This window comes from Erpetoichthys calabaricus, chromosome 7 (assembly GCF_900747795.2).
Source record: "Erpetoichthys calabaricus chromosome 7, fErpCal1.3, whole genome shotgun sequence".
Taxonomy (NCBI): Eukaryota; Metazoa; Chordata; class Cladistia; order Polypteriformes; family Polypteridae; genus Erpetoichthys; species Erpetoichthys calabaricus.
The window spans coordinates 32,394,536-32,538,714 of NC_041400.2; the positions used below are offsets into that span (position 1 = coordinate 32,394,536).

The window sequence follows — 144,179 nt, forward strand, 5'->3', positions numbered from 1 at the left end:
GGCTCTGCTTCCTCATTGGAAGGCATGTTAATGGGATTGAGGAGGTCTTCGAAGTATTCCCCCCACCGACCCACAACGTCCCGAGTCGAGGTCAGCAGCGCACCATCCCCACCATATACAGTGTTGACACTGCACTGCTTCCCCTTCCTGAGACGCCGGATGGTGGACCAGAATCTCCTCGAAGCCGTCCAAAAGTCATTCTCCATGGCCTCCCCAAACTCCTCCCACGCCCGAGTTTTTGCCTCAGCAACCACCAAAGCCGCATTCCGCTTGGCCTGCCGGTACCTATCAGCTGCCTCCGGGGGTCCCACAGGACAAAAGGGTCCTGTAGGACTCCTTCTTCAGCTTGACGGCATCCTTCACCGCCGGTGTCCACCAGCGGGTTCGGGGATTGCCGCCACGACAGGCACCGACCACCTTACGGCCACAACTCCGGTCAGCTGCCTCAACAATAGAGGCACGGAACATGGCCCATTCGGACTCAATGTCCCCCACCTCCCTCGGGATGTGGTCGAAGTTCTGCCGGAGGTGGGAGTTGAAGCTACTTCTGACAGGGGGCTCTGCCAGACGTTCCCAGCAGACCCTCACAACACGTTTGGGCCTACCACGCCTGACCGGCATCCTCCCCCACCATCGAAGCCAACTCACCACCAGGTGGTGATCAGTTGACAGCTCCGCCCCTCTCTTCACCCGAGTGTCCAAGACATGTGGCCGCAAGTCCTTAAATGTACACATATATATTAATGTACACCGATGTATGTCATGCTATACAGAAACTTAAAGAAATGTAGAGAAGATTTAAGCCTTCAACAAAAATATCCTAAGCAAGACATTTTATTTTTTGTGTGTAGATTAGCAACATTTCTCTTCCATTTTTGTGTGAACCATTTTACTTTGAATTAAGTAAAACTTTCTAGGCAAAAACATTTGGACTGTGGAATTTTAATGTGTGTCATACTCAATGTCAGAACCTTTCCACTAGCTGAAGAATTTTGGAAATGCTGAAAAATGCAGCTACATCCATAAAGCGAAGAAAGGTTTACTTTATTATAAACTTGTATGTGAAAACATCTCCAATCATTTTCAATAATTAACACACATCAGTGTTTCCAAGATATTTACTTAGAGCTGCATCAGATATTGTTATTTCTATTTTACTTTTGTTTTAAATTACAATGGACAAGGCTTGCAGAAGCTCTTTGAATTGCGATGCTATGGCTCAACAGGTTTTTAACATTTTTGGTTTATTGCTGCCCTCTTGTGGGACTTAATGTATCCACTGCACAGTTTTATCTTGGTGAGTGGCCTTTTCCAAGTTCTTTCCCAGTTGATGCTGTGTAGTTCTGTAGCTGAAGTGCCTTGTATGAAAATGTGCTATATAAATAAATGTTGTTGTTGTAACAAGTATGGTGTCACGCTTACAGAGTAAAAGTGAAATTCTAATTGCAGTTCTGATTAAAAACAATTACAATTCTTAGTTGAGTGGTGTGTTTTTTGTTTCTCAGGTTTATTCTAAGGCACACCGTATTCAAAACCCACTTCCAAATATTTTATGGCACAGTAATTCTTATGCTGGTGAAGTCATGTAATCATGCACATTCTTAATTCCTTTGTAAAGTTTATATTCTGCATAAGTAAAATGGCACACACACATTTATTCTGATGCCCTGGTTCATGCGAGTCATTCTGCAGACCTAAATGTTAAAACAAATTGCTTTACATATGTGAGAAAAATGGAAGTGGGACAGAAGATTATAATGTATGGTTTAATTAGAAACCTGTGCAAAGTACCCCAAGCCTATACTCAAAGAGTGCTATACAAAAATAAACTGAAACGTTTAATTAAATTCTGTTACCTCAAGCAGAACAAATAAGTAGAAAGAGCTGAAATTAGTGAGCTTTTTAAACATTAGTTTGGAGGAAAAAAAAAGTTTGTAAAGGAAAGACTAAGGCACATACCAGTCATCACTCACACCAAGTAACCTGAATGGCATGTGAAGTGAAAGGAGAAAGAAATCAAGAGGCGGTCTCAAAAGCAGTTCTTCAGAACAAGTTATTTATTGTGAAATTTGTTTTCAACAGTATGAACATAGTGACCAATTTTTTAGGTTCACCTGCCTTGGAGTGTGTTAATCCCTTGTTTGCTTTTAGTAGTCTGAATTTGTTGTTGTGAGGACTCAGTAAGGTGTCAAAAGTGCAGAGCAGGTATGCAGGCCAGTGCCACTTGTAATGTGGCCCATCCTAATTGTATTTCTATTCCAAACAGATTGTCCCAATGCAAAAGATTATTTAGATTGAGATCTGCAATTGAAGCAGTCAGTGCATTATGCTGAACCTATCCTTACAGTCATATGAAAAAGTTTGGGAACCCCTCTTAATTCTTTGGGTTTTTGTTTATCATTGGCTGAGCTTTCAAAGTAGCAACTTCCGTTTAATATATGACATGCCTTATGGAAACAGTAGTATTTCAGCAGTGACATTAAGTTTATTGGATTAACAGAAAATATGCAATATGCATCATAACAAAATTAGACCGGTGCATAAATTTGGGCACCCCAACAGATATTACATCAATACTTAGTTGAGCCTACTTTTGCAAATATAACAGCCTCTAGACCCTGTTCTCCTATAGCCTTTGATGAGTGTCTGGATTCTGGATGGAGGTATTTTTGACCATTCTTCCATACAAAATCTCTCCAGTTCAGTTAAATTTGATGGCTGCCGAGCATGGACAGCCTGCTTCAAATCATCCCATAGATTTTCGATGATATTCAAGTCAGGGGACTGTGACGGCCATTCCAGAACATTGTACTTCTCCCTCTGCATGAATGCCTTTGTAGATTTCGAACTGTGTTTTGGGTCATTATCTTGTTGGGATATCCAACCCCTGTGTAACTTCAACTTCGTGACTGATACTTGAACATTATCCTGAAGAATTTGTTGATACTGGGTTGAATTCATCCGACCCTTGACTTTAACAAGGGCCCCAGTACCTGAACTAGCCACACAGCCCCACAGCATGATGGAACCTCCACCAAATTTGACAGTAGGTACCAGGTGTTTTTCTTGGAATGCGGTGTTCTTCCGCCATGCAAAGCACTTTTTGTTATGACCAAATAACTCAATTTTTGTCTCATCAGTCCAAAGCACTTTGTTCCAAAATGAACCTGGCTTGTCTAAATGAGCATTTGCATACAACAAGTGACTCGGTTTGTAGCGTGAGTGCTGATAGGGCTTCTTTCTCATCACCCTGCCATACAGATGTTCTTTGTGTAAATTGTGCTGAATTGTAGAACGAAGTACAGATACACCATCTGCAGCAAGATGTCCTTGCAGGTTTTTGGAGGTGATCTGTGGGTTGTCTGTAACCATTCTACAAATCCTGTGCATATGCCACTCCTGTATTTTTCTTGGCTTGCCAGACCTGCTGGGTTTAACAGCAACTGTGCCTGTGGCCTTCCATGTCCTGATTACATTCCTTACAGTTGAAACTGACAGTTTAAACCTCTGAGATAGCTTTTTGTAGCCTTCCCCTAAACCATGATACTGAACAATCTTTGTTTTCAGATCTTTTGAGAGTTGCTTTGAGGATCCCATGCTGTCACTCTTCAGAGGAGAGTCAAAGGGAAGCACAATCTGCAACTGACCACCTTAAATACCTTTATATCTCATGATTGGACACACCTGTCTATGAAGTTCAAGGCTTATCGAGCTCATCCAACTAATTTGGTGTTGCAAGTAATCAGTATTGAGCAGTGACAGGCATTCAAATCAGCAAAATTACAAGGGGACCCAAATTTTTACACAGCCAGGTTTTCACATTTGATTTAATTTCATACAACTAAGTACTGCTTCACTAAAAATCTTTGTTTGGAAAACACCCCAGTACTCAGATGTTCCTAGGAAATGAAAGACATACCACTGTTGTCTTTTTTGTTGAAAGTAAATTATTATGCAGGCTGAGAGGGGTTCCCAAATTTTTCAAATGACTGCATATTCCTGGAACCATTTGAAAACTTTCTAAATCTTGAGTTATTGTGCATTTCCTGCTGAAAAACTCATTTGCAGATGGGTACACTAAAGACAAGAAGTAGCTGATTAACAATGATTTTTAGGAACCGTTTGGCATTTAAACATTCTCCTTCTTGAATCAATGTGTGAAAAAAAAAAAAAAAAAAAAAAATCACACAGACCTTTTATATTACCACCATCAGCCTGCAGTTTTTATGTTAATTGGTGGAATCCTTGGACTCTTGGAATTTTTTATAATGTGTTATGATCTCCTGAAAGGAAGCAGGCAAAAAGAAAAACAAACATGACAGAAAATGACCAGGAGCTCAGAGGAGCATAAAGTGGACAGTATTGTAGTCTATACACACACGGGACAGATAATAGAAAGCCATCAAAACAAAAAAACCATCTGAATTCTGGAAAAATGAATCAAAAAGGTCCTAAAACTACTGCTGTTACAGCTAGATGCTATTTAGACAGCACAGACATCTCAAAGAATTCACTTTATTCAGGAGGAAAAAAGGTGACCTGCTTAGGGCCGCAAAGGTATAATTAATAAAGTGGCCATTGACTGCACATTTCTATTACACTACTGAAATACTGCAAATGGAAAAGTTAATGTCAACATTGTCAAACCCACTTGATCTAATTCAGGAATGGGGCGGTAGGACTATCTGGGCAGAGTCAAGCACAAGGTAGGATACAACCCTAGATGAAGCACCATTATCACGTAGGATACACATACACAGACACACTCAAACTGGAACAATTTATGGTCACAAATCCTCCCAAGAGATATAAAATAAAAATACAACATATTATGTCATTTTATAAATCACTGGACTAACAGCCCAAAGTGTAGGTGGAACCTTATTTACAAACTTTTTAATGTTAAGACATCTGTGTGTTTGTGTGTAAAATATATGTGGAATGTGCCATAAAAATAAGACTGATTTTACAGGTGTATTATGCAGTACCTGCATTATGCATTTTTCATTAACACCCCCCGAAAACAATGGCAAAATCATAGCATCAGTTAATCTTTATGAGAATTTCAGTAATCCAAAGTATTCAAATATAATTTTTCTTTGATACATTGATTTTCTGAATTCAGAGTAGCATTTGTAACTTCTCAAGTGGCTTTATTGTCATACCATCCTTTACATTTATATAGCAGTTTTTCTCACAACTCAAAGCACATTACATCGCCTGTGGTGAGCCACTTTAACCACCACTAATGTGAAGCATGTACATGGATGATGTGATGGCAGCCATTTTGCACCAGTATGCTCACCACACCATAGCTTGTAGGTAGTGATAGGGTGTGTGATTGTTAGCCAATTAGAGACAGGGAATGAACAGGGGTCTATAATGACTAGACCATGATGGGTAATTTTGCAGGACACTGGGATGCATCCTACTCCAGGGATCTTTTATGATTACAGTGAATCAGGATCTTGATTTTTTTTTTATGTCTCATCTGAAGGATGGTCCCATTTTTACAGTGTTCCTGTTATTGCACTGGGGCATTGGGATCCACATTTAGACCAAAGGGTAAGCCCTCCCTACTGGCTTTGACAACACCTCTTTCAGCAGTAACCCAAGCTTTTCCTGGTTGATCTCCCATTCAAGTACTGGCCAGGCCCGAATATGCTTAGTTTCAGGTGGATTACCTGTTCTGAAGTGCAGGTGGCAAGGTTGCTAGCATCCCTACACAGTACTGCAGCATACAGTGGCATGAAATACCTTTACATACATCTATATTACAGTATTTGATAATTTTACATCTAACTCACTGCAACTGTAAAAATGTAACATTAAAATATACTTTAGAAATTACAAGAAAAAAATGTTGATGCTCTAATCATAGATTAAATTCAAATAAAGCCCTTATTTGAACAATTAAAAGGGAATTTCATTTAACTACATGCTGTAATCACTACCCTACAAACAGCATTTCTGCTTGTACTATAAAAGGTGGAATACCACACATAGGCTACCACCATGCCATTTTTGTAGAAAACAACACCATTACCAATATTTACCTAATATATTGTTATAGATAAGGAAAAACAATTTAAGTCTGCAGCACTGCATGATCAGTATATTCTTCTTACTGAAATTAAGAATGTAGACTTGTGTAGTAATACAGTACAAAAGAAAATATGCTGCAATTTTAACTTTATTTTTTATTTTACCTGACACAAAAACAGTTGAGGTTACTAATGCAATGACGCACTCCCAACTAAATAGAACTGCCCATATTTCACAGACAACATTTTACCACAGAAACAGCTTGGAACTTAACTAAATCAATGCTACAACACTGGATTGCACATTAAGAGATTTTATTTTTAAATGTTATAAGGATAGTTACATAATAATTATAAAAATTACTTACATAATTAAGTAACAGATTTGAATGTTGTGTTTATACTTCTAAATGCAAAGGACATGAACTATCTACATTGTTCAAAAAGCCATTTACCTAGACGCAAAGGAGAACATAAAGACTTTTGAACTATACATGTATTTGTAACCATCAAATTGCACTGCATAATTATACCAAAAAAAACAAAAAAACAAAAAAACAAAAAAAAAAAAAAACAGCATCTCAAAGGAACCATGCATTATCTGATACTCTAACGCCTTTCAGATGAGAAACTTTGATATGTTGTTTAAAACACTGAATTAAACACATTTCCCCACAAACTTTCAGTTTAAGCCCAAATTCAGGGTATTCCTCAAATTTTCATTTTGGCACTTAAAAGAAAAAAATTATGGTCAAAAATTTAAAAAGCATATATGTATATCTGTGTGTGTATACTTTACATATGCACACATATATACTACATATAAACTGTTGTATCCCTTAAGATATATGGATCCTCAAATGCTGTAAGACACACACCACTGGTAAATGCCCTTAAGTTGGCACTCTGCTTGCAACACCAGTGCATTTGATCCTACTGAGAATCATACAAAACAGCACAAAACACAAATACAAAAAGGAAAGTGGAGGTGAAGGGGTTTGGGTGAAAAGGAACCATAAACAAAACAAAATTCTGTTTAACATGCAACTCTCACTAGTTACATCAACTGATTTAATTTTTCTAGGCATGCAAAAAGAAAGGTAGGAGTTTAAAAGCTTCCAACATGGAACTGACAACAAACACAGTACAACAATATTACAGTAGGTAAATGAGAAGGTCAGTAATCTTACATTTATTTTTAAACTTGTACTGTTACAAGCCTCAAGACAGTTCAAGAAAGTAATGTGGAATCCCCCTACACTAGGAATCTGCATTCAGTTATGGCAAAAAAATAACTGCATGCAGATGTGAAACCTGAGCCCAAGGCAGAAGGGCTGGGCAGAGAACTAGGAACTGATTACATAAGTTAAATCAGTTCTTGGTACAAAAGGAGAGTATTTTATATTACTTACACACACACACATGTGGGTGTGTGTGTGTGTATATATATATATATATATATATATATATATATATACATACATATACATACACATATACACACACACACACACACACAGACACACACACACACACATATACATACATATAATGTATCTATATATGCATATATAGATGAACACATATACAGGTGTATATTTCTATCTCAGCATACATAACAGTGAATGAACAAATAACTTAGCAGGATCCATTTTCAATTTACATTACATTAAGCAAGCATGAGCATCATAAGGTGGTCTTATTGGGGGGGGGGGGGGGGGGGAGAGAGGATAAAAAAATGTTCATTAATAAAAATGTTATATACTGGAATGCACTTTCACCTTTTCAGGGTTATCTTTCACAATAAAAATGGGAATACTTTGCAATTTCCAACTTCTAAACAATACAGTCACATAAATGGCTATACTGGAGTTAACACTTGAAATTACATTTTTTAATAAACACAATGCCAAGAATGACATTAAAAGTTCCATCTGAAAAGTTTCAGTCTGGAGATATGAACAATGAATACTTGCTTTTTATTTGAAACTCAACCCTGAACTTAATACCCCCAACTCTCCAACATACAACCATGACAGACTGAAGAATGCAGAGGAAAAGTAATAAGTTCTGCCTAGGAGTGGCCATTTTAAAAATGTTACTTTAACACACACACTATTATATTATATATTATATATATATATATATATATATATATATATATATATATAAAGAAAAAACATAATGCAACTTTGGTTTTTCATTTTAAATGGCATAATGTAAATAAAAAACAATGCATCAATGGAAATGCCAAAAAATGCATTAATTTGTTGCTAGACATTTGGAATACTGAATCAGGCACACAATGTAAGGCTGAAAAAATATTCATATAAATGTATATTGAAAGCATCACTTAGTCTTTTGTGAAAGTTTTTTTTTATTATTATTATTTTTGTATATTGCAAAATTAGGCAGTCAAACTTTTTCCCCGTTTCACTACGCCTATCTGGATGATGTTGTGTTTCATTAAACACTAGTAACTAATACAATTATGTGTATGGAATGTTCAAACCATTTATGACTTTGCATTTGAAATTACTAAAAGCACCATAATTTAACTACTATACAGCAAGCTCTCATTTTGCCTACAAAAAAAAATAAATAAATAAAAAATACGTCATTTGAATTTGATGTCTACAATTATGTGTTTCCTTTCTTTCAAGGCAAGCCTGTCAAACAGCACAGCAGTGACAAGATTTCCACTGCTAACTGCATATTTAGAAATACTATGTATGTGTCTGTATGTACAGTATGCATGTAGGTGTGAGTGTAATTATGTATATTATATATATTTCTCACACACACAGGGAAATGTAACTATTCTCCTCTGCAAACGCAGTACTGAAAGGCAGTATGTAAACAGGGTTATTCAGCTGAACCAACTCACAAACACAGATTCTGGATCAATACTGTAGATAATGTGTATTCTTTAATGAGTCTTTTTATAAAGCATGACAGGGATAAATTTTTAACTGTGCAAGTACAGAAACCTTACTGGGCTTTTTAAGTACTTATTAGCTTTAAGGAGCAGTATCATTACATATGCTAAAATGCACAATACAACATTTGCAATATATAACTGCAATAAGGGCAACAAAACAAATGCTACTGGACTATAACTTTGAGACAGCAGCTATACTTTCAAGGTGCATTTGTGTGTGTGTGTGTGTGTATGTGTGTGTGTAGACGCTCAATAGACCACCTAAATTTAAACCTGCACGTATACCAAGTGCTTTCATGGCTATGTAAAAAAATCTCAACAGCTGAGCATGAAATTAGTGCTTAATAGCCATCTACTAACATCTTACAACTTTCAATATTAATAAGATCCTCAAAGGACTTTTACTGTTTTATAAACATCGAAATTCAGTTTTGACATTTTGTTAAAAAAAAAAAAAAAAAAAAAAAAAAAAGACTTAATACCAAATATCAATTAAACAACATGAAAACAAAAGAAATGTGAAAAAACAACAAAAGCATTACAATAATGCTAATGAATTTTTGTCAGAGAATAGTTATAATCTTGTTTGATCAAGATTTTTAATAACAGAGGCTGTTTTTTTTTTTTTTCCATCTTCTGTCACCTAATTAATTAGTGACTTAAACAGTTAACATATCTTGAGAGTTTTAATCTTCCTGGTACTTGCTCCTTCACCAGAAATGGCAATTTGATCCGGTTTCACAGATTCACTCTTTTGTTAACAACTTGAACAGGAAAAAAACAAGGAAAAATAAAATGGAAACCACTTTATTCTTCTGGTGGAGATTGTGCACTCACTGGAAACTATAGGTACTCCATGAGCCATTGGAGCACTTTATCCATTTTGCTTCCAAATCATCCAGAGAAAAGTTCGAAACATTTGGCAAAGTTTATATTTTTTTCTTCCAAAAAAAAGAAACAGAAAAAAAAAAAAAAATCACACCTAAGATGTTTTTACTAAATCATAAACATAAATGTGGAAATCATCATCAAACTTGATGAAATAAACTGATGGTTTAGCTTCAACCTGGTGGATGACCATGCCAGTCCTTTTAGAGCCATCTTCTTTGGCATATTCCACTTGCTTCCCCACAAGACTGTCAACAACTTCTCCAGGTTCTCTTTCAGCAGGCGGTGAATCATCTGATATAGGGAAAAAAATCATGTAAGTAAAATTATTTGTTTATATACATTTTGTGTTTTTTTTCTTTTCATCCATCATTGTGCAATCGATTAATTTTCTTTAGGCACTGATGTGCAATTGCAATCATAAGGTAATAAAATGGTGTAATGTTAAAAATGCTATTTGAATACAGGGATGCTATAGTAACAAATTTACTGGATGTCAACATTTCAGTACTATAAGCTGATGATGCATTTCATTTTCAGCCAGGTTTTAACATTTTTATAAAATTAAACATTCAATACACCAGTACAAAAGACAAGTCCACACATCCATATGGATTCTGATACACAGATATGCCAAGAAAATGCTGATTAAGTCGCCCTTTTTTAATTGCTTTGTATGTACTTTTTTTGGTCTTGCATTACACATAAGAAAGAAAAGCCAAAAGAAGAAGGCCTAACAAACACAGTAGACGACTTACTGGAATCGGGCATTATCCGCAGATCACCTTCTTTGTAATCATCTAGAAGTTGATACATGTACAAAACAGGATCCTTTTCATAAGTGATATAAAACCATGTGTTCATTATTGGTGCCCGAGCCAGCACCATGCCTCGCCATTCGTCTTTTGAACCATCTTCGGTTTCAAACATGTGTTCCACTGCTTTGCCAATCATTGTATCCGCCAAGTGAGCATCACTGATTCGTGAGGAAGCTTAAAAAACCCAAGATACAAAGTTTCAGAATTTCAGTAAATTCACTGTACATGAAATCTAACATTGTCTTTTTTTACCAAGTGTTTGCTTGTAAATTTCAGATTTTAAGTCAAGAAAAAGGTTTGCATTTCAGCTCTCAAACAGAACAGAATCAATACTTGAATCATAAAATGATTGATTCTTAAGTAATATAAGCTTTGGATTTAAAACTAACAAGAAAATCTGAAGAAAAATAACTGCATTGTCAACTTGCATGAAACATAGATAAATCATTTTTAAGAGAATGCATTTTTGCTTAAATAAAGCTGTTCAGTAATATTTATTATTTTACCTAACATTTTAATCCAGTTCAATCTTGTAGGAGAGTTAATATTCTAGTAAGAAAAAAATGAAGTACAATATACTCTTAAAAACTGCAGTTAAAAATAACAGAAATAGTAGCAACAGGATTTACATTTGCATTAAAACACAGGTTTAAATATGACGAGTCACAAAAAGGCACATCCTGTTATTTTCTCTGTAATATCCAAACTGAATTCATAACTGTGTCTTTTTATAAAGTGAGACAGGGATACATTTTAACTGTGCAAGTACAGAAACCTTACTGGGCTTTTTTTTTTTATATATAAAGTAATCAGGTAAAACAGATTTTGCACTAAAGAAAATAGCATGGAATACCAGTGGTTACGTCCTATTATCACAAAGATTTATTTTTGTGTTCCTATAAAGAAGCATTTGAGACTATGGTAAGTGAAAAAGTAGATCCAAACATGAAGCAACAAGGAGTCAAGCTCATTTTTACTATTCCTAATATTTCTTTCTTAAGCTTTACAGAAAATTAACTTGGAAATCAATTATTACTTTAAACAAAAACTAAAAGAAAAATAATTCAATGTGGCAGCCATCATTAATTACTGAAAAGAAAGTCTTAAATGTAAAATGAGATCATATTTAACAAAGAAAATGCCATAATTATGCTTTCATATTTAAGCACATCTTTATATAAACACTACTGACGTGTAGCACACTACTTGATGGGCTTGCTTAGTCTGTGAGGCATGACTTTTAGTTTCTGTACTTTATACTTGTTAAAAAGTCTGATAATAATAACATGAGGGCAGCACAGTGGCGCAGTGGTAGCGCTGCTGCCTTGCAGTTAGGAGAACCGGATTTGCTTCCCAACAAAGACGAGACCACACAGATAAAAACAATAAACGGAGGCTCCTACAACGCGCTTCAAAAACACTACACGCAAACAAGTCACGGCTCCAGACAACAAAGACGAGACCACATGGATAAAAACAATACACGGAGGCTCCTACAACGCGCTTCAGACACACCAGAAGCACATGACGGTAATTCAGTATTAAAAGTGCAATTATGATTCCTAACAGTAAACGACGTCTACCTAACGCCACAGCCACAGAACAACAAAGACGAGACAGCATAGATAAAAACAATAAACGGAGGCTCCTACAACGCGCTTCAAAAACACCACACACAAACAAGTCATGGCTCCAGACAACAAAGACGAGACCGCATGGATAAAAACAATACACGGAGGCTCCTACAACGCGCTTCAGACACACCAGAAGCAAACACCAAGCCTGTAGTTCCCAGAGTCAGTGCGTGGCGCCCAAACACCACGACCTGTAAACTACACCTGCTCTAGAACAACAAAGACGAGACCGCATGGATAAAAACAATACACGAAGGCTAAGAGTCACGGCTCCAAATGGAAGGAACTTAACGATTAGTAATACAACAACAAACAATACAAGGAGCTCAACGATTAGTAATACAAACACAAGCCCGTATGGCTACGACCTGTAAACGAGCCTGTATGGATAAAAACAATGAACGAAGGCGCCCACACAAAGAAACCGCTTTAGTACAAGTATGTTTATTTAATTAACTCTTTTAGAGTGGATGTCGACTTTTGTCGACAGGAGGACTTGAGGGCCAGGGATAGAGGGCGACAATCAGCTGTTAATGGCGACAAAACACTGTCACATCGCAGGCATTCCCTCTGTGCTTGGAGGAATGCTAGACTCGTTGACTCGGCAACTAATCCTTGTGTGTGCATGAGTTGTGAGATGTAAACAATGGCAAGATGGCATAAACATGTCACAAGGGAGCGAAGCGAGTGCAGAAAAGAAAACACTCGGGAGACAATGTTTTGCGCATTATCGCGAAGTCGGACTCTGATTTTTCACAATCGGATTTTATTGACAGTGATCAGGAGATCGAACAAGAGAGTGAGAAGCCGGCATTAGCTGATCGGACACCAGCTGATCCGCTGCCAGCTGAGCGCATTCGTGCAGCTGATGCGTCTACGGCAAGTTCCGCGTGGGAGGAATACACAGACATTGATCCGTGGGAGCCGAACTAGCTACCGGACTGCACAAGATGGCATGGCTTGCTGTTGGACACGACAGATCACCAGCTGCTGAACTATTTCAGGCTGCTCTCTCCTGATGCTGCTTTTCAGCTACTGTCAGACAAGACAAACAGGTAGGCAGAGAAATTTTTTGAATCGCGGGCTGTGCTTGCATCGCATTCTCGTTTTTCAAAGTGGAAACCCACAACAAAAGACAACATGAAGCACGCTGTGGGATTACAAATAGAGATGGGACAGAACTGGTGATATAACTTCAGGGAGCATTGGTCCAAACATGCTTTGTCCCCTGGTGGCTTTGGACAGGTTATGCAGCGTGATGATAGGTACGTGATGCTGCAAAGTTTTATTCACTTCTGTAATAAACAGAAGCAAATCCCATGGGGTGAGCCAGGCTATAACGCCATGCATAAAGTTCAGCCCCTGCTTAACATTGTGGAACCAACATAGAAACAATTTTATCAGCCTGGGTGTGATTTGTCTGTGCATGAATCTATGATAAAATAAAAGGGACACTTTTTTTCTGCAAATATATGCCAGACAAGCCCACAAAGTATGGCATAAAGGATTTTGTACTGGCAGAAGCAAACACTGGTTTCTGCCTCAAAGTAATTACATATACAGGAAAGTATTTCTTTCAAAGAGAGAACTGTCCCTTGACAAGTCAGGTTGTGCTGGAGCTGCTTCAGGGCTATGAACATTTGGGTCATGTTGTGTACATTTGGACAATTTTTATACATGCCCAGAATTGTTCATGGAGCTACAGAGCAGAGGAATTGGAGCTTGTGGCACCGTGAGGGTGAACAGGATACACATGAAGCCAGACAGGCTGAAGATAAAAAAGGTGACAATACAGTTTTCATGCGGGCAGAAAACTTGGTGGCAGTGGCATGGCACGATGGCAAACGGGTGACTTGTCTCTCTACAGTACACACTAACAATATATGTGAGAAAGTGCAGCAGCAGACAATTGAAAAGTAGGCACCAAAGCAACACATATTGTAAGCAGTGCAATGTGGCAATGACTGAAATTGGCTGCTTTGAGCGAGATCAGACTTTGTAGGACTTTGCTGTGTAAAATGTATGTGATATGTATGTGAAATCATATAGTATGCAGGCTCATACAACATGCAAGACAGTAACATTTGTCAAAAGTAAATATTTTTGTTGATTTCAATTGTTTTGTATTCTTTTTTAAAAAAAAGTTAGTTTTTGGAAAAATATTCAGCCCTGGGAGAAAAGAAACAAAAAAATTAGCCCTAAAAGAGTTAAATGAAAACTTTACCATGGCTACGACCTGTGAACTAAACCTGAGGTAAAGCGTGCATGCCAGGTTGTACAGCCGCCCGAACATGACCGCCCCCACCACCGCACCAAATCCGCCGCCATGGTCACTTCAGCACGCGAATCTGCCGCCGTCAGCGAACGAGTTCTCGCTGACGATACATCCATAGAAAAACAAAAAAGAAACTGCATGAATAAAAACAATAAACGAAGGCGCCTACAACGCGCTTCTGAAACACCAGAACCAGATGAGTCTCAGCTCCAAAAAGAAACCGCTTTAGTACAAATATGTTTATTTAATTAAATGAACTTTCCCAGGACGCACCTACCCTCCATGATATTTCATCCCTCCAAGTATCGGAGGAAACAGAAAGTGATTGCATTTCTTGGATTTGCGATTCTTTTGAGAATCGCGGGCTTGCTGGTTTACATGTTCCTGCTCATCTGACTTGGAACTTGTAATGATAAATTGCCTAAGCTTTTACCTGTGGTGAGAATTTATTGCTGTTTTAAATATCAATGTTTGCACTCCTCTCTACATGCTTCTGCTAAAGTAGCACTTGTAGGAGTCAGACAAACAAGAATCTGCATATTATGTGAGCATAACTGTTTGTTTATTAATTTTTTTTTTTTTTTTTTACAGATGACTGAAAAAAAATACATCTTGCATTATGTGTTCTGTCCAACAAGAGAACATTTTAGATTGAGTTAATACAAATATCCAAAATGTTTACAAGTCTACAGTACGCTCAAATTTCACTTTAGTGGCTGAGATCATAACTATCTTCCTGCATACAGAAAGATGCTAAAGTGAGTTCAATATCTTAATAAATACCACTAATCAGAAGACCTTCAAAGAAGCAACTCATGAAAACAAACAAAACATAGAATCAAGCATCATCAATGACTGGTTACATTAGGATATTAGGTTATGATTTTGAAACACTTAAATCCAGTGAAACACTGGTCAAAGCCCATGATGCAGCATTTTAATATTTCAAACAGCGCTAAGGCTAGCCAAGAGGAAGCTCAAAGTTAGCAAAACCCGAAGCTGTACCAGGTTCTCACAATTTTCACAGACAAAAATGAGGAATTTCCTGTTGTCAGTAAACACTTATAAAACTGTATGTCTGCATAATATTTACAACTATGAACCTGAGAGTATGTACCGATTATCATTGAGTGGTTGGTAATGACATCCATTTTACAATACAGTCTCAGTGGTACCTACTGACAATTCAATAATTACTTTGTATTACAAAGTATTTGGTACATTTAATATAATAATCTGTAACCTGTGTTTGTTGCTATTGTACCATGTACTCACTCTCTCTCTCTCTCTCTCTCTGTGCTTCTTTGATATTTCTGCAGTGGCATGAATAACAACAAACACTCAACAGGAATTAAAACTAAAATAATTAAACATTTTAATACATATCTCTTAGTTCACATCAGCTCAGTTTATCAGAGACAATATTTGCTCATATATTGGTGACATTCAATTACTCCAGCAAGAAAAATATTACTTAGAGCTGAGCATTTGTTTTATAGAATAAACATCTATGTTCAACATTGTTTTTTAGTGTTAAGATATTTCCAGAGAGATCACAAAACATTCTCATCAAGATGCATGGGGTAAGATAATTCCATTTTTGTGGCACAACTCAGCTCTATAATGTATTTCAATTTACTCATCCCATTTTTTTTTTTTTTAAGTGGGTGGCACAACTCAGCTCTGTAATGTATTTCAATCTACTCAACCCATTTTTCTTTTTTTTAAGTGGAAAACAGACATTAAGTATCTAATAGGTCTCATATTAAGAGTTGTAGTAATCGTATTACACTAGAAGTGTAAAAATTCTCCAAATCCATAGGTCAGTTCAGACCTTTTTTTATTAAAAAAAAAAAATTACTTCATATAAATGAACTATGTAAGCATAAATAAAAAATTCTTCTCTTAACACTAGAATTACCAGAGCCTACGAGAAAACTCCCACCTTAAATCCGTTCGCACCTCTCCGTCAGCGTCTTTTGTCCTATAAATGTGCCGATTAACACAAGCAGCCTGCTATTCCATCCCCCCACCGATGCAGAACATTCACAATGTCCTCCCAGCTCATGCCTTGATTGATTATCTGGGAGTGAAGTGCTAGAGTTTTAGAGTGGAAATAATAGATCGTTATTTGGAACACATGCATTTCATGTGTGTTCCGTTTCTACAGTAATCTGTATAAACACATTGTTAAAACCAGAAACTTTTTCATATTTTAGTAATAAATGTTACACAATGTAGGCATAAACTATATAATGTGTGAAGCCTGAAGTCCAAAGATCAAATAAACACTTTCACAAAAGGTCCAAGGACGATACAAAAGCTTCTGTGTCATACTAGTAAGATTTGCTGACTTGTAATCAAGAGTCCCCGTTTTGATCCCAACTGCCTCCTATATTTGCCGTTTTCAGTAGTGAGCTGCTCTTATTATACAATACACACATACATTTGGTTTGTGTCTGTAACAGCCGTTGTACATTTATAGGACTTGTAAAAGTTACCGTTTTTCATTTTTATTCTCTCAGTCATGACCACGATGCATACTACCCCCCCCCCCCCACCCAGGGATCTGACGCTGTTACTTTTTATCTGAAACTGAGAATAACTGTAGATGTGGTGTTTTGAGGAAATGGAACTGGACATTCTCTGATCTGGATGGATAAAAGACACAGGTATATATTATATTTGGAATAACTCATTTTATGACCTGTATAGTACATTTTGGAAAACATCGTGGCACGGATGCAACATTATTCGTAATTTTTCATATTCATTCGCATAACATCTTGCGGTAGTAATCACTGACCGCATGTCCCCCCCCCCCCCCCCCCCCCCCCCCAATCTTGCCAGTCCACACATGTTGCTGTATGGTGATGTTTCTTTTGTACTCCAGAACATGCAGAGGAAAGAATAGTACAGAGGGCAGTTCAGCACTATATGCAATCATCAGATTCAAATGTTAACAGTTTACACACACGCAAGAACCGTCCTTCCTACATTTACATGTGTACCTGTTGCAATGCGCACACTTCTCTCTATGCTGTGGTTTCTATTACACACCTGAAAGAAAGAGACAATATATGTGACATCCATCCATTTTCCAACCCGCTGAATCCGAACACAGGGTCACGGGTGTCTGCTGGAGCCAATCCCAGCCAACACAGGGCAGGAACCAATCCCGGGCAGGGTGCCAACCCACCGCAGGACACACACACAAACACACCAAGCATACACTAGGGCCAATTTAAAATCGCCAATCCACCTAACCTGCATGTCTTTGGACTGTGGTAGGAAGCTGGAGCACCCGGAGGAAACCCAAGCAGACACGGGGAGAACATGCAAATTCCACGCAGGGAGGACCAGGAAAGCGAACCCAGGTCTCCTAACTGCGAGGCAGCAGCGCTACCACTGCGCCACCGTGCCGCCCTATATGTGACATTTTGAAGAAATCATTTTATGACCTGAACAGTACCAATCAGAAAACATCATCACACTAATGCAATATATTATTTGAAAACAAACAGCGTCAGACTGGGTATAAATTTATGCTGGTGCTGTTACTTAGAGTCAGATCAGGAGAGGCGGGGGGCTGGTGTTAGAGCGTGATTGTGATTGAGAGAATAAAACTGAAAAAAGCAAATTTTTACAAGTACCATAGATTTATACCCAATATCCCATATATTTGTCTTTTTTTTTTCTCCATGCTGCGCAAGGCATGCACGGGGGCCACTGAGAAAAGAAGAGTGTTCACGGCTCACCTTGCAGAGGAACTTCGTCGTCGCATCTTACTAGAAAAGGCGATGGAAAAAGAAAAGAAGGATGCAACATCGACAAGCTTCTGTTCCAAGACAGCCGTTTCCCCAGGAAAGTAAACTGAGTCAGTGTCAAACGCCCTTTCAATGTAATAGAAACCACAGCATAGAGAGAAGTGTGCGCATTACAACAGGTACACACGTCGTAAATGTAGGAAGGACAGTTCTTGCAGCACGGAGAAAAAAAAGAGACAAATATATGTGACATTGGGTATAAATCTATGGTACTTGTAAAAGTTAGCCTTTTTCAGTTTTATTCTCTCAATCACGATCACGCTCTAACACCAGCTCACCCGCCTCTCCTGATCAGACTCTAAGTAACAGCGCCAGCATAAATTCACACCCGATCTGACGCTGTTCATTTACAAATAATATTGCATTAGTGCGATGATGTTTTCTGATTGGTACTATTTTATAAGTCATAAAATGATTTCTTCAAAATGTCAACATATATTGTCTCTTTCTTTCAGGTAATAGAAACCACAGCACAGAGAGAAGTGTGCGCATTGCAACAGGTACACATGTAAATGTAGGAAGGATGGTTCTTGCGTGTGTGTAAACTGTTAACATTTGAATCTGAGGATTGCATATAGCGCTGAACTGCCCTCTGTACTATTCTTTCCTCTGCATGTCCTGGAGTACAAAAGAAACATCACCATACAGCAACATGTGGGGACTGGCAAGACTGGGGGTGGGGGGGAACATGCAAAACATGCGGTCAGTGATTACTACCGCAAGATGTTATGCGAATGAATATGAAAAATATGAATAATGTTGCATCCGTGCCACAATGTTTTCCGAAATGTACTATACAGGTCATAAAATGAGTTATTCAAAATATCATATATACCTATGTCTTTTATCCATCCAGATCAGAGAATGTCCAGTTCCATTGCCTCAAAACAACACTCACATCTACAGTTATTCCCAGTTTCAGATAAAAAGTAACAGGGTCAGATCCCTGAGTTGGGCAGTGTTAGTATGCATCGTGGTCATGACTGAGAATATAAAAGTGAAAAAAAAAAAAAAAACGGTAACTCTTAGAAGTCCTATTAATGTACAGAGGCTGTTACAGACACAAACCAAATGTATGTGTGTACTGTATAATATTAACAATAAGAGCAGCTCACTACTGAAAACGGTAAATATAGAAGGCTGTTGGTAACGAACCGGGGACTGTTGATTACAAGTCAGCAAATCTTACCGCTATGCCACAGAAGCTGTTGTATCATCCTTGAACCTTTTGTGAAAGTGTTTATTTTATCTTTGGACTAAAGGCTTCACACATTATATAGTTTATGCCTACATTTTGTAGCATTTATTACTAAAATATGAAAAAGTTTTTTTGTTTTAACAATGTGTTTACACAGATTACTGTAGAAACAGAACACGTATGAAATGCATGTGTTCCAAATAACAATCTATTATTTCCATTCTAAAACTCTAGCACTTCACTCCCACTTCACTTCACTCTCACTGGAATAGCAGGCTGCTTGTCTTAATCGGCACATTTACAGGACAAAAGACGCTGACTGAGAGGTGCGAACGGATTTAAGGTGGAAGTTTTCTCGTAGGCTCTGGTAATTCTAGTGTTAAGACCAGTGAAAATAAACAAAAATTAAAAAAATAAAAGCCCAGTATGAAATAAACCATGGATGGTGCATTGAGTTAACCTCTCATTTTTGTGGGAAATGCTTCAATCAAGTTTTAAGCTCTTCTTCAAGAACATCATTATGTCCACATTCTCACGTGAGAGGTTTGCTTTCTGTGCTGTAACAATGTCCCCTGCACTACAGAAAACCCTCTCACTGGGACAGATCTTGCCGGAAAGGGCAGAGATTTAAAACATAGGTCAAGAGCAGTGCTCACATAAAGAAACTGACTTAAGTGTTGACCAGTCAGGTATCTGCTATTGAAGTCAGATACAATGGAAGATTTGACATCTTTCATAGCTGCTGAATCTGAGTCACTCTGCTTCATTGATGCCAGGATTGGGTGTTTCTGTGACATTATCATTGAAGCTGTTGCAACTGCTTAGTGCTCAACAGAGTTGTTACCGTTTTTAGTGGTATGACAGCCTGAACCACGTCCTCAACTACGTTCTCATCAAACACAGTAACAATGTCCCTCTTAATACTCCTATGTGTAAGTGCTGAGAAAACGGCAGCCTGCTGTTCAAGGATTATCTGGATTCCAGCATACTGAACAAATGGTTGAATCCATTATTTTCTTTTTTTTTTTATTTTATTGATTTTATTAAAATCAAATAGCATTCCATACAAATAACTCAAAAGTTTAACAAAAAAAGGTTTGAAACAAATTAACCCCACCCCTGAAAAAGAGAGCTAGGTCAGCAGAGTAAAACTTAAAGCTAGTTAAAATAAGTAAATAGATAAATTAATAAGTGAATAAAGATACATGGAGTAAAAGTGGGGAGAGAACTTGCTTTCTCAATTTAAATGCTTATTCTAAAATATTACTGATTAGATCCTGCCAGGTTTTGAAAAAGTTTTGTACAGATCCTCTAAGTGTGAATTTGATTTTTTACAGTTTCAAATAGTATATAATATCAGTTACCCATTGTTTTCTACAAATGAAAAAGGGTACATATCCAGTGAAAACCAAGAAAACCCTGACCGCCTTGGTAATTGCTTGACCACTGTGCAAGTTAGCTGGTAGCTTCATTTTAAAGACACTGGGAAGAGAGTTACACATTGTTGGGGCTTCTTTTGTGCACTGCTGAGATCAATGTACACATTATTTCTTCTGATATGTGTTTTGTGGCCACCAGGGGGCGAACTAGCTTCCCAAACTCAACACGACAGACACCAGGCACAAGTCTCTGCAACACATTTTTTTTTACTGTGATGTGGGAAACATTTCCCAAATTTCCCATGTGCACAGCACAGTATAAATGGACAACAAACAGCACAATACCGCACTTTTTTTCCCTCTCTCTCTCTCTCTCTCTCTCTCTCCCGCCTTCAATCCTCCTCCGGCAAGCTTTGTCCTACACCTCCCAACACTGGCTCCCACCATGAAGGCAGGTGGCTCCTTTTATGCTGTATCATGGAGAAAATCTAGGTGGCTTGTTAGCGAGGTCTGGAAGCAGTCCCAGATGTAGCAGAAGCCAGACAAAGTAGATTACCTGCAACTCTCCCTGGTGGCCCCCACAGAATCCAACAGGGTTATGCCAAGCTTCAACTCCCATGGAGCCCTGTGGGAATCCAAGGCACTGCTGCAACCCAGGGGGGGCTGCCATCCAGCACTTTGGGGGAGGCAGTGACCTGTGCATATCTGCACCCCCCACCCATGGTCCTTCCTTTAAGAAGGCATCCTGGCCAGGTCATCACAGTTTGCATATTTAAAGTATTGCCTGCTGCCTGAGGAAGTTTTATGAAACAATTGTGTGTGTTTTGTCTACAACATGACTGCCATCCCTAAACTCCACTGGATAACCGAAATGTTCCCACACTTCTGACTTGAATGTGCCTGGGAGTATCTGCAATTTCAGGGTTATCCATCTTGTGCTTGTTGAACAAGCCTAACCTCTACCACAGGTGCGATCACTTGGTCATGATTGGACCAAAACAGTCACGTGATGCATACAGTTGACAGATCGGTGTAATGTATAATACTGTCAATCCTCAACATTCGCACAAATAACTATCACAACCTTTTGTGTGGGCTACCTTACCTATTTGTTATCTTTGGGGCTATGCACGATAAAGGAAAGAAGTTTGGCATTTGGACCTTGCACTGACCCCCAAAAGCGCATGCTGTATTACAGATTTCTGTGCAAACTCTGCCCTTCAAATGTCACAGATTGAGGTTTAATTTACATTCTTGACAGGGGGAACCGAACACATGTCTAGTTCACCCTACCATTTGTTTTATTTTGCTCCAAGAAACCCCCCCAAAATTCAACTATTGTGCTGCGCTTTTTCCCCAAATCTCATAGTGCAAGCCCAAGAGTGTATGTAACAGTGTTCTAGTGTAGTGATAAATTCAGATCCTCATGAATGTCAGTAGCCTAAAGATTATACAGGGTGAGCCAAAATGAAGTACCACATTTCTCAAGGTCACTGCGCAAGATAGAAGCAGTCGAGCGGGTTGGGGTCCTTTGATAGGCAATCCCTTGTAGTTTTCAGTCTGTAAAATGCTTTGTACAGTGCGCATCGTACATTTAAGAGCATTAGCTGAAAATTTTAATAATTATTTCCCTGAAAATGAGGATCCTCGTAAAGGTAACCTCTGGATTAATAATCCATTCTTGGAAGATATAAAGTCAGTTTCCCTTTCGGTTTGTACATGTTCAGTCTCTCCCTGTGCAGCGAGCAAGAGTGAGAGAGAGCAAGAGAGAGACAGACGCACGCACACACACAGGCAGCGCGAGAGAGACACGCACACACACAGGCAGCGCAAGAGAGAGACAGACGCACACACACAGGCAGCACGAGAGAGAAAGCTGGCCGCAGAAGGTAGGAAGGCAGTTAAAGAACGCACTGGGCTTGACTTTGTTTTCACTTCTGTTTACAGCGATGGGTTCATAGCGTGCATTGTTGCAATGTTACTTTTCTTGGTGGTTTATTAAATTACGGATTTTTTCAAATGTTCATTTTTTTTCCTGTGCTTAAAACTCATTAAAAAAAAAAAAAAAAAAGTGTTTTTAGCCAGCGGTTGGTAGCGCTATAGCATGAACTATTGCAGTGTTAGTTTTCTCTGTTGTTCAAGATTTTCTCAGTGTTATTCAATGTTTTTACATTTAGTTTACTACTAGCAAAATACCCGCGCTTCGCAGCGGAGAAGTAGTGTGTTAAAGAGGTTATAAAAAAGTAAAGGAAACATTTTAAAAATAACGTAACATGATTGTCAATGTAATTGTGTTGTCATTGTTATAAGTGTTGCTGTCATATATATATATATATAGCAAAATACCCGCGCTTCGCAGCGGAGAAGTAGTGTGTTAAAGAGGTTATGAAAAAGTAAAGGAAACATTTTAAAAATAACGTAACATGATTGTCAATGTAATTGTGTTGTCATTGTTATGAGTGTTGCTGTCATATATATATATACATATACACATATACACACACATATACAGATATATTATATATACATATTTTTTATATATATATATATATATATATATATATATATATATATATACACATACATACATACATATACACACATAGATGCACTTACAATAACATAGAAATCAATATAAACAACATTAACATCATTATCATATGAGAATATGAATATATAAGAAGCACATTTCATATAAATATAAATTATTAAACAGTAAAATCTTCTTCTATAATTTGCTACCTTGGCTTTTCGTTGGTCTGTCCAGGATTTTCAATCACATGTAGCTTGCAAACCGTTTCACGTATTGACTTGAAATGTGGTACACATATAATACGTCACGTCTGCTATCCGTTTTATGGGTGATGAATGTATTACTCTTTTTATGTTTATTTTATTTTAGAATCAACTCCTACCTGCGCACACCAGGGCGGCCGTGGGCAGATGCGTATGGTGTATTCACTCCATGTTATCGTGCATTGCGCTGTCACTGGTATTTTGATAAAAGAATTTGAACAATATATAAGAAGCGTATAAATTATTAAACAGTAAAACATTAACATTTAAGAAGTAAAGTTACATTGAGTACTACTGCAGTGCCTTCGGGTATACCTCATTTTTTCTTTGCCCATTACATGCTTAAATGTATACATTTTTTGGTGTACCTACCCGAGAACACGCGACATATAACCGACCGTGGGAGAAGCATGGATTTTAAACACGCGTTGAGTTCATGTGGTGGTCTCCCTCGTGGAATAACTGGTAATGTTTGAGTAAAATGTACAGCGAGTAAAACGACATTACCTCCTTTTTTTTTTGTACGATCTCTGAGATCTTGCTTTTTTCGGTTCAAGGCTTCATAAGCTGTTTTATGTTCAATGTTGTACTTAATAAGTACTAATTATCCCAAACCATCATCTTTGAATGTTGCAAGACTTTCGCCTTGTATGTAGATCGGGGTAATTACATTCATTGCATTCCTAGTCTGAATCACAATCTGATTGTATGGGTGGTTACCTGGCACTGTAGGGTTGCCACCCGTCCTTTAAAATACGGAATCGTGCCGCGTTTGAGAATGAAATTGCGCGTCCCGTTTTGAATCAATACTGGACGGGATTTATCCCGTATTTTTTTTATCATTTTTTTTTTAAAGCAGCGTCTCATGCAAATCATCCCACACGCATTTTATGAAGATGCCTCCTTTCCTACTTTTGATTGGGTAATACTTGATGTCATCGTTAGTTTGATTGGTGTTTTTAACTGTCCAGTGAGGAGGGCGTGTCTTTTAAGTACAGTCTGCAAAGTGTTGGCACTGAGATGTTGCGTCAGCGCCATAGTTGAAGCCCCTAACGTTGCGGTCAGCAAGTCGGCTAACATCCGCCATGTGCCGTCTTTCAGTTGCGAGAATCAGATCATAGAATGGTTGAAACTGTTGCCCCTAACGTTGCGCCACGGCGTGTGCTTCGTTTATACCTCGTGTCTTCTCATTAAAGTTTTATCTCGCGAATATGTTATTGCAATCCGCAGCGGGAGCGTTTCTATAAACTTAATTTAAACTTACGTTTTACACCATGCTTTGTTTCCCTTATGAACATGCTTGTATGCTTAACTCGCTCCGTTCTCAATTGTTTAATTAATTTTTTGCTCTTCGCTGTTTGCGGCTGTTCCTCCATTTCCCCCTACTTCGTTCTTTTATCTCGCGAATATGTTATTGCAATCCTTAACGGGAGCGTTTCAATAAACTGATTGAAAATAGTTTTGCATTTACCTTTTTAGTAAAAGGCGAGCTTTTAAGCCTGAGAAATCACCCCGTAAACGCACACGTTTAATTGGACATGTGTTAATATGTATGGTTACACAGTATTAAAAGACAGTGAACAACGTCAGTTACCTTTCTTCCCGCGTTTGATAAAAGGTGAGCTTTTAAGCCTGAGAAATCACCCCGTAAATGCACACGTTTAATTGCACATGTGTTAATATGTATGCTTACACAGTATTAAAAGACAGTCAAAAATTAACGTCATTTACCTTCGTTCCCGCGTGTGACTCGTGCTGTAAATGTCTTCCTTGTTTTTAGTTCACGTGATTACGTAGGAGGCGTGATGACGCGATACGTGACTCCGCCTCCTCCATTACAGTGTATGGACAAAAAATATGTTCCAGTTATGACCATTACGCTTTGAATTTCGAAATGAAACCTGCCTAACTTTTGTAAGTAAGCTGTAAGGAATGAGCCTGCCAAATTTCAGCCTTCCACCTACACGGGAAGTTGGAGAATTAGTGATGAGTCAGTGAGTGAGTGAGTGAGTGAGTGAGTGAGTGAGTGAGTGAGTGAGTGAGTGAGTGAGTGAGTGAGTGAGTGAGTCAGTCAGTCAGTCAGTCAGTCAGTCAGTCAGTCAGTCAGTCAGTCAGTCAGTGAGGGCTTTGCCTTTAATTATTATAGATTACGCTGTGCATTCTATGGTTTAATTAACTATATTTGTGCTTAAAAACTAAAAAAAAAATATATATTTACATACAGTTCGTATGGTCTGGAACAGACTAATTGTATTTACATACAATCCTATGTGGGGGGAAATTGCTTCGGTTCACGACCAAATCGGTTTACGACCAGAGTTTTGGAACGAATTATGGTAGTGAACCGAGGTTCCACTGTACTATTTTTTAACTTGCTCTGCATGTGTATTGCGCTAATGTTTTTGAACATCTTTATGAAGTTCTACTGTGTGTTTTACTCTGTCTTTTATTTCTAACCCCGTTTGGATCTTCAAGATTTTCAGTTCCACTTGTTCCAGGCTGATTATTACTCTCCTTGCCTAGGTCACCGTCTCACGGTAACATGCTTCCAACAGATGTCAGTATGCCGTGACTTGACCGTGTCGCGGGAATGAAAGTGTCTCTGCCTCTCTGAAATATCTCTCTCTCTCTCTCTTCAGAACATCATATCTCATCGCAAGTTTTTTTTTTTTTTATAATAGAAACGTTTCAAATGTGGTACTTCTTTTTGGCACACCCTGTACATCAACTTTCCTGTGCTGAACATCATACACCAAGGCCCTTAAAGATCAAGCTGGCATGAAGCAGGCGTGCTGACTGATTATTTCAAGCTAGTGCAGGACAGGTGAGGTTCAGACCTCCATAATTTGATGAGAGTCTTCCAACAGCAGCAATTGAAGTTTTTTTTAAATGAGATGTTAGCAGAAAACATCACAGAATTCTAGGGATTGACTAGCAAAAAAAAAAAAAATTTTTTTTGCATTTTACCAATTGCATTTTTCTGTACTGCACTTTATGGTTTGTTTCATGGTTACTGTGTTATGAAAAGCGCATATTAAGAAAAAGTGTTTTGCTAGAAAGAATTCTTAGAAGAAAAGTGTATTTTGAGCAATCTCTAGCAAAAGATATGTTTTTTGGTGGTCGCTGGAACCTAACCCCCTATTATCCATAGGTTCAACGTATTATCATTTGTAACTTCAGCTTTGGTGTCATTTCCCAGGAACGTAACCCCTACGAAAGTTGTGGATTGACTATATTTACAAAACATACAGCTTGTCCTAACTTTAAACAGAATAATAATTTCATGATTTACATTTGTTATAGTGTTAACTGTGAAATGAAAAATATATTTTGTTGATTAGCAACGTAATCAGAGCTCAACAGGCTGCACCTAAAGCAATCAAAGTGGGTTGGGAGTTGTGTGGTTCTGAAAGAGGACTTTGGATGTTTGAATCATGGTTTTGGTCTAGGTTTCAGAACCGTTAACTACCTATATTACCCATACTATATTGGCATGAAGGAACACAATAAAATCATTAAATTATCACATACAGGCAAAAAGTGCTGAGTAATGTTTCGTTGTCAAATCCTAATTAAAGACATATCTTTGTATTTTACTTTGATGCAGTGATTGATTTAACATCATGAAGTCATTTGATAACTGATTTGGTGCAAATTCAGCATTCCATTGATATCAGGTACTATGCAAAACAACTTTATCCTGTATTAACATTACAATAAAAATACAACAGGAAAAACTGACAAATAGATAGTGATGGGAATATTCATACTGTCATTGTAACAACAATGTAAACAGGCAGAATAAATGAAAATTAAAATCATTTTTGAACTGAAAAAGATGTTACTACTTCTTTCGGCTGCTCCCGTTAGGGGTTGATACAGTGGATCATCATCTTCCATATCTTTCTGTCCTCTGCATCTTGGTCTGTTACACCCATCACCTTCATGTCCTCCCTTACCCACATCCATAAACCTTTGCTTAGGCTTCCTCTTTTTCTCTTGCCTGGCAGCTCTATCCTTGGCATCTTTCTCCCAATATACTCAGCATCTCTCCTCTGCACATGTCCAAACCAACGCAATCTCATGTCTCTGACTTTGTCTCCCAACCGTCCAACTAGAGCTGACCCTCTAATGTACTCATTTCTAATCCTATCCATCCTTGTCACACCCAATGCAAATCTTAACATCTTTTAAATCTGCTACCTCCACCTGTCTCCTGTTTTCTAGTCAGTGCCACCGTCTCAAACCCATATAACATAGCTGGTCTCACTACCGTCCTGTAGACCTTCCCTTTCACTCTTACTGATACTCGTCTGTCACAAATCACTCCTGACACTCTTCTCCACCCATGCCACCCTGTCTGCACTCTTTTTCACCTCTCTTCCACAATCCTCATTACTCTGTACTGTTGATCAAGTATTTAAACTCATCCACCTTCGCCAACTCTACTCCCTGCATCCTCACCATTCCATTGACCTCCCTCTCATTTACACACATGTATTCTTTCTTGTTCCTACTGACATTCATTCCTCTCCTCTCTAGTGCATATCTCCACCTCTCCAGGGTCTCCTCAACCTGTTCCCTACTATCGCTATAGATCACAATGTCATCAGCAATCATAGTCCACGGGAACTCCTGTCTAATGTCGTCTGTCAACCTGTCCATCACCATTGCAAATAAGAAAGGGCTCAGAGCCAATCCCTGATGTAATCCCACCTCCACCTTGAATGTATCAGTCACTTAGTGCTGGGTGGTATACAGGTATTGAACAGTGAAAATGGACAGAACATTCTGAAACTGAAGTAGACGATAAAGTTGAACATGATGACACAGAAGAACTTTTGCCGAAAAAAAGGAGCCATGTCTGTTGTCTGGAGATACTTTGGTTTTAAAAGGTCGGATGTGGACCATTATGTTCAAATGTGTGAATACTGTTTCTATACTAATGGATAATACTGCAAGCCAAATTGTACTTATTTTTTTTTTTTTTTCAATACTGTGTAATGTACCTGGGTACTGTTTAATAGTGTGACGACATGTTGAATTTATTCTCGACATTTCCACTTCAATTTCGACGCTTATGACGACATTTCTACTTTATTCTCACCGTTGATGTTGACATTAAGGTCGACATGTTGACCTTACTCTCGTAATTTGTCATTAAAGTAGAACATCGTAAACTAAACTTCACCTTAAAATGAATATTTAAATTTACTAGATTTTTTCAAACCCCGTCATAAGTTATGTAGCACATTAAATGCTTTGTGTTAAGTGTTCCCCGAGCCATGTTAATTGCTATGTGCTTCTTAAACTGACTTCCTCTTGCACTAAGAGGAGGCGCAGTCAGCGATCACCACATAGAATACATTAATTTCATGATATTCCTGCTCCCTGAACATTTAGAATGCTAAGATAAATGCTTGATATCATTTGTATGATGAAATGCATTAAATCATGTATTAATCATGTGGGGGCATGGTGGCGTGGAGGGTGCACTGCTGCATCGCAGCAAGGGAGTCCCAGGTGTTCCCTGCCTTGAATTTGCATATTTTTCTGGTGGGTTTACTCTGCGTGCTTCAGTTTTTTTCAAAGTCATGTAGGATGTGGGGTTGTTATGCTATATTGACCCTGCTAGTGTATGTATTGCTCGTATTCACCCTGCGATGTGCTGGCGCCCTGTTCAGGATTTGCTCTTGCCTCGCACACAATGCTTGCTGGGGTGGGTGCAACCCTGAATGGATGGCACAATTAAACATGTAATTTTTTAAAGTTCTGAACGCTCCGTGATCTAAGTTTATAAGTAGTCTTAATTTCACAAAGACGTTTATCGTGTGGTGATTGGTTATGTGGAGAAAGAAAAGGGAAAGATAGGAACTGGGGGTTTGATACGTCAGATAGAGGCAGCACGCATGCAATAAAGAAAGGAAAGAACATCCATTGAATTCTGTGTATGTGTCCCCGACCACCAGATCACAAACCCAATATTTACACAATATTTAAGTTAAACCTGTGCGATACCCATTCAAACATCCAGTTTTTTGAAGCCTCGTCACACCTGCCATAAAGGTTCTCTACACTGAACGTACACCTGGGGACCCCTTACTGTGAGGGAGCAGCACTACCGTGCATGTTTAATACCTGCTTTAATGCATTTCATCATGAAAATTTATCTTAGCATTCTACATTTTCAGAGAGCAAGAATATCATGAAGTGAATGTATTCTGTGCGGCGATCGCTGCCTGCACCTCCTCTTAGTGCAAGAGGAAGTCAGTTTAAGAAGCGCGTAGCAATTAACAATTGGGTTGGGGAACATTTAACACATCCATATTACTAACCGAGAATGGTAAACCGGAAGGCATGGATGCAGGTACACGGCGATGGGACCATGAGACATAGTGCGCAGGCGCCTACAGCGCGCGTCTCATAGACCGCAAGCGAAGTCTGATCCACCGTGAACGAAGGAGTCACGGCCCAAAAACGAAAGAGCTCAACTAACGTGAATGAGAAATGAAGCAACAACGTGCCCATAGCTAACGACTAACGACACAGCCACACAAAAAAGAGGATTCTGCGCTGCACCCCAGAGTCAAACGGAAGAGGCTACGGAGGCCCCACAGGTCCACAAAGATAGTACGTAAGGCACGGGAAAGTATGAAAGGCGCAGGCGCCTACAACGCACTTCTGAACTAAACGTCCACACTACACAGCATGGTCCACGCGCTTCTAACACACCGCAAGCATAAACACGAGATATTACAGAAACCACACAGATCTAGACTCCACAACATATGTGAATCACATTACAGTGATACAATATTAAGCACTTTACACATGGACAACTGTATGTAGCCCTCTCAAGAGAGTACAGAACCCTACACGTGCACACTACAAAGCATAGTCAAACCTGACATAGTACGGAAGGTGCAAGCTCCTACAACGCACTTCGAAAGCACTGCAGGCAACAACCCGAGATAGTACAGAAGCCCCAAAGATCCGGACTCCACAGCATATGTGAATCACATTACAGTAATACAATACTATAAGTACTCACAGAGAACACAAACAGAAGAGGCTTCGGCGTCCCGCCCCACAGTCAAACCAGACAAAGTACGCAGTCCCCAAACGTCCACAAAACACAGCATAGTCAAACCCAAGATAGTACGGAGGGCGCATGCGCGGATACGTGAGCGCCTACAACGCGCGTCTGAAACCGCGGAAGCAAAACTGTCTCGGCTTCAAAACCAAACAGTTCGACTAACGGAACTACAAAAGCGAGCCCGCATGGACAAATACAATGAACATAGAATCAATGAACGCAGGCGCCTACAGCGCGCGTCTGAAATGCCGCAAGCAAAGCAGGCACGGCTCCAAAATGAAAGAGCTCGACTAACGGGGCTACAAAAACGAGCCCGCCTGGATAAAACAAATGAACGCAGGTGCCTACAACGCGCTTCTCTAACAACGCAACCAAACGAGTCACGGCTCCAAAACGAAACATCTCAACTTGCGGACATACAGAAGCGAGCCCGCCTGAATACAATTAATGAACGTAGGCGCCTACAACGCGCCTCTCAAACAGCGGAGTCAATAGATAAACGGCAAAGAAAGGAACGACAGACGGCCGCTAAACAATTCCGCCAATTAGCTGACAACGCATTCTGTAATGAGTCCACTATTAGTGAACATTCATTAGGATTAATGAATATACATCCTTTGTTCATCATCTATACCTTTACACTCCAATATATCTCATACATTCATCAATGTATTTCGGGTTACCCAACACCGGGGGTAGGCGAGCGAAGCGAGCAGGGGGCGAAGCCCCCTTGTTTACTTATGACGGGGTTTGAGAAAATCTAGTAAATTAAACATTGATTTTAGGATGAAGTTTAGTTTACAACATTCTACTTTAATGACAAAAACTATGAGAATTAAGTGGAAATGTTGACTTTAATCTCGACAAACAGGGAGAGTAAAATAGAAATGTCGAGATTAAAGTGGAAATTTCGAGAATAAAGTCAACATATTTTCTTCACTGTGTACGTATTTTTTTTTCTTCACCGTGGCCCTAATACGCTTCCATAGGGCTATAGTACAAATCTATACATATTAATAAAAGGCAAAGCCCTCACTGACTCACTGACTGACTGACTGACTCACTCATCACTAATTCTCAAACTTCCCGTGTAGGTGGAAGGCTGAAATTTGGTAGGCTCATTCCTTACAGCTTACTTACAAAAGTTAGGCAGGTTTCATTTCGAAATTCAAAGCGTAATGGTCATAACTGGAACATGTTTTTTGTCCATATACTCTAATGGAGGAGGCGGAGTCACGTATCGCGTCATCACGCCTCCTACGTAATCACGTGAACTAAAAACAAGGAAGAGATTTACAGCACGAGTCAAACGTGGGAACGAAGGTAAATGACGTTAATTTTTGAGTGTCTTTTAATACTGTGTAAGCATACATATTAACACATGTGCAATTAAACGTGTGCATTTACGGGGTGATTTCTCAGGCTTAAAAGCTCGCCTTTTATCAAACGCAGGAACAAAGGTAAATGATGTTGTTCAGTGTCTTTTAATACTGTGTAAGCATACATATTAACACATGCAATTAAATGTGTGCATTTACGGGGTGATTTCTCAGGCTTAAAAGCTCGCCTTTTATTAAAAAGGTAAATGCAAACTCTTTTCATTCTGAAGGGCACAAACCACGTTAGATTTCAGACATTAAACGCGCAAAAATGTCGGTACACCAGATAAATAAGCGCAACATATTATCAGCTGTATTGTATGCTTACAATACATATAGAAATGTGTTAATCGTTAACTAATATTATGGGATGGTGTTTTTCGACTCGCGCCTTGATTTAAACGATTGCATTTCTTGGTGGGTTTGCGTAGCTTATTGTCAATATCTTTACACCTCTTTTTAAGACTTCATTTAAAAAGGTTTTCTTTTCTTCTTAATTAAAATTTAAAAGCAATACTTCACCGCTGCAAAGCCCCTCTAGCGCTGACGTCCGAGGTTCGATTACCGTAAGCAGTTTTTTTCTTCTTAATTAAAATTTAAAAGCAATACTTCACCGCTGCGAAGCCCCTCTATCGCCGACGTCCGAGGTTCGATTACCGTAAGCGAGTGCAGTGAGTGTGTACGCCTGATGAGCCAAGAATAAGGGGGAAAGACGTGTCGCGTACTCTTTGCATTATTTGACAGTAAACTATTTTCAACCATTCTATGATCTGCCTCTCACAACTGAAGGCACCGTGGCTGATGTTACCTCACTTGCTGGCCAACCATAAGCGTTACCTGGTAGGTAACCAGCCACTCACTTCACTCCCTTACGGGAATCGAACCTCTGACGTCAGCGCTACAGGCGAAGCCCCTAAAATTGCGCCACGGCGTGTGGTTCGTTTATTTGACAACATGTAGATCGGGGTAATTACATTCACGGCATTCGTAGTCTGATTCACAATCTGATTGTATGGGTGGTTACCTACCAGGTAACGCTTATAGTTGGCCAGCAAGTCAGCTCGAAGTGATCACTCGAGTGAAGGCAGCTTCACAAAAAAACAGATCCTTAACAAACTGTTATTAGTATATTTCCCTCAATTTAAAAAGGTTTTCTTTTCTTCTTAATAAAAATTTAAAAGCGGTACTTCGCCGGTGCGAAGCGCGTGGATTTGACCGACTGACACATACAGACATATTCATGAGTGCAGGTACTTCGGAAAGAAAGCACCGTGTAAACCTAAAGTTTAAATTAAGTTCATAGACCTACAAAAGGTTGCCATTCATTTGAGGCAAGATTGCTTTTCTTCTGTACAACTATACGTTGCATTCTCAAGAGTGTGCTTGCACGGCTTCGGATATATGTATGTATGTCTATATATAAATATGTAAGCTTATAAGTACTGCCTTACTTCTCTTTAAGAAAGGAAGATGTAATGATACTTGATTTAAACGATTCCATGTCTTCCTGGGTTTGCTTAGCTTACTGTCAATATCTTTACACCTTTTTTTAAGACTTATTGACTGAAACGGGCTTTCACGAAAAAAAGTTAGGGCTTTGCTACAGGTTACACCCTCCTAAAGTTAAGCAAATAAAAATAAAATATACATTTCTGTTTTATTTAAACCTTTTAAGTTCGTATGCATAGCCCCATTTGGCTGTTTAATTTTTTTTTTTCTTTCTTCAGTAACATTTAATCTCCTTAAAGAAAAAGAACATATCCATTTTACTTTTTTTGTATCTCTTTAGTAATATTTTAGTGTACAGTAAAAGGATAACCAGTATTTAAACCTTTTATGTTACTTTATAAATTTATTTTACACAATGTTGAAAAATTAATAAGAAAGCTACATATTTTGGCAGCTGCTGCTTTAATTTTCAATGAAATGAAAAAAGCTCTCCAAGAGAAAACGTCAATGAAGAAGAAACAGTTTGCACTATCTAAAAATGAGAAACCCTCATTTATAAAAGTTTGCTGCAGATGACTTAACTGAAAATAAATTAATAGTTCCTATGTGTATAATACATATTTATCTATTTTACTTATGCCTTTATTCCAGCAACTTGCAACATCTGAGGTACAATTTGTTACATTACTTTTGTTTTTTGCAGTACAGGCACCTGAAGTGACTTCCTCAGGGTCACACAGTGGTATCAGTACCAGGATTTGAACTGACAAGCTCCGGGTTTACTGAAATATTACTGAAGAAAGAAAAAAAAACGAAAACGGGCAAATAGGGCTATGCATACAGATGTCCATCCATCCATTATCCAACCCGCTATATCCTAAATACAGGAGCCAATAAGTAGATATGTATATATACAGTATATATCTATACAGTATATATGTGAATGTATGTATGTATATATGTATGCCTATATTTATATCTATATCTATATATATATATATATATATATATATATATATATATATATATATATATACATATATATATATATATATATATATATATACATATACATATACACATCCACATATGTAAATTTGTATATGTATATATATGTAGATATGTGTATATGTAGATATGTATATATGTTTACACAACCTCTTTAACACACTACTTCTCCGCTGCGAAGCGCGGGTATTTTGCTATATATATATATATATATATATATATGACAGCAACACTCATAACAATGACAACACAATTACATATATATATATGTAGATATGTATATATATGTAGATGTGTATATATGTAGATATGTAAATATTTATATATATATATATATATATATATATATATATACACACACATATATATACACGTGTGTGTGTGTATGTATGTGTGTATGTATGTATGTATGTGTATATGTATGTGTGTGTATATATATGTTGATATGTGTGTGTATATATATATATATATATATATATATATATATATATGTATATATATATATATATATATATATATATGTAGATATGTGTATATGTAGATATGTATATATATGTATATATGTATATGTATATATATGTTTATGTGTGTGTATATATATATATATATATATATATATATATATATATATATAAAAAAGACAGCAACACTCATAACAATAATAATAATAATTCTTTGCATTTATATAGCAATGACAACACAATTACATTGACAATCATGTTATGTTATTTTTAAAATGTTTCCTTTTCTTTTTCATAACCTCTTTAACACACTACTTCTCCGCTGCGAAGCGCGGGTATTTTGCTAGTAGCATTATAAATGCAAGGTGCAGTTTTATTATTTATGTATATAGCTTAGCTTGAAGCAAGGTCCATATTAATGCAGTTTGCCTTAATGATGGTACAGTTGGTAAAGGTGTCGTCACCAAGTTGTGCTTATTTTATTTTTATTTTAATTTGGTGAATACTATGTAATGCACCTGGACTTGAAGTCTTGGAAGCAATAGTATTATTACTGGAGGTTGCACTATTATTTATTTTATTGTTATCATTTATTAGTTTAAATATTATGCAGTTTAATGATGATAAAACTGTTTAAAAAGTCACTTTAACGTGTCAGTAGACAGAAATTGTTAACATTAACAAAGTGTAGTTGGTTTACAAACAAATACTATTTATTCCTTTTCTAAGACATGTTCAGTGCAATACAACTTTTGACAAGAACCTCTGGATATTTTACTCAGTCTAAATGCCTCTTTGGATGGTTGAAAATATGTTATAAAAATTTTAGTTTAAGTTGTTTGCAAACTTTGTTCAATAAAAAGGCTCTATTTTGACTGCATCTGTCATGCAATGTGATTCCTTCTCTTCATTAGTGCCACCCCCTTGAAAACTATCACTTTATAGGGCAAACCTGTATTAATACTTGTGTGCACATTAAAATGTTTTTTTTTGTACAATGTACAATTCTCATGACAGTGGAATAGGTTACTCTTAGCCGGTAATTGCAGTGGAAAATGTGGTTAACATCCACTCATGCATAGGAAAAAAATACCGTCCAATACCATGAAACCAGTATAATTTTGAAAAATACAGTGATATAGAATTTTGGTCATACCGCCCAGCACTACCGTCACTCCTAACACAGACCTCACCACGGTCACACTTCCCTCGTACATATCCTGTACAACTCTTACTTACTTCTCTGCCACTCCCGACTTCCTAATACAATACCACAACTCTTCCCGAGGCACCCTGTCATATGCTTTCTCCGGGTCCACAAAGACGCAATATAACTCCTTCTGGCCTTCTCTATACTTCTCCATCAACACCCTCAGAGCAAACATCGCATCTGTGGTGCTCTTTCTTGGCATGAAACCATACTGCTGCTCACTAATCATCACCTCACTTCTTAACCTAGCTTCCACAACTCTTTCCCTTAACTTCATGCTGTGGCTCATCAATTGTATCTCCCTGTAGTTACTATTCTTAAATATCGGCACCAGTACACTTCTTCTCCACTCCTCAGGCATCCTCTCACTTTCCAAGATTCCATTAAACAATCTGGTTAAAAACTCCACTGCCATCTCTCCTAAACACCTCCATGCTTCCACAGGTATGTCATCTGGACCAACGGCTTTTCAATTCTTCATAGCTGTCCTTACTTCCTCCTTGCTAATCCGTTGCACTTCCTGATTCACTATCTCCACATCATCCAACCTCTTCTCTCTCTCATTCTCTTCATTCATCAGCCTCTCAAAGTACTCATTCCATCTGCTCAACACACACTCCTTGCTTGTATGTTTCCATCTTTATCCTTTATTACCCTAACCTGCTGCACATCTTTCCCAGCTTGGTCCCTCTATCTAGCCAATCAGTACAGGTCCTTTTCTCGCTCTTTAGTGTCCAACCTCTCATACAACTTATCATACGCCTTTTCTTTAGCCTTCGCCACCTCTCTCTTCATCTTCCGCCTTATCTTCTTGTACTCTTGTCTACTTTCTGCATCTCTCTGACTATTCCACTTCTTTGCCATCCTCTTCCTCTGTATACTCTCCTGTACTTCCCCATTCCACCATCAGGTTTCCTTTTCCTCCTTCCTCTGTCCAGATGTCACGCCAAGCACCCTTCTTGCTGTCACCCTTACTAAATCTGCTGTAGTTTCCCAACTCTCTGGTAACTCTTCGCTACCACCCAGTGCCTCACCTTCTCCCTAAACTCAACCTTGCAGTCTTCCTTTTTCAACTTCCACCATTTGATCCTTGGCTCTACCCTCACTCTCTTCTTCTTGATCTCCAACATCATCCTACAGACCACCATCATATGCTGCTTAACTACACTTTCCCCTGCCACTGCTTTGCAGTCTTCAATCTCCTTCAGATTGACTCTTCTGCATAGGTTGTAATCTACCTGTGTGCATCTTTCTCCATTCTTCTATGTAACCCTATGTTCCTCCCTCTTCTTAAAATACATATTCACCACAGCCATATTCCATCAGAATCATCTGATGACTCAGGCGCCGCCGCGAGTGGCAGCCTTTCCAGCAGCTCCGTGTACGACTTTATATTCCTACCCTTTTCTCTATTTTTCTAATCACTCCTACCACTTTCTTTTATGTGGACTCGTTTCCTAGACACTTTTTACTACTTGGAAATGGATTTTTACACGCAGAGACTAGTCTATTCAGGTAGTCAACTTCAAGCGCCGAGAACAGAGGCCCGTGCTGGTGTGGTTCCCTATTTACCTGACGAGGTAAGAAGGTGGTATCATGGCAGCAGAGCCGGTTCTAAGCTAAAGGCTAAGCAGCTAGCGAGAAACTGCCGATAGAAGCCTTCGGTGCCTTCTGTGATCCTGGGAAATGTGAACTCACTACCAAATACGATCTACGAACTGGTTGCGCTGGTGTAAAATGTCAGGACCTACAGAGAATGCAGTTTGTTGTGTTTTTGTGAAATGTGGCTAACAACTAGCATCCCAGATGCTAACATGGAGCTACCCGGGTTTAGCACAGTTAGAGTGGACAGAGACGCAAATACCTGTGGGAAGTGGAAAGGAGGAGGACTCTCTCTCTATGTGAATACAAGGTGGTGCAACCCTGGACATGTAAACGTCAAAATCTCCACTTACTGCAGGGACATCGAACTGCTGGCCGTAAGTCTGCGTCCCCATTAGTTGCCCACAGAGTTAGGACACATCATTGTTTTTAATTGTTTTCATCCCTCCTCAGGCGGACGTGGAGATAGCGGGTGACATTATCAGATTTTAACTATGTGACGCTGGACAAAACATTACCTCCCTTCTCCCAGTATGGATTGTAACACCCGGGGAAATAGGACTATTGACCTACTTTATGCAAACGTTAAAGACGCATACAGCACCACCCCGCTGCCTGCACTTGGGAAAGCAGATCATAACCTGGTTCTGCTTCAGCGTCAATAAAAACCAAGAGTGAGGGAGCTACCTACAACCACACGCTCATTCAGGAAGTGGTCCCCTGAGGCAGAGCAGGCTCTGAGAGACTGCTTTGGAACTACGGACTGGGATATCCTGCAGGGGTCACATAGTGAGAACATTGAGGAGGGTGTTGACTACATCAACTTCTGTATGGACATTGTAGTTCCAGTAAGAACAGTACACTGCTATGCTAACAATAAGCCATGGATTACAAGTGACATCAAGGGCCTTTTGAACCAGAAAAAAAGGGCTTTTAAAGGTGGTGATCAGCATGAGCTTAAGCACATGCAGAAGGAACCCAGAGTCCAGCTCAAGGCGGCGAAGGAGCAGTACAGGAGAGAAAAATGGAGCAGAAGTTGCAGAATAACAGCATGAAGGAAGTGTGGGATGGGATGAAGATCATCACTGGCTGCAGCTCGAAGCGGATGATAAATTGGACTGGACGGCCAATACTGATGCTCTGTGCAAGAAAGGACAGAGCCAACTATACTTTCTTAGACGGCTGGCGTCCTTCAACATCTGCAATAAGATGCTGCAGATGTTCTATCAGACGGTTGTGATCTAGCGCCCTCTTCTACGCGGTGGTGTGCTGGGGAGGAAGCATAAAGAAGAGGGATGCCTCACGCCTGGACAAACTGGTGAGGAAGGCAGGCTCTATTGTAGGCATGGAGCTGGACAGTTTGACATCTGTGGCAGAGCGACGGGCGCTGAGCAGGCTCCTGTCAATAATGGAGAATCCACTGAACAGTGTCATCTCCAGACAGAGGAGCAGCTTCAGCGACAGTCTGCTGTCACTGTCCTGCTCCACTGACAGACTGAGGAGATCGTTCCTCCCCCACACTATGCGACTCTTCAATTCCACCCGGGGGAGTAAACGTTAACATTATACAAAGTTACTGTCTGTTATACCTGCATTTTTATCACTCTTTAATTTAATATTGTTTTTATCAGTATGCTGCTGCTGGAGTATTTGAATTTCCCCTTGGGGATTAATAAAGTATCTATCTATCCATCCATCCATCCTTTTGGCAAAATCCACTATCCTCTGACCTTCTTCATTCCTCTCCTTGACACCATACCTACCCATCACCTCCTCGTCTCCTCTGTTCCCTTCACCAACTTGTCCATTGAAATCCGCTCCAATGTTACTAAGATGAAAAAATAAATGTTTTGAACTGTTCATATTTATTTGTATATGTCGGTCTCCTGTGGAGTTGTTCCTTTCTGTGAGATCAGAACATGTAACATATCGCATTCATGTCTAGTATTATTCATATCACAACACAACAGACTAGGATTTTGGTAATTTTGGTACCAGAAGTAAATGTTATTTTTCTATCCATTCACTAAACCATCCCCAACCCCTTTTGACATGAAGTACTCTAAATGGGAAAAAATGTGCTTTAATGCACTGGAGACTCCTGCCCATTGCAATCAAGACTATTTGCTAGCCGATTAAAATGGCGGGCCATATGTGCCTCAGAAGCAAACTCCAAGAGGCTCAGCCCATGGTCCCGCCAGAATTGCAGAGAAAAACACATTTCAAAAGCCTTCAGAAATTCCTATATAAATTCCTACAAAAGTACAGACCATGAATGTAACATTCTGCACAGCCTAGCAACATTCAATCCATAATGCAGCATGCTGTTGTGTGTTTTTGAGATGGTATGTGCTGGTGCGTTGTACCGACACCTCGGCTGTAGAATGTACAGCTTGTTATTAACCTGCAGTTAATATTCTTTGATTTTTGAAAATTCTGTGGTTGCAATTTTAAACGATCAAGTGCACTATTATGCAGTAGGATAGTGTGCCTGCCTCGTAATAAGGGGATCATGGGTTTGTGTCCTGGGTCCTCCCTACATGGTGTTTATAAAGTGCTTTGAGTAGTGAGTAAAGCATTATACGTATTTAAAGAATTATTATTATTGAGGATTTGTCAATTTAAATTTTTAAATGTTATGTTTTTTCACCAAATAAACAAAACATGTAGTACTATGACTCTTAGCATCTATATACCTTCACAGTACAGTCAAACTTGATCCAAATGCAATGTATGCATACTGCCACCATTTTGTTTACAAAACAGAAACTGCTAACCATAAATGTAATGATTTAAAACAAACCTATGTCCCCTCAGTGTACAGTAGATGGTTGTATTACTGTATGTTAGTTACTGTTATCACTTGTTAAGGGTGTGTGCACTGATAGTACTTTTTTATTCTGTTAAGCACATTTTGTGATGTACCTGGGTTATATATGACCAAAATAATTATTTTATTTCAAAAGGGAAATAAGTGTTACTTCTAATACTGTGCACTATTTTGATTTTATGAACTTTGAGATGTGCCTAGTTCAGATATGACCAAAATGTTTATTATTTTATTTCAAAAGTGAGAAAAATAAGATTGTTACTACCTTAAATTTTTGATGTGCCTGTGTCTGATGTAACCAAATTGAAAAGGGAAACAAATAAACATTACATTACTTGCTTTTCAATACATTAATGTCTATTGGTTTAAAATGTGTTACTACCTGCTGCTTAACAGCCGCTGAAAATGTCTAGCCCAGCTTTCTTGACTTGAAAATTTGGCCCAAATTAATTTGTAATTGAATAGCCTTGCTTCATGAGGACCTACAGCAAGTTGCTTTGACACAATCAAGACTTCAAGAATACTGGGGTGGGGGTGGGTTGAGGGTTGTGCTTGAAGTAATCTGTTATTTGCTTAGAACCTTTCTGGCATCAGTAGGTATTAAGGCTGGTATCAATACAATAACAACATAGCAGACACTAGGGGTGTAACGGTGCACAAAAGTCAGTTTGGTATGTTTTTGTGAACTTAACTGCTTCTGAAGGTTATCAAATAAATACAAAACAATAGCTTTATAAAAGATCCATTAATGTGCAGCATGAAGAAAGTTATTGATTCATTCTATTCTTTTCTCTCTCTAAAAAAAAAAATTAAATTAAGTGTCCACATTGTCTGCAGAAAGGGCAGATTAGCTAGCTCTATGTCTCCTGCTTATGATAAAATCCTCTTGCTCTGGGCAGTTGTGGCAGGTACAGGTAGCGCTTTGCCAATACAAGGATATGTAGGCTCATTTTTCCTTATCAATGATAAAACGAGCACTGACAGTTGCTACATTATGAACAGTGCTTAGGGGGCTAACGTCTTGCTTGCCCTTCTACTGGACTGCAGTGATTTTGCCATAAAGCAACTTGTACCACAGTGAAACCTGACAGGACCAAATTCACCATGAACATCACAGCAGTTAGATCGTACAGTACTGTATGCATCAGTTTCACTATCCATGTCAATGTCTAATGACCAATTCACATTGTCATCACTTGATTCAACTAATGGTTGTTTCATTTTGTTCTAAAACTGGCCTTAAAGCTTCTTGTTTTTGGTTGAAGGTTCTGCCCCACTCTTGAATATGGACGAGTTACCTTAGAATGGCAAAATGCACAGAAATATATTTATTTTTTTGTAGAATAATATTATTTTATAAACTTGGTGGTAGTAGACTAACCCAAGGGATATTCAGGCAAGCAGTCATGTTTTAATATTCTGGAGGTATCCAATGGGCAGCAGCAGCATACCGTTTAAATCGTGCACTTAAGAAAAAAAAAATAAAACTGGCCTGCACCTTTCGACTCCCACTGAAAAGTGTGATCATCACAGTATCAAGTCAGGCTCCACACAATCCGTCTACTTTTTTTTTTCTCCTTTACAGATTATGCAATATATTTTAAAAGGTGGCCCAAATACTTTTAATTACATCTCACTGGTTTAGGCATAATTTGTCCAGCCAGCAGCCACTTAAGATGGAGATTAATTGTGGGATATGGCGTGGTGACTCACGAGCCTCTTTAAAGTAGGAGTTTTAAAGCATTGTCCAATAAACGGAAAATCATAATTGTGACAGTTATTTTCCATTTGCTTTAATTAGCAGGTATTATTAAGAGTCAAAGGGACAGAGTCAGACACAAAAAAGTGGTCTGGAGTAACAAAATGCCAAAATTAGTGTGGGTAAAACAATCAGTCTTTGACAATCTGTACTTTGCCTTTGAATAAAACATTTTTAAAATAAGTTTTAATTACATCCAAAAAGTAATACTGAATCTGACAGCACTAATAAGTACGAAGACATTTATTTTAATAGGCTGCTGCCTAAAATACATACTACTAAATAAACACAGCTAAGTGTCCAACACTATCACCATGAAGGACACTATCCAACTGTCTTGCAGATAGTCACCGCAGTGTTTTGTTCATGAGCAGGAACAAGTGAAAATATTAGTAAAAAAAAAAAAAGAATAACGCTGTATTCATGACTCCATTACTGCTTTTTATATAGAGGCTCCCATGTTCACTCCTAGTGCCATTCTGCTTTTCCATAAAGCTTACATTAAGTTGCACACTATTATATCACTGACGGTACATGAGCATGCTGTCCAACAGATATAACAATGCTGACTTTCTTTCTAGACACTTTTTATAATTAGTAAAAAAAAAAAAAATTACTTTTGCTAATGGAACATCTTTTGCCTTAATTTTAATTGAGTTGCATCTTAACATTTGTAACACTTTGTTTGGCTATAATTTAAGAAAAAAAAAGAAAATCAAATTAAATTAAAAAAAAAAAAAAACAAACAAACAGAAGAGAGCTGACAGCACAGTGGCTGCCGAAGTATTTGTTTGTGCCAGCAAGGCTGCTGCAGCAGTACTCCACTACATGCCTAGGCACCTTCCTGGTGTTGACACCACACCAAGCCAAGATGAAAAGCAGAAAGTGCCAAGAAAGTGGAATGGACAGAGCTACACTGCTTGAAGGATTTCCACAGAACCAAGTAACCAACATGAAAGCAGCAGGCCACCGCTTGAGTGGAGAGCATCATCAATTTGTAGATAGCTGTAATTATGGTCTTGGACCGGATGCTATACCCTCTAATCCAGTTATCAAGAACTGTGCTTTTTAGCAAGAGAGTGACAAACATCTGTAAGCAAAAGACAACAATTTAAAAAAATGTATTGGGGCAGTTGTTTTGTGTGTTCTGTATGTATTTTGCTTGTACTGAACCCAAACAAACTAGTGCAACAAACAAACAAACTCACAAAACTACTCAGGCATGCAAAGTTGTTTGTTGTTAAATGAATGTATGTACGGGTATATTTTTCCAAGGATATTTACTTTGTTTAAATAGTGCTTTGATTTTTTTCCAGCTTTCTTATAAACACTTCCTGTGCTATTTTTTTGTGTCCTAATGTTCCAGTTTTAGTTGCACATATACATGTACTCTGCTGTTAACTATTCACTAAATTTAATGAAGGGTTTGTACCTAAAGCAGTGTTTTGAAGTAAAGGAAGATACATACTTGGGTACATTCACACTGAATAGGGACACAACTAATTTAACTAAGCAGTACACACAAATTCCTGATTAAAATACAACAAGCAATATATTATACAAGAGATTGCCCCTTAATCTTGTGCGTTAGAATCTGAAATGTACTTTCAGAGTGATTTTATAAATAAAGCAATTGCACTAGGTTCAACAACGAAAGCTTGTTTAATAAATACACTCATGACCGATCAAATTAGTGCTTTACTGTTGTAAGGAGAAGCCTTGGCCCTGCACATGCAAAAATGGTGAGCAGTGTGTCCAAGGAGACAGAGACTGGGTACAGCAAATGGCACTCTCTCTAAAACTACAGTTTAAGTCATAGCACATGGTAAGTATGTTGAACTGCACAATTTACACTGTCTTACACTTTTTAAATGCCAAAAAGTGAACATGTCGCCAGAAACTAATCTATCTAAACTAATTAAAACACTTAGTTACAGATAACAAAGACATGCTTAATTAAATAACCTGCAGTCACTACTTTTCAGGAATAAATTGCTCAGCTCCGGTGTACTGCATTAAAGATTCCTTTTAGTTCTGTTGATTAGTTTGGCCTTGAGTTATCATCAGAAAAAGCTTTTCACAGGTATGAAGGAAGTTGGTGGACCAAACACTAATGTGACCTCTTACAAGGTCCTAATCCACATTAACATAATGTAGTGACAAGCTTGCAAGTTTTAGGCATGCTTTTTCTTTTTAACTCTGGATCTTAAGCAAGCATTCACACTCAAACACACACACACAATATGCACACACATGCATGCATGCATGCATACATATACACACACACATACATACACACTCGGTGTAAACAGGCATGTCTTAAATGTCTAATTACTTTTATGTTCTAGCATATTTGATTTTAGTGTTGTGTACTACATTTTTTTGCAAATTCTAAACATAAATCTACTCACACTAATTTATCATTGCTGCTTCTTTGATCTCTTTTCAAAAGCAATGCTAAATGTGAATATTTAGTTAATCCACATACGAGAACTATATTTGGCTTGTGCCAAAAATGTAACTATAAACGTTCCTGATCCCTTCCTCTCATAAAGTTCACAAATTCTCCTAGATACACAATAAGGGTTTGAGTTATAGGTTTTCACATTTAAAGGAAGTTTTATACCATTTTCTGATGTATGATGATCGAACTTTGCAGTAGTGGTTATTAATGTGGCATACTCAATTGAGAACAGCAGACCGTATTAAAGTATTAAAGCAAGGTAGCGGAGCAGACCGATATCTTACTGTTCTTTTGTATATCCAATCAACCTGCTTCAACTCTTCCTGCTATTATTGTGGTATCTGGGCCCACAACCTCAACCGCTGGCCTCTCTCATTCTCCCATGGCAATGTAAGAGGTAGAAATCATGGACTAACCATCATTGAAGAATGAGGAACTCTTCACCGTTTACTTCTCAATCACTCTGTAACTCACCGCCACAATCACCAACTAGCTTGCAGTGATGCTGCTGCCGCTGCCACCACCACCACCACCATCACCACCTCCACCTTTTCATTTTGGTCACAATTTGTTTAGCAAGTGCAATGTGTGATGTTGTTTCTTTCTTCTTTACTTTACAGTAAAGATACTGTGTTATTTTGCTTTTTGTTTTTAATTAAATGACAAATACTGTACACATACACGATAAGCTCCAAATGTAAGTGTATGCTGCATAATACAGTACCAATAAACAAGCTTAATGGGAGCAAATGAACAGCTGTATTATTGAGTTATTAATGAAAGGGAAAGGTCTCTTGATGGTGGTTATCAACACGCAATAAACCATTGAAATAACTTCATTGTAATGGAGTGTGGCGTTATTTTAGGAAAAACATGTAAATTTGTGTATAGCTTTGGGTAGTGTGCTACATATGAATACAAAAAAAAAAAAAAGCAAAAGATTTCTTACCAATTCTATCCGGCAATACTTCAAGACCCTGAACCCTCTCATCCTTATGAAGTTCAAGTCCATAGACGCAGTCAAATCCGTCATATTTTATTAGGTAAAGAGAGGGGTTTACTGGAACCTGGTCCAGAACAGTTCCTTTCCATTGTGTAACAGGTCCACTTCCTTCTTTCCACCCATGCTGTATCCTGCAGCCAACAATATTCCGCCTTGGTTGAGAAACAGGTTTACTTGGTCCCACGTTGCTTCGATGCTTTCTGAATGATTGAAATAAATATTACTGAAGAACATTTTAAATAAAAAGGAAAAATCACAAAGAATAAATTGTAACTAAATCAATAATTCAGCAACCACAGATTTATTAATAAATGTTTAAGTGCCTAACTGAAACCTTCTAAGGAAGATATCCAACACCTGATTAATTTCAGATTTTGCAAACTCCTGGCACTTTAGTTATTCAAATCTGTTCCTCCTTTACTACATTAAACTTTTAAGACTGTGTGTAATCAATCTTGTCAGTTTTACATTAATCTACAATTCTTGTGAAAAACTTTTTTGTGCTGTTTTCAAAGTATCTTACACCAGTGACAAGATTTTATTGCTAGCTTATGCAGAAATCCATAATTACAAAACTTACTGCGGTGGCGTTACTTGTAGTCAATGCTATTGTAGTCAATAACCATTCAAATATATGACAGAGTATGTAATTTTACTGTGTTCCATTACATTTTAAGGGTTACATTCATTAACATTTGTTTGCTTTCAAAAAACCAAATGAATGACACAAATTTAAAGTTTGCATTATTTGTACTTAGTAATGAAGTATGCCATTTTGACCATTCTGCTAAAAGTGTCTCAGCTACTATGCATTTCTGTTAAAACAGCATATGTCTTATTAATAGGGAGAAAGGTTTTATGCTTCAAAGATTTGAAACACTAAATTTTATTTTGGTATTAGGAAATGGAGAAGCCGATTTAACTACCATTGTACACAAGCCAATGCGTATTTGTGGATATGTGTTAGACTTACTCCACAACCTCGTATATAGCCGTTTCAAAATGATTGGATGCTAAGACAGATATCTGCCGATACGTTCATTAAAATCACAGAATGAATTCGATGTTTCCATCATTAAAAGTGCTAAATAATCTCCATAATTTCATTTCCTTTTCATCTTCTCTTACAAACTCATGACACAAGTAGTTAACAATTACAACTCAAATCTAATTGGTCACATCATCGTGCTCTCAAAGCAAGCACAAATCTATTCCTGAATTAACTATTAATTATAAACAACTAGACATTAAGCTCGTTACAATAACGGGTGCTAGAACAGTAGTGCATTTTCTTTGATAATTTTTTTACACTCATTTTCCTTTTCTTCTATAGATCCATTTGCTCTTCTGAGTCTCTCTTTTAGCACTTTTCTGACGCTCATTTTCTTTTTCTTCTTTTTTAAGTGGCATGTTGTTAGTATATAGTCACAGTAATATAGGCTTGCACGTCCGTAATATTTTCTGTTACAGTAATACTGGCTTGTATGTGGCTATAATATGCGTCATTGTATTGTGTGACAGTAATACTGGCTTTGATATCGTAATATGCGTTTAATTTTCTGTCACAACAGTGGGCAATCAGCAGATTCTCCCCAGCAACTGATGTAATGTGTGGCGTGCAGTTGATAATCGTGCTTGTGGCATCTCTCCAGCAAGTACTGTGCAGTTCCCCAGCCAAGTATTTTAATCCATGCTGGCTTGCAGCTGATTATTGTATGTGTGGCGTCTCCTCAGCAATGGATTTTATGTGCGAGAAAATATATCTACTTTTAAAAGTCATCCTATTGTAATATCATGAAAATTCGTATATTTAGGAAAACCCCTCCAACGACTGACACTTTACCGGGCCTCAGAGTGAACACTTGCACAACAACACACACTAATTCTACCTCTTTGGGGAAGCTGGTCTCCGCGTCTCAGTACCCGTTTGGATTTTTCGTGCCTTTTGTTTTAAGTCTTACCTAATTTACAGAAATCTGATTGGATCGACCGCGCGATATTTTATAGGTCCCGCCCTCTCTGTCTTGTGTGACGCATCAGGCGGCCTTTGAAGCATCTGCTCAAAGCACCGCACCGTGCCCCGCACATGCGCACTTCACCAGAAGATACACACACACACTGGACGCACACAGGGGTTTTATTACAGAGGATAATATAAGCCTGTTATGTGTGCTTTGCCTTTTTTTTTTGTTTGTTTTTTTTTAAAATAGTAGGCACAATTCCCACAGCCACAGAGTAAAATTCTCCTGCCTTGAACACAAAGCACAAGACTTCTATTTTTCTTATATGTTTTGTTATGGTGCTCTATCACAGCCATGGTGAGCCACTTTTAGGCATTATTTTTACTGACACGTCTCACATATTTATGTGCCCTATGAAATACTTGCAATGTTTTGTTTTGTATTTTTTTTTTTGTAAATCATGTGCCCTGTACTAAAAATATCTTAAAATTGCTATAAAACAAGAATGTTTAGCCTGTATGAAATTATGTATTAGTTGGATTTTAAAATATACAGGAGCAACAGAACATTTTTTTTTACATTCTTTCAACTTATTCCTAACTGAGTTCAATCAAAACTTTTTTTTTTTGCTTTAAACAAAACTGAATACTTACTTGTGGGAACTCTTTTTCTTCATCATACTTACAGAAACTCCAGCATGCCCTGAAGTTAAAAAAGACATGTCAAAGATTATTTGAGAATAGTTCTGCTGCAACAGCAGACAAACAAATTTTACAATTTTTGCTCATTTACACTTTTTTTTTTTTTTTAATATAAAGTTCTCTTGTAAGTCCGGCTCAGTTACATTAAGATTTTGATTGTGTATACTATTTACAAGTGACTTTTTCTCTCAGCAGGCTTACTCTGTTTCATGTTGGCGAGTTGTTTGTAATTTAACTGCTAGTCTTCCCAGACATGTTGCTAGATTTATTAGCTACTCTCACAGAGACGGTGGTTTCCCAACTTAAACAGCTAATGGCAATTTATCCAGGACTGAATGCATGTTGGCAAGGGCCATTTTGATTCTGAATTTCGATGTGGATTATCTCCTTAATGTACAAATTTGCCACATCTCAGTCTTGCTATTACTACTCTCTCTTTGCCTTGCCAACAATGAAAGCTGATGCTTCCATGACATGCCTTACTGCAAAAACACCTAATACCAATAAAACTTAGTTTTATGTACAGCTGCCATGGTATTACCATCTCTAAGATGTACCCCTTGTGGGAAACAGGCCAGACACAGACAGGTAGACATCGCTAATTTCAACCCACACACATTTATTTACACGATAGTTACAAAAGTGAAACACACATAACCCACTTCACCCCAAAGTCCAGGCCATCTTCCTCAAATGCCTTTTCAGGTCCGCCTCCACTCCTCTCCTCCGAGCTCTGTCCTGCTACACTCCCGACTCCAGCCATCGAATGGAGGGAGGCGGCCCCTTTTATAATCACCCGGATGTGCTCCAGGTGCCTCCCGATAATATTCCACCGGCACTCCCCAGTGTGGCAGAAGTACCGGCTGCGCACCCGGAAGCACTCCGGGTGTCCCTGGTCATCTTCCCCACAGCACTTCCGGGTGTGGCGGAATTGCGGAGGACCAGGGCCCTCCAGGCATTGGGGCGCCCCCTGGCAGTGACCACGGGCCCCTATAGGGTTGTGCTTCCAAGCTCAGTTCCCGTGGTCCCCAAAGCAACCAGGGCAGTCGCCCCCTCGTGGTCTGGAGGAAGTGCAACCCTCCTCCGGCCTTCCCGGGCGACCCAGCTGCTTGCCACACTTTTTAGCTAACTAGCTAGCTTTAGCACGATGAATAGAAAAGAAGAAAAAAAAAAAAAAAAAAAACTTTCTACAGTCTCTGAAAGAAAAATCAACCATCTCCTGCCTCTTGAAATTTCATGAACTAACAATAGTGAGTACATGTTAAATGAGTAAAATATGTTAATTATACTCATGAAAATCAATGGTAACTCACAATATAGATGATAGGCAATTCTCACAGGATTTATTTATTTACTTATTTATTTATAAAGCTGTAAAGTAAATCAATTACTTTCACCAACCAAGGATACCTGGGGCCTCATGTATAAACGGTGCGTATGCACAAAAATGTTGTGTACACCCGTTTCCACGCTCACATTGTGATTTATAAAAACTAAACTTGCCATAAAGCCACGCACATTTTCATGCTACCTCAATCCTATGCGTATGCAAGTTCTCCGCTTGGTTTTGCAAACTGGCGGCACCTAGCGTCAAAGCAGTTCTTTTGCTCCAGTGTGGATTCCGTTTCTTTTTTAGATCCACATCCCTGACGCGGCTTTATCATATACACTGAAATTAACTGCATATTGTTTATTAGTTTAAGGCATCTGATTGTAATTAAGCTGTAACAATATACAGTCATATGAAAAAGTTTGGGAACCCCTCTCAACCTGCATAATAATTTACTTTCAACAAAAAAGATAACAGTATTAAATCTTTCATTACCTAGGAACATCCGAGTACTGGGGTGTTTTCCGATCAAAGATTTTTAGTGAAGCAGTATTTAGTTGTATAAAATTAAATCAAATATGAAAAACTGGCTGTGCAAAAATTTGGGTACCCTTGTAATTTTGCTGATTTGAATGCCTGTCACTGCTCAATACTGATTACTTGCAACACCAAATTGGTTGGATTAGCTTGTTAAGCCTTGAACTTCATAGACAAGTGTGTCCAATCATGAGAAAAAGTATTTAAGGTGGTCAATTGCAAGTTGTGCTTCCCTTTGACTCTCTTCTGAAGAGTGACAGCATGGGATCCTCAAAGCAACTCTCAAAAGATCTGAAAACAAAGATTGTTCAGTATCATGGTTTAGGGGAAGGCTACAAAAAGCTATCTCAGAGGTTTAAACTGTCAGTTTCAACTGTAAGGAATGTAATCAGGAAATGGAAGGCCACAGGCACTGTTGCTGTTAAACCCAGGTCTGGCAGGCCAAGAAAAATACAGGAGAGGCATATGCGCAGGATTATGAGAATGGTTACTGACAACCCACAGATCACCTCCAAAGACCTGCAAGGACATCTTGCTGCAGATGGTGTATTTGTACATCGTTTTACAATTCAGCGCAATTTGCACAAAGAACAGCTGTATGCAGGGTGATGAGAAAGAAGCCCTTTCTGCACTCACACCACATACAGAGTCGCTTGTTGTATGCAAATGCTCATTTAGACAAGCCAGATTCATTTTGGAACAAAGTGCTTTGGACTGATAAGACAAACATTGAGTTACAGTTAGGTCCATAAATATTTGGACAGAGACAACTTTTTTCTAATTTTGGTTCTGTACATTACCACAATGAATTATCAATGAAATAACTCGGATTCAGTTGAAGTGCAGACTTTCAGCTTTAATTCAGTGGGGTGAACAAAACAATTGCATAAAAATGTGAGGCAACTAAAGCATTTTTTTTAACACAATGCCTTCATTTCAGGGGCTCAAAAGTAACTGGAAATAAAATGTTCATTTCTAATACTTGGTTGAAAACCCTTTGCTGGCAATGACAGCCTCAAGTCTTGCACTCATGGACATCACCAGATGCTGGGTTTCCTCCTTTTGAATGCTCTGCCAGGCCTTTACTGCAGCGGCTTTCAGTTGCTGTTTGTTTGTGGGCCTTTCTGTCCAAAGTTTAGTCTTCAACAAGTGAAATGCATGATCAATTGGGTTAAGATCAGGTGACTGACTTGGCCATTCAAGAATTTTCCACTTCTTTGCTTTAATAAACTCCTGGGTCGCTTTGGCTGTATGTTTTGGGTCATTGTCCATCTGTATTATGAAACGCCCCCCAATCAATTTGACTGCATTTAGCTGGATTTGAGCACACAGTACGTCTCTGAACACCTCAGAATTCATTCGGCTGCTTCTATCCTGTGTCACATCATCAATAAACACTAGTGTCCCAGTGCCACTGGCAGCCATGCACGCCCAAGCCATCACACTGCCTCCACCGTGTTTTGCAGATGATGTGGTATGCTTTGGATAATGAGCTGTTCCACACCTTCTCCATACAGTGGAACCTCGGTTCACGACCATAATTCGTTCCAAAACTCTGGTCGTAAACCGATTTGGTTGTGAACCGAAGCAATTTCCCCCATAGGATTGTATGAAAATACAATTAATCCGATCCAGACCATACAAACTATATGTAAATATATACAGTGAGGAACATAAGTATTTGAACACCCTGCGATTTTATAAGTTCTCCCACTTAGAAATCATGGAGGGGTCTGAAATTCACTTTGTAGATGCATTCCCACTGTGAGAGACAGAATGTAAAAAAAAAAAATTCAGGAAATCACATTGTATGATTTGTACAGAATTTATTTGTATTGCACTGCTGCACATAAGTATTTGAACACCTGGCAATCAGCAAGAATTCTGGCTCTCAAAGACCTGTTACTCTGCCTTTAAGAAGTCCACCTCTATTCCACTTAGTAATCTTAATTAGTAGCACCTGTCTAAGCTCTTTAAAGACACCTATCCACCCCACAGTCAGTCAGACTCCAACTACTACCATGGGCAAGACCACAGAGCTGTCAAAAGACACCAGAGACAAAATTGTGGACCTCCACAAGGCTGGAAAGGGCTACGGGGCAATTGCCAAGCAGCTAGGTGAAAATAGATCAACTGTTGGAGCAATTGTCAGAAAATTGAAGAGGGTAAAGACGACTGTCAGTCTCCCTCGGACTGGGGCTCCATACAAGATCTCACCTCGTGGGGTATCACAGATGATAAGAAAGGTGAGGAATCAGCCCAGAACTACACGGGAGGAGCTGGTCAATGACATGAAGAGAGCTGGGACCAAAGTTTCAAAGGTCACTGTTGGTAGAACACTATGCCGTCATGGTTTCAAATTACACAGAAGGTTCCCCTGCTCAAGTCATCACATGTCCAGGCCCGTCTGAAGTTTGCCAATGACCATCTGGATGATCCAGAGGAGGTGTTTTGTCTTGGTAGAGTAATATATATTGCTCTACTTTCCCCTATTGTATTATTAATATGTAGCCTTAGAATGCCTAATCGCACAGATTTACCACTGTTTATAAGGTACTATTGTATATAACTTATCCTCACCTTCCCTTCTATATCTATAACCTTAGGCAATTAGATGTAGTAAAAAGACAAGCAGAAGTTACAGTTTAAACAATGTATTAGTATTATTGATAATATTCATAAATAATAACAAAATGCAAAGTACATTTGAATATTGGCAACCATACAACCTGATTAAATGATGATATGTAGTTCAGGTGGCACACAGTCTTCTGGTTACTTAAATGTCTCTAGTTAAGGCATCATTGATGCTCAGCTTTCAGCCACATGTCTGTTCAAAATGGCTGCTGAGCTGTGCTGTTCATTGTGTTCTCTTCATCATCACAGGTTAGCAAGAGAGATGCTTCTTCATCATATGTTGGTTGGTAAGAGAGAGATTGTGAGGTTAAACACATACATTTATAGATAATTTAAATTTTTTTTTTTTTTTTTAAATAATTTTTTGCATTTATATAGCGCTTTTCTCACTACTCAAAGCGCTTAGCAATTGCAGGTTAAGGGCCTTGCTTAAGGGCCCAACAGAGCAGAGTCCATATTGGCATTTACGGGATTCGAACCGGCAACCTTCCGATTGCCAGTGCAGCTCCCTAGCCTCAGAGCCACCACTCCGCCCCCGAGTTCAGTCTAACCCCGAGAGCCAATAGGACATCATGGTACTTAAAGGCCTCTGAGACAAGCCAATTCCAAACAGCCATACCTCAGACCAATGGGGGAAATAGAACATCTTAACACCTGCCCCCAAACCATATGTTAAAGTACACCTTAGCCCATTTGCGGGGGGTAGAAATGACTTTAGCAAAGAAACACTCTGCAAACTGGTTTAAAACACATCCCCCAAATCCTGTCGTAAAATTCAAACAGACCCATTCCTAAGGGGGGGTAAACACTAAATTACATTCCTTTGCCTAAATTAGAAATAAAGACATGTAAAACATTTATCAAGTTATATGTAAAATCTCACATCACAACAGGAGGCATGGGAGAAAGTCATGTGGTCAGATGAGACCAAAATAGAACTTTTTGGTCTAAACGTCACTTGCCGTGTTTGGAGGAAAAAGAAGGAGTTGCATCCCAAGACCATCCCTGCTGTGAAGCATGGGGGTGGAAACATCATGCTTTGGGGGTGCTTTTCTGTGAAGGGGACAGGACGACTGCACTGTATTAATGAGAGGATGAATGGGGCCATGTATTGTGAGATTTTGAGCAACAACCTCCTTCCCTCAGTCAGAGCACTGAAGATGGGTCATTGCTGGGTCTTCCAACATGACAATGACTCGAAGCACACAGCCAGGATAACCAAGGAGTGGCTCCATAAGAAGCATATCAAGGGTCTGGAGTGCCTAGTCAGTCTCCAGACCTAAATCCAATCGAAAAATCTTTGGAGGGAGCTGAAACTCCGTGTTGCTCAGCACCAGCCCCGGAACCTGACAGATCTAGAGGAGATCTGTGTGGAGGAGTCCCTGTTGCAGTGTGTGCAAACCTGGTCAAGAACTACGGGAAACATTTGACCTCTGTAATTGCAAACAAAGGCTTCTGTACCAAATATTAACACTGATTTTCTCAGGTGTTCAAATACTTATGTGCAGCAGTGCAATGCAAATAAATTCTGTACAAATCATACAATGTGATTTCCTGAATTTTTTTTTTTACATTCTGTCTCTCACAGTGGGAATGCACCTACAATGTGAATTTCAGACCCCTCCATGATTTCTAAGTGGGAGATCTTGCAAAATCGCAGGGTGTTCAAATACTTAGGTTTCTCACTGCATTTTTTTTTAAGTTTTTAAGCACAAATATAGTTAATTAAACCATAGAATGGACAGCGAAATAGTAAACTAAATGTAAAAACATTGAATAACACTGAGAAAACCTTGAACAACAGAGAAAACTAACACTGCAATAGTTCGCGCTATAGCGCTACCAACCGCTGGCTAAAAACACTTTTTTTAAATGAGTTTTAAGCACGGGTAAAAAAATTAACATTTGAAAAAATCCGTAATTTAATAAACCACCAAGAAAAGTAACACTGCAACAATGCACGCTACGAGCCGATCGCTGTAAACAGAAGTGAAAACAAAAACATGCCCAGTGCATTCTTTAACTGCCTTCCTACCTTATGCGTCCAGTTCTCTCTCTCTCTCTTTCGCTGCCTGTGTGTGTACGTCTCTTTCTCTTGCGCTGCCTGTGTGTGTGTGTGTGTGTGTCACGCTCTCTCGCTCACTGCACAGGGAGAGACTGAACATGTACAAACCGAAAGGGAAACTGGCTTGTTCGTATACTGAGTGTGTGGTCATGAACCGAGGCAAATGTTTGGCGAACTTTTTGGTCGTAAACCGATTTGTACGTGTACTGAGACGTTCGTGAACCGAGGTTCCACTGTACTTTTTTCTTGCCATCATTCTGGTAGAGGTTGATCTTGGTTTCATCTGTCCAAAGAATGTTTTTCCAGAACTGTGCTGGCTTTTTAGATGTTCTTTAGCAAAGTCCAATCTAGCCTTTCTATTCTTGAGGATTACGAGTGGCTTGCACCTTGCAGTGCACCCTCTGTATTTACTTTCATGCAGTCTTCTCTTTATGGTAGACTTGGATATCGATACGCCTACCCCCTGGAGAGTGTTGTTCACTTGGTTGGCTGTTGTGAAGAGGTTTCTCTTCACCATGGAAATGATTCTGCTATCATCCAACACTGTTGTCTTCTGTGGACGTCCAGGTCTTTTTGCGTTGCTGAGTTCACCAGTGCTTGCTTTCTTTCTCAGGATGTACCAAACTGTAGATTTTGCCACTCGTAATACTGTAGCAATTTCTTGGATGGTTTTTTTCTGTTTTCGCAGCTTTTAAGGATGACTTCTTTCACCTGCATGGAGAGCTCCTTTGACCGCATGTTGTCTGTTCACAGCAAAATCTTCCACATGCAAGCACCACACCTCAAATCAACTCCAGGACTTTTATCTGCTACATTGATAATGACATAACGATTGACTTGCCCACACCTGCCCATGAAATAGCCTTTGAGTCAATTGTCCAATTACTTTTGAGCCCCTGAAATGAAGGGATTGTGTTAAAAAAATGCTTTAGTTGCCTCACATTTTTACGCAATCGTTTTGTTCAACCCACTTAATTAAAGCTGAAAGTCTGCACTTCAACTGCATCTGAGTTGTTTCATTTAAAATTCATTGTGGTAATGTACAGAACCAAAATTAGAAAAAAGTCGTCTCTGTCCAAATATTTATGGACCTAACTGTATTTGGTCATAACAAAAAAGCGCTTTGCATGGCGGAAGAAGAACACTGCATTCCAAGAAAAACACCTGCTACCTACTGTCAAATTTGGTGGTGGTTTCATCATGCTGTGGGGCTGTGTAGCTAGTTCAGGGACTGGGGCCCTTGTTAATGTTGAGGGTCAGATGAATTCAACCCAATATCAACAAATTCTTCAGGATAATGTTCAAGCATCAGTCACAAAGTTGAAGTTACGCAGGGGTTGGATATTCCAACAAGACAATGACTCAAAACACAGTTCGAAATCTACAAAGGCATTCATGCAGAGGAAGAAGTACAATGTTCTGGAATGGCCGTCACAGTCCCGACTTGAATATCGTTGAAAATCTATAGGATGATTTGAAGCAGGCTGTCCATGTTCGGCAGCCATCAAATTTAACTGAACTGGAGAGATTTTATATGGAAGAATGGTCAAAAATACCTCCATCCAGAATCCAGACACACATCAAAGGCTATAGGAGGCGTCTAGAGGCTGTTAATTTTGCAAAAGGAGGCTCAACTAAGTATTAATCTGTTGGGGTGCCCAAATTTATGCACCGGTCTAATTTTGTTTAGATGCATACTGCATATTTTCTGTTAATCCAATAAACTTAATGTCACTGCTGAAATACTACTGTTTCCATAAGGCATGTCATATATTAAAAGGAAGTTGCTACTTTGAAAGCTCAGCCAATGATAAAACAAAAATCCAAAGAATTAAGAGGGGTTCCCAAACTTTTTCATTTGACTGTAATGGTCCACGGAATGGCCAAAACTATTCCAAATACCATAGCTACTTTACCATTGTTACTCTCACTGTACCACTCGGAGTATTTATATCACTGTATCTGAGTGTGGAATCACAGCTCTATAGCAGCTGATTAGAAAAAGAATTATCAGGATACAGCATCAAGCACACACTGCCTCAGCCATGTGCACATTCTGTTGAACTGCTCTCATACGACAAACGCTTCAGAGCCTTTCCTGTACAGACCTCACGGTTCAGAAACAGTTTCATCCCAAGAACTATAAACGCACTCAATCAGTCCATCAAGTGCTCCCAGTAGAACTAATTGTACTTATAAGCACAATCACCTTACTGTAAACTTGCGGTACAGTTATAATATTGCACGACCTGAGCCACTTTATAAAACGTATATTTACATATGATGACAATATTATTTTTAAGATGAAATGCAGCAAAATGTTTATTACATTATACAGAGAAAATGTTAACATTTAAATAATCTATAGTTAATAATTAAACGTGAGGACACGGTGTCACAGCACTAGCAATGAGCTGGTGCCCCATTGAGGGATTGTTCCTGCCTCGCGCTGTATTCTTGCCGGGGCTGGCGAAACACTGCAAGGACAGATGGATAGAATAATTAAACATGTACTACGAAAATGTTCTAAGATTACAGATGGCTTAACATCTATTACAGAGCTGATTGGGTACTTGAAGAAAGAAAGGAAGGACAGGAATTGGGGTTTGTATGTTTGAGAGAGACAGTACTGCTGCAATAAATTATTTCATCGAAGGTCGCACAGCAAGCATCTTGCGGAAGGCTGGAACAATCGCTGGACGGGTCACCAGCTCATCACTAACACTGCGGCACCGTGTTTCCATGTTTAGTAACATGCTTTAACTCCTATCATCATGAAAATGCTATCAAGTATACATCTCAGTATTTAAATTATTCATAGAGCTGTAATATCACAAATGTAATTGATTCTGTGTCCTGTCGGAGGAAGAGAAAGCCGTTTAAGAAGCACGTAGTGATTCACACACATAGAACACATTCAATACAAAGCATTCAACATGCTATTTTAGTTACAAAGGTATTTGAGAAACTAGTAAATTAAATGAATTTAAGATGAAGTTTATGATCTACTTTAATAAAATAAACTACGTGATTAAAGTGGAAACTTTGAGATTAAAGTTGACAATGAGCTTTTTTCCGCACTATATCCCTATTTTTTTTTTCTTTTCTCTGTACCCTAATAAACTTCCATATGAAACTCAACACGCCTACAACTCGCCTTTTCACGGCAACTTTGATATCGGACGACTTTTTTTATTTCAGGCACTGTGCGACTTTGTGAACTTGAGCTTTCGAGTTTCTCTAACACTATGTCACTCAATCAACTTCCTTTTGTTGTTTATACCACTATTTAAACCAACAAATAGTATGTTTTTCATTGCCTCCACTTGCTATTCACTGAAATTCTTCTATTTTGCCATTTCTTTTCACAAAACACTGAACTTGAGGGCTATTTATATTGATTTGCATATTCAGAGAGGTGTAATTCTGGGAGGGATCGGGGTGGGACAGCAGGCGTGTGCGTTACATTTCACGCAGACCAGGATTTATGTAGCGGAAGAACGTGGAAGTTGGCGTTTGCACAGATTTATGCATCTGGATATTTTTTTGTGCGTACGCACATTTCCACTTTTCTCCATATGCTATGTTTTAGTGTGAATTCTACGCACTGAGTTATGCATGAGGCCCCTGGACATTACCACGTCTGGATGAAATCAATCCATTTAGGAGAGCATGTATAAATGTGGAACATGCATAGGAGAGCATGTATAAATGTGGAACATGCACACATTGTAGGACTGCCAAATTTTACTCAAATCCCCTTTTAAACATATGAGTAGCAGGAGAGAACTGAATTTTATATATGATTCACTGGCAGGTGAGGTGTCCTAATTGTATACATTTTAGCAACATACATTTGGAGATTTTGTAAAACTTAAAAGAACTTAGACTATCTTCTGTAATTCAGAATATATTGGGAAGAAAAACTTTCTGGGCTGCAGTGTTGCGAGTTCACATTAGGTCTGGTTTACAGATTTTCAGAGAAAGCTTACAGTATATAGCCCTTACAATTGTCTAATATTTCCAATATGGTAGACGGTATAGATTCCAAGTCAATGGTTAACACAAATCAGACTTTTGCTAGAATTACCCAGTGCTCATGTAACTTCATAAATGTTAAGCATAGCTTCTTACATGGACAACTGCAAGGCATGCAACAATTTTTTAGTAATTTTATTTTATTTTTTTAATCTTTCTAATCAGATCCATGATAACACTGGCTTGGTTGGTTTAGATCACTTGGCTTTTGACCTCTAGGCCTCTTGTTCCACCTGTAATCAATGAGCAAATAAATGCAGCTGTTCTACCTATTCAGTGACAGTCCATTGGTTACAGTCAGATGGGCTGTAACATGTCAAAGTTAGACCTTTAGCATACAGGTTACAATTTGGATACAGGGGAAGTACTGAACATACCGCATTAAAATGTGTGGATGCTGAAAAAAGCACTTGGGATATCAGGTGTCTAAATTATTAATACAAGGAAGAGCAATTAACATGTTATAAGTGCCACAGCTTCTGAAATTGAAAGCAGATGGACTATAAACTTGACAATGTAGGAAGAAGAGTGTTTTATCGTGCCCACCCAGAGGGACGTCAAAATGATGGAATGGAAAGTGAACTTTAACTTGGCTAATTAATTATCAGTTCTGCCTTTGGTAATACCGGCAATTACTCAAATACTTTGGCAAGGCTCCTACTTTTTTTTGCCTTACCTTATCTATTATAGAAGCGTCTCCTGCCTTTTTACTCATATCAATTTATTGATAAACATAAGGATTACAGAAATGTGATAACTGAATATATATTAACATATTAAACAGAATGCCAAAAGACAAACGTATAACAGACAGGCTGGCTGTTTACTTGCTATCTACAGGTCTAATTTATCTTGTCATAGAAACTGCTTTATGATTCCAGGTCTTTAAATGTGATGTTCAATGTTGGGCGGAGTTGTTGCTTTGTTGTCACTCCGAGTGTAAATGTAGGATTCTTCTTGCAGTGGAGTGCACTCTCTCTCTTTGCTGCATAATTCTTTGGTTAGGTCATTTGCTTGCAACCTGCAACTTCATGGAGAAAAGTGTGACTCTTCCTAGCACAAGAACTTAGATGCTTAGTTCCCCTCTTGAAGCAATGACTGTTTCTCAGCCTTTTCAGCTCAATAGCACACAGCTTGGCTTAGCAGGAAGTTTGTCAATTTCTGATCCACAAAGAGGTTATCAGCTCTTAGCTCTCTAAGCAGAAAACTGCTCATCAACTTTAAGTTTCAGAGAGTAGGTTTCAAAAGTTTTCAGTCATTCCAGAGAGTGTGAGCGATGCTCCCTCACAGCTTCCTCGACAATGCCAGAGAGTGTCCTTAGAGAATCTTCAAGATGGCTCAGACACACTTAAGGAAATGTGCAACTTCTCCTGATTGGATTAAGGTCACTTGCAGCTATGAAATCAGAGTTTCCTCCATCAGAGATGTCATTCCTTGAATGACAGATCTCTGTTCTTGTTTCAGTCCATTTCACTCCTTCTAGCTGAAGAAGTCTGCAGAGGGGCCTCTGGAAAGATGTCAGTTCAACTCTGATTTACACCTTTGTTATCAGATGAAGTCCACGCAGATCCTGTTACAAGTTGGAGATCAGTCACTAAGTTTGGAATGTAAGCTGGTGAAGGTGCAGCTGGATGTGTGCCTCCTTTTTAAATCTGCTTTCTTTAAAAGCCTTATGTGCCACTAAAGCCAAACAGAATGGGCAATGCCCACTTTGTCCTACATTTCCCTCCTGTTTGGAAGTTGATTTCCATTGAGGTATTGAGGCAGTACTAATAACAATACTACTTATAAGTAATTTATATTTATAGAGTGATTCAAAATAAGGATGCACACACATTTGCTGTATCACCTTTAGTTTATGTAAAGGCTGATGTAATAAAATCTAACAATACTAAAATGATAAATAGATTACTTATTTCAAGGTAAAATAAAAATAAAATTTGAATGTCTTGGATGCACAATATTTAATTAATACTCCTCAGTTTATTAAATTTTCTATCAACTTTGCACACATGGATTCATACTTTTACTTCACTAATCTTTGTGGAAGGCTTCAAAGTTCAGGTAAACTGCAAGGAAACCTCCTGGACACTGCAATGGGCAGTGTAATTTTAAACATTGGAGCAGATGGTAAATCAAGGAAAGACGAGTCTTTTCCCCAGACATTACAAAGGGCACTGTATCTGTTTTTGATCGCGCTGTAACATCACATATTCCTGAAGTGGCTTGGCAACAGTTTTACAGTATGCATGTATGAAAGTTCTGGTGTGACTGCTACAGCATTGTGATGTCATGGTGGCCTGGCGAAAAATAAAGAGGTGCTGGGAACATGATGTTTGTCTTACAAATCAATAGATTCTGATGTGATTAAAGTGCACATTGAAGACTTTAAGGGTATTTGCATACATTTTGACCAAACCGTGTAGAAATCAGAACACTTAATACATGGTCTCCCCATTTCAGGGCACCATAATGTTAAGGACATTGGCGTCACAGGTTTTTACGATTACTCTGGTGCATTTCAGTCCTTCATTAGTTTCAGCATAAGATGCCAAGTCTTCTCTCAATCTACAGACTACCATTGCAGTCTGTAGTTGTCATTGTTCAACATGATGGTAGAAGCTGTGCCAGTCAAAGGAGCCATTACAAGGTGGAAAAACAAGAATAAAACCATTACAGACAGCAGCACAACCTTAGGATTACCTAAATCAACTGTATGGAATATCATTAAGAAGAATGCATGCACTAGTGGTCTATGTAATTGCAAAAGGGGCTGGTAGGCCAAGAAGCACCTTCACTACTAGAAGAATTCTTACCATGGAGGGGAAAATAAATAAATAAATAAAAGCACCAAACACCTGTCTAGCAGATCAGAAAGTTTTCAGGAGGCGGATTTGTATGCGTCTGAGATTACTGTTCACAGAAGACTTCATGAACTGCAAGATGCAAACCACTAGTTAGCCACAAAAACAGAATGACCAGATTATAGTTTGTATCAGAGTGATGGAAAGAGCAAAGTGTGTGGATGAAAAGGAACTACAAAAGATCCAAAGCATACCACTTCATCTGTTAAACATGGTGGGGGTGTTCTGGCTGCGCCAATATGGGGCTGCCGCAGGTACTGGCACAATTGTCTTCACAATGAATTCTGAGATGTATAGAAACATCCCTTTTTGCTCAATTTCCAGTAAATGCCTCCAAACTCATTGGACGGAGCTTCATCCTACAACAAGATAATGATCTCAAACATACTTCTAGGGCAATATAGGTGGTTTTCAAAGGTGAGAAAATGGAAAATTCTTGAATGGCCAAGCCAATTAGTCGATTTAAATCCAATTGAGCAAGCCTTCCATATGCTGAAGAGAAACGTTTGAGAGACTATCCCCCGAAACAAGCAGAAGTTGAAGTAAGGTTGCCTTAGAGCCTTTCAGCACTTGGTGATGTCTATGAATCGCAGACTTGAAGCAGTCATTGAATGCAAGGGATATGCAGCAGAATATTAAATAGAACTGCTTAAAATATCCCCACCATTGCTATTTCCAAAACATTATGGGGGAGGGGGGCGGGCGGGGGGGATGGGTGCTCCATGTATAAAAAGCATTGTCATTTCTACATGGTGTGACCAAAATGGAATGCAAATACCCTTAAATGAAAGTCTGCAGTTTAATCATCTCTGAATTGTTTAAAATTACAAATCAAACTGTGGAGCACAGAGGTAAATCAAGTAATAATGTGCCTGTGTCCCAAACATTATGGATGGTACTATACATTAGCTGACCATATTAAGAATATAAAATACTGCCACTGGATATATAACACTGATCCCTTTGCAGCACTGCATGGCTAATTAGCATATGTAATTTAGCCATGTGTTGGAATTAGGGTCCAAAAAGAAGTATTAAAGGAGCTCTCCCCCTTCCCGAGAAACAAGACTGCAACAACTGTCTAATAACAATAAAAATATCATTGTTCACAAGACTAGTTTTTAAAACCGCTTTAAGTTGCAGTATCTAAAAGAAAGAAAGGAATGGTAGTAATTGGATGGTACTCAGTACAATTCAAAAGGAAAAAATGAGATCTATACATCCAAGTAACTATAAGAAAAAGGCTCTCATTTTCACTACAATGAAATGCTTTGAGGTACCTTAATGGAATCTTACTAATCTCATTGTATGGCAGACAATCTTTAATAACAACATGGGAATTTCTGATGGAGTAGTATGTGTGCAAAGACACCTGTGCTCCACTCCCAATTAAATAGTCTGAAATTACAGGAGCAAGAGTTGTTTATCATTAATTACTACTGGTTAAAACACATTCAAAGATTAAAAAAATATGTTAATAGTCCCATTGGTAGGTAGATTATCTTTTGACCTTGACATGTTTCCCTTCCATAGCTCCAATGTGCCATCCGCCCACCCAAAGGGTCTGTGTACCTGACTCTTTATCAAGTCCAGCAGATTTTTTTTTTTTTTTTTTTTTAAATTGTGTTCAAGTTACATCATATATATTCTAATGTGTACTACAATTTAAGAATTCAATAATTAAAAGAATATTTCAGAGCATTGAATTACTCTAAATATAGTATGCAACGATACACAAGTTTAATGGATTGCCATCTTAGCTTCATACATCCTTTCCTTTATCAGTTCATTTAGATTTTTTTAGTTTGAATAGCTTTATTTAATCCCAATGAATGAGACAGCTCTCTGTTTAGTGGAAAGGACGAGTGCTTTTTTTTTGTCTCACTCAAATGGAGGAAATAAATCCCCCATTATAGGTTGAAAGATGACTTTTACTTAATACAGATGTGAATTTCAGATTCTCCAACCACACAAAGTGAAGTAATTGTAGATAAGCACACACTGCAAGCTTTGGAGTGGCACAATGAAAATAAGGTGTAACAGAAGACACAGCTGAAACTGCTAAGCTCATTTGTCCAGCTTGCCCATACAATTTATGGCACATTGCTCAAATCCCCTGTTAATAGGCCAAAGTTTACATGTGCATTAACTATGAATCTGGCATGAAAAGCAAAAGATGCTTCACAAACAAGAGAGGACATTTTTTTTTTTTTTTTTTTTAACGACATCTAAAAATGCTGGAAGTAGAAAGCAAGATGCATCATAGGATGTTTTCGTCTAAAGATACCTTAAAATGTGGCTTTTATTGGCATTAAGAGTAGCAGTGTTCAGAACAAATGGTTTAACATCAATGTTACAACTTCAAGTACTACTGAAACAACTGCACAAATTTACAAGCCAAGCATTTTTGTGTATTTCATTCTTCTTCTTCTTCTTTTCAGCTGCTCCGGTTAGGGGTTGCCACAGCGGATATTCTTCTTCCATATCTTTGTCCTCTGCATCTTTTCCTGTTACACCCATCACCTACATGTCCTCCCCGGCCACATCCATAAACCTTTGCTTAGGCCTTCCTCTTTTGCTCTTCCCTGGCAGCTCTATCCTTACCATCCTTCTCCCAATATACCCAGCATCTCTCCTCTGCACATGTCCAAAGCAACGCATTCTCGCCTCTCTGACTTTGTCACCCAACCATCCAACTTGAGCTGACCCTCTAATGTACTCATTTCTAATCCTATCCATCCTCGTCACACCCAGTGCAAATTTTAGCATCTTTAACTCTGCTACCTCCAGCTCTGTCTCCTGCTTTCTGGTCAGTGCCATCTCCAACCCATATAACATACAGTATCTGGTCTCGCTACCGTCCTGTAGACCTTCTCTTTCACTCTTGCTGATACCCGTCTGTCACAAATTACTCCTGACACTCCAGCAGACCCCCCAGTGACCCTGTGTTAGGATTTAGAGAGATGGAAAATGACTGACTGACTCTTCTCCACCCATTCCACCCTGCCTGCACACTCTTCTTCATCTCTCTTCCAAAATCCCCATTACTCTGTACTGTTGATCCCAAGTGTTTAAACTCATCCACCTTCACCAGCTCTACTCCTTGCATCCTCACCATTCCACTGACCTACCTCTCATTTACACACATGTATTCTGTCTTGTTCCTACTCGCCTTCATTCCTCTCCTCTTTAGAGCATATCTCCACTTCTCCAGGGTCTCCTGAACCTGCTCCCTACTGTCACACTTCCCTCGTACATATCTTGTACAACTCTTCCGTACTTCTCTGCCACTAATGCTGCTCTGCCATTTCATTATTATTAATATCTAATTTAATTATTTTCCTTTGCTTATAACTAATTCTTTGACATCTCAAAGCACTACGAGCTACATACTTTCTATGAATATTGTTGATATAGTACCATGTAACCTTTTAAGAAAATGCATAACTGGTAGAAAAAATTGTTAGGAACATACTTTGTACATGAATGAATATAATCTGTAACACCAGGTAAAGTGTTTGAAATGGTTTCAGTTATCCAAGAACTGTTCTAAATATTGTTTATTTTTTTTTAAACACATCTTAAAAAGACCAGTTCGTTTCATTGAGTCAAGGTTGGAAAGATCTCAGCAGGCAAGGGACAGCCTTTGTCAGGTCACCAGTCTATTACAATACCCTCTCACACAGACAAAATGGGTCCAAATAAGGACTGATATTTAATATTGAATCTGTGGGAATGTGGGAATACCAACACACATACGGGGAAAACACACAAAACTTACCACAAGCAAAACATTGGATCTTCAAGTCTAACCACTGTGAAGCAGTGACAGGGTTTTTTTTTCTTGTGGATGCAACTAATAATGGAATTTTCATACTTTCCTGTATAACCTTAATTATGTTTTGTTCTTTTAAGATCTAGGGAGCAATCAATAAGCAAAAAGGCAAACTATACAACAGTATATCCACAGTGCATAGATTCATTCATTAGGGTGCTTTTGTAATTGTATAAACAAAAATGTAAATCACTTCTAATTAAAATGATCAGAAATTAGATAAATATGATAATGCACTTTGATTCAGCAGAATCTAGATAACTGTACAAAAGGACTATAAAATTAAAGAGTTAACTAGTAAAGGAAAATGCACAACATTTTAATACATGACCAGTGGAATTAAAAACTTCATGCAAATAAATTAGAGTCTAACAATACACTTTGGTTTATTAAAAAAAAAAATTTTTTTGTTCATGTTCTACTTGTGAAGCAAGCATTCTCTACAAAGGAAACTGAAGACTCCAAGTTTCTTTTTATTGTGGTTTACTGTAGTAAACCAAGGATTGGTTTCAATTAACACAGGAAAAACAATCCACTACGAAAGAGTGTTATTTGGAACTACTGAGGCAGACCTTTGCTACTATGCTTTCTCAAAACTCACTGTACGGCAAGAATAATTTTCAGTGATGTACTCATATTTAACTGTTTCTCTTAAACCTTCATACGGTTTTCAATATGGATAAGAAAATGTGCAAGTTTCAATCACTGTGACATTGATGAACAGGAAAGACCAGCAATAAATACTTTTTATAGATTCATAGAGCCACTGCTGCCCCCATGTACAGAGTGCATCAAAATTGTTATCTGCATGTTCTACATTGCCATAATAACAGAGTTTAACTATCTTCCCTCAAAAGCTTTGTCTTCTTTACCTTTGAAGTGCTACTCCCTTTTACAGAATAGTTGGTTGCCACATAAAAGGACAAAACTTAGAGTGGTATTAAGATTGTGTGCCACACACACACCTGGAGTACAAATACTAACAGCTGCTATAGGGTAGTTAATTAGTAAGTCTTTTTTCCTGAAATTTTCATATACAATTAAAAATGAACTTTTCTGAGGATATGAAAGGAAATGTACTGTGTGTTGATTGAACAAATGAGTGCGCTCCATGGCTGCTATACATAACACTAGAATCCCATAAGTCTTAACGCCGGGCCACCTTAAATTCCATCACACCTCTCCATCAGCGTCTTTGTTTTGCAAATGTGTCAACCAGCAGAAACAGCCTGCTATCCCATCCCCCACTGACGAAGATGAAGTTCTCTCAGATCAAGTCTGTTTATCTGGGTGTGAGGTGCCTGGAGTTGTATAGGGTAAATAATATATCATTATTTGGAATACATATATTTCATGTGTGTTCCGTGTGTACAACGATCTGGATAAATTTAGGATGACAAGAAATGTGAGGCTAGAAATGTTGCAACACATAACCAAAACCAAAACTTTTTCCATGTTATAGTACAAATGAATAAAATGTTGACGTGAAATGGATAGTGTGTGAAGACTGAAGTTCAAATATTAGTAACAAAACAAGTGTGCCTTTATTCAAATACATAACCAAAGAAAAATAAATTTAATTTACATTTTGCTGTCAATATGTAAAAACCAAAGCCCATTCATCAATTGCACAGGTAAATCAACAGGTTGCAGGTTCGAGCTTGGGTCTTTCCAGCATTTTCCATTTTGAGTAGTGAGCTGCTATTATTACTACTATTATATAATAAAAACAATATAGACTCAAATCAAATGTAACACACACTGCAAATTTTTGCTACTTGCAAGTTAGTTTTTTTTTTTTTTTTTTTTTTTTTAATTCAGTTTTATTCTCTCAGTCATGTTAACGTGGTACAATGAACTTGCTTCTTCCTCTCTGAGTTGATGGTATTTATCTCCATTCTTTTCACAAGAGCAGCGATGACCACAGTTGGTGCTGTGATTGATGCCAGGTTAGAACTATTTGATGTACTTGCAATCAAAATTACGATGCCCTGTAATTGCCATCAGATCATCATGCGGCACTTTGCACTTTGACAACAAAGACACCCGTGCAGAATGTGTGAAAAACAACAGATTTGCATGCACATGTACAATGCTACTTCTTATTTAGGAAAAAATTCCAGTCATCCCACGGGAGAAAGACTTTCTGAGACCCTGGTCATAAAAAAGTTTTTGGACAAAGGCAGAACCATAAACAGACAACTTCTCCATGTCATCTTCCTTGGCTAATAAACTGCTGCACTGCAACACAACTCTGACTGGCACCATAAATAAAGTGGAACTTCCATCTGCAGCTCCAGTCACTTCAGTATGCGTGCAATTCTCCTCGCTAGTGTTTAGATGTGGCAGTGCCATGCCGATGGTGTATTTGCCTCAAAAGAAGCAGCCCCAGTACCATGCACCATCACGTGAAGGTTGAGCAAGACTGAGGGCGGCGAGGGGGTTGGGTGTTGGAGGGAACATGTTCAGATGACAACTCATGTTCAAATGACAGGGTTTTCAAATTGTTTTCATGCATGGATATGTTTGTGCGTGCATGAGAGAGGCAGAGACAGATTTGATATCATTCAAGGGATGCTGGAATGTGCTGGAATATAAAACAAACACTTTCGCAAAGGCATAACGAAATAAGTGTGTTTTTATTCAAGAATAAAAGAAAAAAAAAATTCAAGTCATCACAAGATACCAAGAAGACATGATTCACCAGCGTTTGTGTGTCTGCTTATATCCCTTCAGCAATATCTTTTACAAGTAGCAAAACTTTACACCGGCTGTTAGACAAAGCAAATGGATGTTTTTATTATATAGTTTTAACAGAAGCTCACTACTCAAAGTGGAAAATACTGAGAAGACCCAGGATCGAACCCGCAAACGCTCGATTTAGATGCAGCCGTTCTTACCTCTATACCAGCCATACAATTGGTCTTTAAGCTTCGCTTTTTACATATTGGCCACAACATGTAAATTGAATAATTTTTTTCTTCGGTTATATTTTTGAATAAAGGCACACTTGCTTTGAAAGTGTTTGATATTTGGACTACAGTCTTTACACATTATACACTTCACATATGCATTTTCTCATTATTATAACATGAAAAAAATATTCTGTTTTAGTTATGTGTTCAACATTTCTTGCCTCGCATTTCCTCTCATCCTACATTTATCCAGATCGTTGTAGACATAGAACACACAAGAAACAAAATGTATTCCAAATAACTATTTTATTTACCCTATACAAGTCTAGGCACCTCACACCCAGATAAACAGACTTGAGCTGGGAGAAATTCAGCTTCGTCAATGGGGGGTGGAATGGTAGAGCAGGCGGCTTGCTGCCTGTGCCGACTGACTCATTTGCAAAACTAAGACGCTGATGAGGAGGTGCAAAGGAATTTACGGTGGCCCGGCGTTACATTTTTCGTAGGCTTCCGGGATACCAGTGTTAAACACACAAAAACTATAGTTTGTCCCAAAATTCATCTGTTTAAATTGGATTAGGTAGATATAGTCAAGACAAAGCTCACTAAAAATAAGAGGTAAACAGAATTATGAAGTTGTACTGAAATTAACACACTACAAGACTTGCAGATGCCAACTATGCACATAGTAAGCACAGAGTGGAAAAAGTCCTTTTAGAATCCTGTGAATACTACATGTATACTTTACATGAAGGGAACTGTATAAAAATTTTTGTCACTATGCCACAACTAAACTTGTTGATGAAATGACTTAAAATGCCACAGTCATACTACGTTCAATGAACATTTGGACTTTTAAAATCAGTTGTAAAGTGTGGGGGATAGAGGGCTTGTGCAAGTATGAGCATGTGATCATTTGAAATGAGAGGTACAAGTGTAGCTGATGTATATGGAAGGACACACAAACTGTATGCACAGTATGAGCACACATAAAAAAACAACTTCAAATAAAAACTGATAGTATAAACCAGCCTTTAGCCTCTAAAGTTCTCACTGTCCACATTTGCTGCTATGTTATCAGTGTGCTGTTGTGAAAATAACCCTTAACATCCCTTTATGAGGGCCTCAAAGTGCCAAAGTACATGTAGTGATGCTGAAAATAAATAATGAATAGGCAGATAAATACAATAAAAGTGAAAATTAAAAAAAAACAAAAAAAACAAAAACTATGCAAGACTTTTTCATTGCTCCATCATCCCTTGATGGTCAAGCTCAGGGGTCCTCAATCACAGTCCTAGAGGGACGCAGTGGCTGCAGGTTTTTGTTCTAACCTGGTTGTTTAATTAGAAAGCAATTCTTGCCAATACTTTAATTTCATGGCTTGTTAGTGCATTAACTCTGCCATGTCAGGTCCTTTCTCATATTCGAGATTTTCTTCTCTCTAAGGATATCATCCAAATGATTTGAAGGCTAAAATGGAGGAGTAATTCTCAGACCTTCACTTTCCTTCCAAGTATTTAATTAAACCCAATAGTACATGAGAAATACACACAGGTGGAAATGGTAACAAGCTAAATGGAGAAAACCTGCTCTCTTTTGTCATTTGCATGTTATTGCTAATTAGGAGCGATTAAAAACAAAGAATAGAGCTAAAGTATCTATCTATCTATCTATCTATTTAAGACTAAAATAAGCAATAAGGGTTCAAAATCTTAACGAGCAAGACAACTAAAGTGAAGCAGAAGTGTTACTTGAGCAATAAGTGCTTCCTATTAAGCAACTGGGTTGGAGCAAAAACCTGCAGCCACTGCGACCCTCCAGGAACGTGACTGAGGACTCGCTCAAGCTAAAACATCAGAGTCCCTTTCAGAAAGAGAAGGAATACACACAACTTTAACAATGTACAATGCATGTTACTATTTAATATTGCTAAAGTCTTATTGTGAACAGTTTATCAATTAAACTTTATCATAAGTATGTATATTAAAAAAAAAAAACTGATATACAGGGTTAGCTACTATACTCAATTTCAAGGACCAGTAGTTAGAATTTGAACATATCACCCACAGATAACATTGCAGTAAAAAACTTGTATTTTGCAGGAAACAAAGACTTATGAGGCACAAACACTTGCATAAACGTAGCCAGAGTTGAAATAGATTTCACAAAATTCACAGACAGATTGGATCTGTACATAAGATTTAAGTAGTAAGCAAGATAGAAAGACAGTACAGATTCCATTTATTTACTACTAAAGCAATATTTTTTGGGGCTTAGTTTTAACCAACTTGCTTGTTACAATGCAGAACCCTTAATTACCTACTTTAGTTCTAAACAGCTGCATTAAAGTTTTAATTGTTGTCAGTTTTATTAACCAGCTATCAGTTAATAATGATAAAAATTAGAAATGAACCACCAGCTCTCCAGCTAACCATTCCATTTATAATGAACTGTGTTAATACGTTTTAAATGTTTTAAAGTAAACAAAGATGGGAAGGACAAATAGGCAGAAATCTGTACCAGACCACAAAACATGGATAATGTTCTCAAAAATGAAACATCTACAAATGTACAAAGTGGGTACAAATTTGTCTTGGAAGAATGAAAGCACTAGCAAGCCATATACAGTGGAACTTCGGTTCACGAACGTCTCGGTACACGTACAAATCGGTTTACGACCAAAAAAGTTCACCAAACTTTTGCCTCGGTTCACGACCACACAGTCGGTATACAAACAAGCCAGTTTCCCTTTCGGTTTGTACATGTTCAGTCTCTCCCTGTGCATTTCCTGTACAGCGAGCAAGACAGCAAGAGAGTGACACACACACACACACACACACACACACACACAGGCAGCGCGAGAGAGAGCTGGACGCATAAGGTAGAAAGGCAGTTAATGCACTTGGCTTGATTTTGTTTTCACTTCTGTTTACAGCGATCGGCTCGTAGCGTGCATTGTTGCAATGTTACTTTTCTTGGTGGTTCATTAAATTACGGATTTTTTCAAATGTTCATTTTTTTCCCTGTGCTTAAAACTCATTAAAAAAAAAAAAAAGTGTTTTTAGCCAGCAGTTGGTAGCGCTATAGCGCAAACTATTACAGTGTTAGTTTTTTCTGGTGTTCAAGGTTTTCTCAGTGTTATTCAATGTTTTTACATTTAGTTTATTACACTGTGCATTCTATTTTAATTAAATATATTTGTGCTTAAAAACTTAAAAAAAATATATATATTTACATACAGTTCGTATGGTCTGGAACAGATTAATTGTATTTACATACAATCCTATGGGGAAAATTGCTTCGGTTCACAACCAAATTGGTTTACGACCAGAGTTTTGGAACAAATTATGGTCGTGAACCGAGGTTCCACTGTAATTAAATACAAAGTTTCATTATCTTCTAGGCCTGGCTTTTAAATATGAAACTTGCAGGAATGAAAATCTACACCTACTGCAGACCCCAGGACCAGAGTCAAGTACCTCTGATATAGATGGATCACTTCTTCCTTTTTCTTGTGCTGCCATAAGAAACAGGTCTCTTTCTTTCTTTCTTTCTTTCTTTCTTTCTTTCTTTCTTTCTTTCTTTCTTTCTTTCTTTCTTTCTTTCTTTCTTTCTTTCTTTCTTGTGTCACTGAGTAAACACACTGTATGGGAAGTATATTATTCTCTTTCACACCACTACATGCTGTACAAAATGCAAAAGAACAACTATGGGAGGTGCACATCTCCCTGTTTGCCAACCTCCATGCCATACTGAGTGAGAAAGAACTAGAATACAGGAGGTCCTTTTAAGCAGTGCCATTAGACACAATCATTTCAACAAGCATGATATAGAACACAAATATCACACGACTTAATATCAAGTGGGACTAAGGTTTGGCAATATACCGTATTTACTCGTGTACCACGCACCCTCGTGTAAACCGTGCACCCTAATTTTTACAAAGAAAATCACGGAAAAAAATTTTCCCCGTGTATGGCGTGCGTTGTGATTGTATAGGAAGAGTTTAGGGCACGTTTTCCGCAAAATGCCCTTCTGTTTTTGTTGCATGACGAAAGAGTGAACGACCGAACAAGCGACCGAGCAAGAGAGCGCGTGCAAGCGACTGAGCAAGAGAGAGAAAGCGCGAGCAAGTGACCGAGAGAGAGAGAGAGAGCGCGAGTGAGCCCAAGCAGAAGTAAACATTAGAGAAAAAAATTTCCTTGTGTATGACGTGCACCTGATTTTCTCATGCTAATTTTCGGGAAAAAATGTGCGCGTGGTACACAGGTAAATACGGTAGTCAAAAATGTTATCACAATATTCCACCTTAAATCATTAGACATTAATAATCATGGATAATTTGCTGATGCTCAATTATAAGTTTGAACATAGACGAAAGCAAAACGGATTATATAAATATGAAAAAGGTTTTGGAAGATAGTGATAATATTGCAACATACATTAAATAGTGCTTTATGTACTATTAGAAACTTGACAATGCAAGAGAATGAGCAATCAGTAGGCTTGGATTTGTTTTAAGCAGAAATGAAAATTAATAAACATGTAAACTAACAAAATCAAATACAGAAGTGATGTGACATCTTTAGCAGTGTTTGACATAACATTTCCTGGAAACAAGTTGAAAACAAGTTAAATGCAGAGTGGTGAAATATATTTATAAACCTTCAGCATTAAAGAATATAAAGATTTTATTTGCTACATACGTACACTGCATTTTTTCACTATTCCAATCTTCCTGTTGGCTCATGATGCCACAAAAAGTACGTGAATTAGTATGCCTGTTAATTACCGAATACACTGTAGCACTTAACTTTCACTTTTGCTCTGTTTATAGCTAGTTAGCCAACATGACCATGTAAGACATTAGTCCTTCACTTATTTGGTTCTACATGTATGTCAGCAGAATTTCAGTCAGCCAGTTCTGGCTATATGCACATGTGGACAGAAGTGGAGAACCTGTCTTATCACAAAACACAGGCAATAGACTAGAGGAATAAACTTTCTACTTAAAGCAAGTCCCCCAACTCAAACCCAACACCCCCACCCAAAATGAGGTTTAAATCTTAAACTTTGTTTTTAAACTACAGCTAGCTATTTTGAATAAATTCTGACAACATATCAGCCAATAGAATAGCGACATGGTGGAAGCTATGGCTAGGTTGGGTGTGCATTGACAAAGGGGGCTAAAGAACTCATAACATAAAAAAGGCTGTAAAAAATATGATTTTTACTCCATTAAAAGAACAAGTACAATCATTTATATAACAGTAACTGTATGGTCATTGATAAACCGCAGCTGATTTGCTCACTTACTTGCTGTGATGTTTAAGGTTGAATAAGGAATTGGCCACAAGTATGCATCGCTTGTGCTGCTGTAAAGAACAAACTAAGTTGGCATTTACAATAAACATAAAAATGGGTAACCTAAACGTATAATTAATAAATATCTCTCTTTTATTTTTCAGGATTTTTAACCATATGATAACTGGTTCTGACAAAAATTTTTTTATTTTTACCCAGTGCTTGACTGGCAATTAGATGTACTTATCCCAGCTGAAAATCTGTGGGTCTTGCACAAAATTGTTCTTGCTGAGGATGGGATGAAACCTTTACAGCACAAGCTGAAGTGGGGCGGGAGGAAAAAAAAGTTCCATGCACCGCTCTAAACAAAACAAAAGAAAAAATGATCCACCACCACAGGATTACTCGTATGAAGGAGTTCAAAATATTCAGTAATTATCACATTACCACCCAGCCCTAAATAGCACCATGTCCACTTGACTTATACATATTTAAAACAACCTCATTCTATCAGACTATTTTTCAATCAGTTCTAAAAATGTTGTACACCCATCTATGGCTAAAACTGTTAAGTTTCCCCACAAAGGCAGACAGAATAAGTATTGACAGTTCATTTCTCTTAAAACAGCAAATACATATAAATGTAATTAAAAATGTACTTCCCAATCCTAGTAGATAGTTCATACTTTGCAATGCAATTTCTCAAAATACATAGTACAGTACGTTTTGACCACCAGACTGCTACCATAATTTACTCTGTTAAAAACTAAAGATTCCCACCATTTAAATCTTTTTATTAATTAATTTTTAATTATAAAGCAAAAGTAACAATACAAAACTGAACAACCTAGTGTTGGAAAGTATGTAGTCAATTTAGTGCTTGGGTACAGGATATTCGGTAGTTGCTGCTTTTTTATAGCAATGACAGACTTCGGTCTAGTATGGTAAATTCTGACAAATGCTTTACATTTTGCAGGGTTTCCTATGACATTTAAGTCAAAACGTCTATAGGGGCATTCAACAGGATTACTATTTCATGATTGTAGGCGATTCAAGAGTACCTTTGGCATTGTGCATTACAACACTCCCTTGAGCAGGCCACTTTACCTACATATGCTAAATATTATTAAAAATTATGTTTTAAATATTAGTAATAAAAAGCTGACACTAAGTCCAAGTCTCACAAATCCACCTTCTGCTGCTGTTTAACAGCAGGAGGAAATGCAAAGACATTTTGAAAAATCCACGCTTTTCTCAAAATAATTACCAAAAAGACACCATTTACTACTGACAACTAGTTATACAATGAAATAATGAATATTCAAAACTATAAATAAGAGGAAGAAGGAATGATTCAATAAACAGCATTACAAGTCAAGCATTCCTAGCATATAAACACTTGCAATACTGCCAGGAGAAACATGGAGATCACTTACCTGAATCAGCTCTGGATCTCTGGCCTGTTGCCTTTCCAAATGGGGTCTTCATTCATCTGTGTGTAGGTGAGCAGCAATGCTGCCAGACTAGGGTGAAAATACTAATATCCAGTATTTTGGTGAAATGTGTATAAATAGGACAGGGAAAAGAGGCACTCTTCTAATTCAACATTCAGAGGGTATGAGAATGATCTTCCAAAGAAGAAAGGTTCAATTCGGATTTAATCTTTGCAGGTATGACTCATTTCCAGCATCCTACAAAACAAAATGATATGCTTGACCATTAACACAACCTATGCTGTAATCAAAGGAAATTCTTACAAAGAGTAAAAGCAGACAAATACAATATAATGGGGGGAAAATACAAAGCCATTAAAAATATTTTGCACATCTTCAAAACTGGGAAAAGTTTTCCATGGGTTAACAAACAAATGAATAATTCTGAACCTCAAGTTCAATACCGATCTCTGGGATTTTAGTACATGTAAAAATGCTGAAACACAGATAAAATTCTGTCAGTCCATACTGCTTACTATCTGTATCTCTATATATACCTCTCTTTTATAATGAAAAAATCCTGGGACGTGATGTGACTTTTTCAGAGAGATACTTTCACGTCCTGTGAGACAAGACTTTGTGCCAAGAGATGTAACCACACCCGGGGCCAGAAATAAAAGACAGAGTAGATGACAAAGTAGAACATCGTAAAGAATTCAAAAACATTGGCGCGATACACATGCAGAGCAGGTTAGAGATAATGAAATTAATAAAATTCGAAAGTCTCAAAAAATGATAGTAAAGATCACATTAACGAAAACAAATTATTACACGGTGAAATAACGGAACAGCGAAAAGAGATCGAATGTATTGTTCAGATTTAAACTAAGTCGGAGATTTGTAGATCATCTAATTCATGTTGCAATCAGGGAAAAGTAGTGTTTCTTCCCAATGAAGAGGAGTTTCCATGAGAATTAAAAGATTTGTTGTTTGGTGAAAGTGAAATCCACATATGCAAGCTGCAGAGATGTGAAGTGGCTGGCACGTAGCTCAGGCCTTTTGGGCAAGCAAAGCCCCCTAGAGTGTGTGTGTGTGTGTGTATGTATGTATATCTCACACAAGTGAGTACACCCCTCACATTTTTGTAAATATTTTATGACATCTTTTCATGGGACAACATTGAAGATATGACACTTTGATACAATGTAGTCAGTGTAAACCTTGTATGACAGTGTAAATTTGCTGTCCAATCAAAAAAACTCAACATACAGCCATTAATGTCTAAACCACTGGCAACAAAAGCGAGTACACCCCTAAGTGAAAAATGTCCAAGTCGTGCCCAATTAGCCATTTTCCCTCTCCGGTGTCATGTGACTCGGTGTTACAAGGTCTCAGGTGTGAATGGGGAGCAGGTGTGTTAAATTTGGTGTTATCGATCTCGCACTCTCTCATACTGCTCACTGGAATTTCAACATGGCACCTCATGGTAAAGAACTCTCTGAGGATCTGAAAAAAAGAATTGTTGCTCTACATAAAGATGGCCTAGGCTATAAGACGATTGCCAACACCCTGAAATTGAGCTGCAGCATGGTGGCCAAGACCATACAGCGGTTTAACAGGACAGGTTCAACACAGAACAGGCCTCGCCATAGACGACCAAAGAAGCTGAGTGCACGTACTCCGCGTCACATCCAGAGGTTGACTTTTGAAAATAGATGTATGAGTGCTGCCAGCATTGCTGCAGAGGTTGAAGGGGTGGGGGGTCAGCCTGTCAGTGCTCAGACTATACGCCGCACACTGCATCAAATTGGTCTGCATGGCTGTCGTCCCAGAAGGGAGCTTCTTCTAATGATGATGCACGAGAAAGCCCACAAACAGTTTGCTGAAGACAAGCAGACTAAGGACATGGATTACTGGAACCAAGATAAACTTATTTGGTTCAGATGGTGTCAAGCGTGTGTGGCGGCAACCAGGTGAGGAGTACAAAGACAAGTGTGTCTTGCCTACAGTAAACCATGGTGGTGGGAGTGTCATGGTTTGGGGCTGCATGAGTGCTGTCAGCACTGGGGAGCTACAGTTCATTGAGGGAACCATGAATGCCAACATGTACTGTGACATCCCTTCAGAAACTGGGCCACAGGGCAGTATTCCAATATGATAACGACCCCAAACACACCTCCAAGACGACCACTGCCTTGATAAAGAAACTGAAGGTAAAGGTGCTGGACTGGTCAAGCATGTCTCCAGACCTAAACCCTATTGAGCATCCGTGGGGCATCCTCAAACGGAAGGTGAAGTGCAAGGTCTCCAACATCCACCAGCTCCGGGATGTCGTCATGGAAGAGTGGAAGAGGATTTCAGAGGGAACCTATGAAGCTTTAGTGAACTCCATGCCTAAGAGAGTTAAGGCAGTGCTGGAAAATAATGGTGGCCACACAAGATATTGACACTTTGGGCACAATTTGGACATTTTTCACTTAGGGGTGTACTCACTTTTGTTGCCAGCAGTTTAGACATTAATGGCTGTGTGCCAAGTTATTTTGAGGGGACAGCAAATTTACACTGTCATACAAGCTGTACACTGAATACTTTACATTGTATCAAAGTGTCATATCTTCAGCAGGCCCGGTCTTAGGTATTATGGGGCCCTAGGCGAAAGGGGGGTCCAGGGGCCCCCTGAGGGGGGGGCAGAGCCCCCCTGGAAGCTCTGTGAAATGCGTGAAAATTAGACCAAGGAGTCGATCCGGGGCCCTAGGCGGTCGCCTACTTCGCCTATGCCTAAGGCCGGGCCTGATTGGGACAAATAATGCTGTAGTATATTTAAGTATATATGACAATTGCTCACTCGGACAATTCGTTTTGGGGGCCCCCAAGAAGGCGGGGGCCCTAAGCTATAGCTTGTATAGCTTATACGTAAATCCTGCACTGATCTTCAGTGTTGTCCCATGAAACAATATAATAAAATATTTACAAAAATGTGAGGGGTGTATTCACTTATGTGAGATACTGTATATTATATATATATATATATATATATATATATATATATATATATTGGTTGTAAAGATTATTTTATTATGAACATGTTCTTCTTAAGTTTGCATATGCTGGATTTATGTCCAAATGCCATCAACAGACTTGTTTATTTGTCTGTCAGTCAACTGTAAATGGAGAGATAAAAAAAATTGAATTAGTTTTGCCCTGTATTCTGAAAAATATCAAGCCAGCTCCAATGTCAGACAACTAACCTGCTATCCCAACAGCTGTTTTTTTTTTTTTTTGGATTGTGTTATGCCTGTTAAATAAAAATTGCTTACGATTAATCTATTTACTTATTTTTGTGTGAGAATTGTGTCCACTAAGAATCCTGTTTTTGTGAAGATCTGCATTTTCAAGTGGCACATTTATCTAAAGGTTGCAATTTCCATCTGCTTATTTTAACCAACTGTTAAAAAAAGTCACACACATGCATGCTTTGCAGCTGTGCAGTAAACAAAAATACAAAAATAAAGGATTATTAAAAAGCACATGTTCAAATATATTTGAATATATACTTTCTTTATATATTACACATTATACAGTATATAAAAATATATATAAATAAATAAATTAAACAGATTTAGATCAGCTATTTTCTAGAATTTGCATGAACATTCTGGTTGATTTTGCGACATCTTTCATCACATTAAGAATCATAGTTCACTTGCAGGAGTGATATATTCGCGTTAATCTACGACAGAGGCTACGGGCCGAGGGAAGGGGAGAGCATGACGTCAGGAGTAGGGAGCCAGGCGGTGCCATGTTCTGTTCTGTTTCACTTCTACGTGGGAAGAGCCGCAGGGGATGGCTAGTAATATATAAATTAAAATTTTCAATTTTCAGATAATTTAAGAGTCCTACTGAAGATTTATTTGCTCTATATTTAAAGTTGAAACAGAAACTGAAAATTTAAAATAAATTAGATCACTTACTTTGAATTATCCCCCAAGCCATACTGCAACATTCCTATGGCCAGTATTACTAGTTGATGGCCCATGGGCCAGATACTGCCCCCTTCTAGTGGCATGGCCGCAAATCTTCACAAATCTGTAAATGTCGCACACCACCCCCTTATGTGCCTCACTTTATAAATTGTTAAGAGGAGCCTCCTCTATGGACTATTCAGCTTGTTAACACAGACACACAAATATATGTAGATTAGAAGAACACTGGCAGCTTGGAATCACCGCCAACTAGGCAGGCAGACGAGGTGTGAGGAAGAGCACGTGAAAGCCCAGTGTTAAAGGATCTAAACATTGTGCAACAAGCACGTAACGTGGTAAGCCCGATCCTGCACAGGACAAGCAAATGCTTTGCCTTTGCTTTACTGTTTACCAGATGGAGCAGAGCAGCTATGGAGCCGTTGCTGCACCACTGCTATTATAAAATGTCAAAGTGCCGGCGACCCCAGTCACAACATTATATGCATTTCCCCCCATATTTGTTATAATGAAATTCCAATTTTAAAAATATTGTGTTATGGTCCCATGAATTATGTTACAACGTCTGTGTGTGTGTAATATATATATATATATATATATATATATATATATATATATATATATATATATAAACACACATACACACACATAGACATACATATGTGTGTTTGAAGAGACTGGTTTGGGCCACTTGGTGATTCTAGCTATATTTAATACACATATTAAAATCAAACCGTGGAGTGTTCCCCTTGAGGATATGATGGCACTGACCAGGTACTAGGTACTGAAAATTAACAATTGCTGGTACTGTACTGTTTAAAAATGTGTTTTTTTTGGTACCGATATCCATATTACTAAACGAGAATGGTAAACCGGATATGGACGCAGGGACCTGCCCGTGGACGCAAAAGACATAGTGCGCAAGTGCCACACAAGGGCCCCCCCCCCCCCACCAGAGCAAAACGGGAGAGACTACGAACCATCAGAGTAGGAAACAAAGTAAAACCTCATAAAGAGGTTAAAGAACAGGGACAAACACATGGAGAGCAGGTTACAGAACAGAGCCCCCCTGCCCAGAGTAAAACGAGACAGACTACGAACCGTCTGACATGCCGCAAGCAGGATAAAGCAAGGTCAGAAATAAAACACAGAGTAGGAAACAAAGTAAAACTTTATAAAGGGATTAAAGAACGGGGACGAACACATTGAGAGTGGGTTACAGATGATGAAAACTGGAATGCAACAGCTTCAAAAAAACCTAGGCACGAAACACATGCACACTGAGATACAGAATATAAAGACAGAAACAACGACAGTTAAAACGTCCACACCACACAGCGGAGGTACACAGCATGGTAAAAACCGACAGAATACGGAAAGCACAGGCATTGCCGCCATATTGTGAGTGGCACTAATGCGTGGTGAAAGCGCAGGAGGAGACATAGTAAAACAAGAGGGGTCAACGCCCCCTACGGAGTCCACAAAGGTTCATACATCAAACCTGAGATGGTATGGACACGCGTCTGAAACCGCGGAAGCAAAACTGTCTCGGCTCCAAAACCAAACAGCTCAACAAGTGACACAGCTTCGACACTGAGCCCGCGTGGACAGATCTAATGAACGTGGACGCCTACAACGCGCGTCTCAAACTGCGTAGGCAAAGCAGGCACGGATTCAACACGACACAGCTCCAGTGACCGAGATACAAACACGCGCCTGCCTGGATATAATTCATGAACGCAGGCGCCTACAACGTGCGTCTGAAATGCCGCAGACCAGGCAGGCACTGCTCCAAAAAGAAAGAGCTCGACTAAACGAGATACGAAGTGAAACGGGAAACACTACAGAGTCCGCAATGCTCCACAATGCACCGCATAATAGTTCGGAAACAGCTTCGTAGTAACAGTGGGGAGACCCAGAGTGACACGGGCGAACGCTACGTATTAAACATACGTCATCCTCACACATCTAACCTATACAGCATAGGTAAATCACATTACAGTGATGTATTATTAACAGTACGATAAACGTCACAGTATTGCAAACAAATGAAAATTATTACTCGAAAAAGGGAAATTATATTCACCACGGACCAGGTGTCACTGAAACAAAAGCAGAATAAAGCGAGATCAGAAATGAAAGACAGAGTAGAAAGCAAAGTAAGACGTCATAAACAGGTTAAACGAGGGGGCCAAACACATGGACAGCAGGGTACTGATAATGAAGACTGGAATTCAAAAGCTTCAAAAACCAAAGCTCGACTGACCGAGATACAAACTGAAACGGGAAACACTACGGGGTCCGCAGTAGTCCACAATGCACCGCATAATGGTACGGACGGAGCTCCGTATTAATAGTGGGGGGCCCCAAAGTGACACGGGCGAACACTCTGTATTAAACGTGCGTCATCCCCACACGTGGCTGCCCAGCGGGCACGGGTTCAAAACGCCGGGGGTAGGCCAGCGAAGCGAGCAGGGGGCGGAGCCCCCTTGTACCATATAACCCAAAACCCAGCAATCAAGAATCTTTCATGTCGGGGGAAGGAAAAAAGTAAAATAAAAATCAGATTTAGCCGTTCTAAGAACATCATGTAAAGAACCTTTTCATTCAGAGTACTCCTAGTTTCTTTGATCAGAAAACATTTGAATAACAGTCATATAACTTACAAGCATAGCCAAGACTGTGAAGAGTGGTTTCACTTTTAAAGTTAAAATTCATTCTTTGTTTGAGCAGGAAAAAAAATGAAAAATAAAAAAATCATAAGCTTTTTTATAGGGAATGCAGTAAATGAACAATACCACAAAAATTAAAATTTATAAGGAGGGGCACTTCAACAAATGTTTTGAGTACATAATCACAATTATTTTTGTTTTAGTCCTATTGCACAAATCATTCTATGTGCTAATCAGTGAAATCAAATGAATATACCGAAATCTAAACAGAATCTAACCAATCTAACCAAAAAAACTTACATTTCTCAAGCAATTTGCTTAAATGTCACTGTTTTCTGAAGGTGAAAAACAACTTAATAGAATTTTCAGCTTAAATAGTACTACTGATTTATAAATGTGCATAAGCTTTTCTTTTTAAACAAAACTTAATACAAACATTAGAAAATACAATTAAGATATCAGGATTAACCCAACAATATGCTGTTATCATCAATTCAGTTTGCTTTAAAATGTACAATTTAATTTTTCGATAAACAAAATGCAGAAAAAAAAAAAAAAACAGCAGTTATATTCAAAGCAAAATCCGAGTGAGCCACATTGTTAATTGCTCTATCCTTGGAAACCATGAAGCATTTTAGAAGAGCTTTGTAATACTGAGTTAATGACATTTTACCTTACATTATAATAGAATAAAATTATTTTAAAACATGTTTAATCAACGGGGCACCAAACTTTACAACCTTCACCAAATAAATATTAAAATATATGAAAAACTAACTAGAAAATAATATAATAATAATATATGACTAAAAAGGAGAAGGCTAAGAAATCCTGGTTAAATTAAACAATTACTATGACAGTTATCATTGGACATAGGTCAAACAGCTTTTGAAAAATATGGAGATAAGTAATGAACAAAACACAATAAGCCTGGAGCCAGTAATAAAGCAAACAGCACTAATTTTGGCATCAAGTTACTCCAGATGTGCTGTACAAAGCTATACTATTTTGCAGATGTTTCAGAACTTCTCTTCCATGATCTGCCTTTTAGAACATTTTGAATGGTTAGCTTGTTCTTTTCATTAGTAAAAGTTCAGCTAAACCCCTTGAAAATGTTTTTTTTTTTTTTTTTGCCTCACTGTAGTCATCTTTGATTCACAAGTCAGAGTCTTTGCTGTGGGCAGGCCTTGGGGGACATGCCCATCCAATCAGACCACTCGGGTCACACACACAAGTATTTTTTTTTTTTTTTTTGAGGAAAAATATTCTTTCATGTAAAAATACATACTGTACATACTTATAGATTCACAAAGATCCGAAACAGTGATTGTTTGATAAGTGCCCTTCTATTGAGTATGATCACATGTCACACCAAAACTGGCTAATTGGCATGGACAGTAACTGAACGCTACCTTTGGCAGGAGGTTGTGCGTACATCCAAAAATGACCAAAGTGGACCGTTACAAATTAAAGTACAGAGCACCAAATTAAAAAAAAAAAAAAAAAAAAAAAAAAAGACAATATAGATATGGCATTATAGACATTGTAAGTAAATGACTACCTGATAATTGATACAGCAGTGTCATATCAATTGACAGTGATGTGGAAAGGGACATGAAATGTCGATCAGTAAGGCGACTGGTGTGTTCCGGCATTTACACCACGTCTGGTCATCCAATCAAAAATTTGACTGTACGCCATGATTGTCATCCCAACTGCCATCCATGCTAGTGAAACCTGGAGGAACACGAAATGGATTGTTCACAAGCTCAATGTCTTTCACCAGCAATGCCTCCGAAATTAAAAATTCAAATTGACTAGTGATTGCCCACAGAAATGCAAAAGCCCACCCCAGTTATTCCAAACAATTTTTTCCCAGTGATGTAAAAGTATAATTTCACATGTGATTCTGTCCAATTTACTCTTAAACCTAAGATCCCTAACTGTTGTTTAATGCCGTGTCCTTCCCATTAAAGCAAATGGGAAATAACTCAGTTTTGACTTTACTTTTATTGCAATGCTTTAAATTCCACACTTTAGAGAGAGTCATGTAAGCTAATACATTGTGTCACACAATTAGCCACAGTCTTAACTTCCTGCTGGTTTGTCACATAATAAATAGAACAATGAGATTAAACTGGAAATATTCAGACCACCTTTATCACAATATTGCTATTGCTGTAAAGGAGAAAAAAAAAAGTACACAGACTATAAGGATGCTGACTTGATTCTGTGATGATTGAACATTTCTGGGAGAGTCCAATGGTGCCAACTGACTTTTTTCTGAATGCTGCAATATTAAATGTACCCTGCCGCTTCCCAGTGTGCTGTGGAAACCTCCAAAACAGTAAAACAAATCCGCCTTTGATCTGCCTGCGGTTTTACTTCACTATTCTGACACTGTTTGCCATCTTTCTAACTGACCGACCATTTGTCTTGATCCTCGTCGGGACAGTGAGACATAAAAGCAGCCACTAAAAGGGGCCTAAATCCATACAAGGCACATGTGCGGGCACTGCGACTTGATACATCATTAATAATTTTTATTTATTTATTTTTTTTTTTTTCACTCACTGGAGACTGTAAAGCATGAAACTCTTATGACAATATTGATGCTTGGGCCCCATTTGGAGCACAGGACACCATCTTGACATCTTGTGACACATCTTATTGCTGCATGGACAGCTGTGAGGAATGAGAAGCAGGGCTGTGGTGGAACCAGAGGAAAGTACATTTTGTGAGGGTACAGGACACATCTGTAGGAAGAGCTGAGAGACTGGGACGAGGTATAAGACTGTACTTTTGCACCAAACCGGCTGTGCAGTTAAATGTAAGCATCTAGCAGACAGTAGTAGACTAAGCAAAATGGCAGTGCTGATGCTTCCGGTTTATAAGGAGTAGCTGCTTGGGATATTGATGGCCCTTATTTTTAATTAACAGTCGCCAGAGTACCGAAGTTATGTTGAGGTTTGCTCTTGTCCTGGCTGCCACTGCAGCCATTACAATAATAGTAAAATATGAAAAAGCAAGAACAAATTAACATGTAATGCATAGCATAGTTAACCTAAGCTCAAATATTCCCCTTTTTAAAAATATGAACAGTCAAACCTTATTGTTTGGCTAATTTGCAAATTCCTGTACTACCAGCCACAAGTTCACTGTCACAGACTGTTTAGTGCTGGGGCAACATAGTTACATGTCAATGTTTATGTCTGAAACCAGCAAAGGCTGGCATGCTGGTGTTCTTGACAAAAAATCTGTAAAGACCACAATGAATATTGAGAAAAAGTAGAGCGGTCAGGGAAGTGAGTATTATGTAAGGCTTCTGGTGTTTGGTGTAATTTTAAGAATTTATTTGTTCTGCACTATATGCTATAGTGAAAGCTTTTATGAATAAAGTTAAATGTGGGTTATCTGCAAATAAATGTTTTGAGTGAGCAATATTTAGATATTTTGTGTAACATTTATATTCTTTCAATTGTTATATTTAGTAATCACTTTTTTGATAATTACTCTGTGGTTTGTCAATTTATAAGCTACATATTAGATATCAGTAAATAACATTCTATTGATTATAGACTGTTAGATGCTACTGTTGAGCCACAAGTCACAGCTTCTGTCCTAATTATTTTCTTTGATTGCTCTATGCAATTTACAAAAATGTAATAAAAATGTCACCCTAGCATTAGAATATAAAGCAGTTAATATTTTGAAGGTCTCATGTGGTAATATAATCATGTTTTAAATTTATTACAGAGTGAATACTGAACTGAAGCTTGACTTAAAAAAATTATATCCTAAATCAAATCGCAATCGCAAGAGATGTCAGAAAAATCGGATTTAAATATTTTCTCCAAGTCATTCAGCCCTAGGCTGATGGCTAGAAGAATAGGTCAGAACTTTTCCAAAATAACCAGTCTTCCAGAATGTTCTAGCTATGCGGTTAGCACTTACCAAAGTGGTTCCGGATAGGGCAACCTGTGAACCAGTGACAAGGTCATAGGCACCCAAAGCTCACAAATGCACGTAAGGAGCAAAGTCCTGCCCATACAGTCTGATCACAAAGAAGATCTACTGTAGCACATATTGCTGAAAAACTTAATGTTGGCCATGAGAAAAAGGTGTCAGAACAAACAACTGCAGCATGCTACGTATGGGGCTACGTAGCCACGGACCAGACAGAGTGCCCCTGCTGACCCCTGTCCAAAGCCAAAAGACCTTACAGTAGAGCAATGGAAAAAGTGGCCTGGACTGATCAATCACGTTTTCTTTTAGATCATGTGGACAACTGAGAGAGTGTGTGTGTGTGTGAGTGTGTGGGTAATTAACCTGGGGAAAAGATGGCAGCAGGAAGCACTTTGGAAAGAAGGCAAGCTGATAGAGACTGATTGACGCTCTGAGCAATGTTCTGCTAGGAAACCTTGGCTCCTGTTATTCATGTGGACGGTACATTGTCAAGTACCTACATAAAGATTGTTGCAGACCATTTACACCCCTTCATGGCAACAGTATTCCCTGATGGCAGTAATAATAATAATAAATTACATTTATATAGCGCTTTTCTCAGTACTCAAAGCGCTATCCACACAGGGAGGAACCGGGAAGCGAACCCACAATCTTCCACAGTCTCCTTACTGCAAAGCAGCAGCACTACCATTGCGCCACCTGGTAGCCTCTTTCAGCAGGATAATGAGACATGACACTGCAAAAACTGTTAAGGAATGGTTTGAAGAGCATGAGTTCAAGGTGTTGATTTGGCCTCCTAATTCCCCAGTGGTGCACAATGTTTTATTATATAAGCAGCCTCTTAAAACTGGGACATTTGGGTATTCTTTAGCTATTTATCAGGAGGCATTGCCTGAAATCAGGACAGTCCTGTTAACGTAGTATATTATACCTAGAGTGAAATAGTGATCTGCATGTAATGGTGCTGCAAGGCTGGTTTAGTGGAAGGTTAATACTGAGTAAATGTTTGTTTATTCTTGTACATAATGCCACAGAGTGCATCATTCATATCTAGACAACCCTTTGTTTTCCTTGTTTGCATTTTATACTTTTACAGTTATGAAGATTATTTAACTTACCTGTTAAAGCATCAGGAGGACTGCTGTGCTGATGTACTTGTTCTGTGGTGCTTGTGGTCAAACCATAGGGAAGACTACATAAAACAGAAACAAAATAAAATAAATAATAATAAAAAAATCTGCTGATACGGTGGTTTCTGCACATGCCTCACTGGACTGGACGATTGAGAATTGCCTGCCCAGCACACACTTAAGCAGCCGGTGACCGCGACATCCTACCCATGCAAGCATTTTGATGGTGCTCCATTAACTTATACTGGGGATCATTTGGCTGTCAGTAGCAGCTATCAGGAGGTGAAAAAGAAGGAAATACACAAATTGGTGCAACTATTATCAAGGTAAAACTGAAACGGTAAACTAATTCTTAGTTGAAGTTACACAGAACGTTTCTTCTTTTTAAGACGCACACATTCTCAAATTCAGCACTTCTTTTTTTTTTTAAATTTCTAAATCACCTGTTCATAAGATGTTAGTGAAAATTGAACTGCCTTAACATTTCAACAAAATTTCTCCATGGTGAGGGCGTGATTGTTTCATGGAGACAGACTGACATGGCTCTTGCAATAGTTGCTTCGTGCATTATATGTGAACACACCAAAAAAAATGATTGTGAGACTGTCATCCAAGACTTTGTATCTGTACATACTGTGACTATACAGTACAATAAAGTTGTCCTTGCATGCAAGAAAACTCGAGGAAACGTCAGCTTCACTAAGGATATGTACGGAGTTAATAAATCTGTCTAATCAAAATCTAATTATCAGAAATTACAGTTTGTGTTTCACTGTGTGCATCTGTTACTTTTGCTATTGTATTACAGTACATTTCGACATTAGGCAGCATACAGTACTGTATATACTCTAGTATATACTGGAACTATATGTACTGTATATACAGTAATATACTGTATGTCTGCTTGCTTCTGTGCAACTTATATTTAGGTTTTTGTTACATAAACTCTGTTCCCAAACTTTTCTCCAGAATGCACAAAAGAGTGGTCGTGAAGGAAGGAAGCACGGTCTATTCAAACTTGGAGTCGTCATATTTAGGGAGATTGACTTTAACAGACAAAGTCATAATTCACTCATCCCCTAATAAGTTAAAACTTTGTTAGTTTAAATCTCCCTTAACATTGATCCAAGACATGTGCAATTTCAGTTCTATGGGTTACTCATAAGACCAAATCAGCATGCTATGTCTCATTAAAATCTGGGATGATGAGGTCCAAAAGTGTGACGATTTGACAAAGAATTAACCTTGTAAAATGGCTTTTGTTGATAGTCAATGCAAAAAGCGAAGTCATTAGGAAAATTAGGAGTTTATCCTGATTTTATCCAATATAGGAAGTTTATCCAATACAGGAATGTTTTACTCATGTGCAATTTTATATAGCATGTTCGGAAAGAGCAGTACAGGAGAAAGCTGGAGCAGAAGTTGCAGAATAACAGCATGAAGGAAGTGTGGGATGGGATGAAGATCATCACTGGCTGCAGCTCGAAGCGGGGTACCACCATCGACAGAGACGTGAAGAGAGCAAACCAAATGAACAACTTCTTTAACAGGTTTGACCACCCTAACCCACTCTCACCTCGGAGTACTGCACTCTCCACACATCCTTCTGCTGATACCAGCATAGGAGAGACATCCCCACCCATAATTACAACAGCGCAAGTGAGCAGAGAGCTGAGGAGACTTCGTGCCAGCAAAGCAGCTGGTCCAGATGGAGTATCGCCACGACTGCTGAAGGTCTGTGCATCGGAGCTGGGGGGTCCTCTATAGCGCATCTTCAACCTGAGCCTGGAAGAGGGTAGAGTCCAGAGGCTTTGGAAAACATCTTACATCACCCCAGTCCCAAAGGTATCACGTCCTAGTGAGCTGAATGACTTCCGGCCTGTTGCTCTGACATCACATGTGATGAAGACCATGGAGAGGCTGCTGCTTCACCAGCTGAGGCCACAGGTTCAACACGCCCTCGACCCTCTGCAGTTTGCATATCAGGAGAAGGTGGGAGCGGAGGATGCCATCATCTATATGCTACATCGATCCCTCTCTCACTTGGACAGAGACAGTGGTGCTGTAAGAATTATGTTTCTAGACTTCTCTAGCGCCTTCAACACAATCCAACCTCTGCTCCTTAGGGACAAGCTGACAGAGATGGGAGTAGATTCATACCTGGTGGCATGGATCGTGGACTATCTTAAAGACAGACCTCAGTATGTGCGTCTTGGGAACTGCACGTTTGACATTGTGGTCAGCAACACAGGAGTGCCACAACGGACTCCTTTCTCCGATCCTGTTCAGCCTATATACATCGGACTTCCAACACAATTCAGAGTCCTGCCACATGCAAAAGTTCGCTGATGACACTGTTATCGTGGGCTGCATCTGGATTGGGCAGGAGGAGGAGTATAGGGACCTAATCAATGACTTTGTTAAATGGTGCGACTCAAACCACCTACACCTGAACACCTGCAAAACCAAGGAGCTGGTGGTGAATTTTAGGAGGCCCAGACCCCTTATGGACCCCGTGATCATCAGAGGTGACTGTGTGCAGATGGTGCAGACCTATAAATACCTGGGAGTGCAGCTGGATGATAAATTAGACTGGACTGCCAATACTGATGCTCTGTGTAAGAAAGGACAGAGCCGGTTATACTTCCTTAGAAGGCTGGTGTCCTTCAACATCTGCAATAAGATGCTGCAGATGTTCTATCAGACGGTTGTGGCGAGCGCCCTCTTCTACGCGGTGGTGAGCTGGGAAGGCAGCATTAAGAAGAAAGACGCCTCACGCCTGGACAAACTGGTGAGGAAGGCAGGCTCTATTGTTGGCATGGAGCTAGACAGTTTGACATCTGTGGCAGAGCGAAGGGCGCTCAGCAGGCTCCTATCAATTATGGAAAATCCACTGCATCCACTAAACAGTGTCATCTCTAGACAGAGGAACAGCTTCAGCGACAGACTGCTGTCACTGTCCTGATCCACTGACAGACTGAGGAAATCGTTCCTCCCCCAAACTATGCGATTCTTCAAATCCACCCGGGGAGGGGTAAACGTTAACATTATATAAAGTTATTGTCTGTTTTTACCTGCATTATCATCAATCTTTAATTTAATATTGTTTTTTGTATCAGCAAGGTGCTGCTGGAGTATGTGAACTTCCCCTTGTGATTAATAAAGTATCTATCTATCTAAGAGTAAGCAGCTCCAATGACCTAATACTAATATTACTTATTTGCCTGGTGTATTTAAGGTGACTTACAACACTTGAAATACAATTGGTTACATTTCTGTTGTGTTTCTAATTGGAGCACAGGAAGATGAAGTGACGTACATATGATCATATAGTGTCAGGATTTGAAACCACAACATCATGTTTTGAAATCCAAGGTCCAAAGCCTTAACTACTACACCATACTTCCTGCCAATAACAATAGCCTTTAGGGGAAAAAATGCAAATATGGCACATATAAAAGTTCTTAGTTACACAGTAGTTCTGATAAATCTGAGTAACTGATGGCACTATAAATGAGGTCCATTATCTTATGAAATTGCCCAGGCAAGGCCTGGTAATGCAGCTAGTACAGTACAGTGACATGCAAAAGTTTAGGCATCCTTACTTAAAATGTCTCTTACAGTGAATAGTAAAGAGAGAAGATGATGAATTGATCACCAAAAGAAAATGAAAGTTAAAAATGACAGATTTTAAACAAGATTAGTGTACAGTTTTTGTTTTGTGCAATTGTACAGTGGAAAAAAAGGAAAGGACCACCATGCAAAAGTTTGGGCACCCCAAGGGTCCGATAATCTTTACCAAGATCTCAGACCTTAAGCTCATTAAGGCTATGGCTTGTTCACATCATCGTTCAGAAACCCCAGATGATGCAAACTGCAAAGCCATAACACGTCTCTGACTCCTCAAACCCTGTCCCCAACAATCAGCAGCCACGGGCTCCTCTAAGCAGTTGTCTAGCACTCTGAAAATAAAATAATTGATGCTCACAAAGCGGCTACAAGTATACAGCAAAGTGTTTTTGGATAGCTGTTTCCTCAGTTTGTAATGTTATTAAGAAAAGGCACTTAACAGGAGTTGTTGAGGTCAAGACGAGGTCTGGAAGACCAAAAGTCTTTCTGAATGAACTACACGTTGGATTGTCAAAAAGGCAACCCCACTCCCATTTGACAGCCAAAGACCTTCATGAAGATTCAGCAGACTGTAGTGGTGGAACACTGTTCTAGTGTGCAGTGACACCTGAACATAAGACTTTCATAGTACAGTAATCTCTCGCTATATCGTGCTTCACTCTATCGCGGATTTTATATGTAAGCATATGTAAATATATATCGCGGATTTTTCGCTGCTTCACGGATTTCTGCGGACAATGGGTCTTTTTATTTCTGGTACATGCTTCCTCAGTTGGTTTGCCCAGTTGATTTCATACAAGGGACGCTATTGGCGGATGGCTGACAAGCTACCTAATCAGAGCACGCGGTTAAGTTCCTGGGTGCTGATTGGCTCATTGACAGGGAGCGCAGAATTCGATTTCGCTTTGCGTTAGCCGGCATCTCATCTCGCTCATTCAGCATCAACGTGTTTCTTTGTGCGTGCAGTAGTCAAGCCCTTCATTATGTCTACAAAACGATCGGCTCCTGCTTCCGGGGCCGTGCCCAAGCGCCAACGGAAAATGCTAACAATTGCCGAAAAGGTACAATTGTTGGATATGTCAAAGGAAGGGAGAAGCTACGCTGTTGTAGGACGCCATTACGGCATCAACAAGTCCACGGTTCGTTATATTAAGAAGGAGGAAAAGAATATACAATCTATGGCCGCAGTGTCCTTTAACCAGGGCGCAAAACAAATTGTAAGTGGACGTAATAAGGCGGTAGTCCGGATGGAATCTGCTTTAGGGATTTGGATTGAGGACTGCCGGAAGAAGAACATCCCCGTGGACACCAAGATCATCCGTGAGAAGGCCAAGCAACTTCATGATAGGTTTGCGGATGCCGGAGATGCTCTAGACGACGTCCCTCAACCTGGAACTTCTGTTGAATCCCCCAGTGAGAAAAGTGAATTTACTGCCAGCAAGGGCTGATTTGAAAAATTCAAGAAAAGGTTCAACTTGGCCAGCGTGAACATACATGGAGAGGCTGCCTCTGCAGACAAAGCCGCAGCTGAGAAATATGTCGCCGACACGTTCAAGGCGATCATTGAGGAAGGCGGATATCGACCTGAACACATGTTTAATATGGATGAGACAGCCCTATTTTGGAAGTGGATGCCGTCTCGTACTTTTATCACAAAGGAAAAGGCAAAAGCCCCAGGGTTTAAGGCCCAAAGAGATCGCATCACGCTGGTCATGTGCAGCAATGCTGCGGGCTTTATGATAAAGCCTGGGCTCATCTATAAGTCCAAAAACCCCCGGGCCCTGAAAAACAAGAATAAAAACCTGCTGCCTGTGTACTGGATTCATAACCCGAAGGCCTGGATTACGAAACGCCTGATGTTGGATTGGTTTCACCAATGTTTCATCCCGGAGGTAAAGATCTATCTGGCAGAGAAAGGGCTGGAGTTCAAAGTCTATCCTACCAAGGCGTAAAAATAGACTTCTTGCCACCGAATACAATGTCACTGATTCAGCCAATGGATCAAGGAGTTATCTGGGCTTTCAAGGCATTGTACACCAGGAACAGCCTGCAACACATGGTCGAGGCAATGGACACGGACGATGACTTTTCCCTGAAGGAGTACTGGCGTAAGTACATGATCACATCGTGTATGGTGAACGTGCAGAAGGCCCTTAACGATATGAAGAGAGAGACGGTTAATGCCTGCTTGAAGAAATTGTGGCCAGAAGTTGTGCACGACTATAAGGGCTTTTCTGCAGAAGAAATTCATCACTCGGTAGTTGACAAGGCAGTCAGGGTGGCAAAACTGCTAGGAGAAGGATTCGACGACATGACTTTGGATGACATAAATGAGCTGCTCGATGCCCACTCCGAGCCGCTGAGCGACGAAGTTCTGGCCGAGATGACCAAGTCAGTGAGAAAGAAAGAATAAGACCCAGCACAGAAAGACGACGACATCGGCCTAACTCTCGAGCGGCTCGCGACTATTCTACGAATGGCAAAAGATCTCCAGACATCGGTTGAAGAATGGGACCCACAAATGATTTGTTCTTTGCAATTTAAAAATGGGTCTTGACGGCACCATGGAAGTGTATAAAAACCTCTGAAATGAAAAAACAGCGCCAGCAACTGCCCATCACAATGTTCCTTACCCGCAAAACACCGCCTAGTACGCCTTCAGTGGAAGAAGAAACTCCAGAGGATGACAGCGGCGCTTCACAGTCGTCTGAAGAGGATCCTTTAGAAGAGCTGTGACGCTCTCTTTGTTGTGAAATAAATGTCATCGTTATCGGACAAGTCGTTGCGTCATTGTTGGAGAGTACCCATAATTAATTTTCTAAATACTTAGTACAGTAATCCCTCACTTATCGCGGGAGATAGGTTCCAAGGCCGACCGCGATAACTGAATTTCCGCGAAGTAGGGACACTATATTTATTTAATTACTTAACATGTATTTGGACGTTTTTAAATCCTCCCTGTATTGTTTACAACCCACCATTTACTCTATTAAAAACAGGGACAACTGCTAAGCAATATGAAATCGGTAGATAAGTTTACACTTACTGTATAGCGAAGTACACGTAGCAGCTTGTAGGCGGTCATGACGTCGTCGACCTTGTTGCAAAGACTCCTAAAGCAGATTCCATCCAGACTACTGCCTTATCACGTCCACTTGCAACTCGTTTTGCACCCTGGTTAAAGGACACTGCGGCCGTAGATCTTATATGCTTTTCCTCCTTTTTAAATAAAAAGAATTGATGTCCTGCAGCGGTGTAGCTGTTCCCTTCCTTCAACATATCCAAAACTTTTACCTTTTCTGCAATCATTTGCATCTTCTGTTGGTGCTTGGACACGGCCCCTGAAGCATTAGCACGTTAATGATCAATGAGTGAGATGAGACTTCCTGGTTAATGCAACACTCCGTCGCTGAGCCAATCAGCACCACACAGGAACTTAACTGCGTGCTCTGATTGGGTAGCTTCTCAGCCATCCGCCAATAGCATCTCTTGTATGAAATCAACTGGGCAAACCAACTGAGGAAGCAAGTAAAAAGACCCATTGTCCGCAGAAACCCACGAAGCAGCGAAAAATCCGAGTTATGTATTTAGATATGCTTACATATAAAATCCGCAAAAAGTGAACCATGAAGTAGCGAGGGATTACTGTACATGTACGTACGTTTAGTGTAACTGTACACATTTTATACAATTTTTCTTGCACTGTACGTATTTATTGCTGGTGGCCTGTCTATCATAATGGCATAATAAAATAACATTTAGGTTTTATGTACAGTATTTACATGTTGTAGATTTTTCATTTATTTTTATATTACCTATTCAATTACAATGTGTTTAAAACTATTACATATTAAATAAAACTCAATGATATACGATATGTAAAGTATGTTGTGTGTAGTATATAAAAACTGTGTTTACATATATAATTTCAACGAATCTTACCTAATATCTAAGAGAATATAAAGGGTTTATGCTGTATAACTATGCGGGAAATGTATATAACAGTGTGGAGAGAGTTTAGAAGGGCTTAAAATATATAAAAATAAACCATATAAACATATGGTTTTTACTTCACGGATTTTCACCTTTCACGGGGGGTTCTGGAACGCAACCCCCATGATCGAGGAGGGATTACTGTACAGACAGCAGAAGAAAACCTTTTCTGCATCCTAGACACAAAATTCAGTGCCTGAAGTTTGCAAATTAACATCTAAACAAGTTTGATACATTCTGGAAACGAGTCCAGTGGATGATGAATTCAAAATAGAACTTTTTCACAATGTGCAAACATACATTTGGAGAAAAAAAGTTGCAGAGTTCCAAGGATAGAACAATGAGGGTGGATCAATCATGCTTTGGACTTGTGTTGCAGCCAGTGGCACGAAGAACCGGTCATTTGCAGAAGGAAGAACAGATTTACAGCAAGTAAATACCAGCAAATTCTGGAAGCGTGCATCACACAGTTTTTAAAAATGTTTTAAGTTAAAAAGAGAATAGGCCCTACAACAAGATAATGATCAGAAAAACATCTCAAAATCAAGAATGGAATACCTCAAGAGGCACAAGCTAACAGTTTTACCACGGCCCTTGAAGTCCCCCAACCTAATCATCACAGAAAATCTGTGGACAGATCAGTGCATGCAAAGAGTCTCAAGAATCTTGCAGGATTAGAAGCCTTTTGCAAGGATGAAAGGGGTGAAAATACCCCAACTTTAAGAAATGAAAGACTCTTAGCTGGCTACAAAAAGCGTTTACAAGCTATAATACTTGCCAAAGGGGGTGCTACTATGAAATGACCATGAAGGATGCCCAAACTTTTGCTTTAGACCTTTTTCATTTTTTTTGTTATTTTGTACTTGTGAATGATGGAAATGAAAATGTAATCTTGCTTAAAATATTAAAGAAATGTGTTATCTTTACCTTTATGCCTTTTGGTGATCAGTTCATCTTCTGCCTACAGTACTTAACTATTCACAGCAACAGATATTTTAATCAAAGATGCCTAAACTTTTGCATGCCACTGTATATAATAAATTAACCATCCTCTTAACAAGAAAAAAGATGTAATAGATACTCCCAATTTTAATTTTTCAAATCAGTTTTCTTTTATACTCAAGTTTGTTCCTCTATCTCCCCACTCATGGGGTATTAATTAAAAGAAACACAAAACCACATTTGCGCACAACACAAATTTAATTTACAATAATTTGTATTTTAGACACCTGTCACTTTCACAGCATTGCTGACAAGTACACGCATAGCATACATAATCAGCCTGTAACTGAAAGTACCAACAAATCAAGCAAAAAATAATGGGGTAATATTGACAGGTGGCCTGCAGAATTTCTAACCTTAAAACTGAAATCTCTTAAATCAGGGCACACTAAATTGGCAATTTACTTTAACAGTCTATCAAAATCTCATTTTCTTGATGAAAGATATGGTCAGGACAGTAAGCAAAGGGGTAGAAAACCTAAACAATTCCAGGATTGTTTGTGAAGAGGTAGTTTTATGAGCTACAGTGATCATGACAGAGAATAAAAGTGGAAAAAAAAAATGCTAACTTTTACAAGTACTATAAATTTACACCGGTTGTTAGACACAAATCAAATGTATGTTTTTATTGTATAATGTTAACAATAAGAGCAGCTCACTGCTCAAAACGGTAAATTTGCTGGGGAGGTGGTTTCAAACTCACGACCTCCGGATTATAAGTCAGTGGATCTTACCGTTGCACCACAGAAGCTGTCGTATTGTACTCGCACCTTTTGTGAAAGCGTTTATTTGATATTTGGCCATTACACATTATAAAGTTCATGTCTACATTTTGTTATTTATTACTAAAAACATGAAACACTTTTCTGTTTTAACGATGTGGACACAAAACACATCAAATTATTTCCCCTTACAATTCTGGGTAGCTCACTCCCAGATTATCAATCAAGGCAGGAACAGGGAGAACTTCTTGCCCGTTCTGAGGCGGTGGGGGGATGGTATAGCAGGCTGCTTCTTGGGCTTAGAGACACATTTAGAAGACAAAAGATGCTGACGGAAAGGTGCGAAGGGATTTAAGGTGGGCCGGATTTATGAGTTTTGTCATTGGCTCTGGTAATTCTAGTGCTAAACGTACATGAATAAACCCAAAAAATTTAATTGTGAACAACTAAATATATTTTAAAATGGATGGATGGATAGGTTGATAAGACACAGAATTGAAGCCATATTAATTACATTTGGGGATGAAAGCAAAACCTCCCTTATCACGGATATACATGGGGTTTTCACATGCAGACAAGCTATCTTGCTATACTTCTGTTACCTCATTTAGCTGTAAAACACTACAAGTTAAAAAATCTGCAACTCCCATACTAGTGGTGTTTCGTGCATGAATGAACCACAAATTTTTATTTGTCAACTCACACAATTTTGGTTTTCAAAGTAGCAATAATGGAATGTTTTGAAAAAGTGGAAATTTTTCTACTTTAGCAAATTAAACTGTGCATGATATTTAAATAAAATGAGACTTCTGCAATCTTCCTCTGAAATTCTTGTCATGTATAGCTGCACCCTGACAGATCTGCCCATTAACATATCCGCCTGGCACAGTGCCCAACTATAATAAATGTGAGAATCACTTAAAATACTATGCAGAATCATGATTGGAAAAATGAAAGAAATGGTACAAAGGAATATTTATTTCAGCAGGGCTTAAAAATTGGCACAGGACTCTGGGTATTGTGCACAAATTACGTAATTCCTGCAAATTCTGAATTTTAATGCACAAATTTCTCGCACATATTTAGATAGCAGTCTTTCTTGGTTGTTGCAAGAATATTCAAGGTCTTTTTAATATTACCATTTTATCATTTAAATTCTTACTTATAAATGAATTTTTTTTATTGTACATAGAGTATTTTGATAAGCTCACATGCATATGTTGTTAGCTACCTGCAGCAACTGCTCTTGACTGAAGCATAAAGCTGCGGAATTTGGCTGTTTAGTGGAGTCGCGAAATAGCACAGCAAAAGTCAAAGACTGTACATGGTGCTGTTTATTTAAATTGCGATTTAGAACAAACTAAACTTTGTTAAATTGAAGGCTAAAAACAGGTTGAAGTATATTCTTGAGTTAAAATCAAAACAGATTCCAGAAATTGACTCCGAATTGTTTGGTGAATTTATATTCAGTTTCGCACCTTTTTATTTGACAAATTGACCACTGGCTATTAGTGGCTAATTGTTTCTTTAAAATGTTTATGGTGGGCTGACTGCCTTTAAATCTTAATCTGAGAAGTAAATCCAGTGACACATACAACCAAAAGAGTAAGAATGCTCAAGAATGTAGGAATGGGGCTGTAGGGCCCTATGGAATCAGTTTTATTTTTTCACAAATTCAGTTTTATTTTTTGATTGTCGGTTTTCACCATTTTTTTTTTTTTTTTTTTTTTAAACACTGTAAAAAGTAATAGCTACAACAAAAACAAACAATGATATGGGACTTTACATTCTTTTTAATGAAACAGCACATTAGCACAACTGAACCTTATTTTGCAGTTAAATTAATCAGGTAGGAGCCCAGATCCTCCACGATACTGTATGCTGAGACTGCAGCAGGACAGTGAGTGCCCTCCAGAATTTTAAGACCTGTAAATAGCTTGATGCATCCTTCTAAGATGAAGGTTAACTTCACTTTTAGGATATTTCTTACAGCCTGAGCTGATGTGTTATCAGCCAGAAAGAACTTTTTATAGTGGTGAATATGTTCAGTGAAGTACCCTACTGATTCAAACCAGCTATTCCACCTGGTGTTTCCTGCCTCTGGGGTTCCTGGCAGGTTTCTTGAAGAAGGCAGACTTTACCCACATCACTAGTGATGCAACCTCAATAAAGTATTTATAGTGCTGCCAGGTCTCTCCCACCAAACTGATGACATGACACAAGCAGGCTGAATGTACACTGTTAGGCATAACCCCTTTTAAAACTTCCTGGTATGCTTTCAAACAGTATGATGCACTGTCTGTAACCACTGCTAAAATGTCATTAAGATTCAGCTGGTAGTTGTGAAGGGACTGAAGTGCTGCCTATGAAAAGGTGGAAAAGTTGCAGCTCTTCATAAAGATAACATCTGCCAAAAAGTACTGGTCTTCAGTACCTGTAATTGCAATTATGTAAATTATTTCTAATGACTCTTAAATGAAGATTTAGATTAGAAATGAGATGTTTACAGATTGAAAATGTGCACCATTACATCAGTAGCTTCATCTAGTGCATATCTTAAAATAATTACAAAGCAAAAGCAAACTAATCTGCAAGACGCTAAATCCAGGAATTAAACAGAAAAAAGACCCACTTTTCAGGGTTCATTGCATCTGAGGAGAAGAAGCCTGCTCTTCTGCCCAAGTTTGTAGGTGCAGAGTTTATAACAAGAGTGTCAAATGTGGACCTTGCGCACCTTGTCACCACAAGGCAAAACAATTATTAAATCCAGAAACAGTTGTTAATTTTTAAAAGGGAACCCATTAACAACCAGTGCCTTCCACTAATAACATTTTTCTATGGGAAAGACTTAATACCGGTTGAATGTAATTTCATACACAATTAGAACTGCCTACATAAAAGAATTACTATACAGCCAAATAGTTCTCAACATAGTGATAGGTGAGTAAACATGTGGTCTCGACTATCAGTGGTTTCATCAACTACAATGTAAATTTTCTTGCCATGAATCTTTCGAAGAATGGTTTCCATATACTGTTCAAAGACACAGGGCAAATGAATTTTCCGGCAGTGCACCTCCTTGTTTACAATGCTTAAAAAAAAAAAAAAAAAAAAAAAAAAAAGGACGTATCTTCATCATCTTTTGGAGTGGTATGTCCCGACTCTCATGACCACAATGTCCCCTACAACCTGGCATCTTGCATCTGATGATTATGTTGTTTCCTATATTGTTACCTGAAAGGGGACACTTTTTGATCTTAATTTCTCCTCGTTTTTGAGATAGGTTTTAGATTTGACATGGTCATTGCTTGCATTTTTTCATGTCCAGTCTATGGTACGCTGGTAAACTTGCAGAAAAGTTGTTGTGCAGATTCGTAAAAGTTGCCCTCAATTTTGCAGTTAAGCTTGTGTTTCTTAGTTTTTTCGATGTAGTTTAGGGTATCTGACTGGTATTGCTCGCTTTGACATTTCTGTCTCGTGCAGCTAGCCTTTAACGGAAAACAATACAGGAAACACGTGCACAAACAGATAGAGACTTGACTGAATTTCTACAAAGAATTGCATTTGCTTTAAAAACAACAAACTAGAAAATAGTATCCCAAGTGCCAGAACTACAGATTATTCAGTCTTTAAATTTATTGGGAAATTTTGTAACAGTCACCCCTCCAGTCTCTAAATTCCGCACATTTTCGTTTTTAATTCTAAAACACGTTTTTATGCGTTAATTCCGTGATTCTGTCCGTGTTTTCCATCTCGTGGAAATGATAGGGCCCTAGGGGTGCTGAGGGTATAATAAATGAGTATATTTAGTATGGATGGAATTCTTCACAAGCTAACCTGGGCTACAGGGGACACAAAATTTACCAACCTGTATGAAAAAAACATTTCTTCTGTTTTTTTTAGAGAAATACTCCTGCATCAAGACTGGCCAATCATGTCTTTAAACGCATTACTCTTATTTCTGAGACCGCTCATTCCATTGCTAGTCACACACACAGGTTTTTCCAGAGCTTACACATCTCCAGTGAACAGCAGCTCTGGACACGGCATTTGCAGCAGCTGAACAAAAAATGTGGGCTGTCAAAATGTGAAGAACAAAGCCATGTTGTGTTAGTGACAGTTCTTAATAATGGCCAGTGACTACACTGTACTAGTGATGCTCCAATCAGGTTTTATAAGGCCAATACCCATAACCGATTTCATGTTACTTGATCTGCGGATTCCGATTTTTTTTTTTTTGTTTTATCACTTTAAAAAAAACTTTACACTAATCTTCTACATAACCACATAAACTGAAGCTATGCCCTATATTAGTGTATTTTTATAATTAAACTACAGACTACAGGTATTAACTGTTCATTTTTGTTATTAATAAAATTAAATTCTATAGGTGTATTGTTCAGTGAGCATAAACTACTAAAATAAAATTTCCTTAAAATTCATACATTAACCAGTAAAATATGTACAAAAATATGTATCCATAACACAAATGGCATAAAAGAAAATACAATACTTCTCATAATTACAAGCTGTTGTATTGGGGTTTTTTTTCTGTAATATACCTCTCTGAAACAAGGCTCAGTAATAGTAGTTTTCACCATTTCTCTAACACACATTTTTATATTATATTTTATGAATTATATATATATATATATATATATATATATATATATATAAATTCTCAGATTACTTTTTTTTCCCAGTTTATTACTCCATTTTTTTTTTTTTTTAACATAAAGGCTGTTATGCCAGTCTCCTCTTATTCATTGATAAAATAAGCTGCTCTTAGTTTACACTGCAGGAAGTTTTCTGCAAAAGGAAAAAAAAAGGATGCATGCTGGCTCAACTAACCTAATACTTTATGTAAAGGAGCACAACAATTAAGTGACCGTAAGCTTTAGAAAAGCAGGGGCTGAAATAATGGTGTTTGTGATCTGCCTTTTGACGGATCACTGATCAAGTCATTAACAGTAGATTACAGTTCTAATAATGATGAAGCCTACAAAGGTGATGACTTTGCTCAAACAATAAACTCTGATGCCACTTCTCAGTCAAACAGCTCTACCTAAATTGTTTGATTCATAGCAGAAGATTTCACATTTTGCCACAACAGATTTATGGTCATGCCGAACATCTGAGCCATACCCCGGCTCCTTGACGGTGCATTTCATTGACCAAACCTGGGAACTGCAAACATCTACTTCCCAGAAGACCACACAGCCAACACCATTACATATGATCTGAAAGATGAGTGGACATCATAGTCGCTGTGAGAAGACTGTATGGTTTGCGTAACAACAAATGACAGGGCTAACATTGTCAGTGCACTACTGATTAACAACTGTAAGAGGCTTCCTTGTTTTGGACATAGGCTTCATATTACCATTGGTGACTGTGTTCCTGTATAAAATTTAAGTGAAAATGATCTAGTACAGAGCCTGTAGGTGTCAGGCAAAAACTAAATAAAATAAAAGAATCACTTCGGACAAATTACATAATTCAAATGCAAATTACTTGACATTAGGCAAGAGCCAGTCACTCATTCATAATAAAAAGTTTATCAATTATAATGCAATTTAAATTGCACAACTTTAAAAATAAAATTATCTAAAGCAGGAAATTATTTTAATGTTCCAAGTTCTGCCAAACAAAAAACAAAAATACAAAGCCAAAACACACATTTTAATGAGTATTCTCCATTTTTAAATATGGTCTCATTATTAAATTTACTGTGGCTTTTATCTGTATAAGCAGACACATTTTATCAGTTATAAGCATGTTCAATACTTTTCTTCTTTAATGTTTCATTTCCAAGTAATCTAAACACATTTAAAAATCAAATTAATCTTCTATTTAACTGTGCACCATATTGCAGCAGTGCATAAAATTAATTGAACTGTCATTAATTTAAAAATAGCTAAAATTAGTTTATTGTATATCCATCAGCAGCATTTTTACACCCATAGCAGGTGAAACAAAGCAAAATCTTTATATTTATTTGAGACAGTAAATAAACTGCAGCTCATTAAAAACAAGCAAACAAAATCTGTACTTCGGTGTATCCAGTTGGAATGTCAATGGGATTGAGAAAATAACACCTATTCAAAAGTCCCAGAGTTTAAATTAATAAAATGAGAAAACCCAGTTGCACATCAAGACAATAACAAAATAAAATGTCTACATTACAGCCAAATTAATCCCATTATAGTGCTAGTCCAGCAATAAAAATATAATGTACGATTCATACATGCTTTGCAAGAGTGATGATGTGACCAGTCAGCTGTGAGTTGCAAACATTTCCACTTATAGTACTATAATGAGGGAATAAAAAACAAGAGCAAGATTAATTATTTTTCAATGAAAATAAATAGCCCCTATAAAGAAAAAACAATTTTCTCCTATTCCCATTTCCTAACTACCAACCTGCCCACTTCAGGTTTACAGGAAGGCAGTACCTACCCTAGCTAGACTGGATGGGAGACAAATCAACCTGGAAGTCACACTCTCACACATACATCCACATTTACTCATACAAGTGTACGTTAGAAATTCAAAAGCCACACGGACCCAAGGAACTCCACACAAGCAGTGGCAGCTCCAGCTGCATCAAGTTAAAATTAAGACAATTTTCAATCCAACAGCTTTTGCTGTACAGGTGGGTAACTAACAGTTTTAAAAAAAATGAGCTGCTCTACATGTTCTTTCCTACAGAAAATGCATTTAGTCAGGGGTAGAAAACTTTTATATTGGCCAGAGATTAATGTGGTTCAGATCATAATACCGCTTTGAAGGTCTTGTCAGGCTGTTATCATGCAGTGGGGCAAAAAAAGTATTTAGTCAGCCACCAATTGTGCAAGTTCTCCCACTTAAAAAGATGAGAGAGACCTGTAATTTTCATCACAGGTATACCTCAACTATGAGAGACAAAATGAGAAAAAAAATCCAGAAAATCACATTGTCTGATTTTTGAAGAATTTATTTGCAAATTATGGTGGGAAAAAAAAGTATTTGGTCAATAACAAAAGTTCATCTCAATACTTTGTTATATACCCTTTGTTGGCAATGACAGAGGTCAAACGTTTTCTGGAAGTCTTCACAAGGTTTTCACACACTGTTGCTGGTATTTTGGCCCATTCCTCCATGCAGATCTCCTCTAGAGCAGTGATGTTTTGGGGCTGTCGCTGGGCAACACGGACTTTCAACTCCCTCCAAAGATTTTCTATGGGATTGAGATCTGGAGACTGGCTAGGCCACTCCAGGACCTTGAAATGCTTCTTACGAAGCCACTCCTTCGTTACCCGGGCGGTGTGTTTGGGATCACTGTCATGCTGAAAGACCCAGCCACGTTTCATCTTCAATACCCTTACTGATGGAAGGAGGTTTTCACTCAAAATCTGACGATATATGGCCCCATTCATTCTTTCCTTTACACGGATCAGTCGTCCTGGTCCCTTTGCAGAAAAACAGCCCCAAAGCATGATGTTTCTACCCCCATGCTTTACAGTAGATATGGTGTTCTTTGGATGCAACTCAGCATTCTTTCTCCTCCAAATACAACGAGTAGAGTTTTTACCAAAAAGTTCTATTTTGGTTTCATCTGACCATATGACATTCTCCCAATCCTCTTCTGGATCATCCAAATGCTCTCCAGCAAACTTCAGACAGGCCTGCACATGTACTGGCTTAAGCAGGGGGACACGTCTGGCACTGCAGGATTTGAGTCCCTGGCGGCGTAGTGTGTTACTGATGGTAGCCTTTGTTATTTTGGTCCCAGCTCTCTGCAGGTCATTCACTAGGTCCCCCCGTGTGGTTCTGGGATTTTTGCTCACTGTTCTTGTGATCATTTTGACTCCACGGGGTGAGATCTTGCGTGGAGCCCCAGATTGAGGGAGATTATCAGTGGTCTTGTGTGTCTTCCATTTTTTAATAATTGCTCCCACAGTTGATTTCTTCACACCAAGCTGCTTACCTATTGCAGATTTAGTCTTCCCAGCCTGGTGCAGGTCTACAATTTTGTTTCTGGTGTCCTTTGACAGCTCTTTGGTCTTGGCCATAGTGGAGTTTGGAGTGTGACAGTTTGAGGTTGTGGACAGGTGTCTTTTATATTGATAACGAGTTCAAACAAGTGCCATTAATACAGGTAACGAGTGGAGGACAGAGGAGCCTCTTACAGAAGAAGTTACAGGTCTGTGAGAGCCAGAAATCTTGCATGTTTGTAGGTGACCAAATACTTTTTTTCCACCATAATTTGCAAATAAATTCTTTAAAAATCAGACAATGTGATTTTCTGGATTTTTTTTCTTATTTTGTCTCTCATAGTTGAGGTATACCTGTGATGAAAATTACAGGCCTCTCTCATCTTTTTAAGTGGGAGAACTTGCACAATTGGTGGCTGACTAAATACTTTTTTGCCCCACTGTATCATAACAGCCTGACAAGACCTTCAAAGCGGTATTATGATCTGAACCACATTAATCTCTGGCCAATATAAAAGTTTTCTACCCCTGACTAAATGCATTTTCTTTAGGAAAAAACATGTAGAGCAGCTCATTTTTAAAATTGTAGGTTACCCACCTGTACAGCAAAAACTGTTGGATTGAAAATTGTCTTAATTTTAACTTGATGCAGCTGGAGCTGCCACTGCTTGTGTGGAGTTCCTTGGGTCCGTGTGGCTTTTGAATTTCTAACGTATTGGTGGCTGACTAAATACTTTTTTGCCCCACTGTATATCATGTGCTAGCTATAACACAGAACTATATAGATAAGCTAATAAGTGGGGCACTGAAAAACCTGTACTTCATTGTTGAAAACAATTAGCAAACACTAAATTTCTTGGTGCTCATTGTGTTTTTGAAGATACAGTTAAGTAGTTTGAAAACATGGAAGATCTGCCAAGCTCAAACTCAAATTCAGTCAATATTTAAACTCTCAAAAAACCCAACGTCTTAATTTTAGCAACTGGCACACACAACCTGCAACTCCAGTTTATGAAAACATGATTAGTGCATGTCATGATACCAGCATTTTTAATCAATTTTGTATTCAATACCAATACCTGTGAAATTTCAGAATGCTCGATACCTATTTGATACCATGACAAAAAACAGACATCTCTTTCACAGGCTTTTTAACTAAAAAGTAACACTATTATTGAAGTGGACAATATCGTGCCTTTTTCTGTAATAGCACATAAAACATATAAATACTAAGACAAATTTTTAAATAGTGGTATATCAATCAAGTAGTCGCCCAGTTATTTAATTAAACTAGTAATGGAATTCACAAATACAAAATTAAAATGCAAGACTTGAATTGAACATGGAACAGACATGGCATTACTCCAGTGAAACAGCAAATGGGGGGGATGTAATGTCGGGGAGATTTCAATACAGGGTTATAAAGAATGATATCATGGACCAAGCTATTTATTTTACTGTGTGCACATTCTAATTTTATTCTCAGACATCTTCTCACCTGCAACTGAAGAAAATTGCTTAACTTCACATTAAAAATAAAAATTCCAACATTATTATATCTGTACTGTTAAATGTGTGAATTCTAAAATAATTCAGGATATTTTCATTTACACAAAACTCTAAGGCTGTTTTTTTTTTAAATCTGGTTTGTTAAAAGAATGTTAGGTTTCTAACAAATGTTACCGATTTATATGTGCATCTTTAGCTGGTAAAAAAACATAGTAAAGAGTAACATTTAACAGATGAGTCAAATTGATTCAGATTTCCAATGTCACAAACTCTTGCTGCTTTAATTATCCAAATCTGTGCTTTTTTGATGTTTATCCCAACTTCTGATCTTCAAGAGTGAAATCGTACTTATCAGTTTTACATTAATCAAGTATTCAAGAACTCAATAAAAAAATGTTTTTGTGCTGTTTTCAAAGCATATTACATGACTGATCAGACTTTATTGCTTAGCCTGTGTACAAATCTAAAAATAGAAGATTTACTGTACTGGCATAACTTGTATTCAATAAATTGCAACTTACAGACTGCATTAAATTTGCCAATATCTTTCAACTATTTGATACACTGCATGTGCCTTCACTATGTTTGTCACATGCTAGGAGTTATACTAATGAACATTAGTTTGCCTTCAAAAACAAAACAACTGATAACACATTTAGAATTTGTAGATTTGTAGTCCTGTAAGCCGTTTTCCCCGTATGGCTATAACTGCAGGTCTCTGTGATGCATTTCTGTTAACACAGTACATGTCATATTACTAGAAATATGCATGTTGTGCTTTGTTGCATCGAAACACTAAATAAAGTTTATTTTGGCATTGATAAATTGAGCAGCTCGCCTCATTATCAATGTAGACAAGCCAAATAGCCACTTCATTTTTAACTTACCTCAATTTTTTATTTGCTACCAACTATTGTTAGCACTGTTGCTGTGCAGTTTTCTCCCTACTCCCCCATTCCACAGGTGTGCCCTGATACTGCTTAGAAAATAAATGGATGCTAGGACGGATATCTGTAGATGCACAATCAGAGAATGAATGTAAAGCATATGTTCCTTTATATGGACAGATAAATCTAAACATCAAAAAATTAAACAATTATAACTCGCACCTAATTAGAGACATCAGGTGCTCCTAAAGTATGCACAAGTACACACTGAAATTCTACCTCCAACACAAAACATTTCCAGACCTAACTTCTGCTGTTTTACTTTTGGAGATGAGTTAATGCAATACTGTAGCACTACAAGCCATTTTCATATGTAGTTTTTGCTCAAGCTTAAATCGTGTATTATTGTGCCTTCCAAAGTAATATACCTACTTGCAGTTAGTCATAAATGGGGTTTCAATTCTCACTTCGGTATGAATGCTATAAAAACAAAAGTTGGCAACACTATGTTTTTGGTATTTTTATATTGACTTAGTACCAAAATGTCAGTTCTTTTGATATTCCTACATGTGACTGTAACTATTTGTTCACTAACTTTTACTGTTTGGGACAAAAAGATTTTGAACTTAATAATAATTACTACACTGCTGACTGAATTTGACCATGCCTCTGCCCAGGAAAGTAAGTTACATCAACCTGGCTAACTAAGCAACATAAATGATTCACCCTGTGCCAATGTATTTTTGATGAATCATTCTTAATGCTGGCGACTTCAAAAAAGAAATTAACTCTTTTAGGGCTAATTGTTTTTTGTTTCTTTTCTCCCAGGGCTGAATATTTTTCCAAAAACTAACTTAAAAAAAAAAAAAAAAAAAAAAAAAAAAAAAAGAACACAAAGCAATTGTTTAACATATCAAATCAGCAAAAAATATTTACTTTTGACAAATGTTACTGTCTTGCATGTTGTGTGAGCCTGCATACTATATGATTTCACATACATATCATACAGCAAAGTTCTGCAAAGTATGACATCACTCAAAGCAGCCAACTGCATGCATTGCCACATTGCATTGCTTACAATGTGTGTTGCATTGGTGCCTCCTTTTAAATTGTCTGTTGCTGCACTCTCTCACATATATTGTTAGTGTGTACTGTAGAGAGACAAGTCCTCCGTTTGACATCGTGCCATGCCAATGCCACCAAGTTTTCCACCCACATGAAAACCGAATTGTCACCTCTTTTCCTCTTCAGCCTGTCTGGCTTCAACTGTGAAGGCATGTGTCTCCTGTTCACCCTCACTGTGCCACAAGCTCCAATTCCCCTGCTCTGTAGCTCCATGAACAATTCTGGGCATGTATAAAATTTGTCCATGTACTCAATATGACCCAAATGTTCATAGACCTGAAGCAGCTCCAGCACAACCTGACTTGTCAAGGGACAGTTCTTTCTTTCAAAGAAATACTTTCCTGTATATGCAATTACTTTCAGGCAGAAACTAGTGTTTATTTCTGCCAGTACAAAATCCTTTATGCCATACTTTGTGGGCTTGTCTGGCATATATTGTCAGAAAAAAAGGTGTCCCTTTTATTTTATCTAAGATTCATGATTAGACAAATCACAGACAGGCTGATAAAATTGTTTATATGTTGGTTCCATAATGTCAGGCAGGGGCTGAACTTTATATATGGGGTTATAGCCTGGCTCAGCCCTTGGGATTTGCTTCTGGTTATCACAGAAGTGAATAAAACTTTGCAGCAGCACGTATCTATCATCACATCACACGGTATAACCTGTCCAAAGCCACCAGGGGACAAAACACGTTTGGACCAATGCTCCCTGAAGTTATATCACCAGTCTAGTCCCATCTCTATTTGTAATGCCACAAAGCCCTTCATCTCGTTTTTTGTTGTGGGTTTCCACTTTGAAAAACGAGAATGCGGTGCAAGCGCAACCAGATTTGAAAAAATTGCTCTGCATACCTGTTTGTCTCGTCTGACAGTAGCTGAAAAGCAGCATCAGGAGAGAGCAGCCTGAAGTAGTCCAGCGGCAGGTAATCTGTCTTGTCCAAAAGCAAGCCCTAAAGTCCGGTAGCCAGTTTGGCTCCCACGGATCAATGTCTGGGTATTCATCCACCACGAACCTTGCCGTAGGTGCGTCAGCTGCGCAAATGCTCTAAGCAGGCAGCCAGGGCAGCATCGGCTGGTGTCCAATCAGCTGATGCCAATTCCTCACTTTCTTGCTCGATCTCATAATCACTGTCAGCAAAATCTGATTCTGAAAAATCAGAGTCCGACTCAGCAATAATGCGCAAAACATCATCTGCTGAGTATTTTCTTTTCTGCACTCGCTTTGTTCCCTCATGAGATGTCGATGCCATCTTGCTTTTGTTTACATTTCATAACTCACGCACACGCGCAAGGATTAGATGCCGAGTCAAAGAGTTTAACATTCCTCCGAGCAGAGAGGGAATACCTGTGATGTAACAGTGAGTTTTGTCGCTATTAACAGCTAATTGTCGCTCTCTACCTCTGGATATCGACTTTTGTCAACATGCGCCCTCAACTCCTCCTGTAGACAAAAGTCGACACCCGCCCTAAAAGAGTTAATGCTTATTTAGCTTGCTCCATTCTGTGGACATTGCTCTGTCCAAATATTTATGCCTTTAAATATAAACCTGTGGCACAATCCGAGCTGGTGTGACGTCATCTTACTGCCACCTACAAGCCTGTTATTGACAGCAGCAGCTCTCTGTTAACCAAGTCAGAACTTTATATGCGGTGGACTTTTTTGGGAGCTTTTATATAATTTTAATTTCCCCCTTGGGACAAATAAAGTATAATGTGATCTAATATATAGCTATTAAATCAATGTAATGATGACAGAATAAAATGATCCCTAAATTTCAAAGTGTGTAGTTCAGTGTACAGTAATCAGCTATGGCTATGGATTTACATTCATCATGTTGTGGGGGAGGGGGTTTCATCTACTTTTTTTCACAAAAATATTGTCAAACAATCTACCAACAAACAATAACAGATTACCTAGATGAACAGAATGCAATGTTATCACCTGAGCAGATGTTACACATTTACAATTAATTTTATTCAGGTTATTTGTACAAATGTTTCAAGGTGGTCGGTATGGTGTTTCAGGACGAGTTCCTGGCTCACTACTAGGGCTCCACGATAACAGAAAAAATGATTATCACGATTATTTTTCTCAAAATTTTTATCACGATTAATAATGACGATTATTCCTTTGGTAAATGAAGTCTGTGACCAAGGCAGTGTAGCCTCGGCCAGTTATTCACAGATGCTGCCCTAATCATATTAGCTGCGTTGTCCGTTGTGATGCACACAAGTCTTTCTTCCACCAAGCCCCAAGCGGACATCGCTTCTTTGAAGCCCACTGCAATAAACTCCGCAGTATGGTCTTGTGGGAAAAACGAAGTTTGCAAAAGCTTGCTTTTCATCTCAAACTCGCTGTCAATAAAATGAACTGTCAAGCTCAAATACGGTTCCGCAGTTCTGCTTGACCATAAGTCGGTCGTGGCAGCAAAATATTCAAGGCTGAGCCCGAAAATTTCTCTTTCTATTTCTTTTCGGCATTTCGCATACAGCGAGGGCAGCGCAACATTGGAAAAATGGTTGCGTGAGGGAATGCTATATCTTTTATCAAGTGTTGCGATCATTTTGTTAAACCCCTCACTGCTCACGGTGGTTATTGGACACATATCCTTGGCTATATGGTACGTGATCGTCTCTGTTATTTCCCGGTGTCTTTGCAAGCTAGGCAGATATGGTATTGCGTTGAACAATGTCCCTGATATTGTTGTCTGTGTTGTGGATGGCTGGTAATTTTTTGTTGTTGCTGTTTGTGCCTTCAGTCGTTGAAATTCTTGATAGTGTACTTTGTGGTGGCTTTTAAGGTGGTTGATGAGGTTTGTTGTGTTACCTTGGGACGTTTGGACGGAACAGGAGCAAAGTTTGCACAAGACTCGTACCTGATCAACATCACATTCCTCGAAATCGAAATAGTTCCAGACAACCGAGTATGACCCCTTTTTAGGAACTAACGATCGCACTTCTGCACCTTCCTCACGTTGCTCCGCCATCATATGTTTATTCTGACTGACTGTTATTGCTGCTATTGACTTCTACTGCTTCAGAAAGCGCTTGCAATCTAGACGCAGTAACGTCATAGTGACGCAGTCCAATCCGTAAACTCAGCCCATAAAAACAGTTTGGTCTTTATACTGTAAAATCGCGACGATATTTATTAACTGATCGTGGGTCATAAATATCGTTATCATGAGAAAAAAAAGATTAATCGTGCAGCCCTACTCACTACATTATGAAATTCTCTACATTGTGTCTCCCATCAAAAGCAAATGATTGAACTGGAATAACCTTAAAACAATTGATATGCCTCAGGATTTCAAAGTTTTTAACGGAGGATTGTGACATCACCAAGCTGTGCTTGGGAGCTCATCCGCACTGTTAATTATGAAGTACTATAACCCGCGTAGGTTTTATTTAATAAAAAAAAAAAAAGTAATGTACCAAATCTGCTCTGTATTGAAATAAACTCCAGTGATGGGTGAAGAAATATCATTTCATACAGATATAACACTGTCAAGTTTAACATACGGCTCATCAACAGTAAAGTACTATATGTCACACAAAAACAAAAAAGGCGAGGAATTTACAACTCTAAATAAACAAACTTCATCCAATCCATTTATTTTGCCACCGTTCTGTTTACTTTGCAGCAGCATACAGTTCATGTCAAGGAGGCGGTCTGGATGGGATTGTTACATCTAAACTGACATTATATCCTTCACACATCAGGCTGTAAAACTGTTAATGAAATCAACTCTCATGCTACCCATTGGTCCTTAGTATCATGGGCATCGTTAGCGTAATGAGTACCTAGGACTGGAGGGATTTGGCTCACAAAACCTGGAATGAAAAGTTTCTCTTCAAGAGGAAGGGGCCAACAGAGACTGCTTATATACAGGGTGCTACCAGCTTAGTGTTGTGACTGTAACATCCCCATTTACATTCCTATATGTAGTACTAGGCGGGTGTTGTACTGTGTTAGCCATTGTGAATGTAGTGAGAATTATAGCAAAATGACACCTTTTATTGGCTAACTAAAAAGATTACAATATGCAAGCTTTCAAGCAATTCAGCCCCTTCTTATATCTTGCCTGAAGAAGGGGCCTGAGTTCCCTCGAAAGCTTGCATATTGTAATATTTTTAGTTAGCCAATAAAAGATGTCATTTTGCTATAATTTCCCATCGGGATTAATAAAGTATCTATCTATCTAATTCTCACTACATTCCTACATGAAAATGTAGAAAAATTCCTCTTTATTTCTTAATCTAATGCAGAACTTTGACTTTAATTGTACCTATTATTCGGCATTTAATGTTTGATATTTTGTTTTCTGTGTTATTAAAGTCATCTTTGCTTTCATTCCTGTCTTCGTTTATATATTTGAAAAGCTCTTTGAGCATGGGAAAGAGCGCTACATAAATAAAATATATTACTACTACCTGCCAGTAGAAAACACACAACACGCATCTGATTAGGACTAGCTGTGTTGCAGTCTCCAGTTACAAGTACTTTACTGCAGTTAAGACAAATCCAGTTCAATGGCTAATTTTGGATGACACTTGGGATTAAGCAGCAAGAAACATCTCCGATCTGTGAAAACAAGACAGACTGTTTTCCATGAATTCTAATACAATGGATTTATCTTCAATTTAATTTCACAAAGTCAACCTGAGAATTTGAACAATGTATAAAAAAAAATTAAGTATCAGCTGTTTAGGACATTTCAAATCAACAAAAATGCTACATTTCGGCAAGTGTTATGAACCTCAAAGTAACCTTCATGCACTCATGCAAAACATGAATCTAACAAAATGAATTTCTGACAAACTTAAAAAGCATAAGGTTACAAATCCACCCTTTAAAGGAAAAACACCTAGAACTAGGCAACCAGCTTTTTTCAGGTTCCTACTCTTGGTGGATTTCTGATATGTGGTTGAGTTGAATAGATAGATAGATAGATACTTTATTAATCCCAATATGCACGCCTATTAAAAATTTACTGCACAAAAAAAATATAGAAAATGGTCTGGAGCATTGTAAATACCACTTGACACAACAAGTAAATACTACATGACTTCTAAAAATAAGAAAGCAAAGTGGTTTATATGTTATTGATGCAGCTCACCAACTAGCACCCTACAAAACTGACCTTCATTCTTGAAGGAGAACCACTACCATGCAGCCAGTTACCGGATACATCACTGTACTGAACGAAGATTGTGAAGAACAATAAGCAAGAAAGCAATTCCAACAACTTGACGTCCTCATGTAAAATATAAAACCACCACAACCCAACATTAAATATTAATATTCTTTTAGTTCAGTTCACCTTTCAGCTTTTCTTCTTAATAAACTCACACTGAAAATTTTTCGTCAGCAGCACATATTTAAAAGACGCTGGGCGATGTGTATAAAAGCACTGCTAAACTTGCTAACATCTGTCTACAAGCAGGAATGCTGCGTTATTATAACGAGGTTATTAAATTTAGGTGAAACTCCGTCTTTTTTGAATAGGTGTAAGTAAGAGTAAACAGTTACCAATAACGACCATGGTTAACGGCGCGACACTGATGCACTGTGGAAACTGGGGAGGCTGAAGGAGCAAAAAGACAATGCAGCTAGCTGCATGCCTGCGAGATGAACCCGTATGTGTATCTCAGCGGCCGCGTCAATGTCAGCCATGTTGCTCCACTATTTACAAACCCCGCAGCGGCGGTGAGAACAGCAGCAGCAGTAGCAGAAGCGGAGGATCAGCACCGTACTGCCAAACAAAGGGAGGGCTGTACTCTGACTGACACGAAACATATTGCAAGTGAAAACAAAAGTAAGCAAGCAAACCTCCACCGCCCCCACATAAAGGTAACAGACTCAAGCGCGCACATACCTTCGTCCACGGTTTACTGGATTCCAAGGACCACAGCTGCCTGTTCACGGCCCTTTTGTGTCGTTACCGCTGGGTCTATAAATCTCATATACTACTACGTTTTATTACTTTTGGACGTTACCAGCTCTTGCAGTCCTTACACTCCGTTCTTTACCAAACCCGAATTCACAGATGAGCCCTCCTTTCCCTCCCCCCAGTACTAATATTCTTTTTTCTCTTCTTTCTTTTCTCTATGTCTCTGGCCTCCCTCCACCCTGCCAAATCGCGAGCTCACCCATTAAGCGCCCAAACGCGGGGAAGATCACTCTTCCTGCTAAATTGTGAGTGCCGTCTTAACACTCCCCGTGCCTCCTCCTTCCCCCCCACCGCATCTAGTACTTGGAGCGCAACGAGCTTGCGCATGCGTGCATCATCGAGTCGAATGCGACAGGGCTGGGAACCGCAACCAAGCATGCGCTTTGCTTCCTTGGCAGCCGCTTTGGTATTGTTGGCTACTGCTTTGTGCTCGGTGAGAAGTTTTCATATAGATTTATTTAAATATTTGTTTATTTACATTTTACACTTTTTTCCTATGTGTACATATAAAAGTATGTTGTTGCATGAGTAAGTATGTACATTACAACGTGCATGCTATGGGGTACTAATATTAAAAATACAAAAATTCTAAAACAACACGTTTTATAAGAAGTTTTTATTGGTCTGTTTAATATATAACATTAAACACTCATTCATCATCTCAGCTTGCTTTCTCTTTTACAGAATTGCACAGAGCTGATGCTTATCCTTTCAGCAGAGGTGGTTATGCCAGGAAACCATCATACATGGGCTTCCAGTTCATTGTATATCTTACTAGGACACCATGCCAAGTCAGGGTCCTCAGATGACCTGACAGCATGCATTTTGACCTTTTGGGAGTACAAAGTGAGAGTATGTACACTGAACAGAAGGTGCCATATCAGAGACTCTGCAGTGCAAAAAGATGGCAATGCCACAAGCCGATGTTATGCCTATTCTGGGTTCAGTGCACTTAGGGCAGGAAACCATCTTACATGGGGTTTCAGTTCATTGTAGATCATACTCGGACATACTTGACAACATTCATTTTAACATTTGGGAGTGAACCACTGATCTAGGGGGAATCTGATACAAACACTGTGAGATTATGTACACTATATGGAAGGTACCAAAGTAGAGACTCTGCAGTGCAAATGGATGCACCATGCATCCCACCATTTTACATATGGCATAAATGATGTTATAGTACTGTTTTACTGTTCTTTTTTTATTTTTGTTAATTTAATAAACTCACAGAGCAAAGATTAACAGAAAAGTATACATTCTTTCTTAGTGAGGTTAAAAGCATTGTAGGCAGCCTACAGTGCAATTACTGTATATTTTCAAAACTGACAACACAGATTGTCATTTTCTGAAATTCATAAGAGTCTAGGAACACCTTCCAGACATGCATGTTATTCTAATTCTATTTGAATGTGCGCATGTGTGTATCTGTGTGTTCAACCTGTGATGGCCCCGTGCCCTGTTCCTGGGATTGTTCCTGCCTTGTACCTTATACTTCCTGAGATAGTCTCCAGCATTACCCATGACCCTGCTAAAGATAAAGCAGGTTTAGAAAAAGGACGGACGGATGGATGATTATCTTGTGCAGCCAGTGTCACATAGAGTCTTAGAAGTTTCATTAACATCACTATAATATCTAGTCACAACTTTCAGGTCTGTAAAGCAAACACTATTTTATGTTGCTCTTCTGAAATGCTAGTGTAATGGGCTATAAACCAGTGTTTTAAAGAAAAGGCAATACATCTGGAAAATTCTGCTACAGGTTATTATTGGTGGCCATCTACAGGACATAAATATTTACTTGTCTTAGTAAAGAGTCACCTGCTTTGAATAGTCAGACTGCTTTGATTAGTATCTCATCTACACACAATGTGGTGATACAGAACTGCCTGCTTCCTTTGAAAATTAATAAGTTCTGGGGACATTGGTTTCTAATCAGGTAGTTTTTGATAGCTGGCCACAATACTATTGTTGAACCAAAGTAAATGTGTTTACACTGTTTGTTCCGCAGAGAAAATTGGCATGCACCATTGTTTCAATGATCGTCATGTTGATCTATGCAGACTCAGAGACTGAAGCATTTATATATTTCTAGGTAAATGAGAATAAAGCAGAACAGAGAAGTATGGTCTGAGACTCATGACTGCTGCCTGTTTCTTTTATGCTCTTTCACCATATCCAGCGGCTTGTACCTGGCCCAGGTTCCTCTAGGCCTGAGGCCGGTAACACTATCAACACTTTTTGAGCATAAGTGTGAGTTTCTTTCATTGTGAGGCTAGGTACTTAAGGTAACATGCTGCTTTAACTCAAATTAAAAATGGGCCAGACTACACATTAAAAATAAATATAAGCCTTCAGCATGTTACGGATAATGCTGGATGCCTACACTCTCATTTAATGGACAGTTAGTTTGCATAAGAATCACTTAAAGCCCCTGTGGGTCTTTCTAGCACAGGTTTCTTGTCTCCAGGCATTTCCTGGCTGAGTGGTGCACTCCAAGACATGCATAAGGTTCTGAACAGATGTTTTCTCCTTTTTCTCTCTCACTCTTTCCCTCCACCCACTCCCCAATAACCCCCCCCCCCCCACACACACACACACACACACACACTCTCTCTCTCTCTCCTTATTTCAAGATGTATCAAAATCATTTCCTGTAAATTTTTTTTTCAATAGAACTTGAAGTCAGTTTTAAGATATCTAAAAAAATAGGGTCGGTGGTACACTAATACAAGTACTTGGCCCACATCAATGACAGGCTGGACGGATCTTGTAACATGGAGAAGCAGTATGAGAAAAGGGAAAGCAGACTCTTTTTGTCCTAGGAGACTGTGTTCCTTTAATGTGGGTAATGACACTCTGTACATTTTATACAACTCTGTAATGGCCAGTGTGCTTTTCTGTGCTGTGGTTTTGCTGTGCCTGTAACATCACCTCAGGAGAGGCCCACTGAAGCAAGAAGCTGATTAAGAAGGCATGCTCAGTTACAGGATGGAATTTCAACACTGGAGGTATTGGAGGAGGAGAGAATGAAGGCAAAACTGATGGCCATTATCATACATGCTGCACATCCTGTCTCTGACACACTAGTATTGAGTACTTTCAGGCAAAAATTATTCAGCAGAAGTGTTTTAAGAAATGCTGCTGGGGCTCCTTTAGACCTATAGCAATATGGCTCTATAATGCCTCGCTGTGATTTTATTTTTATCTTGTGGAAGAAAAATTAGACTTAGGGGTCACATAGTCATTTAGGGGTAATATAGTTATTGTTTATGAAGTGTTTTGGTATGTTTTCTATATTACAATATAGCATTTATTTTAGAAATAGCATACAGGGTTAATAAATGTCAGAAACATGTTCAAACATATCAGAAAACCAGATAAAGGTCAAGTGAGCAACAAAGAACAAGAATGTATTAGAAGATGGTTGACATCATACACAAAATGTTCTAGGAGGATTAAGAAATTAGCAGATGTCCTGCACCCAGCAAGACTGTTGTCACATACACAGAAAGTTCAAGAGTAAGAGCTGAACCTGAGAGATATGAAAAGAACAAGAGTGTAGTAGAATGAGACTTATATTTGGATAAGTTATTTGGGTGTGTAAGCCAATGAACCAATCAGAGTAAATGTCAGGTGATGTCTATGCATTAATTCAGCACTGTTATGCAAATTCAGTTATCTATAAGAATGACTGTCTGCCTTTATTCTTTGACCACTTACTGCCAGCCCCTGCCTAAGACACTGACCCTTAGTAAATTGTTGTAGAGGGTGTTGCCTCATCAGCATTTGCTGAAGAGTAATAAAAGACGCATTGAACAAAGTTCTTCCTGCCTGGTTCCTGACTTAAAAAGGTACTAATTGAGGACAAGATTTATTTCTTTATTATTTATTTACTATGTAATTTCTTCCACAATCTTTAGCCATGTCAGCAGTTTTCTTTTTTTAGTAATTCTAGTGTGGATTTGATGGGGGTTGTTGTTGTTTGTTTTAATAATTATTTATCCATCTTCTTTAAAAAAGCTAAATTTCATCTTTAGGACAAGTAAAGTATCTATCTATCTATCTATCTATCTATCTATCTATCTATCTATCTATCTATCTATCTATCTATCTATCTATCTATCTATCTTGATGTAGTCGTCTGTTTTATTGTTAAAGATAATCTTTAAATGTATAGATATACCCATTTTAAGATATGAGAAAACTAATCTGAAATTTCTAAAAGTACAGGAGTAGGCAAAAGTAGGATTACAGATGTTCGTATGAAAAAAGACATGCAGGTTATGATTATTACAATAGCTTTTTTTAACTCAATAGCTTTATTAACTCAAAAGAATGTCACAATGGCACAGTACACTTTGGTATAATCTTGTTAGTGCTCAAATTACTGGCCTTCATTAATTATATATTCTTGTAGTCTACTTGCTAAGGAAGGATACAAAATAATATTAATAAGAATAAACTCTGTGTTACATGTACTCATAGCTGTTAACCTACTTTTGCCCACCACTGTATATTTTAGACATCTGAAATGGGAGTCCATGTGAAGGTGTCTGAAATGCATTTTAGGGTATATTAAAATAACTTTCAGTCTATTCTGAGATGTCCGGAATACTTTTTCAGACATAAAAATAATTTCCAGTGCAATTCAAGATATCTAAAATGTATGTCAAGATATCTTAAACAGACAGAAAGTCCTGCTGAAAACATAGGAAACGTTACAGAAATCCATTTTGAGATATCATTTGAAATATGCACACATAGTTATTTGAGTTATATCTAAAAACATATAGAAAATATTTAAGAATACAGTGGTACTTCGGTATACATCCTTAATCCTTTCCAGATCCTTTGACTTATACCAAACAGGACATATACCAAATGAATTTTTCTCATAAAAAATAAAGGGAAAATGATTAATCCGTTCCCATGAAAAAAAATCCTATTGTTATTGGCATATTATACATTGATGGGGTTGTATAAAATAACTTAAACACTGCTTAATACTAAAATACATAAATGCAAAAGCAATTAGATGAAATAAATTAAAATTTAACCTCACTTTACTTTTTAATAACGTCTTTGTTTTTCACAATCGTAGATACCGTCGTTCTCGGCATATGGTATGCAGCAGCCATGTCCCGGATACGCATACAACCTTCATAGTTTTCAACAATCAATTCAAATTTACGCGAAAAACACAAAATCATGTGAAAATTCACATAGAGTTATAGCGCGGGTTGTTCACTGAATGCTAGCAACTGGCGTAGATGTTCCCTTCTTCCTTTTTTGGGCACTCTTTTATCATTTCCTTTCCCTTGGCCTTCAAGCTATTTTTTATTTAGCAGCTGAAGCTAAGCTTTAATTAAAAACAAATATAGCATGTACCTTTATTTGTTTCTTTGCGTGGCAGGCCTGACTTGCATTATTTTCTGCACTAAGGTTAATGCTTATATATTTTTCTATATTTATTTATGCTAGTACATGAATTTACTAATTTTATTTTTCATGCATTACATCATTTTGACCTTGTTTGTAGCAATGCATTTTGCTGTTTCTGCTGAATCACTATTCCAGCTGGCTTCTCACGTGCCTACCAGGACCATTTTTCTATATTATGTCATTTGTATCGTTCCTCAGCTTCCTAACCTTCGAACACAGGTGTCCATATTCTCCCTTCTTCTGTCCTCAACAGTTTCTGTGCGTCATTCTCTTTCAATTCTGTCCTTCCTTTCCCAAATTGGTAATTCTACTTCAAGCTTAAAAATAATGGAATATGGCTAATGTTTTTTATTTAACTATTTGCTTGATATATCTTATTTGCTTGACATTCTAATTTATGCTAAATCTAATGCTTCAGAAGCTGTTAATTACTTTTATGGCTATTTATGCTAATATATAAATTTTTTCTCTTCCATACGACTCGCTCCAACTACCTCATTAACTTCCCCGCGGTTGTGCAATCGTGCCTACGGAGAACGACACGGCTATACGGGTTAAAACCTGGCCCTTTTTTTGAAGCTGCGGACCCGCTATACCACACGCGGTGTTCTAGCACATGAGTCGTATTCCAAACAAAGGTCGTATGCCAAGCAAAATTGTTCACATCCAAAGAGGACGTATACCAAGTTGGACTTATTCCAAAGCAGACGTATACCGAGGTACCACTGTATATTGAAATATATTTAGGATATTTGAAAATGACAGGTTGAAGTGTATTTGAGATTTCTGAAAATACATTTAGGATATTTTGAAATAGGTATATTATCAGATATCTGTAACTCAGCGAAGAAAAATACATTTAAATATATCTTAAAATGCATTTAGAGCTATCCCAAATATTAATTCAACTTGTCCATGACAGTCATCTCCTTTCTGACAGGCATGGGTCAAATTCTGCCTCCCAAAAGCTGTGTGTTTACAGTTGCATTTCCCCTCTACTCCTATAGACCCACTGCAAGGTCCAACACTGCCATGTTTGAGGACAACAGCTTCCACATTTAAGCATGTCTCGTAGTTTTTAAGAAATAGTATCATCTCTGCCAGTATGACAATCGCTCACAAACTAGACATGTTGCCATCACATCAAAATTACTAGCTAATGTATTATTTTTTTCGGTACAAAATTTAAGTCGCATCAACAGACTTTACCACCGCCAACAAGCAACAGCTACAGAGGGAAATACTTTTCAAGTAGTGAAGCTGTATGGAATATTGACTGAATTATTTTCATTTTAAGAGAAAATCTACTGGGCGGACCAAAACTAATGCAGTTTAGATATTTCTGCCATAAACAAGAAACCTATTAAGTGGCCTCTTGTTGTGATGTGAAATTTTTCATACAAGTTGATAAATATTTTGTATGTCTTTATTTGTAACTTAGACAAAGCAATGTAATATTAGTGTTACATTATAGATAATAACAGCAATGGTTTAAGAACCCCTTCCCCCCTTTTAGGATTGAGTCTCTTTGCAATTTTACGACAGGGTTGGGGGGAAGTGCCTCAAACAAGTTTGGCTAATATTTCTCTGCTAAAGTCTCTCTGTCAACCCCCACAGGAAAGCCAGGCTGTCTAACGCCCAAGCTTTACCTTCACATATGGTTTAGAGGGCAGGTGTTCTATCCCCCCATTGGTCTGAAGTTATGCTGTTTGGAACTGTCTTGTATCAAAAGCCTTTAAGTACCATGATACCCTATTGGCTCTAGGGGTTGCACAGAAGACCTATAAATTTGCTTGCTTTACCTCGCTCTCTCTCTCTCTCTTACCAAACTGATGAAAGGCCATCTCACACCATGAACTGAAAAGGACAACACCATGAATATTGAGACAGGCATGCGGCCTGTTCTGAAAAAAGCTGACCACAAATGATGCCTTAACTAGAGACATTTTAAGTAACTAACAAGTCTGTGTGCTGCCTGAAACTGCACATCACCATTTATCAGGTTGTATGGTTGCCATAATTCAAATGTACTTTGCATATTGTTATTATTTATGAATATTATCAATAATACATTATTTAAATTGTAACTTAACTCCTGCATGTCTTTTACTACACCTAATTGCCTGAGGTTATAAATGTAGAAGGGAGTGCAAGGAGAAGTTATATGGTACAATACCTTATAAACAGTGGTAAGTCTGTGAGATTTGAGGCATTCTGACAAAGGCTACATATTAATAATACAAAAGAATAGAATAGAAATAAAGCTTTAAGTGGCTTTGATCGCATCATGGTAGTGAGAACCAAACATGCAGAAATGGGTATATCAGAAAAAGTTGTATGTTTATCCATGACAATATGAGAATATCAAAAATGGGCCATCACCCTATAAACATTAATGAAAGTGCCTGACTTGACTTGTACAAGTAATATATGAGTTATGGCCTGTGCATTAACAATATTAGAATGCATAACTTTAATCTTACACTAGACAGAGTATGGTGGTATACAACCCAAAAGTATTATCACCATTATCAGTGAAAAACAAGAATACTGTATGTGCTTGTAGTGCAACAGATGTAAACACTGCAGAATAAACAAATGAAAAAAACAGTGTGATTTGAAGAATACCAGTTTCTTTAGAGTCATTTTGATGGGGGAAGCAGCAGACAGTATTTTAGTCTATTTTACTGTCAATAATGCAGACTATAGTAGTGATGGAATAGTATAGACTGTTTTCTAGGAATACATTTGAGTCAATTGAGATGACTAACATTTTTAAAATGCTACAAGATATTAAAAATTGCTGCTAATCAGTGGTATCCTGTCATTGCAACATTTCGGTTATCCATGAATGGTCTTTTTAGGAGAAAAATTACTTGTATTTCACACCTATGAAGGTTATGGAATGATTGCAGCAGTATGGTTGTAAATTTGGCCAATTAGAACATTAGAACAATCTAGATGAGAACAGGCCATTCAGTCCAACAAAGCTTGCCAGTCCTATCCACTTAATTTTTCTGAAATAAAATCAAGTCTAGTCTTGAAAGTCCCTAAAGTCCTACTGCATACAACACTGTAGCTTATTCCTTGAGGATGTTCTCTGTGTAAAGAAAAACCTCCTAATGTTTGTGCAAAATTTGCCCTTAACAAGTATCCAACTGTGTCCCTTGATGAATTCATTTTAAAATAAGTCTTGATTAACTGCACAAGTTTCCTTCATTATTTTAAACATTTCCGACATGTATGCTCTAAATCCTCTTTTGATTAAACTGAAAAGGCTCATCTCTTTTAATCTTTCCTCATAATTTATCTCCTGTAGTCCTGGAATCAGCCTAGTTGCTCTTCTCTGGAATATTTCCAGGGATGCTATGTCCATTTTGTAGTATAGAGACCAAAACTGTACACAGTACTGCAGGTGAGCCCTCACCAATGCGTTATAAAGCTTGAGCATAACCTTCTTGAACTTGTACCCTACACATCATGCTATATATCCTAATATTCTGTTTGCCTTCTTAATGGCTTCTGAACACTGTCTGGCAGTCAATAGTGTTGAATCCACTACAACTCCTAAATCCTTTTCACAAGCTGTACTTTCGATTTTCAGACCTCCCATTGTGTATTCAAGCCTAACATTTTTACTTCTTACTTGTAATACATTGTCTTTACTTACATTAAATTCCATATACACAATTCTGCCTAATTCTGTATGCTGTCCAAGTCCCTTTGTAATGATTAAATGGATTCTAGATTATCTGCCATTCCTTTTGATATTTATATTCCTATCCAAATCATATCTATATGTTAAAAACAGCAGCAGCCCTAGTACTGACCCCATTGGAACACCACTCTTAACATCAGCCAATTCTGATAAGTTTCCTTACACCATAACCATTTGCATCCTGTCTCTGAGCCAATTTTGCACCCATCTACAAACAATACCCTGAACTCCCACTTCTTTTAGTTTGATGCTCAACCTCTCATGTGGCACATTATCAAAGGCTTTCTGAAAGTCCAGATAAATAATATCATATGCTCCACTTTGAACATATCCTTATGTTGCTCCCTCATGGAATTCCAGCATGTTGGTAAAGCATGACCTTCCTTTTTAGGGCCAGTGCTGACTGTTCAGTAAAATGTCCGTTCTTGCCATGTGTTGCTGAATGGAATGGACTATCCAAGCAGACATTCACCATCATGCCATTTGCAGTGACTATGGATCATATCAAAGTTGTACATTTAACACATTGTTGAGTCCACTGTTGAGTGGCTATGAGAAGTTCAGACTATTCTGAGGGCAACCAGAGGACCAAGAAGCTGTTAGGAAGATGTGTCTGTTTACATGGCCTATCAGTGTATACCATAGAGGCAGAGTTGGAAAATAGGAGGAACAATACTGGAACACTGATTCTTAAGCTAATTTTAAAGGAAAATTTATTCACAATGTGGATGTGTGGGTGTGTGCTAGACAGGCACCACCATTAAGTTAAATTAACGTATGTTCCCATATGTACATTTTTAAGGGTTAATTTAACACGGAAGTCTTTGAGAAAGATTTTGCTGTGTGGCATTCTGTCCAGTGTTATTTCTAGACTTTCATGCAATGCTTCCAGGACAGGCTCCAATCCTTGAGACTCTGAAGGGGAATGAGGTTCAGTAATGGATGGATGGATACATACTATAAAATCACTGCAAGGAACAGAAAAAAAGGTAAAATTGCAGTAGTTTTAGTTATAATTTCTCTGTTGTCATCTTGAAAAAATGAAAATGTCAATCTTTGTATCTAAAAGCCAAGCTTTGATTTCCATAAGAAAAGGATTTCTCTTTGAATGCAGTATAGGGCTATTTCTAACTATCTCCTGTATGTGAAACAAGCAGTTAATTTCTGAAAATTAATCTAAATAGCTAAAAAACTGTAATTTAAAATTTTATGTGAAACATCTATCAATCTTATATCACATTGTAATGCATTTGTAAATGAAAAAAGAGAACCGGTAAGAGGCCCAGAAAGCAGGCATATATTTTGTTGTTTTAGATGTATAGTTGTAATGTGAGCCTTGCTTTGAAAAGAATAATAAATTGCATTCATTGGTCTAATGTCATTCATTTTTAGTTCTAGATCAACCAATAACTCTCAGTCACATTATTCAAGCACTGACAGATACTGAAATGTCCAAGTAACCTGTTATTGTTTAAGTTACACTGACTTTTCTATCCCCAGGTCTCAGTCAACTGTTTTGCATTTTCACTTCATGCAGATTACCAATATGGCAGATTGTCAGCGGTTAAAATGGACATGAGAAATGCTAAAAAGCATCTGATAAAATAATGTCACATATAATACAAGGGACGTTCAAATATTTTCCACACTTTTGTAATTTCGTTGGAAACAGTGAGGGTGGGAATAGTAACTGGGCATTAAAAAGATGGTATGACACTGGGAAAATTGCATCACAAAGAAGGTGACTCTGTAGAAAAGTGATGTAAATTGTTTTTGAAATTCAGCACTTTTCTTTAACTCTATTTATAAAGAAACTTTTTGAACGTCCCTTGTACAAGAGTTAACACTAAAAGTTTATCAGCTAAGTAATTTTACAGAAAGAAACAGTATATCAAGAACAGCATGGGGAACTTAATATAAATGTACTGTATTATAAGATAATAAGAAATATAAATAAAAAATAAGACAAGATGAAAAATGTAATTTTGTAAGTTTTCATTAGTATCCAGGAAGGAGTAATAGCAATTTGTGGTTTATTGTCTGCACTGAAAAACTATTGTTTACTGTATAGTTCAGGAATTTGGTGTAATTGTGGTTTCAACTGCATGGGGATTGATGCTGTAACTGGTATGGGTTCATTCAAAATGTTGACTTAACACATTTAAGGAGGAAAGCTGGAATAGATTTATTCATATTGTAAAAGACCTGGAGCTCACAATGTTTATAAAACCCAGGAGCGTGAAAGGGAAGAAGTTTTTTTTTTTTTACTTTCATTTATATGGCTACAGCTGTAAAGAATGTGCACATTTTGTCTCACAATAATGTGGAGAACATGGGAATTATCAAAGCTCATGTATATAATATAATTCTGCATATAATTTGGAAGTCCAGCAAAGCCACATTACTACAGCTGCATTAAAACTCTCCAGACGATTGAGGGCTTTGAGAGAAGAATCAGCCACCATCTATGCAAGCCTAAGCAACACTGTACATTAATGAGAACAAACTGAGGCATCTCATGAGTGGTTTGAATGAGGAGTGTATGACCACCCCATGCTAAAGAAATACTGCAATATAAGGGAGTGGAAGGAAGGGGAGGGCACAGGATGCTGTGGACCAAACTGAGTTATGGCTATGCTGTTGCATTCTTGTGAGGTCAGCAGCATCTGACCAGACTGGGTTTGGGTGCATTCCGACAATCCGCTGTAACAGAATCCAAGGCAAAAACAGATGGCAACTAGTACAAGTAGAAATGAGAGTGGGGATCAAAGAGCAATGATGAAGTCAAGTGGTGGAAATGCAGCAGCAAGGTGCATGGACAAAATGGGAATGGGCTATGGGCTGTAAGATCTCCTGTTCCAATCTGTGGCAAGCTTTCTTGATACAGTCTGTCCATTACAACCTCTTCTGCTGGAGCATGTCCCTCTTGCCAAAGAAGAGGGATGCTCAAGCACATTCAGAGCAGTTATCCAAAAACAATGGATGAGGAGCAGTATTGTTGGAGTCATGGCCAAGTGCTTAAGGCTATTGCAGAAACCATCTGTAGTGCCAAAGACCAGACCAAGTACCGAAGATGGAGAGATGCCCAGACTTAAGCCAAATGCAGTAGTGGGGCTGTTGGGAACAACAGTTAACTGGCAGTTAAAGGCAGACCTAGAAAAACGGCTTTGATTCCCAGATAACATCACAGAGACCAACCTTTGGCCTTACATTGTCTTATTCTCAGGTATGTCCAAGCAGGAACTCACGGTTACTTGGGAGGACAGGGTGCCCAAACAGGTTGGCTTCAATACTTCACAGGTCTGTGCAAAAGTAGTCATCAGAACCATCACAGAAGCAGAAGAAAAACCCTCCAGAGGCCTGTGGATTACGAAGAGTCAACCATAGTCACTTGTTGCTTTGGCAATAGCCGGGAACTGATCACTCCTGGTTAGGTTGTCTGGGCAAGTGTGACTGAATTTTAGTGCTTTGAAGAATATTAATGTGAACAATACTATTTACAGTTGTCAGTATGTCTATTTTTTTCAGGTATGATGGCTACATGGAATTTTAAATATTCAGTCTACATAACAGTTGTAATACCACTTGCACCTTACCTTAATTATGAATATCAGCCATAAATATGCAGTATATTGCTATGGTAAGCATATTGTGAGATTTTTCAGGTGAAGAATGATAGAATTTTTAAGTTAAATTAGTAATATGCAGTAATCGTAGTGCCAGAGAGTGGTGATGTGTTGCACACTGATTATTACATGCAACTAAGAATTTCTCTAAACTCTGTTCATATAACAATAATGACCCTATATATATATGTGTGTATTATAAGGTATATGTGTATTTAACAATTATTTCGCACAGTGTGCTCTACACATTTCAGTCTGGAACAATACCAGTAACGGGAAAGTTATGTAGATAAGGCCACAGTGATTAATAACTTTTGCATGCTTTAACCGACACATTGTAATACTTTGTTCACATATATGCCTGCTATAATCATGTTATGTTTTAAATTTTTCCATTATTACTAAAATGAGTTTCTGTAAACAAGTTTATGGCTATTATAATTGGGTTGTTAAATTCATCCCTAACATTAATTTTTTGATTTAATTTAATTTATAAGTTATGAAGAATTATTTTTCCGATACCACAGGTTTTCATGGAAGCTGCCTTTATTAGTGCAGTTACCATCACATTAATATTGAGTTTCTATGTGTTGTGATGTGAAATTTTGCATACAAGTTGATAAATATTTTGTATCTCTTTATTTGTAACTTAGACAAAGCAATGTAATATTAGTGTTACATTATACTGTAGATAATAACAGCAATCGTTTGATGGTTTAAGAACCCCTTCCCCCCTTTTAGGAATGAGTCTCTTTGTAATTTTACGACAGAGTTGGGGGAAGTGCCTCAAACAAGTCTGGCTAATATTTCTCTGCTAAAGTCTTTCAGTCAACCCCCACAGGAAAGCCAGGCTGCCAAACTGCCAAGCTTTACCTTAACACATGGTTTGGAGGGCAGGCGTGAAGGTGTTCTATCCTATACCCTTATTGGTCTAAAGTATGGCTGTTTGGAAATGGCTTGTATCAGAAGCCTTGAAGTACCATGACATCCTATTGGCTCTAGGGGTTGGACAGAAAACCTATAAATTTGACTGCTTTACCTCGCTTTCTTTCTCACCATGAACTGAGGAGACCTAATATGATTTGCTCCATTTTATTCACACATGTATGCAACCCAGCAATTTAGCCTACCTGCATGTTTAGAGAGGTTAATGAGTCAAAATTGCCTTTAATAGGGACTAAGAGACCAAAACAAAAAGATGCAAAGTAATACTCAGAAAGAAATACAAATAAAGCAATATTTGTATGTAAAGCTCAGTACTTTCTGAACCTTTCATTTTCTTGATTTCATTAGTACTAGGGTGTTAGCCATTATAAATGTAATGAGAAGTCAAGCAAAATGACACCTTTTATTGGCACACTAAAAGATTGCAATATGCAAGCTTTCGAGGCAACTCAGTCCCCTTCTTCAGGCAAGATGTAATGAAAGGTTTAAAGTCTTTAACTCCAAAACTGTCAACGGGATATAGAAAAACAGATAAAACACAGTAATCAATTACTAACAAAAAACTAATTTATATAATACCCAAAATACATTTGTCACAATTGGACCAAATGACCCCAAAATATGCACTGTAATAAAGAGATTAGAAAGGTGTTGAGGCAGCAAGGCAGAAGCTCCATTTAATAATTGGAGGAAAAAAGTACCTTTGAAAGAAAAATGCAGCAAAACAAATATACCGCCAAACCTTCAAAAAGCTTTGCTTTCTGGTTCCTGTAGGTAGGTTTGTCCTCTATGGGATCAGGGTTCAAAATAAACAACTTTCGTTGGCACCTTGGTTTGTATAGGGACTGTGTGGTTGTTGGGGGAGCTTCAGTCTGATGGGTGGAAGTGACGTCATTGTTCACCTGCAAAGTCTTCAATGACTCTAGGGGAAATAAGTGGTTAGTGACTGTGTTTCACCATCACCCTTCACCATCTGTGTTACCTACTCAAAGCCAAGTAGCTTCTCTCATGGAGCAAATGTCTGGAAATACATAAGAGAGAGAAAGAAAAAGAGAGTGAAAATATATATATGCAGATGATTAACAAAGAAGAGAGCAAATATGAATGGCATGTCTTAAACAATTGCTGTATTCTCATAAAAAATAAAAAACTCAATTCTATAATTTCTGAATTCACACAAAAAATGTAGAAAGAAAAAATAGCATTCTTCATTATGGGAGAAGTTAAAACAGGAGAGTTTGTTGGGAACTGCAGCAACAGTTCTGAGCTTGAAATCCACTAGCCATCCATCCATCCATTGTCCAACCTGCTGAATCCGAACACAGGGTCACGGGGGTCTGCTGGAGCCAATCCCAGCCAACAAAGGGCACAAGGCAGGAACCAATCCCGGGCAGGGTGCCAACCCACCGCAGGACACACACAAACACACCCACACACCAAGCCCAATTTAGAATCGCCAATCCACCTGACCTCCATGTCTTTGGACTGTGGGAGGAAACCGGAGCGCCCGGAGGAAACCCACGCAGACACGGGGAGAACATGCAAACTCCACGCAGGGAGGACCCAGGAAGCGAACCCGGGTCTCCTAACTGCGAGGCAGCAGCACTACCACTGCGCCACCGTGCCGCCCTTGAAATCCACTATTCTACAGTAAATCATTGAAAACAGTGCATTCAAATCTCAACATGAATTAACAAATACAACAGAGAAATCAACTGTCAACATAAAGCTTTGCACAAAAATATTGGTATTTCCAAAGGTTCCAATTGGCTAGAGATCAAATTCCAAATTATAAAACAAAAATCTCATGATTCCCTTCCAAGGATTCCAGACCCATGGGTAGACTATGTTTTTTCTACAGAACCTGCACTCTGAAAAAAGGCAAGGTATGGGGTACCAACCAGCATCCCTGCTAGATGGATGCTGCTTCCTTACCTGGCCAGGAGGCCATGGGAAAGGAAAGTCAGAGGGGGAGCAGCAATATTCCACTTCTGTGCCAGGACATAGACAGAGAAAGATTCTGTGATAACAGCTACACCCGGACTAGTTTCCCGGCAACTATGGAAGGACACACTAGTTGGGCTTTGGCACCCAGAAGGACAGCACAGTGGGTGACTGCCAGCTATGGCAGCATCTCATCTAGCAAGCACCAGTATTAATGCCCAGTGGGCAGCGTGGGAGTTGTTGTCCCATGGGCCTGCTTTGTTGGGTTCTATGGGGGCCACCAGGGGATCTGTTGGATATTGACAGAACAAGGACCATGCTTCATAGAGGGAGTACTTTAAGCGCTGGGTCTGAAGTTAAAAGAGAGCCCTCCACTTGGCCAAGGGAGTTGGAGTCAGAAGAAGAGATGAACAACATGTGCCTGGATGGAGTGGAAGAGAATGGAGCAAATAAATCAAGTACTAAAGAGTTTGCTGTGCTGTACTGTCAGGTGCTGGAACCCTTTATGGAAATGTTGGGAAAAGACCTGTGAAAAGTACACTTGTTGTAAGTAAAACAACTGGTATTGAACCCAGTGCTTCATTATAATGGTCTGTATTTGTTTCCTCAGCTGGAGGATCTCCTGTCTGAGAGACATGTTTTCATCAAGCGGTAGGTCGACAACTGCTGGATCCGGAGAAGAAGCATAGTCTTGGTCCTCAAGGATTTTATTATCCTCCTCCTCACTTAGTGTGTCATCCTCTGTCGGTTGCTTTCTCCTTTCTCAAGCCATCAGTCTTGAAAGTAGAACCGAGAAATTGTTCCAGTCAGACAATGCAGAATCACTTCCTTCAACAGTCACTGCCCTGTCTCAGACCCTGGCTCATGAAAATCCTCTTTTTTAAAATACCGGCTACAATCCTGGCTATGGGGAGCTCTCTCTCCATATTGCGATGATCCATTTAGATCGGGTATCCACATTGGAAGGAAATGAATGAAAACTAAGTACCTTCTTGTACTTATTGGAAGCTGAACATAAAGCTACACAACAATGATCAGTAGTAGAGCTATCTGTAAAATGAAACTTCATTTAGCTGACATTGTCAGCACTAAACAAAAATCACAACTGCAGTATGGACAATGGAAGTGACTGAGCCAGCTGAGATTTCACCGGATGTACGTCAGCACTGCCATGTTCATATAGCTTATCAAGTATATTTTAAATGTGCAATTGGATAGATTGTTAATGTTTGCAGGACTACATGGCTGATAAAATGATTTGTTTATTTCCTATAATTTGATGTTCTAATGAAACATTCCAGACATTTTTAAAACTCTAAAGCTTAAGGTTGAAATGAATCTGTTAATTTAATTAGTAGTAAAACAAATAGCCTAAAGAAACATTCAGTAACTTAGATATGTATAATGAAACTATTTTAGCTTTACAGTAACATGCTAATAGATGTATTTCAAGATAATTTCTGCTGATCTAAATAGGAATTTGAAGGATTTTATGTAGGAAAAGATAAAAGATATTTTGTGAGTTATTTGTTAGCCTTAGATATTGTGAATTAGCCTTAGACATAGTGAAATATCTATCACTCTTGTAAATGATTTTTTAAAACCTGAGGCTGAAAGATACAGAAAAATGTTCATGTACCTGAACAGTATTTTGTAATTCGAAAAATGTAAAAGGGATTATGGAGCCTAAATATTTTATCTTATTTGGATCTCTTTTCAGATCAGACCAAACTAGATTTCCTTCTTGACTTTTGCTTAATATTCTTCCTGAGAGATGTTCTCTGGAAGACATTTGTAACTCATAGCTTCCTTGCCTGTACGCACTGACCATTCTTCATCATCAAAGGGTACAGTGAACATCAAGACAAACAAATTTGTACTTTAGGATAATAGATTGGGATTTTCTTTTTTTTTCTTTTTTTCTTTCTTTTTTTGATTTTATTAAAATCACACATCATTCCATACAAATAAATCCATTTTTACAAACATAACATTGAAAACAAATCAACCCCCACCCCTGAGAAAAAGAGCTTAGCCAGCAGAGTAAAACTTAAAGCTAGTAAAAATAAGTAAATAGATGAACTAATAAGTAAATAATGATAAATGGAGAAATCTTCAGTGCTTTAAAAGCTTATTCTAAAATGTTATTGATTAGATCCTGCCAGGTTCTGAAAAAGTTCTGCACAAATCGTCTAAGTGAGAATTTGATTTTTTCCAATTTCAGATAATATATAACTGCGGTGGGCTGGTGCCCTGCCCGGGGTTGGTTTCCTGCCTTGCGCCCTGTGTTGGCTGAGATTGGCTCCAGCAGACCCCCGTGACCCTGTAGTTAGGATATAGCGGGTTGGATAATGGATGGATGGATGGATAATATATAACATCAGTTACCCACTAACTTAGAATAGGAGAGTTAGGATTCTTCCAGTTGAGCAAGATAAGTTTAAGTGCCAATAGTGTAGTAAAGGCAATTACAGTTTGTTTGTCCTTCTCCACTTTAAGCCCATCTGGGAGTACACCAAACACAGCTGTTAGTGGATTAGGAGGGATTGTGACACCAAGGCTGTTTGAAAGGCATTTAAAGATTTTGGTCCAGAATGATGTTAATTTGGTGCAGGTCCAGAACATGTGGTCCAGTGAGGCTGGAACTTGATTGCAACGTTCACAGATTGGATCTTGCCCTGGAAACATTTTGGACAATTTTAAACAAGACAGATATGCTCGATATATAATTTTGAGTTGGAACTCAAGTGGATACTCTGCATTGCTACTTTCCACTCCTTTTCTGAGATATTGAGTGAGAGATTCTTTTCCCATTGTCCTCTTGGATCTTTGAAAGGGAGGGACTGTAAAATGGTTTTATATATTACAGGAATGCTGTCTGAGTCCTCAAGATTGATCAGTATTTTTTCTGGCATAGAGGTTGGTGGGATGTGAGGAAAATTGCACAGGTTCTGTTTAACAAAGTTTCTGATTTGAAGGTAGTGAAAGAAATGTGTTGCTGGGAAGTTAAATTTGGAATGTAATTGTTTGTAGGATTCAAAGACTTTGTCTATGTACAGATCTCTAAGTGATTTAATCCCAAATGTTTTCCAGACATTAAAAACTTGCATATTTTTGAGAGGATGGAAAAAGGTGGTTTTTGTGCACAGGTGCCACAGTTAAAAGCTTCTTTATCTTAAAATGCTTTCTACATTGGTTCCATATTTTGAGTGAGTGAAGCACAATTGGGTTGTTAGTATATTGGTGATAACTTGCATTTATTGGGGTACAAAGCAAAGAATACAAAGATGTACAGCAGGATTTTATTTCTATTGCCGACCAAGCCTGTGTATGTTCATCTATTTGTGTCCATGTCCAGGTTTTTATAGCTTGTATATTTGCTGCCCAGTAATAAAATTGAAAGTTTGGTAGAGCCATGCCACCTTCTGCCTTAGGTCTTTGTAATGTCGTTCTTTGGATACGTGGATGTTTTGAATTCCAAATAAATGAGGTTATGGTTGAATCTAATTTCTTAAAAAATGATTTATTGATGTATATTGGAATGTTTTGAAATAAAAAGAGAAGCTTAGGAAGGATATTCATCTTAACAATGTTAATTCTTCCAGCTAAAGTGAGATGGAGGTTTGACTATCTATGCAAGTCTTGCTTAATTTTTTCCATACAGACAGCAAAATTTTGTTGATAAAGAGCTTTATGTCTACTTGTGATGTTTACCCCTAGGTATTTAAATTGATCTGCGATGATAAAAGGGAAGGTGTCCAATCTTACATTGTGTGCTTGAGAATTCACGGGAAAGAGCACACTTTTAGTCAAATTAATTCTGAGACCAGAAATCTTTTGAAATTCTGTAAGTGCTGTTAGGACTGCAGGCACAGTATTTTGCAGGTCTGATATATACAGTACCATATCATCTGCATATAGAGAAAGTTTCTGTTCAAGTCCCTCAGTGATAATCCCCTTTATCTCATAAGCATTTCTACAGTGAACTGCCAGTGGCTCAATAGCGATTGCAAAAAGCAGTGCTGATAAGGTGCATACTTGTCTGGTACCACTTTCTAGTTTAAAGTAGTCTGAATTAATGTTGTTAATGCAAACTGAAGCTTCTGGATTGGTATACAGTAGTTTGATCCACAGATTGGGATTTTCTTAATTTCTACAGGAACCTCCATGAAACATGACTCTTTAACTAATAACCTTCACATTACTCTGCCTTCTCTTTTCTTTTGATTTTTGCTTTCCACCCTTAGACATATTTGTTATCTATGGAAGAGTTATAACATTTGACTTTTATCAGTTTGTTATGTTAACGGGACTGGTTCAGGGTTTTTTCTGACTGATGCCCTGTGGCTCCTCATTTCCTTTAGTGAAACATATAGCAAAAATGTGTAAAAAGGGGGAAAGGGTTAACATTGTGTAATAGTAAGTGAACTTCAGGTTACCAGATTACTTTCATAGCAGCAAAGGTTATGTGCCAAATAGTTTGAATATTGTGAGACCAACATATTCCTCTTCCCTTAGTATATATTCAGATAACTTTAAATTTTACTTTTCAATTGAGTGGAGGCCACAACAACAGCAAAAGGAAATATAACTTTAGTGGTTAATTTTTTTACTGAAGAATCTATTTTAAAGATTATAAATAAAAGACAAAATTAATGGAAACTTGTATATTGTGCTTACCAACAAGAGAAAATTCAATCTAACCATAAAAAAACAATCTATGATGCAAGCACAAACTGGATTAAAATTACTATCTTTCTTAACACTAGAGTTAAAATTAGTAAGGGGTACCGCTAACAAAACAGACCTAACGCATCATGAGATATTAATAGGTGGAATAGTACAACAGCCGGCATCTTCTCCTCCTTTATGGGATCCATAGGTTGTATATCAATGTGTATTTAAGTGTTTTATTGTGGTTTTTATTAATGTTAAATGATCATTTGTTGTATTTTTATGTTATCTATACTAATAAAAGGCAAAGCCCTCACTGACTCACTGACTGACTGACTGACTGACTGACTCATCACTAATTCTCCAACTTCCCGTGTAGGTAGAAGGCTGAAATTTGGCAGGCTCATTCCTTACAGCTTACTTACAAAAGTTAGGCAGGTTTCATTTCGAAATTCTACGCGTAATGGTCATAACTGGAACCTGTTTTTTGTCCATATACTCTAATGGAGGAGGTGGAGTCACGTATCGCATCATCAGGTATTACGCCTCCTACGTAATCACGTGAAGTGAAAACAAGGAAGAGATTTACAGCACGAGTCAAACGCGGGAACGAAGGTAAATGACATTAATTGTTGAGTGTCTTTTAATACTGTGTAATTGTTGAGTGTCTTTTAATACTTTGTAAGCATACATATTAACAGATGTGCAATTAAACGTGTGCATTTATGGGGTGATTTCTCAGGCTTAAAGCTCGAAGTGATCACTCGAGTGAAGGCAGCTTCACAAAAAAAACAGATCCTTAACAAACTGTTATTGGTATATTTTACCTCAATTTTAAAAGGTTTTCTTTTCTTCTTAATAAAAATTTAAAAGCAGAACTTCGCCGGTGCGAACCGCGGGGATTTGAGCGACTGACACATATAGACATATTCATGAGTGCAGGTACTTCGGAAAGAAAGCACCGTGTAAACCTAAAGTTTAAATTAAGTTCATAGACCTACAAAAGGTTGCCATTGGTTTCAGGCAAGATTGCTTTTCTCCTGTACAACTATATGTTGCATTCTCAAGAGTGTGCTTGCACAGCTTGGTCATATTACAACCGGAGTGCTGAACAGACAACGTGATATACAAACAGAACAATCGTAAAAACAGGATTAAATAAAAAGGCTGCTTCCGTTGGCAAAGCAATGAAAAAGGAAGACCTTATATGACGGTCATTTATAAAACAATGGAGAGGCTGTGTGAAGTCAGCTTCACAAAAAAACAGATCCTTAACAAATTGTTATTGGTAGATTTTCACTCAATTTAAAAAGGTTTTCTTCTTAATAAAAATTTAAAAGCAGTACTTCGCCGCTGCAAAGCACGGGGATGTAGATAGATAGATAGATAGATAGATAGATAGATAGATAGATAGATAGAGATACAGATAGATAGATAGATAGATAGATAGATAGATAGATAGATAGATAGATAGATAGATAGATAGATAGATAGATAGATAGATAGATAGATAGATAGATAGATAGATACAGATATATATATAGATATATATATATATATATATAGATAGATAGATAGAGATAGATAGATAGATAGATAGATAGATAGATAGATAGATAGATAGATTGAGATATATATATAGATAGATAGAGATATATATATAGATAGCTAGAGATATATATATAGATAGATAGAGATATATATAGAGATAGATAGATAGATAGAGATATATATATAGATAGATATATGTGTATGTATGTAGATATGTATATATGTGTATATATATGTAGATATGTAAATATGTATATGTATATATATGTGTCTGTATGTATGTATATATATATATATATATATATATATATATATATATATATATATATGTGTGTGTGTGTGTGTGTGTGTATGTATGTATGTGTGTATATGTATGTGTATATATATGTTGATATATGTATATATATGTGGATGTGTATATGTATATATATAGATATGTGTATATGTAGATATGTATATATAAGTATATATGTTTATGTATATATATGTTTACATAACCTCTTTAACACACTACTTCTCCGCTGCGAAGCGCGGGTATTTTGCTAGTTTCTCTTATTTTGTTAAATGTGCACTGTTTCTTTAAATGTCCTGATATTTTACATTTTTGTGGGTGGAGCCTCAAGAGGCTGGGTCACCATGACATCACCTCTGCTGGCCCTCCCTCTGCCTTTGTTAGTGGATGATTTTGATTTCATGGCTGGTATGAGTATTTCCTTTTCCTTTGAATCCTCTTGTTTTGCTGATTCTGCTCTTGATTATGAATTTTGGATTTGCAAATGGGAATCTTTTCTCGTCAGGTTTTGCCTTCAGGCAATGCTTTTTGACTCATTTTTGCTCATTTGAACTTGTGTTTGAAAAATGAAAATTTTTGAATTCTGGTTTTTGAAATATTTGTCTTTCCCCTTTGACTAAAAAGAATTTTTCATTGTCATTATTGTCATTGTCGTTATTCATGTCATTTTGGTAATTCACCCATTTCTGACTGTTGTCTATGATTCATAACTCCTGATCCATTATTTATTCATTTTTTTCTGTTGTCAGCCTTTGGACAGAATATTTAAACAAAGTAAATAACTTCCCCTTATAATCAACTGGCTAATAGGGTTTATTTTTCATCTCGCCCAGGGATGAGAGTTTGTTTTCTTGTCCAGAAGGGGGAGCATCTGTGCAGTAAGGATGGGAACACTATACAATTTACTGTGTTATTCATGGACAAGTAACAGAAATGTATTAAATAATCCCAGGCAGAACCACATTGCAGCACAACACAGTGACACTGGCCCTAACACTTCAGTTCTACTGCAAAGACATTTCCTAAAAGGCAGTTGGGCTAACCTACCTTCTTCTCCACGCACCCCAACTACTTCAGGTTCAGTCTGCCTTCTTTTCTAATTATTGCTTCTTTAAAGGAAGTGTTCCTCCTGCATACAATTCCCCAATGAATACAAAACTCGAATTTACCCTGCAGCATTCAGTAGTTTATTTTGCCATGTTCACCTCCAGCTCTAGGGTCACATAAAACTCTCTTGCCCAACATGTCACACTAGATACATTGCACCTCTGATTACACTTCAAAGACCCTCTGTGCACCTACGGTCCAAATGCCAGGTACACTTAATAATATTTCTGCTTCATTGTATTAGCCTTTCCTATCCTGAGACATCATAAAAAACACCCTCTGGCAACACTTAATCTTCCAGACAAAATGGAGAGAAACAACATGCTGAGTTTCTTATGATTGTAGCTGGTGTATATATGTTGTGAACTCAAGTGCAAAAGTACACCTCCATGACAGTCGTATATTATAATTCATTTGGAGGAGTCCTCTTACAATTGCTTGCCAGTCTTTGTGCAATAAAGGAGCATTTTACATTTTTAGGAAATGGTCACATTCAGGTGCAACAAATGGTGTCACATTAGGTGCTACCTTGCTCTTTACACCTCGTTATTAACTGTCTGCTCATTAAGAAAAAGAAAAATATTTTAATCTTAACATGAAAAATACACCGTATGGCCAAATTTTTGTGGACGCCTGACCATCAATTAATATGGAGTTGACCAAACCCCCCAATTTGTGGCTATAACAATGTCCACTCTTCTGGAAAAGCTTTCCTATATAATCTTGGAGAGCGTTTGTGAGAATCTGTGCTCAAAAGAAGACAAAAACAAGCCACTGTGAGGTCAGGTACTGATGTTAGAAAAAATGACTGGGCTCGTGAATGGCTTTCCAATTCATCCCAAAGTTGTTCTATAGGGTTGGGGTCAGGGCATTGTGCAGGCCGTTTGAGTCCCTCCACACCAAACTTGTTAAAGCATGCCTTTATGGACCTGACTTTGTGCACAGGGTCATGGTCATGCTTAAACCGAAAAGCATCTTCTGTAAACCGTTGCCCTTCTCTACCAAACTTCACAGTAGCTTCTATGAATTCCATAAAACAATATTCTCCTGGCATCCACCAAACCCTGATTTGTCCTTCAGACTGCCAAATAGTAAAGCGTAACACTCCAGGGAACATGGAGGCAGTTTGGAACTCTGTTTTGAGTAATACTACAGAAGATAGGTGACTTTTACATACTATGTGCTTCAGGACTCAACATCCCCAATCTGTGAGTTTATGTGGTCTATCACCTTGTGGCTGAGCTGATATTGCTCCTAGGCACTTTCGGTTCACAATCATCTTCTTCTTCTTTCAGCTTCTTCTGTTAGGGGTCACCACAGTGGATCATTGTTTCCATATCTTCCTGTCCTCTGTGTCTTGCTCTATTACAACCACCACCTGCATGTCTTCTCTCACCACATCCATAAACCTCCTCTTAGGCCTTCCTCACTTCACAATAATGACACTTATAGTTGACTTGAGCAGATCTAGCAGTCACCTATTGACTTGTGGTAAAGGTGGCATCTTATGACAGTGCCACATTTAATGTCACTGAGCCTTTCAGTATGACCCATTCTACTGCCAATGTTTTATTAATGAAGATTGCATGGCTATGTGCTTGATGTTGTGCACCTGTTAACAATGGGTACAGCTAAAACACCTGAACTCAATAATATGGAGAAATGTCCACATACTTCTGGGCATATAGCATATCTATTTGATGGTCACTCCTGGCTTATTTTTATTTTACGAGTTTTTTAATGCCTATTTTTAAAATTGCCATTCTGACAGCTAATGATAAAAGTATTTAGAAACTGGCTTAGAAATTATAGTTATGCTATATGTTGTGATGGTTAACAAATGTAATTTATTTATTTATTTGCTTTTGAGCTCCTTCATTATAAAAACTTTCTTATTGGTCAGTGATGATACCTCACACATGCTGTTGAAATGAGCCTGAAGTTACATAATTCAATATTTGCAGCTACCTACTCACACAGCATAAGGATGACCACAGAAAAAAATCATTGTATGAAAAAAATAGAATGAATTTTCCATTTACATCTTGCCTGAAGAAGGGGCCTGAGTTGCCTCGAAAGCTTGCATATTGTAATCTTTTTAATTAGCCAATAAAAGGTGTCATTTTGCTTGACTTTTCCCTTTACACTTGAAATGAAATTCAAAAGAGGTATTCCAAGTGAGACAAACCTGGCTCAGTGCAGGTACAGAAGTGAAACTAGTTGGCAAAAATGCTTAAGATAGTATTTTTAAAGGGTTAAATCTCTTTCTCCTGCAGTTACTGTTGCAATGTGGGGATAAGCAGTTAGAAATATTTGTTACAAATTAGTAGCTGTTAATAGTTAACTAAGGCCTCAGGCTGTTTGATTGATCAGTTTTGGTTGCTAGGGAGGCTGAAGGATGATTGGGCTTATGGAAGGAATGGAGAATCATCTAGGCTGACATTGTATAAAACAAGTCCAAATTTAAAAGAATGAAGAAGGAGGCAACAAGTATAGAAACAGAAGTGTTTAGTGGAGTCTGATGCAGCCTTAGGCACCACTTTATTCAAGCACCTAAAAGTAGCAAATTAAATGTTTAATTTCAAATTTCAGTAAAAAGTACATTTACGGACATCAAAGCTTACAGGCATAATGAAAATCTAAAGCAAAAAAAATCTAAAAAATCTAAATCTAATCTGACATGCAAGGTTCAATAACACACTGGCTAAAAGAAATATTCAGATTTGAAAAGGCAACAAGAAGGTAGGAAAAGGTAAAAAATACTGATACTAAATAGAAATATGTCTTAACACTAAATTCACAGATCCCTACTCACACTTTAGTAGCAAAAACTAATCTATTACTGTTATCTAACAAGACCTTAACTTAGGCTTCTTTTCATCTTAATTACACTTAAAAAGCATTGGTATATGTGTTAATCATTTCTGTGGAGTATAGCATATTTACAGCTTTGATAATCTGGTAAAATTATTTACAGACACCGAGGATTTACAAATTTTATACTTCAATATGCAATATCAAAAGAAATACATCTCAGTTAAGCCATTTCCAACTTTTAAAATTAAAGTTATTTTAGTAGTCCACATTGCACACATGAATATGCATTTTACTGATGTTTTGTAAGTGTAATAAACACCAAAAGAAGCCTTTGTTAAGGTCTAGTTACATAGAAGTAAATGAGTAATAGATACACTTCTGCTGTACCTAACCCTTTAAAATCAGCCCCATTGTTTTTGACCCACTGGCGGGACTGAACATTGATGCAATTTTCTTTTAAAACTGCATAAAATCGTTATTTCCTCATTGCTATAATTAAAGTTCAGTGCTTTGCTTTTAAAATGTTATATTGCACACTCCGATATCACGTTGCAATGTTTTTCTTTTTTCCCTCAAATAAGTCAGAATTGTTGTATCACAGCTACACCTGACCCTGACCCTGACCCCACTAATGGCTTTCTTGAACATCCTGAATCAAATGTGTACAATTTGATGGACAGACTATTATCTACTGTTTCAACTTTCAGATGACACCACAATCTATTTTTTATATTTCAGATTTTCTTTTTGTAAAGATGTTTTTAAATCTTGCAACTATTACAAGTGTTGTATTAGTATACATAGTATAATTTTTTTTACCAACTGTAGTACATATACTCTGACAGTAAGAAATGCCTTTCAAAATTATTCAAAACCGTTGGTCTTCATTAATGGATATGTATTCTATGGATACTTCTTTGCAAACAATACTACTTCAAAACAATGTAACTAGATATTGTTGTGAAATAAGAGACTTTCCACCACAAACAAAGAGTTGGGGAATGACCTTGTATATTCTCCAGCGAACAAAGCAAGGAAAATAGATGAAAAAATGATCAAAATACTTCAAAAAAGCAACTGACAAATGGAAACAGGGAAATGGCGTTTTTATACAGAAAAAAAGCTGGCTGGAGGAAATGATGTGGCAGGAGATGATGTTGTAGCGGGTAGAAGGAAGTGACGTCATCATCAGGAGACTGGAAGTGATATTGTTATTGGTGTGACAGAAGTGACATCATCCTCCGGAGACTGGAAGTGATGTTGCTATTGGTGTGACGGAAGTGACGTCATCAGTGGGAGACTGTAAGTGACATTTTCAGCTGGGATTGAGTGTGGAAGTGACTTTGGGCAGCCATCTTGGGAACCTGGAAGTTGGTGTGGTGTGTGTATATTGTATTATTTGTCTTCTTTTGGTCTGATGAAAAAGAGAGAGTGGCCTTAGTACCATAAATCAACCCTTCATCTCGGGATGTTTCACTCACCTCAGGGCTTGTTGACTGCCTCCTAAGCGCACGTGTGTGACAACATATTACTTGTAGATATTTCATAACAATTTTTCTGGGTGTTCCTTATACATGCCCTGACACCTTTATAGTATTTAGAATCTAATTCCATCATGTAGAGTATGGAAATAAAAACATTCAAAATGCATTTTTGGTAAAAACATTACTGAATTTTGCAGAGTATTCAATGGCATTGCTGATTCCCCATCTTCAGACCTCAAATATAAATTGCAGGTGAACGGAGTGCCCCATAGCCTAATCATTTGAAAACAAACAAACTTGCTCATCAAAAACTCTTGCTGAGGAATTTTGTATCCAACCTGATTTTCTAGTTCTCTTTTTGCCTCCAATCTTTTGCTGAACCATTTTGTTTTTACAATTAAATTTTTGTCTTTCTGGTTTTGACCATGGCATAATTTCTGACTTCTATTTTGTCTCTTCGTTATTAATTTCCTGGTCGCTTAAATGTAGTTTTTCAAGCGCACTATATGTTGTTTCAGGATGATTAGGATCAAGAGTGTCTCTCAACTTAAAATATTTCCAAAAGGAAGTGAAATTTCTTAAGACAAATGCACTGACTTATTCACTTTGTTGCAACATGGCATATGGATGGCATATTCATAAAATCATAATTTAGGTTACATGGATTTCCAGAAACCATTATCTCATATAGAGAGCCACAATATAAATCTAGATCTGGCTTAACTTTTCCCAAACTTGTGGGGAAACAAATGAAATCTCACATCTGGACATCAGTTTCAGGCCAGTGCCTAAACTTAATGAACCAATGAAGATCTGGAATGATACTTGTAATGTACAATTGTAGTGTCCTGGGGACTCATGCATAACGCCATGCGTAGAATTCACACTAAAACATGGCGTACGGATAAAAGTGGAAATGTTTGTACACGCAAAAAAATCCAGATGCATAAATCTGTGCATTCGCCAACTTCCACATTCTTCTGCTCCATAAATCCCAGTCAGCATGAAAAGTAACGTACGTGCATGCACCTGCTGCCACTCCCCAACTCCTCCCAGAATTACGTCCGTTTGAATATGCAAATCAATGTAAATAGCCTTTATGCTCAGCGTTCTGTGAAAAGACAATGGCAAAAGCACAGGGGAAAATGGAAGAATTTCAGTGAATACCAAGTGGAAGCAAGGAAAAACGTATTATTTGTTGGTTTAAACAATGGTATAAACAACAAAAGGGAGTTGATTGAGTGTCGGAGAAACTTGAAAGTTCAAGTTCACAAAGTCACACAGTGCCCTAAATAAAGAATTTGAGAGATATCAAAGTCGTCATAGCGAGTCATAGCCCACCATCTGAGTGTCATATGGAAGCTTATTAGGGTACAGAGAAAGAAAAAAAAATAGGCACACCGTGGGAAAAAAAGCACAGAACTTTAATCTTGAAATTTCCACTTTAATCACGTAGTTTATTTTGTCATTGAAGTAGAACATCATAAACTTCATCTTAAAATCTTTAATTTACTAGTTTCTCATATACCATTGTAACTAAAGTAGCACATTAAATGCTTTGTATTGTATATGTTATTCTATGTGCTCTATGTGTGTGAATCACTATGTGCTTCTTAAACGGGCTTTCTCTTCTTCCGACGGGACACAGAATCCATTACATTCGTGATATTACAGCTCTCTGAATAATTTAAATACTGAGATGTATATTTGATATCATTTTCATGATGATAGGAATTAAAGCATGTTATTAAACATGGGAACACGGTGGTGCAGTGATAGTGACAAGCTGGCACCCCGTCCAGAGATTGTTCCTGCCTCCCACAAGATGCTTGCTGCTCCGTGTGCAACCTTCAATGAAATAATTTATTGCAGCAGTACAGTCTCTTTCAAACGTACTAACCCCCAATTCCTGTCCTTCCTTTTCTTTCTCTAAGTACCCAATCGCCACGCAATCGGCTCTGTAATAGATGTCAAGGCATCTGTAAGCTTAGAACGCCGATTCTTCAAAACTTTTAAGGAACATTGAAATATCTTCATAGTACATGTTTAATTATTCTAATCATCTATCCATCCAGTGTTGCGCCAGTCCCAGCAAGCATACAAAATGAGGCAGGAACAATCCCTGAACGGGGCACCAGCTCATCGCTAGCGCTGCGCTGTGTCCTCATATGTTTAATTACACTGCACAACAAAGTTTTTGCTTCTTGAACACTGTTGGGTGTTTCTTATAGATTTTTCGGTGCTGATCACGAATATAACATCAACATTTACCCATCAATACCGTTTCAGTTTTGTCATGATTTTTCTTATATTTGTATCCAAACATTTTCGCTCCCATAAGTGA

At 38.1% G+C, this 144,179-nt stretch overlaps 1 protein-coding gene across 5 annotated transcripts; it reads right to left on the bottom strand.

Annotated features, from left to right (window-relative positions):
* Window positions 1-6,175: 6,175 nt before the first annotated feature.
* On the bottom strand, window positions 6,176-114,425 carry LOC114654353 (spindlin-Z). Of its 5 annotated transcripts, none has more exons than XM_051929728.1 (8): window positions 114,155-114,425; window positions 83,895-84,070; window positions 75,685-75,939; window positions 74,464-74,609; window positions 48,676-48,724; window positions 46,008-46,261; window positions 10,632-10,865; window positions 6,176-10,167 (listed from the first exon to the last, which is right to left on the bottom strand). In XM_051929728.1, the coding sequence occupies exons 5-8, from the start codon at window positions 48,699-48,701 to the stop codon at window positions 9,968-9,970; spliced, it is 714 nt and encodes a 237-aa protein (XP_051785688.1). In that variant the 5' UTR covers window positions 48,702-48,724; window positions 74,464-74,609; window positions 75,685-75,939; window positions 83,895-84,070; window positions 114,155-114,425; the 3' UTR covers window positions 6,176-9,967. The 5 variants fall into 5 exon arrangements, with proteins under 5 accessions (XP_051785688.1, XP_051785686.1, XP_051785685.1 ...); XM_051929726.1 differs by lacking the exon at window positions 74,464-74,609 and adding an exon at window positions 87,418-87,491 and having other exon boundaries at window positions 114,155-114,421; XM_051929725.1 differs by lacking the exon at window positions 74,464-74,609 and having other exon boundaries at window positions 114,155-114,421.
* Window positions 114,426-144,179: the final 29,754 nt, after the last annotated feature.

Bases quoted from the DNA above. Each gene is read 5' to 3' on its own strand.
- LOC114654353 (XM_051929727.1), bottom strand. From the start codon at position 75,736: ATGAAGACCCCATTTGGAAAGGCAACAGGCCAGAGATCCAGAGCTGAT. The intron at 48,725-75,684 runs GTAAGTGATCTC...TTTTAACTTCAG, and splicing joins GAGATCCAGAGCTGATTCAG to GGCATGCTGGAGTTTCTGTA. The intron at 46,262-48,675 runs GTAAGTATTCAG...TCAATCATTCAG, and splicing joins AAGAAAAAGAGTTCCCACAA to AAAGCATCGAAGCAACGTGG.